General features: G+C 35.4%; 1 protein-coding gene across 1 annotated transcript; it reads right to left on the bottom strand.

Moving 5' to 3' along the window:
• Positions 1–47,946: 47,946 nt before the first annotated feature.
• Positions 47,947–111,479, bottom strand: LOC138348798 (uncharacterized). The gene is made up of 17 exons (XM_069298378.1): positions 111,349–111,479; positions 83,807–83,876; positions 83,194–83,269; positions 82,447–83,079; positions 82,083–82,360; positions 81,674–82,034; positions 80,989–81,185; positions 80,523–80,793; positions 80,321–80,391; positions 79,868–79,984; positions 79,579–79,714; positions 78,900–79,152; positions 78,551–78,845; positions 76,290–76,359; positions 52,539–52,662; positions 49,009–49,134; positions 47,947–48,085 (listed from the first exon to the last, which is right to left on the bottom strand). Exons 1-17 carry the CDS (start codon positions 111,477–111,479, stop codon positions 47,947–47,949), a joined length of 3,348 nt encoding a protein of 1,115 aa, XP_069154479.1.
• Positions 111,480–144,179: the final 32,700 nt, after the last annotated feature.

Below are 144,179 nucleotides of genomic sequence, written 5' to 3'. Positions count from 1 at the left end.
GAAACCATCTCTATACCTATTGAGGCTTTGTAGTTATCCACTTATGGACACCTTCGTTCTGCCTATTGGGGCATTGTTGTTATCCATCTCGTGAAGACTATGGTGAACAATCCTCCCCACATTGGGAAGAGGCACCCCTCATTTATATTCACTCAGTGCTAAACTAAGTTCCCTTTATTAAAAGACTTTATTAAGTTAATATATAAAACATAGGCTTTAGAAGATTCATCCTTATATACTTGGCTAATAAGTTATAGATGAAATGTCTTTTCATCAACCTATACCATGTGAGAAAACCTTTCACATTAAAATAGCATATTCAAGCACCTACCTAGTTTATGGTACACTTGGAAACACCTTTCAAGGCTCCTCCATTCACTAGATTATCATTCATGTATGTGTGAACATACACGTGAGCAAACCTTTCACATAAACACTCTTAGACCACACATGTTGATTCATTCATGCATAGGAGTAAAAATGTAACTATATGAGTTGTCACGACCTGCAAGCACCTCCTAAAAATAAGGGAAAACACTTGGTCATGATAGGGAGAACTTGACCCTTTGGGGTCTCATACAAGCCTCTTAACTATCGCTCATTGAAAAATACATGAAAAGTACTGCGGAATTAAAATTTTTCTCGACATTTAACTATGAAAAGGAATCTTTTATAAATAATAAAAAAGTCCATCTCACAAGCCATCTTAAAGACACAACATAAAAATCATAGGGACATGACCCTTTACATTTGAAAGAAATACATAGCAAGAACTTATGCAAGACTAAAAGAATTAAGAACTATGCCCTCGAATATATGAGGATATACATTATATTGAGAGAAACTTTCCCATGCTTGGCCTTATAAACTTCAACCATTCTTCAAACCAATACTTATAAAGTATAAAAAACTATGGTTTTAGTACAAATAATGTACTACGTATGGAATATGAAAAAACATGAAAAATGGACATTTTAGCAAAAACACATTTTCATGCCAATTAAGTAAAAAAATCATGAATATAGAAGTAAAACAACCTAAGAATAATCATTTAACACTTAGAGAAGAATTTCCATAACTTTTACCACAAAGGACTAACATAAAATATGTTTTTCAAAATTACAGTGAACTCTTTTTAACATTTACAGTGAACTATCCCCATTTCAAAATAATGAACATCCAAGGACAAGCAAAGAGGAAGTGAGCTGATTTCCATTTAAATTTCTCTAAGTATGTTTATCCTAATACAAATCAAGGTAAGACATGAAGGAAATGCACATACACCTTTTTTAATACACACCAAAGTTATACTCAAGACTAACCCATTTAGGCTTACTCACCTTGAGAGAACAAGCACTCAATCAATGGCAAGACATTAGAACAACACTCAACCAATGCACCAAGACTTCCTTTTAGGAATGGCTACTTATTGCAATGAGTAGATGACATCCCATTCCACCACCTACCCTAAGTAATACGCTCTTTTACAAGGATTAGAACTAATACTCCCCTTTCAGAATGTCTACTGAGGGAAATGGATAGATAGTGTCTCATACCACAACATAGTTCATTCAATTCATATATGGCTCACTAAAACTCCCCTTTCGTATGCGTACCTAGTGCCATGGATAAATAGCATCTCATTCCACTACCTACCCTAAGTAGAACACTCTTTTAGAAGACTTATCAATTTCATTACTTTTGTAGAAGTTAGCTAAACCTACGTAGACAATCAGAGTTAAACATGGAATCCCGATACTTCCCATATCGTAGAAGGGTCCCTTCAGTTGTCTAATGTGAACATTTACTTTTAGCTTTTACATGACTTTCTCAATAGCTACACCTATGGGGACATCGAAGGATATGGAGCTTGATTCTATGTAACTGACTCCCTACTCATAAAAAGTAGTCATCTCAAGAGGTACATTGGAAAATAATATCTCAACTTACAAAGTGTAACCACCACTTCGCCATATCCTCTCGGTGCTAGGAATAAATCCCCACGGATTCTCAACATTAATTACTTAAGGTTAAGGATAACTTTTGGTCATTACATCTCAACTCACGAAGGGTATTCATCCTCCAACTTAAATCACAAATCTCTTGGGAATAGTCATGTTGTTACTAAACACTTATTCTCAACTCAGAAATAGTATGCTCCCAAATATTCCCCTTTTGACTTAACTCAACTTCATTAATTCATTAATGTTTAAGTGTGTGTATATATGAATACACCTTGCACCTTAGTATATTTTAGTTTTCATTTCATTATATCTATGATTTGATTTTCTTTTAATCACATCACGCACTTTTACATGCTTCACATAATCCTATAAGTCATTCAGACATAATCCTTAGCATACTCGTCATAACAAGCTTCATGAAAACACATTAACAAGAATAACTTCATTTCCATCTTTATTCACATAATATTCCTTCATGGCCTCATTCTCGACACACAAGTAACTACACATTAATATAATTCAAGTAAACACTTCTACAAAGAAAGTGGACCATACCACTCAAGAGCATTTCATAATTAAAACTAAACATAACCAACTTACCCTTTAATCCAATCTTCCGTAACCTATAAAATTTTGATAAAAAAACTCATCATAAATTATTCTTTAGGGTAATTTCTAAACAATAACATTTACCCAAAGAAATCAAAGCTCAAAGGCTAAAAATGATGCTCATTTAATCCATTCCATAAGCCAAAATTTGATAAAAAGCATTAACATAATTTCATTGAAGATTTAGTATTAAAATCACCAACTAACATTAGAAACATCATATTTGAATCATTATAAATGTTTTCATGTAAGACCTATATTTACAATTGAAGATAGAAGAAACTAGGGTAGAAAAACCCTTTCTTAAATCTATTAGAAAGGGCTCCTTGAATGGAAGATAGTCCAAAAATGACTACCATACCTTAAGTAGATGTAAACCTACTAATTTTGATGAATAAAAATGTCAAAACGAGTCCTCCTAGTCGTCCTTGAGTTTTATCTCCAATGTGGACTTTGAGAAAGTCTTTTAAGAGAGAGAGGTTTTCGGTATTAGGAAATAGAGACTAAAATTATGTCTAAGGGTTTAAAATACTTTAATATACCTAAAATACCCTAAAAATATCACTCAAGGTTCACAAAAGACTTGGGGTGAATTTATCAAACACCCGAAGTCAATACAGGAAATTGATAGCTTTTGGGGCAGTCTCATAGACTGATCGAACCAACGGACCGTTTGTCCATAAATGACTGTTGGTGGGAGTTTCGTTCTTTGGGACTTATCCTCATTTGGGGCCTGTCTAGACTACCTTGAAGGTACAAACAAAGGGAAAGTCGATGGGACGTTTGTTGGGCCACAAGCCAGTCGTTTGCCCTCATTGGTGGACACTGCCAATGTATGATTCGAGTTTACGCCCTTGACGTAGTCGATGTCGTCGTCCTCCTTGACGACTAAGACTAGACTATTTGTTTACATCATCATATTTATAAGTTTAAGTTAGCGGAAAATTAGGCACTTTTATTACTTTTTTTGGAGGTTTGCATTGACCTCTACCTACAAAAAATATATATATCGAGTATGCATAGAACCTACGTATAGGAATAGTACATATCCTTCTAATATTATTTCACACACACACACACACACACACACACACACATATATATATATGTATGTATAAGTAAGATAAAACATATTCTTAAGGATTTTCTCATCTCATACAATCTAAAGATCATAGAAATTTGGGTATAGCCCTACTTCATTCTAAAGAAGCCACATATAGGCTTATGTAAATCTTACTTAAATGAAAGTGGAAAGAACAGAAGAGTGTTGGAAAAATAAAGCAACTTCAAAAGCAAGATATTGGCATCGCCCTTGAAAAGTAAGGACATACCCACTTGGATGTTAGAGAATATCGAAGTCTTTTTCAAGTCATCTCGAATGAGCTTTGAACGAACGGAACCTAAAATGTTGGGATAAAAAGAAGAAATGGGGTTAGTATGCTGTTTGTACTAAGTATGAGATCACATGTACATAAACTCAAAATATGCTAAAAAAGAAGATTTAGTTAAACCATGCTATTTTTCCCTTAAAAATTCGTATGCATAATCAAGTACGTCATACCAAGTAAAAACACATGATTACTAATTTAAACAAGTAATACGCATATCATCATACTTGAAGCCATAATCTAGTACAACCCTATCATCAAGGAATTACATCATATGCATGAATTAGAAGGGCAGTACCTCCCAACAAGATTGATCCATTTGGATCTTTGTCCATGATGGTATTTTTATTGATTTTGACGATTGGATCTCTCTACAAATGGAAAAGGGGTGCTTCGGATCGGGAGTAACCACTAGTGATAGGGCAAAAATAGGGGGGAAGCCGGTTACTTCTGGATCAGGAATAATAAATAAAATGGAAACAAGATAAAATCATATATCAAAACGACTTGTGGCATCACCGAAAGTATCGAAACCACATTCGTAGGCCGACAATTTTTCTGGATAGGTCAAACTATTGGAAGAAAATAGAAAAGGATTGCCCGAGAAGAGCGGTTTGGGTGCACCCAAACTGCTCTTCAACCACTTGCGGCAGAATTTCCAAATCTATTTAGTATGGAGATGTTGGCACAAGAAGGCGAACTCTCATTATATATCAATCTTTTGCTCTGGCTGCTATTGACTTGACTACATTGTCTCACTGAGAAGTGTTTTCTCATGGAGGGGTACATTTCATTATAATAAAGCAAGACTATTACCCATGAACCCCTATCAAGTCAACAATAGCAATCACCAAGATAAGCCCCATAACCTTACTCAATCAAGTAACCCAATAAGAATCATGACTAACACCCCAATTCATATAAAATGGAATTTTAGATATACCATTCATCTTACTTTAACAATGTAAACCAACACGTACTAATAAGTGAACTAGTCAACATATAGTATTAATAATGCGCAAGTGCTTCATATCCATATCATAAATCATCATAAACATAAACATACATAAGAACATCCTCCTTATACTCCCCAGATGGATAATTAGTGCAATGCTTCGGTAGAGTCCCATACCCCTACCTAGAGCAAGCTAAACCTCATAGGTTCTCCTAGATAGAGTTCAATCCTTTAATTCATTTTACGGTTTAGGAACATCTTACTTTAAACGACATAGACTACATGAGCTAGTGTGGAATCCGGTGTCATAAAACCCAACACTGAAGGAAGGCAGACTTGCAAAGGTAGTACAAAACCATAACATACAACAACTACCTTGATCCACTAGCTAGTATTAATATGGGGGCAACATAGTTCAAGATCTAGGATATATACTTGGGACCCTATTTATTCTCCATTCAATGAAGTCTCCAATATCAAGAGTACTTTAGTGCTCCTACCTTCCCTATGTGGGAATGGACACTCCTTAATTTAGTTCAGTCAGTGTTAAACTAGAATTTTTGAAATGACTTTAACTATTTAATTATAAATCATAGCTTAGTTTAGGTCATAGGGTCTACCCTTTGTATAACCAGTATCATCAATAAATCAATAATAAGTGTATGAGTATAATTCCTTTCATTGCAATTCATATAAGTTGGGTTAGCACATTAGCATTTCATATCATAATACTGCACTTTAATAGTCATCACCGTCCTTATAATACATACACATAAATCAAACTCACAACATAGTCAAGACATTTCATTCAACATCATACCATCCTATAAATCTTAACTCAAGACTTACTAAAATATCACATCATAACTCAACATATATTAATCACAATTGAAGGTAAAGATAGAGATGATAAGACTTACCAAGGCTCCTTCGTAGTTTATCATTTAGGCCTTACCATAAACCCTTAATTCAATACAATTTATATGTATGACATCATAATTCAAAAATCAAAATGATAACAAGACTAGAAGAGTCACTACACCATAATTTAATACTTAATCAAAGCTTATAACGAGATACTTAGGTCAATTCTCATAACCTAGATCACTTCTCATCAACTAGTATGAAAGGGTAAAAATCATCATATTTTGCTCATGGTTAGTCTAAAAATATTTTCCAATAGTTATGTAACAAATAATCAAGTCAATTGAATCAATCACCACCCAATTCACATCAAGATTAAACCTAGGGTAAAGGGTTAAGGATTATGTTCTTACATTTAGACCAAACCATAACAAATTATTAAAATCAAGTTAACATACATGTTAATCTATTCATAATAACTTAAAGAAATCATAAATTACTAAGTTCATAAAACAAAGATCTTAGTTGAATGAAACCCGCTTGAAAACCCAACTTTTAGAAATACTTTTAATGAGTCCTTTGAGGAAAGAAGTCTCAAAGGGGAATAGATCACATACCTCCACATTTTATAAAGGTTGAATGGTGAATAAGTCCTTTAAAAGCCCCAAAAACCTCCCCCTAGCTTGTCTTCAGTGATGCCTTCAAAATAGAGAGAGAAAGAAGAGAAAAGGAAGTGTGTTCATTTTCTTAGGTGCGTTTACACTAGTGAGGGTTGGGGGTCTTTATATTGGGGCTTAATTAGCTTAGTTAGATTCAGTTAACCCCTAATTAATCATCTAACCATCTAAATAATTAAATGTAAATAACTTAAAATGTGCAAGAAATTTGACCCTCACAAACGAGACGCCAATCGACGGTCCGTCTGTGCATCGATGGTCACTGTGCCCTTTTCTGCTGCACATCTGTATTTCTTATCAGAGACTAAGCAATTGGTGTTCTTAAAAAAATGTCTAAGTGTTGGTTGACATTTGGCAATGACACCCTATCGATGCACACACAGATCATGGACTGTTTCTTGTGGTTATACACTTCCTAGGCAGTGTTGACACACAAATGCAATGGTCCTCCTCAAGGGCACCTTGATGGTCCTTAGGGATTCTTACCAGTCCATTTATACCACGAATCATATTAAACACATTTTATACACCCTTTCACCTAATTCATGAATTTCCAACTTCTAAAATCTACTCAAATAGGCTAAGGCATGCTAGTACCCCTTAGAACTAGTTTTCAAACGTCATGGACATTCTTTTACATTTTACCTCCTAAACCTCCTAAATAATACATTTTCATTAAAGTAAGTTGCTAAACAATGTTTATACCATACGGAACCAATGTTACGCTTTAAGGCTCATTTTGCATTTTTGAAATGTTACATTATCCCCCCCCCCCTTAGGAACATTCGTCCACGGATGACATTTAAGTTCTTTTGAAAGAACGAATAGACTCAAGACTGGCAGCCCAACCGATCAACAATAACAAAACAACATAAGTCATATGATTTCAACAAGAAAATTTAAAAACATCAATTACCACAGATAACGCTCAAATACTTCATTATGAGGCATTTCCTTCTCTAAAAAAACATGAGCTCAACGTGCATTACATTACTCATTGCAATGTGATTTAAAATGCACATTTTTGCAAGAATTCACCAAAAATCATGAAACTTCAATTTGTAGTCATACTTGTATTATTAAAAAGAATGTCTAACCTTAATTATCAAAAATATGAGGGTAATGGGACTTCATGTCGGCCTCAGCCTCCCATGTTGCACCCTGAAGTAGGTGATTTTTCCATAACACTTTTAGGGAAACCACCTCCTTATTACTTAACTTCTTGACTTGTCTAATAAGAATTTGAACCCGAATATCCTCATATGAGAGGTCGACCTTGACAGCAAGACCCTTAGTATGAAGAATAAACTCGGGATCACCAATAAATTTTTTAAGCATGGAAACATGGAAAACCAGATGAACCAAAGCCAATTCACTAAGATGTTTCAATTTATAGGCAACCTTACCAACCTTACGCAAGATTTCATAGGGACCCACATAACGAGGACTCAACTTCACTTTCTTGCAAAAATCTAACCACTCCTTTCATTGGTGAAATTTTTAAATAAACCTTATCACCTTCTTCAAACTCCAAATCCCTTTTCCTGTAATCAGCATAAGACTTTTGCCGACTCTAGGCCATTTTTTTCAACCCGTTCCTTATGATATGAACTCTTTCCAAAGTTTTATAAACAGAATCGACTAATAAGCAAAGTCTATCCCACTTCAAACAACCTTATAGGAGACCTACACCTCCTATCATACAAGCCTCACAGAGAGCTATGGAAATGGATGAATGAAAATTATTATTATAAGAAAACTCCACCAAAGGCAAGTTCTTAACCCAATTTCCTTTGAAATCGCTGATACAAGCCCTAATCATATCTTCAAGGGTTTGAATAGTGTGATCTTCTTGACCATTTATTTGGGGATGAAAAGCAGTACTCAACTTCACCTTAGTACCCAATCCTTTTTTGAAAGACATCCAAAACCTAGATTTCAATTCTGCACCCCGATCCTATTTGATGGATAATATATTTCGATAGCAATACATAATCTCATGTATGGAGATCCTAGCATAATCTTTCGCCGAATAAGTAGACTTGACGGGAATGAACCGAGAGGACTTAATTAACCTATATACAACCACCCACATAGAATCATATGACTTTTGAGTCTGACGTAAACCTACTACAAAGTTTGTATTTATGTCTTCCCACTTCCAAGTAGGAACATGGTTTTATTGTAGTAAGCCACCTGAATTTTGATGTACGACTTTTACTTGTTAGTAGTTTGGACACCTAGCAACAAACTCCCTATGTCCTTCTTCAAATCTTGCCACCAATATATCACCCTTTGGTCATGGTACATTTTTTGTCAAACCCCGGTAAATGGAGTAGCGGAACCCATGTTCTTCCTCAAGGATCCGGTTCCTTAAACCATCTACATCAGGACCATATAATCTTCTTTGGCACCTTAATATAACATTGCCCCCTAAGGAGAATGTCTCGTTAAGCTTGCCAAGGACTTATTCCTTGAACTCCGTCAATCATTTGTGAATGTGTTGTTTGGATTTCGCCTCAACTGCTAATGATGACTCCTCTTTGTTACTAACTATGAAACAACCATCCAAAGAATCTTCCAACCTCACCCCCAACCAATACAACCTATGTAGATCCTTTACTAGGTCTTTCTTGGCTTCATCAATGTGGGATACACTACCATAGGCATTCTACTTAAGGCATACACAACCACATATGACTTGCCGGGGTGATAAAGAATAATCATGGCATAATCATTCGACAATTCTAACCACCTTTTTTTTCGTAGATTCAACTCTTTTTTGGTAAACACATATTCAAAATTCTTATAGTCGGTAAAGACATCAACATGAACACCATACAAGAATGCCTCCATATTTTAAAGGCAAAAACCACGGCCGCTAACTCAAGTTCATGAGTTGAATAGTTTCTGTCATGTACCATAAGTTGCCTAGAAGCATAGGCTATCATCTTCCCATGATGCATAAGAACACACCACAAACACACTCGGGAGGTGTCACAATACAAAACAAAACCCATTCTACCCTCCGATAAAGTCTACACCCATAGTGGAAGTGAGCTTATCTTTTAACATTTGAAAACTTCTTCTCGCATGCCTCCGACCACTCAAATTTCATACCCTTTTGGGTCAATGTAGTCAAAGGAGATGCAATGGACAAAAAACCATCAAAAAACCTCTGATAATAACCCGCTAAACCTAAGAAACTCCTAATATTTATTGGAGTCAAAGGTGTAGGCCAATTTCACTGCCTCAGGTTTCCTTAGGTAAACCTCAACTCCATCACTACAGATGATATGACAAAGAATTGACACCAACCTCAACCAAAACTTGCATTTTCTATACTTGGCAAACAATTGATGTTTTTTATGTACTTGCAACACTACCCTCAAATGGTTCATGTGATCACTCACATTTTTAAAAATATACAAAGAATTCATCAATGAAGACAATGAAAAATGAACCTATGTAGTTTCGAAACACTCTATTCATTGGGTCCACAAATGCCACCGGAGCATTAGTTAGACCAAAAGAAAAAAGTAAGAACTCGTAATGACCATATCTAGTCCTGAATGTTTTCTGTGTTACATCATCACCTCTCACCCTAAGTTGGTGATACCCTGATCTCAAGTTAATCTTAGAAAAATAACTTGCCCTTGGAGTTGATAAAAAAAGTCATTAGTCTGAAGTAGAGGATACTTGTTCTCTATTATGACCAGCTTCAGTTGGCGTTAATCAATACATACTCTTAAAGACCCATCCTTTTTAATCATAAACAAAACTAGAGGACCCCATGGATAAATACTAGGTCTATGAAGCGTTTGTATCGTAAATCCTTGAGTTGTTCCTTCAACTCTTTAAATTCGTCCAGATCCATCCGATAAGGAGAAATTGGAATAGGTTTTGTATCTGGTAGCAATTCAATACAAAAATCAATTTACTATTTCGAAGGAATACAAGAAAGGTCAATATGAAAAACCTTCAGAAATTTACTCACCACGGGGACTGACTCAATGGGAAAAATTTCACACTCTAGATCTTGGACTATTACAATATGGTATAGACAACCTTGAGAGATCATTTTGCATGCTTTTAGACAAGAAATGATACAACCTCTAGTAATAGAATTCCCCCTTCCACTCTACAATAGGTTCATTCGGAAAGTTAAACTTCACCATCCTTGTCCTATAATCAATATAAGCAAAGAAAGCACAAAACCATTCCATACCCAAAAATATTGTTCATCCCCTTTAGTAAATCGCCATAGTGCTTCTTTCCACACTTTTGACAAGTTGTCTTCTCGTTTGGTGAATTCGTACCTTTTTCCTTCTTGAATTCGGGTCAGACACACTATCACAAATAGCCACTTGGAAACATAGACGGAACATGACATGAAACTCTCTTATTAAACCTAGCTTGTCTTGTATCTCAAGCCTATTCTTTAAATAACCTCGCTAAAAAAATCTTACCCTCTTAGCATCTCTATGCTTCCTGCTAGCCCTTGCCTCTTCCACATGCTTGGCATGAACCACCAGACGAGAAATGTTCATGTTGTCGTGTAGAATATCCGAATGACACACTTGTAAATCATTTAACACCCTTGCCAAACAACCGCTTATTTAATCTCTAGGATTGGAAACCAAAGAAGATTATATTCTGACAATTTAGTGAGTTTCAAAGAGTAGTCAGGAATACTTATATCTCCTTTGCGAAGGTTGATGAACTACATAACCTTAGATTTCCACATCTCCCTAGGAAAAACCGATTATGAAAAGACTCCTTGAATATTTCCTAGGTCAAAGGACCACCTCCTCAAAGTCCTTTTATCTCTCCATTGCACAAACCATGTTTGAGCCACGTCTTTGAGTTGATAAGTGGAAAACTTATCCTTTTCAGTTTTGGACAACCCCATAGAAAAAAGTATCTTATCGACTTTATCAATGAATTCTTGGGAGTCTTCCTCAACCTTAGACCCATAGAAGGTAGGAGGGTTCATTCAAGTGAAGTCCCTTAAACGGGAAGGCATAGTTGTGACTTGTTGATGAGGATCAGGTACAAGCTCCTTATTATCTTGGGTCGTCATATCATGGGCTTGAATAGTAGAGGCTTGATCCAATTTGATGAGGGAAGACCATATGTCACCATCCATCAAAGGTGGAGGATTAAACGGAGCTTGGTAAACATTAGTATCTTCTTCAAGTGGAGGAACTATCTCACCATGGCAAGGAGCTCCCGCATATGAAAATTTCCTGTTCAAGTCTTCGTGCCGCATTCCTTCGAGTGTTCATTCTTCACATAATAACAAAAATAGGATTAGATGCAAAAGAACACCATAAATATAGTCTGGTGGCACGATATAAGATTTCCAAGAAAGGAATTGTTTCCTAGGCATCATGTAGGTTCCCGTCCATAAGCCTCGCGCATTTCACAATTATGAACACAAACATACATAGACATGGTAGAGAGAAAAATTGACTCAAAGATAATTCAACCTCATTCTTTGATATAATGTTTTTCACATCCGGGTTTACCCCCTAGACGTAATTGGCGTTGTTGTTCTCTATGAGAACTAAGACTAGTCTCTTAGTTTACTACTTTGAGGTTTACATAGACCTGTACATACTTAGAGGTTTACATAGACCTGTACATACACATAATATATGTATATCAACTCTGTGTAAAACCTTCGTATAGAAAGGTTACATAGCCTTCTACTTTTATCGCACTTATATACATACATATATATATATATATATATATAAGATAGAACCTAGTCGTAAATATTTTCTCATCTCACACTATTTAAACATAATAGAAATTTCGGCATAGCCGTACATCAATTAAAAAAGTAACATATAGGATTATACAAATCATACTCAAATGAATGTGGAATGAGCATGAGAATCTTAGAAAAACAAAGCAAATTCTTGATCAAGATTTTGGCATTGCCCTCGGAAAGGTTGGACCTACCCACTTTGATGATAGAAAATATCTAATTCTTCTTCAAGTCATCTCGAATGATCCTTCAACAATAAGAACCTAAAATGTTGGGGGAAAGAAATGGGGTTAGTACGCCACTTGTTCTATGTATCATCCCACATGTATATATAAGCTCAAAATATGCTAAAAAGGAACATTTAATTAAACCATGCTAGTTTGCCCTTTAAAAGTCTTATGCATAATCAAGTTAGTCATACAAAGTAACAAAACATTCTTACTAACCTAAACAAGTAATTTTCATTTCATCATACTTGAACTCGTAACTACTACAACCCTATAATCAAGGAATGACATCACATGCATAAATAAGATTACATTTCATTACAACAAAGCAAGACAATTAACCATGAATCCCTAACAAGTCAACAATAGCAATGACCAAGCAAAGCCCCATAACCTTACTCAATCTAGTAACCAAACAAGAATCATGACTAACACCCTACTTCATACAACATGGCATTTTGGATATACATTTCATCTTACTTTAACAACTTAAACCAACACGTACTCATAATGAACTAGTCAACAAATAGTATTAATAAAGTTCAAGTCTTTCATATACATATCATAAATCATCATAAAAATAAACATACATAAGAACAAACTCCTAAGACATCCCTCAAGGCTAACTAGTGCAATGCTTAGGAAGAGTCCCATACCCCTGCCTAGACCATGATAGACCTCTAAGGTTCTCCTAGTTAGAGTTGAATCCTTTAATTCATTTTACCTTTTGGAAACACATTGCTTTGATCGACATAGACTACAAGTGTAAGTGTGGAATCTAGTGTCCTAAAACCGTACACCGAAGTAAGGCAGACGACTTGCCAAGGTAGTACAAAAACATTAAATATAGCAACTATGACGATCCACTAGCTAGTATTCCTAAAGTGGAAACATACTTGGTGATCTAAAATATGTAGTTGGGAACCTCTTTATGCTCCTTGCATTGTAGTCTCCAATATCAAGAGTACTTTAGTGCTCCTACCTTCCCTATGTGTGAAGGGACACTCCTCAATCTAGTTCACTCGGTGCTAACCTAGAGGCCCTTTCTGAAATGTCTTTAAGCCTTTAATAATCAAACATAGCTTAGTTTAGGTCATAGTGTCTAACCCTTGTATAATCATTATCATTAATAGCTCAATAAGAATTGTATTAGTTTAAGTCCTTTCATTACAATTAATATAGGTGAGGTTACCATATTAGCATTTCAAATCATAATAATGCACGTTGATAGTCATCATCATCCTTATAAGACATATATCATAATCAACCTCACAACATATCAAAGACATTTCAATTGAATATAATACCATCTTATAAATTCTAATACAAGGCTTACTCCAATATAACAACATAACTTAACCATAATTAATCACAATTGGAAGTAAAGATAAAGATAATAAAACTTACCACGTCTCCTTCATAGTTCATCGTTTAGGACTTACCATAAACCCTCAATTCAATCCAAATTAGATTTACCACATAATAATTGAATAATCAACATGATAACAAGATTAGAGGAGTCACTACACCATAATTCAATACTAAATCAAAGCTTATAACAAGATACTTAGGTCAATTCTCATAACTTTTATAACTTCTCAAGAACTAGTATGAAAGAATAATCGTCCTAATTTTCTCATGATTGGTTAATAACATCGTCTAATAATAATTTAATCAATAATCAAGTCAATTGAATCAATCACAACCCAATTCATATCAAGATCAATCGTAGGATCAAGGGTTAAAGATCATGCTCTTCAATTTAATCCAAAACATCACAAATTATCAAAATCAAGTTAATATACATGTTAATATATTTATTATATACTAAATAAAAAAAATAAAAAAACGCATTTAATAACATCAAATTCGTAATTGAATAAAACCCACTTGAAAAACCAACTTTTAGAAATACTTTGAAGGAACCCTTTGAGGAAATAAGTCTCAAAGGTGAATTAGATCCCATATCTCAACGTTTGATGAAGATTGAATGGTGAATTCATCCCTTTTCATCCCCCAAAACCTCCCCATATCTTATCTTCAATGGTGTCTTCCAAATAGAGAGAGAAAGAAGAGAGAAGGAAGAGAGTTTATTTTGTGAGGTGTATTTAGACTATTTAGGGTTGGGGGTCTTTATATTGGGTCTTAATTAACTAAATAGATTCCCTTAAAAACCTAGTTATTCACCTTTACCCCTACATAATTAAATGAAAAAAGGCATAAAATGTGCAAGAAATTCGACTATCACAAACGATACCCTGATCGATGGTCCGTCTATGAGTCGGCGGTCACTATGCCCTTCGTGCTGCACATTTGTCGTTCTTGTAAGGGACTATGAAATTGAAGTTCTTAAAAAAAATTCTAAGTTTTGGTTAACGTTTGGAAACGACGCTCTATCGATCCACAAACGGATCGATGTGTCTGTCTCCTATTTACACACTGCCTAGGCAGTGTTGACACCAACGTGTAAGGGTCATTCTCAAGGGCCCTTGGTTGGTCATTGGGGAGTCGTACCCAGAATATTCAACCACGAATAATATTAAAAACATGTTATACACCCTTCCACCTACTTTCATGAATTTCTTACTTCTAAAAGCTAGTCAAATAGGCTAAGGCCCTCTAGTACCCCTCAGAACTAGTTTCCGAACGTCATGGACGTTCTTGGAAATTTTGGATCTTAAATTTCTTAAATGACCTATATTCATTTAAATAATACTTAAAACTGTGTTTAGACCCCATGGAACCTATGTTAGGATTAAAGACTCATTTTGGATTTTCTAAATATTACAGCCAAGGCAGTCTTGAGTCCTCTCTATGGACACTTGTGGGTCCTTGGTTGTTTCTTACCTGAACGTTTAACCCCTAAACGTAGTTTTCTAGGTATTAGGAACATCCCACAAAAACTTCAAACAATACGAACATGTAAAACTCACTGTAAAAGCTCAATACATATGAACTCTTTCTAAGACAAACCATGGAAAAATCTTGGACGTTTGAACTCCAAACATAACAAAACTTCACACACTGCCTAAGGAGAATTATATAACTCATTTTATAACAAAACTAACTCAATAAAAATCACGAATCTCTAGTTCACCTTAGTTCATTTGAAGGTGTTACATGAGCCATCGTTTTTAGTGTCACAACCGGGGAGCACCCCCTAGATGTAGCTAGCGTTGTCGTCCTCTTTGAGATTAGGAAAATCCTCTTAGCTTACATCATTATATTCATATGTTAAAATGCAGAAAAATTTAAACACTTTTCTATATCTACTTTTAGGTTTACATAGACCTCTCGCATACAAATAATATATTCATATCGGGTATACATAGAACCTTTCTATATGAAGATTAATTAGGATTCTACTTTTATTGAACATATATATATAACATATAACATATTCTTAAAGTCGGATGTCTCATCTCATAACAATCTAAAACAATAGTATATCAATTGGGCAATATCACATAAATCAATGTAGCAAAGACACATATAGGCTACACAGTCTTCAGTACACAAATAAAAATGAAAAAAGTAGAAGTATTATAACAAGAACAACATCAAAAGCTTGATGGTGGTATTGCCCTCCAAATGCGAGGTACTCAACTTGGGTGAATGAGAATTTAAAGTCTTCCTTTATGTTCTGCATCACACACTTCTAAATATATATATTTTTTTGTGTGTGACTTATAAAAATTGAACAAAATATGAAATAATACACGTGCAAACCACGTGCTTAAGAAATAGTAAGTTCAATAAACAAGAACTGCTGTAAAATAGGAAAAGAGAGAGTGTCAATGTTGTTACTTCTCCATCTACAAATATTATAGCTCGGAAAGTTTCTTCATTCCTTGAATTCTTGTCAGGTATTATTGGACACCTTCGAATAACTAAGACCAACATAACCCAATCAACAGAGATTTTTGATATATTGTTTATCAATGCACTATGTTTTGCTAGTTTTATTTTAGTCACCATTTGGGTTGTATCTGGATGAATGCAGGTACCAGATGAAATAAGTGCAACATTGTTAACATTGAGCGTAAACGTGTATGGGCATGATTAATAAGGGAAACGTCTCCTAATCGTATGCAACTTTAGGCATAAATTTAATGCCATTAAGACTTTAATAGTAAGATGTATTATGCAAGAAAAATAAGGTTATCACTAACGTATGTATGAACATATGTTAACAGTAATAAGATGTAAGGACACCACTCCTATGGTTTGGAGTATGACAATATGAGGAAATTATAGTTGCAATGCGCAGGGAATTATATATGAGCAGGCAAGGAAGTCGTATTGTTGCAACAAGTGGAGGAACCATGCGAATGAATGAATTGTTCTTGTAGACATTATTCATTGTTAAATGTTTTTTATATTGCGTTCTTGCAGAGTGTCGTGAACAATTATATGGTGCTAACTAAACCTATTCCTGTGAGTTTAAAGTATTAACGGGATAGAATAAAAAGGGATTCACTTATAACCTATCTAAATGTAGAGCATTGAGCTACATGATGCGGTTGCAAGTTATTTGCGTGCCGAAAAATGAAATTAAAGGGTGAAGGAAACTGATAGATTCATCAAGGAAATATTGACAAGGAGAGGGTGTGTCGGCGCAACCCTATGCGTTAATCGTAATATATGTTCTATGGGAAGAAGAATTTGACTTCACGAGATTTATATTTTTGGAAGTGATGGGTTGAGTCTTTTATGGAATTCATGGAGGGCGTTTTTATTCAATGTAAAGGGTTTTTAAGTTGTGGCATTCTGTAATGGTTGTGTATAAGGTACGAAGGGCCATGTTAAAATCTCAATAGGGGGAAGTGGCTGTAACATTTCGAAAAATCATGTGTCTAATGAAAAGCCCAGTATGCCATTATGATAGCCTATTAGGGGTACATACACAACGGAATGTCCAATATTGAGAAATATTGAGCATAGTATAGAAAAATTGGCTACGGGATATTACCCAATTTTCGATATAAGATTCATTTACCAAGAAGTGTACCTACAATGAAAACTCTAAGCTAAAATAAAAGTTGATGTTTTATGCATAATGTATGAGGCATCCAAGTGTAAAGCCTAGTACCGTAGAACATTGCACATGATTATTTAGAATGATCATGTATATTAATCAATGCCCAAGGACATGGTGAGGGTCCTTGGGACAATAATTTAACATTACAAAATGAACCAAAAATAATAGTTACTTAGGAAAGTGCAACAAAACCATGTGGAAGCACATGTGCAAGACATGTGAAGAAGCTGCAAAAGGAGGGGACCACCCAAACAGAATTCGGTTAGGGTAGTTAGGGGGGGAAACTTTCACAAGGAACCACTACATGTTGGGCCTAACCTACCTACAAATTCTAGAATCTAAACTATTTTACAAAATACCTAAATAACCTAGGACTAACAGAATTGGACCTATTAGTGCACACGACAACCTAGGACCATACCCAGGTTTACACTCACCTAGTACTAGTTAAACAGACAATCTAGTACCTAACCTAGGATATACCAAAAGGTTAGTTATGGTCCTAAAAACATAGGGGTACTTTAGTAATTTCCCTATGTTACCTAATTAAATAATTTAACATGTTAATTAATTAATTTAATGGGGCAAAACAAAAATCACAAAGCAATATAAAGATTTCGGTAAAAAAAAGAAAAAGACAACCTAGTACCTAACCTAAAATGGTTCAAAGGATTAGATATGATTATAACGTCTTTAGGGTAATTTAGTAATTACCCTAGGTCACTTAATTAATTAAATTAAAAATTTAAAAAATTAAATTGATAGGGTAAAACCAAAATCCTTACACTAACCTAGTACAAATCAAGAAACATCCTAGTACTTAACCTAGGATGGTCCAAAACTGTTAATTTTTGTTACAATGATTTAGGGGAACTTTAATAAGCCTAGGTAATTAATCAACGTATCCATTTAATTAATTAATTTAAAGGGGGAAAACGAAATTCTAAAAAAATATTTCAGATTTCACCAAGTATTGTGTTTTCCAAGTTCTAGTCAATCTAGGAGAGGCTTTTTAGTAATTTGTTAATTAATTTATTTAATTAACTTATTAAACCCTAATTTGAATGAGTCAAGATAAGTTATTTAACCTAAAAATGACTTTCAAACTCATAGACAAAACGGACGCAAAGCAGTAATCAACGAGCCCAAGAAAAAGGCAGAAAATTTATCGATTTCTCTAGGGCTATTACAAGGTTTCTTCAAGGTTTTGTTCAAGGTGGTATTCGTAGGTTATGTTCTACATAAGGTATGGGTTTCTCTCCTGGACTTCTGTCTCCAAGAGAAATTTCTTTCGAATGATTCAAAGATATTCAAAACTACGGTTGTTTCTTGTCGTTCATGTGAAACATTTTTCCCTAGTATCCTTATTACAATTTCAATGTTGAATAGGTTAGAGATCATGTTGTTTGTATGTGGTTCTAGCAGATATTAATGTGTATGGTTTTTGATTAAATAATGATTGAATGAACCTATTGATTGGACTGGTTTGATACTAAGTGTTATTATGTGAATTAAAAGAATGATACTATGTTAAACATTTGTCTGAAGATGTTATATATGATGATGTTATTGTCTGTTGTGCGTAATTTATGTTTATATGATGTTATAAATATGATATATTCATCAAATGCTAATATGATTCTGCCCAAGATATTTAAAAGCGTTATGTCTAATGTTATGTTATAAGGTTTGCTAAATAGATATCCATGAATTCATAAGTTGAATGAATGTTTGAGTTATGCCTGTAAAATGGTTAACAATGTCTTGTGCAAAAGTTTATTGAATCGTCTTAAATTATTTATTTTAAATAATGATGGAAAAATAGCCTAATGAGAATCTCATCAAAATATATTTGAATGAATGTTTGGCTTGTGCCAATAAATTGGCTATGAAGTAATTTCCAAATTTCTAGGCCAATACTAAATTTACACCAATCATATGTGCACAATATAATGCAATTTCAAATTAAGCAATACCAACAGAACAAAATGTATCCATACTAAAGGTATGTCAATAAACGGGACAAGTCCCAACATATCCTATACTATCTTATATGACTAAAATGTTGGAATAACAAATGAATAAGCACATCTAAAGTAATTCAATGAATCCATAACTATGGGCATACCATTTATTGGGACACCTCCCTACATACTCTTAAAGAATGACATATGAACTCATGAAACTCATTCAATGAATTGATCATCGTCCATACACAATGATATGAATCTACTATACTAAATAATGTAAGTAACGTGAGTTATAAAATAATTCAAGGGGTCTAAAGTAAGTAACATACCTGAATGGGGTGTTAAGGAAGTGACAAAAGTCTCACTTACACCTAAGCTAATATGTTAAAAGAATAGTCACGTACGAAGGTGTTACAATGTGTGAGAAAGTCTCATTAAAACGAGATGCTGATATGTAAGGAAAATTGACATTTCACCAATCTAAATTTAGGATGACCAATTATCAATAGATTAAGTAAATCTGAATGTAGAAGCAAACCTCCATATTGCTTGGTTGAACACTAACAGATAAAGAAAAAATGAACATTCACGTAATGAGGTGAGTAATTATGTTAATCTATGATAATAATGAAAATGGTAAAAACATGATAAGAGGATAAGATGAATGGTGAGACAAGTCTCAAAAAAGCCTAAGTAAAGGTCACTAAAAGTACACACCTAAGAGAGTGTTGAATATGAAGAGACATGTCTCAATCATAGTCTATATCTAATTGTAAGGAAAATTCACACTTAATACTAATGATAAGATGAGAAATCATCTAACAAGTAAGAATGACCTCATGCTAGATTTCAACTTCCATGATGTATGAGGTGAATGTAACGAAACATTATCTTAAGCACCGATACGCTAGCTATGAGCGGTGATGCCTTCCTTCAGGAAGGGCAGAGTTTCACATAACTCTCATGAGTGAGACTATCCGTCATGAAGGGAATGGTTCTCCTTATATATCCTAGTCTTTGAAACTATACTTCTAATATAGGGATCTATAAGGGTTCGACCCCTATATACGCTAGAATGTTCTGGTCACTTTGGCCGGTGATTCTACTTCTTTTCAGTGTGGGGCAGACACTGAATTTCATGATGCTCACATGATCAATGTCTGCTAAGGTTAAAGTTCCCAAAGAAATAATGAGTCTACCTCAATGTATGAATGATAATGAAATTAACGATACAGAAGGTGTTTGTGCAAGACAATCAGGAAGTGAAATAAGATTCAAGTAATGACATTAGTTTATTCTTGGTCATTTCACTTCATGATCCTGTTGAGAGTCTTAAACTTCATCCTAGGTATAGATGGTATTCAAATCAGTCTATGAATGAATGAAATGAATAATGTGAAGTACGATTGAACGAATGAAGCAGAGTCTGTGTTTGCTAAAGAAGGCCCTCGGATTGAGGTCACATATTTTTGTCCCTCACTTGAGATGTCTTAAAGCTACATCAACAATTCCAAAGTGTCGTTTATATGAAATGTATAATATATAAAGCATAAAAGTAATGAAATCAATGGCATGATCATTAGATAATTTCTTATGAAAGGTAATAAATATATATTGTAAAGAATTACTCACTATAAGAAAGGAAATCATTCCTTAGTCTTTGGATTACTTACATCGATTCATTGTGGGTATGGGACTACAATGAATCATTGCATTTTAAAGTAAAACATAGGACAAAAAGAATTATTGAACTTCACAACATCAAGAAGAAAAGATTGAAAAATAATCTAAGTGTACAAAGTGGAGATCTCGGCCTATGAGGATCAAAAATCTCAAATCTTCGCCCAAGTTGTTCTAAAATTCTGTTGATGATACTAATTTCTTGTAATCATATAGAAAATTAGAAGTGTGCTGTGAATGTATTGACATACATCATATTCATATCACAATTCACAACTAACGATTTAGGAAAGACTAGTGACTAGGCTTTCTAGAAATACCATGTTGTATTGGAAGAGCTTTCTTATGTGTATGAGTCCATACACCCATACTTAATACAAGTGGTGTAATAACCCCTACTATTTACTATTTTATAGTTGCAGGTTAAGGGACAGAATGATGACTCTTGCAACGGTTTGGACATCATTGTTTTTCTTGACCATTTGGTAAGTCCTCTTGATTTCTAGGATGCTACAGTTTTAGTAGCCTATGTTTTAGATCAAGATAGTGGATGTTGTCCCTAGTGTTTCTTTCGCACTTTAATTTTGAAGCTTTTGTAATAAGGTCGTGTTTGGTAAACATATGTATGATAATATTCTTATTCTGTTTCAAAATGATTCTTTTGATAAATGGTTGTTACATTTATGTTGAGATTAGTATATGATGAATTGATGAAATAACTATATGAAGTCTAAGTATACTTCATACGTTTAAAAGTTAAAAACGTTCCGCTAAAATTAACTATATAAGTGTGTTGAATGCAAGATGAGTTTTCTCTGCGACCTAAGAGAGGTGAACAACGCCGGTTGCGATTAGGTTTCCAGAATCCGGGTCTAATGTGGAGGTGTGTATGTAGTGCGTGTGGTGTACGATGATATAGGTTTTGTTTAGTAATTTACCATTAAAATTAGGAGTTGGTGCTTTTAAAGTAATATAGATGTTAAAAATATATAGGCTTACTTTCTTTTTGGTCTAGCTTTAAAATAGATATTTCGAAAGAGGAATCTGAAGCCTTTAAACTAGTTTCAAATTTATATGAGTGTTTAAATGATGGGTTTCCTATTCCTTAAGATAAACTTTCAAACACCAAAAAAGGGGTAAAAATTCTAGCAAAACTTATAACATCCATTTCCGGCTTTTATAATGATGTTCTTCTACCTCTTAAAAGTGGTGTTTTTTAAAACCTTTTTTAGACAAAAACTATTGCGCTTTTAAACTCTCTAAGTACAGTGGTTACTTCAAAAAAAATATATTTTTAGGTCCCACAATATGTTGTTTGAAAAGTACGGAAAAGACTGCATGTTTTACACTATAAAAAGATTCTTTGTAGAGAATGTTAAAACTGCCTTTTTTACACACCCAAAAACTGCAATTTTTAAATAAAAATGAGTTTTTAAACCTCAAAATCTCCATCCTATAACTCTCATAACAATGCATTTTTTGTTCCAATAAATACACATTTTTTGCACCTTAAAATCAGCACCTTCAGGCCCTGAAAGAAATAGGTTTTAAACTAAAGAAATCTCCACATTTTATACTTAAAAAATCTTTCGGACAAAGTTTTTAAAATACAGATTTAATTCCTTAGTAAAATTACAATTTTAAAGCTAAAAATTATACTTAACAGCCTGCAAGAAGGTTGTGTTTTGGGCCTCAAAAACCAGCACTTTTACACTCAATTCATGCACATTTTGAACTCAAATTACGCACCCTTTTGAGCTCAATATGCTACACTTTTTGAACTCAAAATGCTGCACTTTTTTGACCTCAAAATGCTGCATCTTGGTGACTCGAGTTACCACTTTTGAGCTCTCAGGTAATTGATATCTTTGACCTTAAAATGTGCAGTTCTTTGAAGTTTAAAATCTGAAGTTTGAACCACAAAATCTGCAGTTTAGGCTACAAAATGTTACACTTCCAACACTTGTTTAAAAGAGAAAAATCTGAAAATACATTCATGACAGTTGAAAACATTATTTCAAAGTTAAACTTCTTTTTTTTTTTAAAAAAAAAAGCGTGATTTCATAACGAAAAAGAGTTTTGAGTAACTAACAAACTGAATTAGAAATCAATAATTTGAGCCAAGTGATTATACTAAACTCAATATCTAAAAAAAGGATGGAGGGTTAATGACTACGTCTTACTACCATTCTTGGATAGTTTACAAAGTTCAACACAAATAAATCAAATATAAATATAAGAGTGAAACACCATGTACAACATTAGTCAATTGTAATTGTATGCATAGATAAAAGAAATATGAAGCTTTGAAATATGGAGGAAAAATTGGACATTATTGACGCGAAAATAGTCCGCTAGACACAAGTAGATAATGTAGTAGGCTGTTTCTCACTTCCCTGAATTGGACAGAGATGGAGTAATATCACAAACTCCAAACACGCTTTCTTGAAGCATCTAACTAGAACTTTGACGTCAAAAGATTCCAGCCTCAAATAAAACTCGAAGCCAAAGGAGAAGTAGAGAGGTAAAAGAAACTAAAAAGAGCTTTTTTTGTGATTCTCAAATCGCTTATTAGATTATTTAATTTGTTCATAGACCTTATTGTTGGTGAAATTTTCAGTCGATTCTTTTATTTTTGTTGGATTTTTGAATTATTTTTATGAGTACCAAAGTAATCCTTCAAGAATTCGAATTTTGAATTCTTGACGAATCTTAGAGGCAGTAGGATTGAAAGGATGAAGGGTATGATAAAATCTATAAGGAATCGACATTTTCATGTCATTTTAAAAGGATTTGTTATTGATGAGGTATTTATCTTGCGGCCCTGACAGAGATGATGGACGAGAACGTGGGTTGTCCATGTACTGTGATAGGAAAGGAGCATGGGGAATAAAATTCTCTGTCTTCCCAGGTTGAGGCGTCTAGGGAAAAAGTGGAGGCAGGTAGCGTAGGGGTCAGAGCAAGGAGTTTGGTCAGTCTTTGGAGGCTATCGAGAAGATTTTCTAGGGAAGGATAAAGGTTGTAGGCGTACTTTCTCTATAAAGATAAAGAGAACATTGGGGAAGATGAAACTAATCTGGAAAAGTAATGTTTTGGGAAGGAGAATGATTTAAGGAGCTGGAGTCTTTTATGCTTTAGGAATATCTTTGGTTTTATCTCTGTCGTCCTATCATTTGATTAAACGGTTAATAAAATCAAAGGGGTTAAAAATCGTGTGTGTGTATATATATATATGTGTGTGTGTGTGTGTGTTTATATATATATATATATATATATATATATATATATATATAGTAATTCTCAAGATTTTGTTAGATTATTACATGTTCGGAAGTTCATCGAGCTTTCCATTTTGTTGACTATATCCAACATTGTCTTCTTGTAGCTTTTACCCTCATGATGAAGCTTCCCTATATCTTTTGCAGGTAGAGCAACAACGAGAATCTTCACATTCTTAGGTTACACTAACTATGAGGATGTGTTTCCTTAGGGTAACAAACAAAAAAATAAAAATGTTGTAGTGCATAGGTCGAGCTTGACTCAGGCTACCTATGTATCACCAAAGTAGGAATCAAATCATTACATAGTTCTAATACAAGTCGGATATATAGAAGTATGCAATAACTGATCTTGACTCAAGATCCCTACGTATCCAAAGTGGAATAAGGTCGTAACATAGTTTTGAGATAAATAGGAAAGTGTAAAATATGTAATAGAATGACCGGGCCTGATTCAGGCTACCTACGTATCCAAGTAGAATTAAGTCAACATGTAGTTCTGATACAAAATGAAAGTGAAAATATGCAAAGGAATGATTGGGCCCGACTAATGCTGCCTATGTATCAAAGCAAGATTAGGTCATGAAGTAGTTCAAATTAAATAGAAAGTGAAAAATAAGAAATGCAAGGGACGAAATCCGACAAGGATTGCATACGTGTCTAATCGAGTTATTGCAGGTCTAGCCTAGTTTTAATTACAGGAAATGATGATTCTGCATTTTCTGAGAAAAATTGCATACGGATGTAGGCTGCCTACATACCCCGCCATGGGAATTCTTGTCTAAACGTAGTTCTGTTACATTAAAACTGCAATAAGTACTAGAAATAAGCACTAACCTTGATGTCTTATGATGTACTATTTCTTGATTGTCTCTGAATTGATTGGATTTGTGCTAATTGTTTTATCCATTTCTCCTAAGATTAGCGCTCCTCCAGAGAGTCCTCCGTGAACCATATATGATCATTGCCGATTTGGTGCAAATTTCCCTTTGCCTTGTTCATGGTGAGGAATGATCTTCTTCAGTTAATACTATTTGCCCCGATGTGAAATGTCAAGGATTTACTTTAATGTTTAATGTTTTGGTCATTTTATACTAATAGAGTTTTCCATGACAAACCAGCTCCATCCTCTTTTCATCAATAAGCATCACGTGTTCATATCTACTATATATCTATTCTACACCCTCTAGACCAACCTCTTTGATAATCCTTAAATATAGTATCTCAAATTTGGCAGGTATAACTGCCTCCGAACCAACAAAAAATATTAGAATTTTCCCCAAGTGATGTTCTTATTGTTGTACGATAACTTAAAAAATCATATGGTAGCTTCTACTGCTATTGGATGTTACACTTCACAATTCCATAGGATCTTCTTGAAATTCTTATTTGCAACCTCAACTGCTCCATTCATTTATTGTTGGCAAGCCGTGGAATTTCAATGAGCAATCTTAGACCATTGACAATTCCCCTCATAAGATCATTTTTGAGGCTTGCTGCATTATATGTTATGATTTATTGTGGAATTCAAAACCGACAAACTATGGTGTTGTGAACAAAGTCTACCACTACCTTCTTAGTCACTACCCAGTATGTTGAAGCTTCGACCCATTTTTTAAAATAATTGATAGACACTAGGAAGAAACAGCTTACATTTGATGCGGTAGGGGGGGCTCTACGGGTTTAGGAACATCAATGCCCGCAGTGGTAAATGGTCAAGGGGAACCCATCACATTGATATCATTCGTTGTAACGTAGATAAAATCTCCATATTCTTGAAACTGATGACACTTTTACACATATCAGATGCTATCTCTCTCCATGGCAATCGAAAAATATACAGCACTCCAAATTTTACTTGCCAAAGTACACCCATTCATGTGGGATCAATATGTTCCTGCATGTATTTCTTCAAAAAGCCTTGTCGCCTCTGTGGCGTCAACACAAAAGTTCCAAATGTGAAGTTTTCCTATATAAGATTTCTCTATTATGAAATAAATGATTGTACATCCTCCTCAATGTCCGTTTCTATTTGCTTATTGTATTTTCAAGATATTCTTTTTGCTTGTATCAATCTTCTAATGTCATAGTACTATTTTTCTTAATCAAGTGCCCCATCTACATGAAAATTGTATGCATGTTGATCATGTATTTCTATATCGATGTGGTCAATGTAATTCTTGTCAAGGTGTTAAATCATCGAGCACAATGTTGACAAAGAATCAACAAACTCATTTTTATCTAGAGGTACATGCTTGAACTCAATTCTTGTGAATCTCCTACTTAACTCTTTTATGCAATGTAAATAATGCAGGATCTTGAAATTCATAGTGTTCCATTCTCCTTGGAACTAGTGAACCAATAAGTTGTAATATCATATCACCAAGACTTTCTCGATGTTTATGCCGATGTCCATCTTGAGGCGAAGAGTACAAGCCTCATATTCTACAATATTATTAGTGCAATATAACCCAATTTTTTTTAAGATTGAGTAATACGGACATGTTTCAAAAATTAGGACTACTCCTATTCGAACCCAATAGAGTTTGATGCTCAATCTAGGTCCTCCATCCATCATATGACTCTGATATAGATTCTCCTACAAACAAAACCTCTTCATTAGAGAAGTATGCTGAGAGAATCTTTTAACCCTTGTCCTTCGAGTTTTCTTCGAGGTGATCAACTAAGGCTTGTCCTTTGATTGCCTTTTGTGTCACGTACAAAATATCAGCTTTTACATCTTGCCAATAGGCATATGATTTTGAAAGATATAGTTTAGTTGATCTATTCATGAGATCATGTTCGTAGAGTATGCAGACAGGTAATGTCTAAATTCATGTGTGATCCATGTCAAATTGCAACATATTCGTTCCAACAAGGTATATCTTGCCTCATATGGTTGTGTACTTCTTGCTCAAATAGTAAATGGCTTGTTCTCTTCTGCCCATCTCGTTTTGCTGCCTCAATAAACATCATAATTCCCTCCCATGAATGATAGATAGAATAATAAAAGTTTTCCCAACTATGGTGGGACAATTACTGGTGGATTGGACAAGTGTTCTTTGATTTTATCAAAAGCCCGTTGCCATTCCTCTGTCCATTTCGTGGCAAAAGCCTTCTATACTAATTTGAACATGGTTTAAAAGATAATTCTAAATTCATCTATGAACCAACTGATGCAATTCAATCTTCCCAAGAAAATCATCATGTCCTTTCTAGTCTTGTGTGGAGGTAGCTCTTGTATTACCTTATCTTTGATGGATCCAATTTTATGTCTTTCCTTCAAATGATGAATTCCGATAGTTTTGCCATGGGTAATCCAAATGCACACATTCCAAGATTCAACTTTAGATTACTACAGTACTTTCGCAGGTAATCCAAGTGGCCTAAACTTCCTTTGGACATGATAATGACTTCATCCACGAACAATTTAATTTACTTGTGGAACATGTCCTAGGAAAGGGTAGTCATGACCCTCATTTAGGTTGCATCCACATTTTTTAACACCAAACACATTACCATATATAAATACAATCCCCATACAGAGCTAAATATTATCTTCACTACATCATCTTCATCCACTGGGATTCTGTAATATCATGAAGAGAAATCGGCAAATTAATTACATTTCATATTTTGCACGATTATCGATAAGTATATGAATATTTTGAAGAGGAAAATCATCCGTAGGACTGGCCCAATTGAGAACTCGGTAGTGGACATATATATTCTGATCTTATAGTTATTTTTTATACACGACCAATATTGCCTAACCACGTGAGGTAACTATTTTTACCCTCACAACGTTCGCCACAATGGATTAGTTACTTCCTCCTTGATCCTTAAATAGAAATGTGGCTTGAATTTTCTTGTCTTTTGCTTAACATGTATTAAACTGAGTTCAGTCGATAACTGTAACGACCCGTTTAGTCGTTTTGAGCAACAGACTTCAATTCTGGAAAAACTGGCAGAAGCGACGGACCCCACGACGAACCGTCAAGGGCACGACGGACCGTCGCAGGGTCTCGTTTCAAAACACTTAGAAAATCTGAAATTGGGTACTAAAAATCGACTCTCTGAACTTTGTGACGGAATGGCAGGACGGACCGTCACAGGTGTGACGGACCGTCACAGACCCTTGGTGGAAATTTGGGTCTCTGAACTCTGCGACGACCTGCAGGACGGACCGTCGCAGGCACGACGGCCCGTCACAGGTTGCGCAAATCCCAGGCAGAGTCGGATATCTGGTTAAGTTTCAAGGGACGTTTTTGACTATCCTTGCCTTAATTATAAAGTTCGTGGGTTTATATTAATAACTCAAATTCTTGAGGGGTTAAAAGAGGTAACCCTAAGTTAATTAGTGGGGTATTATTGCCATCTTTTATCCTTAATTATATACTAATTAGGGTAAAAGAAAGAGTGTTTGAATAAAGAAAATAGAAAGAACAAGAGAGAGAGAGAGAATCGAACGAGAAGGGAGAAACAAAGCTTTGGGAAAATTCTTGCTTGATTCAACTCTTCGGTGGAGGTAGGTTATGGTTTTCATGCTTTCATAGTAAACTCTTAATAGAGAATGATATGTATTGGTAGTATTGTAAACCCTACTATAAGCTTAATTGTATGTTTGCGTGAATATGATTATGTGATTGTGATAAGATAAGCATGATGAAAATATTGAATCCCAAATCTTGAAAGGAAACTTTAATATACATTATTAATGATGATGCCTTGGTATAGAAGAAGGCTTGATGAATTAAAGTAATGGGATTGATGATACCTTGGTATAGAGAAGGCCTGATGATTTACAGAATGATGTAGGGGATCGGGTGTCACGAACCGACACGTAGAATTAGGGGATCGGGTGTCACGAACCGACACGTAGAATTAGGGGATCGGGTGTCACGAACCGACACGTAGAATTAGGGGATCGGGTGTCACGAACCGACACGTAGAATTAGGGGATCGGGTGTCATGAACCGACACGTAGAATTAGGGGATCGGGTGTCACGAACCGACACGTAGATATAGGGGATCAGAGTGTCACGTACCGACACAAGAGGAATAATGAATATGAGGGATCGGAGTGTCACGTACCGACACAAGAGAATTAAAGATAATGAATCTTGAAAGATGTTAATATACTCAATCTAACGAACATAATTCCCAAATGAGTATGGTGTTGAGGCTTGAGCCCTCATGGATGAACTTGATGGTACTTATTGATGATTATAATATTTATTGTGGCTACATGTTGAGTTTTATAGTTGATTTACGATAATATTGATATATATTGTTCCCTATTTTGAGTTGGCCGATGATATCTACTCAGTACCCGTGTTTTGTACTGACCCCTACTTTTATGTTTTCTTCTTGTTTATTTGTGGAGTGCAGCAAACGTGCCATCGTCTTCAACTCAACAGTAATTCAAGCCAGTCTTACTACATCGGAAATTCAGGGTGAGCTAATGCTTCTAGCTTGGACTGGATCTTCTTCTTCAAGTCTTGATGCCTTGAACTTCCGGCATGGACTAGCTTCTTATGTATTTTTAGCTTTTAGAATACTCTTAGTTTAGTCATTTGTTCGTAGATGTTCTTGTGATGATGACTTCCAGGTTTTGGGAATAATAGATGTTGAATATTGATAGTTATTGAATTGATTTTATTAATGAGTTAAGTCTTCTGCATTATTTTCTGCTGTTATTACATTGAAATGTTAAGGTTTAGATTGGTTGGTTCGCTCACATAGGAGGGTAAGTGTGGGTGCCAGTCGCAACCCGGTTTGGGTCGTGACAAACTTGGTATCAGAGCATTAGGTTCGTTGGTCTCATCACACAAGAACAGGTCTAGTAGAGTCTTAAGGAACGGTAGGGGGACGCCTTTACTTTTCCTTGAGAGGCTATTAGACTTTAGGAAAAATTTCACTCTTTCATTCTTTCTTTCGTGCTACTACTTGAGTCCAATTGGTATCTAGGCGATACGAATTGGTATCTAACCATCTTCACTCCCTTTCGCAGATGGTTAGAACTAGAGCAACGACTACGCCAACACCAACACCAGCACCGGCGGGACAGGGTGCGTCTGAGCCAGCCACTGGGGCTGTAGCTCGAGGAAGAGCAGCGGCAAGAGGCCGTGGTAGAGGTCGTGGGAGGACGTCCTCTAGGGGAAGAGGACGAGCACCTAGCCCATCTGATACTAGGGCGGTGACTCCTCCACCGACTGAGGAAGTGATAAGAGAGGGGGAGGATGGGGTGAATGAACAAGTGCAAAATGAGGAAATGCCACCCCAACCTACCCCAGAGATGATCAATCAGGTTCTGGCTTATCTTAGCGGGTTATCTGATCAAGGTCAGGCACCTCCAGTGTTTTCTGCGCCAACACCTCCGGTTTCAGAAGTACAACATGCGGCTACTATGGCTCCCCGCATGGATGTTCCATTGGAAATAGGCACGTTTCCACGTCTGACTACTGGGCCTATAATGACAAATGATCAGCATGAACTTTTCAGTAAGTTCTTGAAATTGAAACCTCCAGTCTTCAAGGGTGTGGAATCTGAGGATGCTTATGATTTTCTGGTTGACTGTCACGAGCTACTGCACAAGATGGGTATAGTAGAACGGTTTGGTGTGGAGTTTGTGACTTATCAGTTTCAAGGGAACGCCAAAATGTGGTGGCGGTCACATATCGAGTGTCAACCAATAGAGGCACCACCTATGACTTGGGCCTCATTCTCTAGTTTTTTTATGGAGAAGTATATCCCCCGAACTTTGAGGGATAGGAAAAGGGATGAGTTCTTGAGCCTAGAGCAAGGTAGGATGTCGGTTAATGCTTATGAGGCTAAGTTTCGTGCACTATCCAGATATGCCACTCAACTCTGTTTCAGTCCTCAAGAGCGGATTCGCCGGTTTGTGAAGGGGTTGAGGTCAGAATTGCGGATTTCGGCCTTACAGATAGCGGCAACGGCAAAATCCTTCCAAGAGGTGGTAGACTTTGTGATAGAAGTGGAAGGAGTGAAGCCAGACGACTTCACCACAACATCCACATCAAAAAGGCTTCGAAAGGGAGGTGAGTTTAATGGTTCTTACACTAGAGGACAGGGTTCGGGAAGTTACTCAGTCCGACCAATTCAGTCTTCACTACAAACTGTAGTTGGGGGACCACCTCAGACCGGTCAACACTTCTCCGAGGGGCATATGATCGACTCCAAAGAATGTTATGGATGTGGGGAGATTGGACATATTAGGAGAAATTGTCCCAGACCAAGTTACAGACCCCCAATAGCTAGAGATAGAGGTGGTCATGGTAGAGGCCGTTTTTCTAGAGGGCGTGGTGGTCGAGGTAATAGTGGTCACCAAAACGGCAGAGGTAATGGGCAAACTGGGGCCACTACATCACAACATGGTAGGGGCAACGGACAGACAAACGATAGGGCCCATTGTTACGCTTTCCCTGGGCGGTCTGAAGCGGAGGCATCTGATGCTGTCATCACAGGTAATCTTCTGGTTTGTGATTGCATGGCTTCTGTATTGTTTGATCCTGGATCCACATTTACTTATGTATCTTCCTCATTTTCTAATGGTCTAAATTTACATTGTGAATTACTTGATATGCCTATTCGTGTTTCTACTCCGGTGGGTGAGTCTGTGGTAGTTGAAAAGGTATATAGGTCTTGTTTGGTGAACTTTGTGGGGAGCAACACTTATGTAGATTTGGTTATCTTAGAAATGGATGATTTTGATGTAATTCTGGGTATGACTTGGCTTTCTCCGCAATTTGCGATCTTGGATTGTAATGCTAAAACGGTGACGTTAGCCAAGCCTGGGACAGATCCGTTAGTGTGGGAGGGTGACTACACTTCCAATCCGGTCCGCATCGTCTCCTTTCTTCGTGCTAAGAAAATGATTAGTAAAGGGTGTTTAGATTTCTTGGCACATCTCAAGGATGACACTACCCAAGTACCTTCGATTGAGTCGGTTTCAGTAGTTCGTGAGTTTCTGGATGTGTTCCCTGCAGATCTTCCTGGTATGCCACCGGATAGGGATATTGACTTCTGTATTGATCTTGAACCCGGTACTCGCCCCATTTCTATACCCCCTTATAGAATGGCTCCCGCGGGGTTAAGAGAGTTAAAAGCACAACTTCAAGAGTTATTGAACAAAGGCTTCATTAGACCAAGTGCATCTCCTTGGGGTGCTCCGGTTTTGTTTGTAAAGAAGAAGGATGGGAGTTTTCGAATGTGTATAGACTACAGACAACTAACAAGGTAACCATAAAGAACAAGTATCCTCTTCCCCGCATTGATGACTTGTTCGATCAGTTACAAGGTGCTTGTGTCTTTTCTAAGATTGACTTGAGATCCGGTTATCATCAATTGAAAATACGGGCAACGGATGTGACAAAGACTGCTTTTCGAACGAGGTATGGGCATTACGAATTTGTAGTGATGTCCTTTGGTCTTACGAATGCCCCTGCTGCGTTCATGAGCTTGATGAACGGGATTTTTAAGCCATATTTGGACCTCTTCGTGATCGTATTTATTGACGATATATTGGTATACTCAAAGAGCAAGAAGGAACATGAAGAGCATTTGAGAATGGTATTGGAAATGTTGAGGGAGAAGAAGCTTTATGCCAAGTTCTCTAAGTGTGAGTTTTGGCTAGATGCAGTGTCCTTCTTGGGACACGTGGTTTCTAAGGATGGAGTGATGGTGGATCCTTCTAAGATTGAGACAGTGAAGAATTGGGTAAGACCCACTAACGTGTCAGAAATAAGGAGCTTTGTTGGGTTAGCTAGCTACTACCGTCGATTTGTCAAGGGATTCTCTTCTATTGCTTCCCAATTGACGAACTTAACTAAGCAGAATGTTCCATTTGTATGGTCGGACGAATGTGAGGAAAGCTTTCAGAAGCTCAAGACCTTGTTGACTACCGCACCTATCCTTACCTTGCCAATAGAGGGTAAGAACTTCATTGTTTATTGTGATGCATCCTATTCTGGTTTGGGTGCAGTACTAATGCAAGAGAAGAGTGTGATTGCTTATGCTTCAAGACAATTAAAAGTGCATGAACGTAACTATCCCACTCATGATTTGGAATTGGCCGCGGTAGTGTTTGCATTAAAACAATGGAGACACTATTTATATGGGGTTAAGTGTGAGATCTATACGGATCATCGTAGCCTTCAGTATGTCTTTACTCAGAAAGATTTGAACTTAAGACAGAGGAGATGGATGGAGTTACTAAAGGACTACGATATCACTATCTTGTATCATCCAGGGAAGGCGAATGTTGTAGCGGATGCTTTAAGTAGGAAAGCGGGAAGCATGGGAAGTCTAGCTAACTTGCAAGCTTCTAGACGCCCATTGGCTAGAGAGGTTCAGACTCTAGCTAATGACTTGATGAGATTAGAAGTAAATGAGAGGGGAGGATTGTTGGCTTCTGTGGAGGCAAGATCTTCCTTTCTTGACAAGATTAAGGGAAGACAGTCTGATGATGAGAAACTGCGCAGAATTCAAGATAAAGTATTGCGAGGAGAGGCTAAGGAAGCACAAATCGATGAGAAAGGTGTTTTGAGAATCAAGGGAAGGGTATGTGTACCCCACGTCGATGATTTGATCAATACTATTCTGATAAAGGCTCATAGTTGAAGGTATTCTATACATCCGGGCGCAACCAAGATGTATCGTGACCTAAAGCAACACTTTTGGTGGAGTAGAATGAAGCGTGACATTGTGGATTTTATTGCCAAATGTCCAAACCGTCAACAAATAAAGTATGAACACCAAAGGCCCGGAGGAACACTTCAGAGAATGCCCATTCGGGAATGGAAGTGGGAAAGAATTGCAATGGATTTTGTGGTTGGTCTTCCGAAGACAATGGGTAAGTATGACTCCATTTGGGTGATTGTTGATAGGTTAATTAAATCTGCTCATTTCATTCCGGTCAAGGTGACTTACAATGCAGAAAAGTTAGCCAAACTTTACATCTCGGAAGTGGTGCGATTGCATGGGGTTCCACTATCCATCATATCAGATAGAGGTACGCAGTTTACTTCTAAGTTTTGGAAAACATTGCATGCAGAATTGGGTACTAGGTTGGACCTTAGTACTGCGTTCCATCCCCAGACCGATGGTCAGTCTGAGCGAACGATTCAAGTGTTGGAGGATATGCTTCGTGCGTGTGTGATAGAGTTTGGTGGTCATTGGGATAGCTTCTTACCCTTAGCGGAGTTTTCATACAATAATAGCTATCACTCAAGCATTGATATGGCCCCATTTGAAGCATTGTATGGTAGGAGATGTAGGTCTCCTATTGGTTGGTTTGATGCGTTCGAGGTCAGACCTTGGGGTACTGATCTCTTGAGGGATTCGAGGGAAAAAGTGAGGTCTATTCAAGAAAAGCTTCTAGCGGCGCAAAGTAGACAAAAAGAATATGCAGATCGAAAGGTTAGAGACTTAGAGTTCATGGAAGGTGAACAAGTCTTGTTGAAAGTTTCACCAATGAAAGGGGTGATGCGGTTTGGAAAAAGGGGTAAACTAAGTCCAAGATACATTGGACCATTTGAAGTACTTAAGCGAGTAGGAGAGGTGGCTTATGAGTTAGCCTTGCCTCCAGGGCTGTCCGGAGTGCATCCGGTATTCCATGTGTCTATGTTGAAAAGATACCATGGGAATGGAAACTACATTATCCGTTGGGATTCAGTTTTGCTTGATGAGAACTTGTCTTATGAAGAGGAGCCTGTTGCTATTTTAGATAGAGAAGTTCGCAAGTTGAGGTCAAGAGAGATTGCATCCATCAAGGTGCAATGGAAGAATCGACCGGTTGAAGAAGCCACTTGGGAGAAGGAGGCGGATATGCGAGAAAAATACCCACATCTGTTTACAGATTCAGGTACTCCTTTTCGCCCTTGTTTTCCTTCTTTTGATCGTTCGGGGACGAACGAGGGGTAAATTGGTATCTAATGTAACGACCCGTTTAGTCGTTTTGAGCAACAGACTTCAATTCTGGAAAAACTGGCAGAAGCGATGGACCCCACGACGGACCGTCAAGGGCACGACGGACCGTCGCAGGGTCTCGTTTCAAAACACTTAGAAAATCTGAAATTGGGTACTAAAAATCGACTCTCTGAACTTTGTGACGGAATGGAAGGACGGACCGTCACAGATGTGACGGACCGTCACAGACCCTTGGTGGAAATTTGGGTCTCTGAACTCTGCGACGACCTGCAGGACGGACCGTCGCAGGCACGACGGCCCGTCACAGGTTGCGCAAATCCCAGCCAGAGTCGGATTTCTGGTTAAGTTTTAAGGGACGTTTTTGACTATTCTTGCCTTAATTATAAAGTTCGTGGGTTTATATTAGTAACTCAAATTCTTGAGGGGTTAAAAGAGGTAACCCTAAGTTAATTAGTGGGGTATTATTGCCATCTTTTATTCTTAAGATTAGAGTAAAAGAAAGAGGGTTTGAATAAAGAAAATAGAAAGAACAAGAGAGAGAGAGAGAATCGAACGAGAAGGGAGAAACAAAGCTTTGGGAAAATTCTTGCTTGATTCAACTCTTCGGTGGAGGTAGGTTATGGTTTTCATGCTTTCATAGTAAACTCTTAATAGAGAATGATATGTATTGGTAGTATTGTAAACCCTACTATAAGCTTAATTGTATGTTTGCGTGAATATGATTATGTGATTGTGATAAGATAAGCATGATGAAAATATTGAATCCCAAATCTTGAAAGGAAACTTTAATATACATTATTAATGATGATGCATTGGTATAGAAGAAGGCTTGATGAATTAAAGTAATGGGATTGATGATACCTTGGTATAGAGAAGGCCTGATGATTTACAGAATGATGTAGGGGATCGGGTGACACGAACCGACACGTAGAATTAGGGGATCGGGTGTCACGAACCGACACGTAGAATTAGGGGATCGGGTGTCACGAACCGACACGTAGAATTAGGGGATCGGGTGTCACGAACCAACACGTAGAATTAGGGGATCGGGTGTCACGAACCGACACGTAGAATTAGGGGATCGGGTGTCACGAACCGACACGTAGATATAGGGGATCAGAGTGTCACGTACCGACACAAGAGGAATAATGAATATGAGGGATCGGAGTGTCACGTACCGACACAAGAGAATTAAAGATAATGAATCTTGAAAGATGTTAATATACTCAATCTAACGAACATAATTCCCAAATGAGTATGGTGTTGAGGCTTGAGCCCTCATGGATGAACTTGATGGTACTTATTGATGATTATAATACTTATTGTGGATACATGTTGAGTTTTGTAATTGATTTACGATAATATTGATATATACTGTTCCCTATTTTGAGTTGGCCGATGATATCTACTCAGTACCCGTGTTTTGTACTGACCCCTACTTTTATGTTTTCTTCTTGTTTATTTGTGGAGTGCAGCAAACGTGCCATCGTCTTCAACTCAACAGTAATTCAAGCCAGTCTTACTACATCGGAAATTCAGGGTGAGCTGATGCTTCTAGCTTGGACTGGATCTTCTTCTTCAAGTCTTGATGCCTTGAACTTCCGGCATGGACTAGCTTCTTATGTATTTTTAGCTTTTAGAATACTCTTAGTTTAATCATTTGATCGTAGATGTTCTTGTGATGATGACTTCCAGGTTTTGGGAATAATAGATGTTGAATATTGATAGTTATTGAATTGATTTTATTAATGAGTTAAGTCTTCCGCATTATTTTCTGCTGTTATTATATTGAAATGTTAAGGTTTAGATTTGTTGGTTCACTCACATAGGAGGGTAAGTGTGGGTGCCAGTCGCAACCCGGTTTGGGTCGTGACAATAACTTGTGCGAGATAATATTAATGCTAAATCCTTGTATATACATCATAATACTAAGAAAACATGTAAACATAAGGCTTAAGCAACTCTATGAACTCTTGTTTTCTTTCATCAACCAAATGTATGTTTACTCGTGTTTTGTTAATGATTTCCCTATTTCCTTAGTTTACCACCTTAGTTTCATCAATTGGTTTTCTTATTACTTTTAAATTGCTCAATCTCATCTAGCACAAATTTTCAGGCATCATTATCTCATCATACTCTTCGTTATCTTTTTCTTCACTTTAAACTTGTTTAGTAGTTTTGGTAAATTTCATAAGCATTAGACAAGGATTTTTATTAATATAAGTGCTGAAATGTTCAAAAGGTAAGTAAATATTAATAGATTTTTAATATAATGAGAAATATTTTGAAGAAAAATAAAGACTTTTTATTTCAAAGCATTCAAGCTATTAGAAGAGGCAAGCAATAAAAGATTATACATGAGTCAATCCTCAATTTGATTGTGTGTATTTTAGAGAGGAAACTTCTTTTCTGCACTTCCACGACTCTATTCAAAATAGGGACGGGTTGATGGTCGAGTTCCACAAAATTTCTCTCGGTTTGACATCACGATGGTCAATTTGCTGAGACTTATTCCTCCCTCTTCTAGATCCATGTCCATGAATAGATTGCCTATTCCTTCTACACTTTCATCATCACCACCTTAATTTGGAATCAAAGATTTCTTTTGTATGAAGATTTTAGTGCTTTGTCTTTGGCGGAATACTCTCAAGGCTGATTTATATCTGAGTCCGTTGGTTCCTCTCTAATGCTTTAGCTGGATTAACTCAACTATGTAAATGGACAAAGGCCCAAGATAACTCTTTGGTTGATACCGAAACTTCAATGTCTATGTCACAACCATTATTTCTGCACTTCTCAATTTTGTATTATCTGAATCTGCTTCCTCATTGAACCTTACAACTTATATTATTTACAAAGTGAGAACAAGGGATAAGTCTAACTCGTTGGCGACTATATAAAATTAACAAAATGAATGGGGTAACTGAGTTCCACGTGGATGGTAAATTATATGCAACCCCACTCAAGCTCTATACATTGGTAAAGAGTGGAAGGAGCAACTTTTATAATACGAACCCATTATCTTTCGAGCACAAGGTTGTAGTTAAGTGATAGATTCATCACTTGAAATAGTATGGGGAATTCATCTGGACCCACTTACATTGGGAGATAGATCTATCCAATGACACTTCTTCTCACTCCATGATAACCTTTAGTTTTAACATGACCTTCCCTATTCTCTCCCATATTAAGACCTAAATCCCTCAAAGTGGTGATAAAACATATGTTGCACCCTGAACCACCGTCAAATAGAACTCGAGTAATAATCTTATCACAACATTTGACTGTGATGGGAACCGTTTTTTTATTCCCACCTCTTGTATAGGCAACTCATCATCATGGCAAGAAATATCTTTAGCTCCCACTAAGCTTCCAATTATTAAATCTATGGTTTAACTTGTTGTCTCTTTTGGAATGTTCACATCGTATAATACTTCCATCATAGAATTTCCACGAGCTTCACAACAATTACAAAGAGACCGAATGAATATGTGGGTTGTCATATTTTTAAGTTGCTCTTCGGTTGAATAGTCTTAATGTTGTATCTTCTTCTATTTATTCGGTTTTACCATTGGTAACATTTTGTTTTGGATTCTATGGTTTTCTAAGAACCTTTACTTTTTTAGAGCGTATCGCTATTTTGAAATAAAGAAAAGGTTTATGGATGAAGTAATCGGAATGAAAAGTGGTTATGGTTGCGAAAAGCGAAGAAAGTCAGAACTTTTTTTTTGATCCATTATGGCATAACACTTCCCCGACCTAGTCATCCCTTGATCCATGGCAGTGTGAAACATCTTGCCCTTAGGGACTACTCTGTAGTCTTAAGGCACTACTTTAGTCTCATACATAGGAATCCTAAAACATAGAGTGTTCACTATAACTCTCGGTAGATATGTTTGGACAGTCTGAGGTTCCCATAGATGAAAAGTGATAACATGTTGCACCGAAGATGTCATGGCATCTACGTCATCTATGTGTTGACAATCATGACCCTGTATTTTTTATCTATAGAAATGATGTTCGCTTCCCAGTTATCATGGTTTGTCAAGGGTTTGTTGTAAACATTGGGGGACTCTGGAGCACATTTGATTACTCCTCTTATGATCAAATACTCATTTAGGTTCTTTCAACCATAACAATCTCATGTGTCTTGTCCTTGGACTCTCTAGTGCTATGCACATTGCTTGTTTGCATCAAAATTATAAGGCATTAGATCAGGAAGTTTTACTTCAAGTGCTTGCAACACTCCCATTGTCTTCAACCTCTCAAACAATAGGTTAAGGTAATTGGAAATTGGAGTGTAAGCGTGATGATTCCTAGCTTTGAGATTTGGATGTGGTCTTGGTGCATACGGTGGTCTACTAAAGTGGATTGGTTCTTGGATAAGGAGAAATGTTCTTGGTTTATTATGGTGTGGTTTTGTATTACATACTAGCTATGGGACGTAAGAAGTATGTGAAACAATTCGGGGTTGTTATTTTATGGATAGGATGGTCCTCTATGTTGGTAACTGACAGCAGAAATATCATCCTAATTCTTCTTGATTCCTCTAATGACAGCTGATTGTAAAACCCTACTTGTAGCTTGCAATGCGGCCATAGACTGAATTTTCCTATATTTCACACATTCTTCTATGAAGTCTCCATGTTTAACTTTTTTTGTGATATTATGTCCTATCCTTGACATCATCTTGTCAATGTAGATGCCTTTTGATCTTGAATAAATATTTTCGAGAGCTCATTGTCATATAGTGGTGTTTGCACTCTTCCGGCTTAAGTTGTCAAACCTGGTGCATACTCCTAGGAACTATCCTATAGATTCTCTTTTATGTTTGAAAATAAGGATATATCAATTGTATTTTAGTATTGAATATGAAACGATTCATGAAATCTTCACCCATTTCCTGCCAGTCACACCATTTGCGAGGGACATGGTGGGTATGATAGGTTAACTCTTCTCCAAATAACCGTCGGATGAATAACTTCATCATTAACTTCCAATATCTCCCTACACAAACTAATTTTTCACAGTACACTCTTAAATGTGCGTGAGGATCACCTATTCCATTAAACTTGTCAATTTTCAATTATTTGTACTCTACCGATGTCAATGTCTAGATTGATGCACAAGTCATGATAATTCTGCATCTCTACTCCTCTAGTGACTTGTATTATTATGAACGACTTTAGTAAACAATGACTTTTGGCATTGATCGATGCATCCACTTTCAACCGAGCATGTTTTTCCATTTCTGCATACAGATCAACCTCGTAAAAAATATTAACCACAAATGGCATTGTGAATGTAAGATCTCCAACGACATATACAGGTGAATATATTAATCATACGTACTAGTGACATGCTTCCAAAGTATCTATTGCATGGTAGGTATAGTACCATCGCAACTATAGAAGTAATGAATGGTCGGGATGCGGTTGGAAAGGATGGTTAAACTCGATCGTCTGCAGGATCATATTAATTTTGTTCTTGCTCATTTGGCAAGTCGACAAAAGGCAAGTCAGCCATTCTGAAGTTGATAGGAGTCTTGAAAGTAGGGAAAGTAGTAGCCTACAATTTCGCCATGGCTTCAACCTTGTGTAATTCATCCCTCAGGATCTCGAGTTCTTGCTCCATGTGAGCCATTTTCTCTTCATTTTTATGTATGTCACATTTTGAAAAACTTCAGGGTTCTCAGTACGTATCGTTATGGTTGTAGTAGCATTTGAACTAGTCTTTATCATTCATCAATCGTTTGATTCGAAGGTTGAATCATTAGTCGACCAATTTGCATGTTTACACCAAATCAACGTACTTTTGGGGATGAATGATGAAAAAAAATTAAACAAAGACAAAAAGGAAACGATGTTAGTTTTGTAAATATGGAAGGATGTAACAAATATGTAAGTGCATCACATATATAGGCCAATTATATTTGCAACATTCTAAACGTGTGACAATATTAAAAATCTTTTTGCCTGAGGTAGGCCTACGTTGCAATTAGTTTGATTATAAAAAAAATCCATTCAAACATATTTAAGATTCAGAGAAAACACATCACATCATTAATTAAGGTAGTCATTGATGTTACATTGAACTAGGCAATCAAAAAAATAATAAAGGAAAGTACACGGGTGGCCATGAGGCATACAAGAGGGATAGGTCATATGAAACATAAATGAGACAGTTTGAAAAATAAAGACGATCTACGACCAGGTTGGGGATCGTCGATCTCATCGTATCCATCAAAATTTATCTTACTCTAGGGATTCGTTGATCTTTCATTCCAAATTTCATAAATCTTTCCTTTCATCAAGACCTATGGAACCACAATACAAGTGAACATCTTCTATTGTTTGAAACAGATTTATTCTCCATCTGCATCACTCCTCCATCTCTAGGGTAATAGATGTTTGGCTCATGCGCTAAATATTATTCTATTCCTCTTCAATCTCCTCACTTGGCTCTCTAGGATCCTATTCCGGGTCTTCCTCCGTACCATCATTTGATTCATCGTGAATTGCCTGAAAAAGATGGTCTACAGATTGTGGGGTCACCTGATGATACATGGTTGTAGTGATGAGCATTAGGTTCAATAGCTTCGTGCCAATTTGATTTGATCTTTGACCGTCTGTGAATCTCAATATCCCACCGCAGGTTGGCCTTACATGAACTCCTCCCATCATGAACAAAGAATATTATTCAGGAGTGCACCACGAATCAAGAGACATGCATATGTCAAGAATGTCATACCATCCTTGTAGCAAAGTAGAGATTCTTTAGAGAGAAATTCTTCCTTCCCAATGTACCTCTACTAATGCATTTTTTTATCATAGAGGAACGCCTTGGGTAATTCCTAATTGTTGGAGAACACTTAGAGGTGCGTAAGGATAGAAGCCTTCCAGCCCAATCAACTCAACAAAATAGGCATTGATAGTTCTCAATAGAGCTCAGTCGTGGACCAATATTAGTCGCCATTGAATATGTTTCCCTGTGTGGTGGTTCATGAAAAAATGCCAACCATCTTCATTATTTAGGGCATCCCACATTCTCAATCTTATCACATGGCTTCTTGTTTTGTTGTGTATGCCTGCTTCAGCATCATTTTCTGCTTGTCTTTGATAGAAGTGGGCCACAACCAAAATCTGTATCAACAGTTTATTTCACTTAAAGTTATCATATCCAGTAGAGTAGAGGGATAATGATTGAGTTTGGATTTTATTTGTGACCTTTCAATAAAAGCATTATATCAAATAATAGACTAAAAATAAACAGTTCAAACCTAAGTAAATATCCTATAGATTCTCCAAGTTATCATACCCCTTTTTCAAAGTAGACGAAACACTTCACAATATACATGGCTGACATTCTTATTTTTTTTAAAAAAATGTTTTCTTTTAGAGTCACCACCTAAATTTTAAATCTAATATTTGGAAACCATGTTAAGAATATGTGAATTTAAACTGTGTTTTAATTTTTGAAACCACTGAGACTCCGAGTAAGGGTTTTGGTTTCTCGAGGGGAAGGTATTAAGCTCCCTCACATGTGGGCTATCCAAAGATAGCCCCTTAAACTAAATTTAGGAATATATTATCAGGAAAACTGGTTTATTTATTTTCCTCAGAATAATTGTTCAGTTTATTAGTTTAGGAAAAATATGAAAATACAAGGTACATGTAATGACTCAGACCATTATGATTGTCACCCTCACTAACCCTCATGTGGGAAAACCATTACTACAACACAAGTAAAAATTTAAATCAACAAAATTATGTTTAAATAACTAAATATTAAAGTTCCTATAAATTTCAAATAGAAGTCAAATAAACAACTAAATAATGAGGAAGAAATAACTTAAACTAAAGGTCAAAACATCTAGTAATGAACCAAAAGACTAAACAAGAAGGGTAACACCCCAACTAATGCACTAATAAATAACTAGAAAGTCTATGTTTGAAATATGGATATAGAAAGAAAGAGAACTCAAGGCATCCCGGAAGAATTGACTCTCCTTTGAATTAGAAATGATCATTGATATTTTAAGCAAAGTATGTCAAGAGCTTCACGAAGATGACCTTTACTAAACAAAAATAAGAGTAAGTTTAGCGTCACAGCCCGAAGCCACACCGTAGAAGATCTGGTCAATCTCGAATTATAACTAGCGTATTTGACCTCTCGGAGGTATTGTACAAGCCCTTACATATAATTCATCGCATATACATAATGAAAAGTAGTGCGGAATAAAAACTTCTCACAAATTATATTATAGTCTTTAAAAACTCTTTCATATAAAGTCCTAGGAAATTCTAATTCTCAATTTCATAAAACTTCAGGTACGAGAATACTTGGGACATGCCCCATACACAATAGTAAAATGAAATATTTAGTCTATTACAATACTTTCATAAGAAACATAAAAGACATCTATGCCCTTGAATCAAATGGAGACATACTTCAACTTTTCTGCTATGGTCAAATTCTTCCTTCCCAAATGCTCATCACGTACAATCAACTATAGAGATAGATAAAAGCATGAATTAGTACAACTACATGTACTAAGTATGGCATAATGCATGAAAAATCATGAAAATGGATATTTTTTTAGGAACATGCATCTTATAATTTAAAAATCATATTATAACCATAAGAATAACATTTAAAACTTAAAAACACATAAGATAACATTTAAGAATTAATTACATTTTTGAGCAAACATTACAGTATGCTCAACTCGCTTTACAGTGAAGGAATTCACTGTTAAAGTGATGATGTCTACTTATTCCTTATAAACTTTATATCATGTAATCATTCCACTAAAATCTATCTTAAGACTTATTTAAGAAACACAAAGATAGACTTCCAATACAACCTCCCTAAGCATACCTAAATGATCCTCAAGAATACTTTTAATAAGACACAGATACTTTACAAGACATCAATCACATCAACATATCGATACTATGACATTCTCTTATCAAAGGCTATCAAAAGACTAAATAAATCAAGAAGATAACGTCCATGATTGACCTCTTCAAGTCTACCTGAATAATCCTTAAGACTTCTTAAGTTGAGATCAGGTCCACACAATCAACATCTTCCCTAATTACAGTCATTTTAAAGACTTATCTAGGTAAAATATGAAGTGACCATTCCTATGGCCCATTCACACCTTAACTAGATAACCCTTAACCACTCTAGATAAGTACTTATTCAATTAACATTCTTTCTTAACTTAAGTCATTACATTCATTAGTTCATTTAGAAGACATTCAATACATAAAGGATATTCAAGTAATGGTCTTGGACAAGACCTAGGAACTTCAACTAACATCTTCGAAGCCTATTGTGCAATTTCTAAATAGCGTCCCATACAACTACCTAAACTTCATAGGACTTATTTAATGATAATAGGTATTCCATATGATGAGAATAGGAAATAACGGACATAGATAATGATATCAAGGCCTGGAATCCGATGTTCTATCCTACTCTGATGAGGGTATTCTTTTTGCAAATGGTGGAACTTTGTCACATCCCATGTAGGCACATGGTTAAGGAATATCAAAGGCATGATATGTAATGTAGTATCATTCTTTAACTAGAACTAGTTCTCTTACCATACTCACTCAATGCTAGCCTCCTTTCTCATATAGTAATTTAAACCTAAGGTTCATATAAAGGGGTTATGAGGTTCCTAACCCAATCCCATTTACCCACCTCAGAAAGTCCATTAAGGCTACCTCCTAATAGCGAAATGGATCTCATGATGACTTTCCTAAGGATTAAAATAATGTCGTTCCAGCCAATTAAACTTAAGTCTATCATTACTTTACTTTGAAGGATACCATTACGACTTCTGATTTCAACATTCATAACCTTACCACTAGGTTTAAGGTTTCACATAAAAGATCCTCTTATCTTCATTGAAGATAACATATCATTCATATATTCAAGAGTAAGCAGCTTTAGCATCGTACGTCAAGCAATCACATATTCACATTCATACATACATAAAGAAAAAGACACAACTCAACCAAACGAAGACACCACATACTTCACTTTAACTCATAATATATGTCATTCTAGAAGCACATAGAATTAAGTCTTACCATATTTAAGTCATCCTATTTACTATCATTCAAACATAAATATGATCATCATAGACTCACATATGCAAGTAGGAATAACATACATCAACCCTAAGTCTATACAGACAAAGCCATAGTCATAGTCTAACATGATTTCCTAAATAACATCAATAGAAGAATATATATTCTTTCACCTTACTTATCATATGGCTATATGGTATCATAATACACATAATAAATTACACAAACAGACACATTATTTCAAGTAGTTTGCCGACAAGGCCATGATCATCATATTTCTTAAAATAACGCCGACAAGGTAACATCAATTGCAAGTAAAGAACATTACACCACAAACATAAGTGTACCATACAAATAAAAACATAATGGAAGTATAATAATCATAAATTTAAAGTAAATAGGGCAGCTAACCACCACATCATCCTCAACAAATCAAACCAATGACAAATCACGAAATTCGATATCACAAGGCCCTTACCCGTGGTCATAACAAACAATTCAATGTAATTATAAAAATATTCATGAAAATATGTAAAATTAATACATATTAATCAATATAATTCAACCTATATATCAATTTACTACAATTATTACATCAATCAATAGCCTACATAAAACTATAGTAGAATTCATCAACATTAGATCAATATCTAGTAAACCATTACTTAGTCAAAAACTAGGGTTCATCAAATTCATGGGTTCATAAATTATTTTAGTTTGAATTATCGATACAATAAAAATTAAATAATTATTTAATATATATAAACCATTAATGCAAGAACCCATATAATAGATAATAAAATTGGACAATTCAACTTGAAAACATTAGAAAACATCTTTGAAAGTTGGGATCCTTGATGAAGAGTGTTCCAAGGATCAAAAACCATACCTTGATGAAGATAATTTTATGTATTATATCCACCAAGTTCTTCAATCTAAGACCTTCCTTGAGTTTTGACTCCAATGGAGTTCTAAGGACTTTCTAAGGGATTCGGGGTTTTGATTTGGAAGAATGAAATCTTTTAAGTGTTAAAGACTTATATACATGTTTAAAATACCCAAAATCTCCCTTAGGATCCTCCAAACCTATTATTTGAAAGTTGGGTGAAATTATATGTTCACCCCTCACATGGCAGTGAACCTGTGTAGGAAGTAGACCCCATCGACGGTTGGTAGTTGATGGACCGTTTGTCCACAAACGGACTGTCCTGTCCTTCAGTTGTTGGGTTGAGAGACTCAACATGGTTCTGTTCTCTCCCAATACTAAGTATACACTAATGGAACCCATCAAAGGGGCATCGAATGACCTTTCATCCGTCGATTGCCTTAGTCATTAGGGGCTGCCTTGGACAGTCTTGGCACCAACTATTTGGTTCTTCCTCAAGGACCCTTGGATGGTCCTTGGGGATGTATGCACGGACATTCTGACCCAAACATGTTTTTATTCGATTATAGAACTACTCACATCAATTTCATCAAAAATGAACACGTAGAACTCGACGAAACATTCATAGAGACACAAGGTCGTTTGAAGGCAACACTTTTGAAAGTCATGGACGTTCTTTGACGTTTGACCTCAAACTTCATGATACATTACACACTGCCTATATATGCTATAATAACTCATATAACGATACAATAACCTCATAAATAACATATAATCACATAAAAGAACATATGAGGCACACAGGTGACTTAGTCGTCGAACGTCTTAGTCGTCCCTTGACGTTTAACTTTCAATGCAGCTAAAATCTTAGAAACGGCCTCAATACCATTTATTTGTCCACTTTAGGACGTTATATCACCATGAAAAACATGATATTCTCTAGTTCACCTAAGTCATTTTTTAAGTCTTACATTTTCCCCCATTTGGACAGTATTCGTCTTCAAATGACACTAGTCACTCTCCGAACACTTCCAAGAATAAAGATATAAATAGAAGCTCATGAACATAAAATATAACATGTAATAAAAAAGAAAACATTGATGTCAAATATTCAAGTGGTTCACCACAGAACAAGAAAGTAGAAAACAATTCTATAACTCATCATCCTAGAAAATTCACATGCTTCATTCTAATTAAATAAAACTTATTTTATATTCAATATAATACTCATATACATAATTTATAACAACATTAGACAAATTTTAGACCAAAGAATGAATTAGTCAAATTTCAAAAAAATTTACAGTTAGCAGTTTCAATGCTAATGTGATTTTGAGCAAATTTTTCAAAAATGCATTTTTTTGGTAATTCATGATAGAAACATACCAATATACAAAGTAAAATCATATAAAACATATTAGAACATAATCATAAGTTCATTAAATGCATAATGAAAAAATCTAAAGAACTTCAATTTCAACAGAACTCCTAAACATCATGGAGATGCCACATACTTCTATGACTTTCTATCCCATCTACTAACTATACTCCCCAGCTTAGAAGGAACTTATATCACTAAAAATAGAAAATGAAGGACTTAATCTCATCATCATCATCATCATTCTCATTCGGCTTTAATCCTTTTGCCCGAAGTGCATAGAAACGATCCTTTGCCTTTGGAATATTAGCAGCAACTTGCTTACCCTTTTTTTCTCTAAAAGCAATATTAGGACAGTCTCTCACTCTATTTCCTTTCTTTCCACAACAATAGCAACATCCTGTACCGCTTAGGCACTCACCATAATGCCTCTTTCCGCAAGTGACAAATGTAGGTTTGACATTTTGAGAACCACCTCCTTTCTCCAATTTTACCTTAGCACTCCTATGTTATTCTTGAGTTTGAGCCCTCTTTTTGAACCTAGTTTGATCTTGGTCACTATAACAACTCCTTTATAAGTTTCTAGACATCCTTTTAAGTTGAGTTTTAGATTGATTAGGTATACACCATGAGTCTAGCTATGGTCATATCATAATGTAGTATCTCTATACGTCATTCCTCCCTCACTAGATCGGCCACACCCATCATAAAACAACTCATTTCATCCCTTGGATTAGACACAATAGATGGTTAATATCTAAATAACATTGATAACTTCAAAGAGTATCCCTCAGCACTCATATTGCCGTGCTTGAGATTGATAAAATCCTCTACCATAACTTCTCTCCTCTCATGGGGAAGCTACTTACTAAGAAAAGCTCCTTTAAATTCCTCCCACTCAATAGAACCCGACTCCTCCGGCCTATTGCCCTTCCATTGAGTGTACCATATTTTAGAAATATCCCTCAATTGGTATTAAGGCAACTCTGCCTTTCCCTAGATGTTACCCCCATAGAACTCAAGACCTTGTAAACTCCATCTAGGAACAGTTGGGCATCCTCTATAACCTTAGATTAAAGAAATATAGAATGATTTATCCTCACAGAGTCTCTTAACCTAGATGTCATAGTTCTCTCCACAACATTCACCATAGGCACCATACTTGAATTCACTTGAGTAGTCACGGCTAAGGCTAAAACAAGAAAATCCTCTCTAATATCCCTATAACTCAACTCCGGGACATGGTAACCTCAACCTACAATAGGGACTTATCACCTTGAGCACCTTGAGGAACTTGTTGAACTTCATTAACTTGAGGAGAAATCTCCTCTTTCACCTCATTCTCCTCAACTTTACGAGTTGGTGCCCTCCTCGTATTAATCTTCCTAGAAACACAAGGAAAACCATAAGAAAATAGTACTCATAACTTTTACACTACGGCACGACATAGGAGTAAAAATAAGGGAAATTTTATTCTATCTATTGCCTCTCGCTCATAGATAAGTCGCTACTCACATTGATGGTCAAGAATCTATTAGATTTGACTTGATCAGACTTTTCAATGTCTAATACTACTTTAACAACCTATGCTCTTATACCAAGCTTTTCAAAGCCCGAAACCACACCGTAGAAGATTAGGTCAATCTCGAATTGTAACTGGCATACTTGACCTCCCTGAGGTATTGTACAAGCCCTTACATATAATTCATCGCATATACATAATGAGAAGTAGTGCAGAATTAAAACTACTTACATATCATATAATAGTCTTTAAAAAATCTTTCATATAATGTCCTAGGAAATTCTAATTCTCAATTTCATAAAACTTCAGGCACGAGAATACGTGGGATATGCCACTTACACAATACTACTATGAAATACTTAGTATATTACAATACTTCCATAATAACATAAAAGATATCTATTCCCTCAAGTCAAATGCGTACATACTTCGACTTCTTATGAAGGATGCTACGATCAAATTCTTCCTTCCCAAATGCTCCTCACCCACAAACAACTATAGAGATAGATAAAAACATGAATTAGAACAACTACATGTACTAAGTATAGCATAATCCATAAAAAACATGAAAATGGATATTTATTTATAAACATGCATCTTTTAATTTAAATATCATATTATAATCATAAGAATAAAATTTAACAACTACGAAACACATAAGATAATATTTAAATAATTAGTTACATTTTTGAGCCAACATTAGAGTAATCTCAACTCACTCTAGAGTGAAGCAATTCAGTGTCACAGTGAAGTTTTCTACTTATTCCATATACACTTCATATCATGTAATCATCCCACTAAAAACTATCCTAAGACTAACTTAAGAAACACAAAGAGAGACAGCCCATAAAACATCCCTATGTATACCAAAACAATCTTGAAAAATACCTATAATAAAACACATACCTACCTTACAACACATCGATCACATCAACATATATATACTATGACATTATCTTACCACAGGCTATCAAAAGATTTACTTAAGTAAATCAAGAAGATAACGTCCATGATTGACCTCTTTAAGACAACCTAAATCCTTATGACTTTCTAAGTTTAGATTATTTCACCATAATCAATATTTTAACTAACTAGAATCATTCTTAAGACTTATCTAGGTAAAATACGAAGAGACCATTCCTATGCTCCCTTCGCACCATAACTAGACAACCCTAAACGACTCTAGATAAGCACTTATTCAATTAACATACTTTCTTAACTTAACTCATTACATTCATTAGATTATTTACAATACATTAAACACATAAAGGACATTCAAGTAATGGTCTTGGACAAGACCTAGGAACTCCAATTAACACATTCTAAACCTGTTGTTGCATGTCTAGATAGCATCCCTTACCACCACCAAAACTTCATAGAGCTTCTCTAATGCTTATAGGTATTCCATATGATGAGAATAGGCAATAACCGACATAGACCACGATAGCAAGAAATGGATTGCAAAGTTTTAACCTACTCCAATGAGGGTGTTCTACTTGCCAATGGTAGAACTTAGACACATTCCATGTAAGCACTTGGTTAAGGAGTATGAAGTTAATGCTTTGTAATCTAATCTTATTCTTTAACGAGAACTACTTCTCTTACCATACTCACTCGATGCTAGCCTTCTTTCTCATAGAGTAATTGAAACTTATGTTTCATATAAAGGGGTTCCATATCAAGTTCATAACCCAATCACACTTACCCTACCAAATGAAGGTCCACTAGGGCTACCTCGCAATGGCGACAAGGAGCTCATGATGACTTTACTATGGATTAACATGATGTCTTTCCAGCAAATTATCATTAATTTTATCATTCCTTTACATAGAAGGATACCATTATGGCTTACAACTTCAACGTTCACAACCTTACCATATTCATACATGCATTAATCAAGGGACATAAGTGAACCATGACAAGACACCACATAGTTCACTTTAAATCATAATACATGTTATTCTAGAAGCATATATAAATAACTCTTATCATTGATAAGTTATCCTATATACTATCATACAAAAATAAATATGATTATCACAGAATGATATAGTCAAGTAGAAATAACATACATCAACCCTTTTTTCTATACACACAAAGTCATAGTCATAGTGTACGATGATTTCCTAAATAACACCAATAGAAAAACAGATATACTTTACCTTACTTATCATATAGCTAGATGGTATAATATTTCAGATTATCAATTACACAAATATTAAAATTACTTAAGGTAGTTTGTTAACAATGCCATGATAATCATATTACTTTTAATAACATCAACAAGGCTACATCAATTGCAAGTAAAGCACATAATACTGCCACCATAAATGGACCATACCAATCACAAAATAATTGAAGTCTAATAATCATAAAAACAAAGGAAATTGGGTACATTAACACCACATCATCCTTAAAACCTCAATCCAATGCCAAATTACATAATTCGATATCACAAGGCCCTTACTTATGTCCATAACCAACAATTCAACATAATTATAACAATATTCATGAAACCAGTTCTAGTTACTACATATTCATTAATATAATGCAACATAGATATAAATTTACTACAATTATTACATCAATCAAAAGATAACATATATAAGTAGAATTCATAAACATTAGATCAATATCAAGTAACCCATAACTTTGTCAAAAACTAGGGTTCATAAAAATCATGAGTTCATAGGCTATTTTAGTTTGAAATAATCAATAAAATAACATTTCAATCATTATTTAATGTTTATAAACGATTAATGAAAGAACCCATGGAATAGATCATAAAATCAAACAATTCAACTAGAAAACTTTATAAAACATCATTGAGTATTAGGATTCCTGATAAGGTGAGTTTCAAGGATAAAAACCCATACCTTGATGAAGATAATTCTTTAAATATGATTAATAATATCCACTAAGTTCATCAATCCAAGCCCTTCCTTGAGTTTTGACTCCAATGGAGTTCTATGGAATTTCTATGTTATTCGGGGTTTTGTTTTGGAAGAATTAAATCTTCTAAGTGTTAAAGACTTATATAAATGTTTAAAATACCAAAAATACCCCTTAGGAACCACCCACACTCTTATTTTGAAGTGGGGTAAAATTACAAGTTCACCACTCAACTAGTAGTGAACTTGCGCCACAAACAGACCCCGTTGACGGTTAGCAGTCGACGGACCATTTGTCCACAAATGGACTGTATTGTTCTTCCCTCGTTGAATACATATTCTCAACATGATTCCATTCTCTCCCAATAATAAGTACCTTCCAACGGCAACCAAACGAGCTGGCGATTGGCTTAGTCGTTTGGGTCTGCTTTGGACAGTCTTGGCACCAAATTTTTGGTCTTTTCTCAAAGAACCCTTGGATGGTCCTTGCGGATGTTTGCCTGAATGTTTCCAAGAAAAAAATGTTCATATATGTGTTTATAACCTCTCACATGAATTTCCTCAAAAATGACCATGTAAAACTCGATGAATGAGTCCTAGACACAAAAGGTAATTTAAAGGCAACACCTTCGAACGACATGGACATTTTACCTCCAAATTTCACGAAACATGACACACTGACTATATATGATATAGTAACTCATTTTAAGACATTATAACCTGATTATTCACACATAAACACATAAAACCACATATGAGGCACATAAGTTATTTAGTCGTCAAACGTATTAGTCGTCCCTTGACGTTTGATGTCCAATGCACCCAAAATCTTATAAGTTCCTTAATACCATATATTATACCATATTTGAATCTTATACCACCATTACCAACATTTTAGAACCTAGTTCACCTAATTTATTTTCGAGATCTTACATATAGTATTAGAACACAACCACATCATACTAGTAACATCATAGGAGTATCCCACTAAGTGCAACATACATATACCGATACAACAATATAATCCAATTCATATATCAATCATACACAATATTATAAACATTTATGAATAACGAACAACTTCACATTTCTCAAATATCACCCTTATGTCACATCATTGGTCCTCTCACAGTACCTAATCCCAAATTATTAACAAAAGAGAACATGGTACCTAATCCCAAATTATTAATACACAAGAACATGGTACCTAGTCCCATATTTATTCCTGAACATGTCAACTGATCATAATTAGTTTGAAAAAATGTGGCAAAAGATCAATTCAACACCCCACCATTAAAACATAACTATATTGTCATAATCATACAATCTAGTCATAATTCAATGACCTTCAAAAATCATATATCATAATTGAAAACAAGTCTGATCAATAATGCAACGAATAGATATATATATATGTACAATAATGAAGAAAGACAAATATACATCACACAATCATAGAATCACAATCATCACCCACCTTAAAACAAGCTTCAAACCTTGAGAAACTTGAACCTTCCTTTTCTGAATTCGTTATGCTTTTTCAAGGTCTACAACAATAATAATAACACAAAATAAATACAAAATCACTATTTACCCTAAGAACTAACAATTCTATGAACCTTAGGTCAAACCTATAATGCCAGTTCTCCCAATAAGATTGTTTCCATCATACATGCTAAATCAAAAACCTTTCTCATCGATAATTACCCTTTACATGATGATTTATATATAAAAAAATCGATTCGAGGAGTTTAAATGCTACCTTTAGACTTAAAATGGTGGAAAATTCAAGAATTACCTAGCGTTCGTCTTCGTATGCTCAAAGATAAAAAGTTCAGAATAAAAACATTTTGGGGATTATTTAATACTTAAGTCATGTTTGTACCACCACAACGGCTCGCACCGCTACAACAGCCCCACTACAGAGACCAAAATAATGTCCAAACTATCTTCCATGAAATTATAACTACCCTAAAAATGAACTAGGATTAAATAGAGCTTCACTTGTGTTTTAAGGACTATTAACTCGTTAATTTAATGTGTAAATGAGTATATAGGTCATTTAGGTTGAGTTTGATGTCAAACATCAAGGAAAGATAAAAATGTTTCGAGACTAGTTGTCTATGTGATTATGTGTGCCTATATGTTTTGATGGAAGTTAATTGTGTTCTTTCAGGTATAAATTAGTGGAAATTAACCTAAAACCTAGATGATCATGTTTTGGGGTTTAAAGTACAGGTACGACACCCCCAAAAATCCATGAGGGGCCTTTGATGAAGACCCCACCTTAAATACAACAAGTTACTAGGTATCCTGATTAACGACACAAGTTGACGGCTCGTCAATAGTGCGCATCGACCAGGAGTTCAAGGACAGCAGGTGCTGAGCCTCAGTCAAAACGACTGACCCCATTGATGAAGCGTTGATTAATCGACGTTGACTTGTTTTTGCTGTCGTTTTAGCCTACAATTCTGTAGCTTTTCTCGGCCAACTTGGGGGTGAAACTGTTTTTCACCTAAAGCATTTTTAAGTGCATGGATGGTTGTTTTAGGTGTCTTTAATTATTTTTAATGTATTAAAGTGATAAACACATGTTTTAGGCCCTAACACTTAAATGGAAACTCTTACCTCTCAAGATGGAGCTAGGATTTTGGATTTTAATGTATTTGTTCTTCAATTCTATTGGAATTTTTTCTAATAAAGTATCGGAGTTCATTATCTAAGGTTAGTTATCACTTAGAGCCAATTTATAGAAAAGCCAAATTTTCACTTTAACTCAAGGGTTCTTCAGTGAAGTTATATCAGATAAGTATGTATGATATAATTGAATTTAAATTGAAGTGTTCTAATTAAAATATCCATGAACCCTTGATATTCTAAAAACCCTAAATTTTTTAATGATGTGGTTTTATTGCTTATGATCAAATGCTGATAGAATTAAGTTTAGTTTATGAAGCATTTTTTATTTTTTGGTTACCTATGCTATTATATTGAGAATTGTTGGAGATGTTAAAAATTGGTGATCTTGGATTTTTAAAGAAGGTACGTTGACCTAATTCCATTACTAATGTAGAATAGATATAGACTAGGTATTTTGTGGTATGGTCCACTTATGGTGGCAATGTTTACTACTTGTTCTTATTGTGAACACGGTCTTGTAAGAATTATTATGTGAATTGTAGTAGTATCATGTTAGAGTATATATGAATTTATAGTGAATGAATGAATATTCCTCTAAATGTTTGTATGTGAGAATGGTAGACTATGAAGAGTCTCTATATGTTGATATGGTGTCTTCTTAGGTAAACCTAGTTGTCACTAGTTGATGTATGAAAGTAATTGTGGATGTGATATCTTAACTTTTTAAGCATACATTCTTGAGAATGAGTCGATGAATGAATGAATGAATGCATGAATGAAAGTCTAGGATCAGTACACCTAAGTTGGTGCATCCTTGAATGATGAATGAGGTATTCTAAAGCATGTATTGAACCGATTGACCTAGATTTGGGCTCTTTCTTCATGAATCTAGAACCCTAAGTAAACCTTAAACCTTGATTATGAAGAGAAAGTTATGGATGTGAAACCTTGAATATTAAAAAAAAGGTTTATAATGAAGTGAATCAGTTAGACCTATCATAGTACATGCTTCGTAAATGATCTATCCTAATGAACCTCGATAGGTATCCCTTGTGGACCTTTCTTGGAAGTGGTATTATGAGTTGGTAAGACTAAGAGATCGTACCTTCTCAATTACTACCATGTCAATGAACTTACTCTATGAGAAAAAAGGCAAAGCACCGAGTGGATATGCTTGTGGTATTAGCTCTACTTGAAGTATGAGACTAGTGTACACAACAATCCTTGATATCCCCTAAACCATGTGCCTACATGGATTTTTTCATAGTTATACCTTTGGCAAGTAGAACACCTTCCACTGTGTGGGGTCTTGTGACACCTAATTCCATACCTAGATAGTGTGGTCTATGTTGGTAATGCTTATTCTCATCATTTGGAATGTGCACCCTAGTATTGGATAGGTTTTACAAAGTGTAGATAGTGGAATTAGACTCTATCTACACATGGCATAAGTAGGCTTTAGAGAGACTAAAGTGAGTTTCCTAGGTTTTCCAAGACCATTTTGTGAAGTCCCGAATTCAACTTGTTGTCTCATATTGGGTTTAAATGAATGTTTTTCACTTAGGGAAAGTATGTTGAATAGAAATGTTCCTCTCTAGGGTATCTTTGAGGATCACTTCGATGTGCTCGAAAAGGTTGTATGGGCAGCCCTTTTATGTCTTACTTAGGTGGTTCTAGAGTGTCCTTTGGCAGAGAGCCTGAATAAATGAAAAATCATACATTATTAATATGGAATGAAGTGTTGTATGTTGATGTTATCTTATTTTGCCTTATATGTGATTGTTTACTTGTATTATGTTTCTTATACTCTTATGATGAAGATTCTTGTCAAAATATTATGAAATAATGTTTTTATACTAAATATCCTTTTTTGAATGGTTTTTGCATGACTTCAAGACTTGGTGGTTAAATATGCTAACCCATTTTGTTTCTTTTTTGACTAATGTTTAGGGATTGGAGGTCATGGTATGCCATGGATTATGGATATGTTTCTAAGGGTATAAGATGTCTTTTTGGTGAAGTCCTCATTGATTCAAAGATAACATGCACACATTTTTAGGGGCTTTTAGTATTTATTTTAAGTCTTTTGCGATCTTAGTCTCAAATGTTGTACTCTAAAGTTATTAGATGGTTAATGATAAATGTTGTAAAGATATATATGTTAAAGTCTTCTTATAGCTATTTAATGAAAGTATTCTTCGTGTGCGATGAATGTTTTAAATTCTTACCTATTTTGATTATCGTATTCCATGAATGACCCATGAAGCTTGAATGAGACCTCTAAGAGGTCAATTAGGTTGTGTGGCGACTTAGGGGTAATCTTGGGTCGTGACAAACTTGGTATCAGAGTATAAAGTTATAGTATGATATTAGATTGCCTCAAAACACATCTAGTAGAGTCATGTTTAGAATATGAAGCGCGGCAAATTATGAATATGAGGTTGTTGTCTCCTAAGAAAATTTCATTTGTTCATTCTTCTAATTGTGACTAAGAGTTTTGTTCTATGATGTCTTTCCCTTCTTCCTTATGTGATGGTCTTTTGAGTGAGATTTTCTGTTGTAAGGGTTGTATTTTAAGGTTGAGAGAGAGTAAAAGAATATGTATGACATTATACATGAGGTACGTAAGGTTGTGATGATGACCTTAGGTTGGATGAGTTACCTTATGATGGTAAGTATTGGTCGTAAAACCCAACTTTGATAGGTTGTGCTTTTGAGGTAGGCTGCAAGAGATTATAATATGTGGCGCTAGAAATGTATTGATGTGATGAGTAAGGAGGCCTGATGATGTCTTTACCCGACCTTTGAAAAGGAGGAGGTGATGTTTGAAAGAGTTTGTTGAGTTTCTTCTTGTAAGGGATTTTTTTTGTTGATGAATTGGTTTTTTAAGAGTCATTGGTATAGATGAGATAGGATTGAATGATGTTTTTATTTCAAGAGGTTTAGTGGATTGAAGAGGTGGGTGATAATTGGGTTGGTAAGGTTCAAAGTTTCTTGATTTAGATTATTTTAGTATGTTCAAGTTGACCTTAGATGTGTTCTCACAAGTGGGGGAGTATGGTGAGTAGTAAGGGTGTCACGAGTGAGATATCCTTGTCTTTCCCTAATGTGCCTATTCAAGCCAGAACTAAGAATTCCTATTAGCTTTGTTCATGTCGTGGAGTCTTTTGTGAAAAAATGAATTTCCAAACATTCTCCATAAGATTAGTTAGTTTTTGTTACATTCTCAATAGGTAAGAAAATGAGTTCTCATGCATTATATTCCCTCGTGTTCATGTGCATTTAATATAGAGTATCAATTTGCTTCATGAGGTAAAATTGTGAACATGCCTAGATAGTACATGAGTTGACTTATTGATCATGCCTAAATGTGTTATTGAGAAGTTGTACGTTCAACCTTTACAGGGAGAATTCCTCAAAATGTGCCTTATTGAAATGTCGCATGATTAATCTTTGATGAGAAAATGCATGATGTGCTATGATATGTTTAAATGGGCATCTTGTAACTTGGAGAAGGAAGTTGCTCCAATATCATGAGAAATGGTAAAGAATGATGCATATGGAGTTTGTAGATGTAGTTCTACTTGCTTTAATTGCATGATGTTGTTTGAGCCTTTTGTTGAAGAGTGATATTGCTCCTAACTATGTGTTTATTTATGACAGTTCATGCATGAATGTGGGCTGTTTGAGATCCCTTTAAGTGATTAAGTGTCATTCGAGGACGAATGTTCCCAAGTGGGAGATACTCTAAAAACAATAAAAATGAACTAGGATGAGCTATAGCATTACTTGTGTTTCAAGGGCTATTGAATTATTAATTTAATGTGTAACTGAGTTTATAGGTCATTTCGGTTGAGTTTGATGACAAACGTCAAGGAACAACCAAGACGTTTGAAGAATAGTCCTCTATGTGTTTGTGTGCGCCAATGTGTTTTGATGGAAGTTCAGTGTGTTGTTTGAGGTCTAAATTGGTGGTGATGACCCTAGAATCTATATTAGCATGTTTACGGTTAAACGTCCGGGTACAACTCCCCCAAGGACCGACAAGGGGCCCTTTAGGAGGACAACACCTCAAAGCTAAGAAGCTGACAGGAAACCTTATTATGAAAGTAATTGATGGCCAGTAATTTTGAGCCTCGACCAGGACTTCAAGGCCTGAAAATTTTGAGCCTCAGTCGCAAATGATGGGCCCCATTGATGTGGCATTAATCAATCAATGTTCAGTCGTTTGTGGACGTCGTTTCGGCCTACAATTTTGCACCTTGTCTCGCCCAACTTGGGGGTGAAATGGTAAATTCACCCCAAATCTTTTTAAGTTCATGGACGTTTTTTTAGGTGTATTTAGGTAATTTAATAGTATTAAATTGATGAAAACCTCTTTTGGACACTAACACCTAAATGAAAACCCTTCCTTCCCAAAGTTCTCTCCAAAACCCCCCATGGAAACATGAAGTCAAGATGGAGCTATGTTGTGGATTCTAACGTCTTTCTTCCTAAATTCTTTTGGGATTTCTTAAAATAAGATATGAAGTTATTTATCTAATCTAATATATCACCTTAGAATAAAATTCAAAGTGATTTAAATGATTTCAAAGTTTATGGAAAAGTCCAATTTTCCCTCAAACTCAAGAGTTGTTGCGTGAAACGATTTTAAATCATTAGATATGATAGTATTGATGTTAAATTGATGTTTTCAAATGAAAATATCCGTGAACTCATGATGTTCTCAAAACCCTAAATTTGCCTTATGATGTGGCTTTATTGCTTATGATCTAATGTTGATATAATTGAGTGTAGTTTATGTTCCATTGTTGATTTCCATGGTTAACTATGCTATTATATTGTGAATTATTGGAGATTTTAAGAAATAATGATCTTGTCTTTTGGAAGTAGGTAAGTTGACCTAATTCTATTAATAATGTAGAATTGATATAGAATTGTTATTGAGTGGTATGGTCCATTAATGATAGCGGTGTTTATCTCTTGTTCTTATTGTGATCATGGCCTTGACGAAATTATTATGTGAATTGTAGTAGTATCATGTTAGGGTATATATGAAGGTATAATGTGAAGTAATGTGACTATGTATAAGGTGTTATGGCATATATGACTGTATAAAGTGAAGTAGTTATGTTATAGATGTGTTATATTTTGTAGTGTTCATGATGGAAGGTGTTCATGTGATATTCAGGTTATCTTGTAAAATGTAATGTGATATTGTGAATGAAAGATTGTTCTTCTAAATGTTTGTATGTGATTACGATATACAATGAAGAGTCTCTACACATTTATATGGTGTCTTCATAGGTAGACTTAGTTGTCCCTACTTGATGCATGAAAGTTTTTTTTATTGTGATCGCTTGACTTGATAAGCATCCTTTCGTGAAAATTAATGAATGAAAGTGTAGGATAGGTAGACCTACGTTGGTACCCTTCCTTGAATAATGAATGAGGTATTCTAGAGCATACCTTGAACTGGTAGACCTAAGAATGGTGCCCCTTATTGATGAGTCTAGAAGACTAAGTGATTGTGAAACCTCGAATATGAAAATAAGGTTTATAATGAAGTGAATCTGGTAGACCTTGCATGGTACCCATTTCATCAATGATCTATCCTAGGGAATTTTTATCTGCAACCCTTGTAGACCTCTTCTTGGAAGTGGTATTATGTGTTGGTACAACTAGGAGATGGTAAATTCTTAAATACAACCATGCGAATGAATTTACTCTATGAGGAACAAGGCATAGCACCAAGTGGATATGCTTGTTGTAGTAGCTATACTTGAAGTATGAGACTAGAGTATAAAGAAGCCCTTGATATCCCCTAAACCATGTCCCTACATGGGATGTGTCCTAGTTCAACCTTTGACAAGTACAACACCTTCAAATATGTAAGGTCTTATGACACCGGATTCAATACCTAGCTAGTGTGGTCTATGTCGGTTAATGCGTATTCTCATCATGTGTGATGTGCACTCTAGTATTGCATAGGTTATACAATCTGTAAGTAGTAGAATGGGACGTTATCTACACATGGAATTAGTAGTATTTGGAGAAACTAAAGTGAATTTCCTAGGTTTTCCAATACCATTATGTGAAGTTATCTTTTTGACTAGTTATATGTTAAATGGCTTTTAATGAATGCTGTTCACTTAGTGAAAGTATGTTGAATAGGAAGGTTCTTATCTAGGGTAACTTCGAGGATTACTTTGGTGTGCTTGAAAAGGTTTTATGGGTGGTCCTTTCACGTCTTACTTAGGCGGGTCTTAGAGTAACCTTAGGTAGAGAGTCTAATTGAATGAAAAGTCTTACATGATAACTATGGAATTAGTTCTATACGTTGATCTTAGCTTGATATTCGTTATATGTTATTGTTGACTTGTATTATGTCTCTTAAACTCTTATGATGATGCTTTTTATCAAAACATGAAAAGAACGTTTTTATAATAAATGTTTCTATTTGAATGGTTTTTGCAGACTTGCATACTTTGTATTTATATCTAGTAACCCCTTCTTTTTAATTTTTGTCTAAAGTGTAGGGATTGGAGTCAAGGTATGCCATAAATGATAGATATGTTTCTAAGGGTTGAACATGAAGTTATAGTGAAGTCCTCATCTATTCGAGACAAGACTCCCATGTTCTTTTTTGGTCTTTAGATCTTTTTTTTAAGTCTTGTATGGGCTTCGTTCCAAATCTTTTACTCTAAGGTTATTAGATGGTTTAATGAGACATGTTGTAAATATTCATGTTTTAATGTCTTCCGCTTTCTATTTAATAAAACCATTTTTTGTATGTGAAAAATGTTTTAAATTCTTACCTATTTTGAGTATCCTATGCAATGAATGATCAATGAGTCTTGTACAGGACCTCCGAGAGGTCGATTACACAGTGTGGTAACATGGGGGGTGCTCTTTGGTCGTTAAAAAATAGTGATATATTTTAATAATTACAAGACCCCCATTACACAACACACCTTTTACAACCGACGCTTAAAACTATTGTTGACGCTAAAATCGATTTTGGGGGTTCTACCCACCCGAGTGTGATTCCATAAAGTTCTATGGATTCCTTTACTACATATCTAACTACTCATGTAATAAAAACAACAAAAAAATCATTCAATTGTTACCATATTTGCCCACACCTTAGCGACTCTATTTTTGTTTAAGTCTGTACTAAGTTCGAAAATTTCAAGTTACTACGAAGAAGTTTCTCGATCAGTACAAAAGGTACCAATTTACCCATCACTCGCTCGAGTGACAACTCAGGAAAATAGGCAATGAAAGGAATGGAGTAGTACTTGGATCAACAACTAATTTGGAATACTTCTCTCCCATGTCCTGCTAGATCTCCCACGTAGCTTCCTCAATTGGACGATGGTTCCCTTGAACTTTCATCGACTTTATCTCCTTTTTCCTTAACCTATGCACATCATGATCAAGAATTGCAGTCGGTTCCTTCTCATATTCGAGGTCCCGATCTAACATAATTGAGTGCGACTTATGAATGTAAGCCGATAACCACGATATCTCTTCAACATGTATACATTAAATATCGTATGGACTCCGTTGGTTGGGAGGTAAATCCAATCTATAAACCATGGGCCCGACACATTCAAAAATCTCAAAGTGACTAATATATCATAGACTTTGCTAATATTTCTTGACGAATCTCATCACCCAAGTTATGGGGTGATACCTAAGAGGAACATTCTCATCAGTTCAAAATTCCATGTCTCTTACCTTATGATTTTCATTCTTTTTTGTGTACTCTGGGACACTAGAAGCTTAGCTTGAATACTCATAACCTTATCTTTAAAATCATTCACTATATCTACCCACAATGGATCTCCAGCCTTGAACCATCATATGGGTGATCTACATCCCCTATCATATAATATCTCAAATGGTGCCATATCAATGTTTGAGTGGTAACTATTATAATAAGAGAACTACATAAGGATAAGAACATATCCCAATGCCCACGAAAATCGAGTAGACATGCCCTCAACATGTCTTCTAATACTTGAATAGTCCACTCTTACTGTACGTCTGTCTGTGAATAAAAGAATGTACTATAAGTGAGTTTTGTGCCCAAATCATCATATAATTTCCTCCAAAACATTGAGATAATTTTAGTACCACGATTTGAGATGATAGAAAAGGGCACACCTAGCAACCTCACCTTCTCTATAACATAAAGTTTGGCAAATTAATTTCAGCATTATAATAAACTCCTACCGAAATAAAATGGATGACTTAGTCAATGTATGAATCACTAACCATATAGAATAAAACATCCCCAAAGTCTTGTTAACACCAAACACAAAATTCATGGCGATTCTTCGCCACATCTATTCTAGAATTTGCATTCTTTGAAGCAAGGGCAAGAGTTCTACGTTCATACTTCACTTGTTGGCAATTTTGGACATATCCACAAACTCCCCTGTATCCTTCATCATGCCCAACCACCAATAAATTTGCTTCATGTCTCGTTACATCTTCGTCATACCCGGATTAATACAATATCATGAACCATGAGATTCTACCAACAATTTCTTAATTGTCATCTAGTCTAGTTAAACAGATTCTTCCTTTAAAATTGAGAACACCCTCCACATCAACAGTGGTTTGTTTTGCCTGACCAATTAACTTTTTATTCTTAAATTTATTTAGATTATCATCTGCAAATTGTGTGACCTTGATTTCTTTAATAAAAATGGACCTTACTTCAATGATAGCTAACACCACACCTTTCTCTTAGATTCTAAATTGTATGAATTAGCTTCCAATGTCTGAATGTATTTAGCTAAAGGTCATCTATTTATACTTAAGTAAGTTAAACTATCCATACTCACCCTTTTTCAAGTCATAGTGTCTGCTACTACATTACAAATTACCCAGATTGTATTAAATGGTCACATAATAATCATTGAGTAACTCCATCCACCTTAACTATCTTAGATACATATTCTTTTGAGTGAACACATGCTTCAAATTACATGATCAATAAACACCTCAAACTTAACACCATAGAGGTAATGCACCAGATCTTAAGACCAAACACCACCGCTACCAACTCCAAAATATGTCTTGGATAATTCCTTTCATGCACCTTTAATTGATGTGAGGCATAAGTGATAACATTCATTTCCTGCATCAATACAACACTGAAATCAAAATGTGAACCATCACAATAAAGAATAGAATCCTTACCTTCAACCGATAAAGCTAGAATACGTGTAGTGGTCAAGAAAGTCTTGATATTTTGAAAGATCTCCTAACATTTTTCAGTCAATTCAACTTGTATCTCCTTTTAGGTAAAATTAGTCAAGTGAGTGTCCATAGAATAAACTTTCTTCAAAAATTGACTATAGTAGCTAGCAAACCGAACAAAAACTATTATCTTCCATCATAGAGCTATGTCAAACTCAGTTCTTAACCTCCTCAATCTCTTGTAAATCTATCATTACCCCTTCTTTTGAAACTACATGCCCCAAATTTGCAACAAAAGTCAATCAAAAACACTCAGAAAAATTAGGACACAACCTTTGTTTTCCAAGAACTCCCAGAATAATAATAAGATGGTCGACATGCTCTTCCTAGATTTTTTTCAAATAGATCAAAATATCATCACTAAATAAAATAAAAAAAGAATCAATAAATGTCTTGAACACCCCATTCATTAAACTGATAATTATATGCACATTAGTCAAGCCAAGGAAAATGAAAAAATCATAGTGCCCATTGCGAGTTATAAAAGTCATCTAGGGTACATCCTTAGGCTTGATTTTATACCGATGGTAGCCAGACTAAGATCAATCTTAGATAAGACTGATTTATAGTGCAATTGGTAAAAAATATCATATATTATGGGCAAAGGATACTTGATCCGTATGGTGATCCTATTGAATTGTTGCTAGTATATATATATCCTCATACTCCCATACTTAATCTGAAGAAAAAAAATTGGAGGAAACCATTAGGTATCGCTAGGAAAAAAAATCATGAATCGAGAAGCTCTTTGATTTGAGCCTTGAACTCTCTCAAGTTTGTTGGTTCATGCGATATGGAAGATGGTAATGGGATTAGTACTAGGTTCCAAATGAATGCAAAAATATATATGTCTATCCAAGGGCATAGCAGGAAAATTAGTAAGAAATCTTCTTTAAAGTCTGAGACAATAGGAATAGACTCACCACATGATGAATAGACCTCAACATTCTTAGTATGTGCCAAATAATCCCTCCTAGTTTCTAGCACGAATGGAGGATATAATCTTAGCTTGCTTAGGCTTGTACACCCTTTCACACTCTAACATTTCCCTTCTCGGAATTTCTAGAGTTACATACTTAGTATTACAATTTAACACAACATAATAGGCAGACAACTAAGTCATGCCTTAGATAATATTAAAGTCATTCATATCCAAAATCACCAAACCACCTCAAATATGAAATAACATAAACAAAATAGAAAATCATGATAAACATGAATTGCTATGAGTGACTCTCCAATTGGGGTAAAAGAATGCGTAGGGGAATAAAGTATATCACAAATTATATCAAACCCTAAGTGAAGAGGCACGGATACATAGAATAAGTAGAACCCAGATAAAAATAACATATTAGTCATCGGATCACAAACAAGAATAGTAAATGTATGTCTCATTCTTGCATAAGAAGGAATTACAGTGAGTTCTATCAATATGTAAAGCGATTTATCCACCTTGTTGCATGTTACCTTTGAATTAATTACGATTTTTTGTATTCCCATGGCCTCAGTAATTATGTTTTTATCCACCTTATGGACGCCCTTCACCATTATTACCATTCCTAGAGAGTACCACTTCTACTGTATATTGCTGTGAGGAGTCCAACACATGTTGGCGTGGACAATGTCTTTTCATATGCAAGGTTCTCCACAGTTTTAACAAGTACGATCAAGAGATTGTGTACCAACTATCACGACAAGGGTCTAGACCCTAGTAAAATTGGTGTCGTTAACCTCTAAGAGGTCACAGACAAGCCTACATACATCATCATTACATTGTATAGGTTAATTTTAGCGGACAATTTAAAACTATTGTTTGATTTGAGGTATACATAGACTTTTACAACATCATTTCACCACAAACATCTAATAATGAGATATTGAAATGAACGAAATAGTTCATAACTGCATAAATATAAAGTTACCAAAATGGCACCAATACAATGTCTTAGATAAATAATAAAGAAATGCTAGTGAAACACACTCCACTAGCTCATACCTACATCTAAGCTAGAATATAAAAGATAAGTATCTTTGAAATCATGACGTCATACAAAGTATGGATAAATTCTCCATGTCGAGAAATCTCTAACGTAATCTCGTAAGCTCTAGCGTCCACCTGGACCTGCACCTAAAAGTAGAGTATGCTATGGGATTAGTACACACTTGCACTAAGTATAGGTGTATGCAAAAACACATAAAGGACATTCATGATTAAGAACAACTTTCTCCTAACGGCATGAGTTATGTAAAGTGAAGACAGTAGAACTGCCAAATCGGGTTAGGAAAGTCATTCTATGAGAATAACATGCATCACCATTTTTTTCGTATTGCAAATATCACATAACTTATTTTATATAGCAACTACATATGCCACATATCATTCGTTCATATATCATGAATCATTGGAATCATGGATTTATCATTTGCAATTCTCAAAATGAAGGCTCAACATATGAAATGTCAACTAGGGAGCCTTCTTTAGCAAACACAGAATTTGCTTCATTCGTTCATGCATGTTTCACTTTAATTCATTTAATTCATTCATAGACTGGTGCAATACCATATATACCTAGGATTTAGTTTAAGACTCTCATCGGGTTCACTGTGTAATGACCAAGAATAAGGTTGTGTCATTACTTGAGTCTAGTTCACCTCTTGATTATTCTAACCAAACACCTTTGGTATCATTCATTTCATATGGTACATTACAAAGGTTTGCCTCATTTTTCTTTTGGGAACTTTAACTTTAACCTACATTGATCATGTCAGTTCCATAAAATCTTGTGTCTACCCTACAGCAAAAAGAGGTGGAGTCACCGACCAACGTGAAACCAAAACATGCTAGCGTATACAGGGAAATAAACCCTACAAGATCTTTATATTGGCTTCTTAGGTTTGAAGACTAGGAGTTGTAAGGAGACCCATACCTGTCTGGAGGGACAGTCTACGCTCATGAGAATTACACGAACTTCTACCTTCTCGAAAGAAGGATTGACAACTTATAACAAACCTATCGGTGCTCAGTGTAAAGTTCCATTACATTCATCTCACACATCATAGAAGTTGGCTTCTAGAATGAGGGAATCATATCTCATTTGATAATTTATCGTCTCATCAATAGTATTGAGTATGCATTAACTTTAATACTTTCATTAGAGTTTTCATAGAGACTGGTCCCTTAATTAACTCTACACTCTCATAGATGAATACGTTTTGATAACATTTACTTAAGATCATTTGAGGTAGCTCTCATCTTTAACATTATCCCCTTATCATGTTGTCACAACATTCATTAGCTTTAACACAATTTCTTTTCATAATTACTCGCCCCTTTACGTGAATAATCATTTCATAATATGCTAATGCACTTGGCCTTTTTAGTATGTTTTACACTCTTACTTAACCCTTATAAGGTCACATTATTCATCACATAACATCGTAGTATCACTTACTTATAAACGTATGCTGAACATATGATTCCATACACACAAGCCATGGTTCTTCATTCATAGTTCATTTTCTAGTACAAGACTTATGGATCTTGTAAGTATGGCAAGATCTCGATTTCAATCCTTATAGGAATTATTCATTAAAATATTTATTAGCGTACGACTTATGTGTCAATACGGAAATTGGCAAGGGAACCGGATTTCAAATACCTTGGACAACACTTAACTTCCACTTAATTTTTAAATTAAGATTTAATCTTCGAACCCGATTTCCAATCCCCACTCTTACGTTTCTTTTTCTATTTTTTTTCTTTACTTAATTTCAAACGTCTATGCTTGGGATCCGAGATTGAACCCCCACACATACATTTCATATAATTTCTTTATTTCCTTAATTCTTCTCCGTTGAACCGAGAGGATGTGGGATTGATCCCCCACATCCTCACCCGATTTTTATTTATATTTTCTCCTTACATACCTCATTTTATTTTCTTTTAATTGTTTCTTTTTGTTCTCTTGTTTGATCTAGAGGTTGTGGGTTCGAACCTCACACGCCTAATTTTATTTATGTCTTATTTTCAGTCAAGGCACACGGGTTCAAATCCTATATACCTCATTTCTTTTATTTACCTTTTTTTTAAGCTTTCATGTAGGGAGGTCTCACATTCAATCCCTAATCACCTCACATATTTTATTTTCTTTTTAAATTTTTAGAATCTCCAAAATTTGGCTGAAACTAAATTTACAGAAAGCTAGAAATTTGATCACCTTTTTGCAGACCATTTTCTCAACCTTTAAATGTTAGATTTAGGACAATTTTTCTGTAGCATCTAGTGCATCTTTAGTTCCGTTTTCATGGTTACTCTTGATCAAGATTTTTCACTCAATTAAGAAACATTACACTCATATGAACATTACAGTTTTAACATATTAATACACGTAAAAATACAACAATTTAACATGTCAATTTATGGATTCAAACCGAGACCAAAGTCACGGGACACACATGCACCCAAAAGATAACATATTTCACATTTTCGGAAACATTTTTTCATTTCTCACATAATTTTTGAATGCACGTAAAAACACGTAATCAAAGTCATCCCTAAAATCATCTACCAGAAGTCATACCAATGCATGCATCGATTATTTCACAGGATCTAATGACACGGGTATGCAACGGGGACAACCTTAGTTTTTCGATTGAGATTAAACTGAACCTTAGGGTCTCTTGGAAAAGGGACAAAGAGAGAAGAAAACACATACCTTAATGACGTTAAGCACTTGTTTAAATGCTGTTAATTCTAACAAAACCAAGCCTCACCACTGAAACCTAAGCACAATTCTGTCAAGAAACCCCTTTTTGTTTTACGTTTTCCGATTGTCTTTTCTTTTGAGTTTTAGCATTCAAGTTCTTGATGAACTTTTTATTCTTCATCTTGTTCTTTTTCTTTACAGAAGGATCATCATGCCAATGAGGTGGGGGTAGAGAGAGGTTTGAGAATGAGTGGTAGCTTAGGATTAGGAGATTTAGGAGGAGACATAGTCAACCTAGGACTTCTCCTTAACTTATTAAAAATATAATTTTTCAAAGGGTAATTGAATTGACCACAATACCCCCACAAAATCTTATATAATCATCAATTTAATCCATCCAAACGTTTCTCCCGTTATGGATCGAACCAGGGTAAAGCCTCCATCGTGAAACGGGTAATTTCGGGTTGTCCTGACACAAACTGTTCCTCTAATTAAATAAATAAATTAATTCCTTAGGTTAAATAAAATATTACCCTTGGCCTTGAAAATACCATTTTACCTCTAGACCCTCCAAACCTACATTACCCCTTTTAAGTCCCATAAAAACACATATAAGTGAATTTCTTCAATTCGGGTGCCCAAATTTGTTGGTTCCAACCCTGCGTAGCTCAACTAACTCACCAAGTAGGTTTGCTTGTCTTGTGCATAGGTCTTGAGTTCTGGTTCCACGCGCAACAGGTAGTATGAACATTGTCTAATCGAGTCATTCTAGGTACGTTTTAGCATTACTTAGCATAGTAATTTTAACGTTGTTACACGAACAATAGATGGCACAACTCCCTGGCTATCCTGAATCAAACTATATTAGATCGAGTTCCCGAGTAATTACATGTAAAGGTGGGCATGGCGTACTAAATTGACCTAGGAACAAGTGATGGACTCCCTAATCCTCTAGAGTAAGAATCTTGAATGTTACCTGAGTTCTATGCCATTTTGTCGATGACTTAGCCTGATCGTTTCGCCTCACTGCGTCCATATTCTTAACAAAGTAAGAAACCTCGTTAAAGCTTATCCTTTCATAGGTCATGTTAATTGATAATACTTGCAAACCAACATTTCGTCATTTCATAAATAAACGAACCCTCTCTTCCTCTGTAGTCACCAACTATGTAGCATTTCTATACAATGCATGGAGATTTTCCACATAATTATCTACAAACATACCACGTTATTCCATAGACATAAACTCATATTTCTTATGATCCCTCAATGTCCTAATGTAACTCACTTCTTTCAATGAGTTACATATGTTCATAGTTCATTCTTTTATAGCATGTTTGGAGTACTCCTAATGGATGACATGCCCTTAGTTATGGATTAATTGAGTTACTTTAGAAGTTTTTATAATATATTTGATACTCTTACTACAAAAGATTGGCATATTATTTGTATTGACATAAACAGTTGGGTATAGATTACATAACCATCTATGTTGGCATATGCCAATTTTACATTCTTTAATGATTAGTTGGATATGTATATTATATATTAGGAAATATTTTAATTTATTAACATAATATTATAGAAATTTGCATGCATCCCTTTTGGACAATGTATTGTTAGCCATTTTATTTCCATAAGCCAAACAATCACTCAAATTATGATTTCATGGAGATCTTTTTATCCAACCTTATAAAATAAATTTAGGCATAACATTTTTAAACATCTTGAACAACATAATATGATAATTTAACAAACACAACATCATCAAGAAGTCACATTAATAGTTGGTATGAAAAACCAATCGTATTCATCTTCATACATAAAAGTTTCGGACAAATCTTAACATAGTATCATTCTCTTAACCAATCTTGGTTCATGACTTTAGGGTAAAATTTTAAAGATATATTGGAAAGAATCATATTAATATTTGATGAATTTAACACTTTCATAACATCCCAATTACAGTTATGCAACATTTGGACAAACACATCAGTACTTAAAACAAATACGGGTGTAACTAACACATCCTCGATTCATTATTCCCATTTTAAGAACTTAACTTTATACGTTCACAACTTCATATATTAATAAACATTCATAATTCAAGAACATTACACATAAGATCAGACAATACCACATACCATGAACATGATCTCTAACTTTTTCAACAGGGAATCAAAAAGGATACTAGGGACAAAGGAGTTCGATGATAAAAACTTTAGTTTTCAAGATCTTTAAATCGTTGGAAAAAAGTTCTCTTTGATAAAGAAGTCCAGGAGATAAACTCATACCTTATGTAAAATAAAATCTACGAACATGACCTTGAACGAAACCTTGAAGAAAACGTTGAATTCTCCTAAGAACTCTTTAGTGTTATACGTTTTCTTGCGGTTTATTGCTTACTTCCTTAGCATGGTGAGTCTCAATGTTTTGATCGTGATTTTAAGGTTTTCATAATTTAATTTAATAAACTAATAAAACAATTACAAAAATGGCCTTCCTAAGTAGACTAAACATAGGAGAACATAATACTTGGTCAAATCTAAATTTTTTCTTAAGAATTTCGTTTTTATCCTTTAAATTAATTAATTAAATGGATAATTTAATTAATTAAGGTACCTAGGATAATTAATAAAGTTACCCTAAATTACTGGAAACAAAATAAACCCTTTCGGACCATCCTAGGTTAAGTACTAGGATGTCTCTTGAGTTGTACTAGGTTAATGCAAGAATTTCGGTTTGACCCATTTAATTTAATTAATTAAATAGATAATATAATTAGTTAAGTTATCTAGGGTAATTATTAAATTACAATTAAGTCTTTATAACCATAACTAATCCTTCTGACCATGCTAGGTTATGTACTAGGTTGTCTTTTTCTTGTCTTAATTGAAATCTGAAAATTGCATTCCGATTTCGACTTTGTACTTTTAAATTAATTAATTAAGCTGAGAAAATAATTAATTAAGTAGTATAGGTTAATTATCAAAGTATACCTAAGTTTTTAGGAGCATAACCAACCTTTTGGACCATCCTAGGTTTGGTACTAGGTGGTCTCTTTAACTAGTTTCTAAGTTAGTGCCACCCGATTATGTTTTAGCTTGTCGAGTGCACAAATTAGGTTATTTAATTTTGTCCTAGATTATTTAGATATTTAGGGCAGTAGGTTATATTCTATAATTAGTTAGATAGCTAGGACTGACATGAGGGGACCCGTCTGCACATGCTGCCCCTTAACTAACCTAACCGAATTCGGTTAGGGTGGGCACTTCCTATGTCCGATTCTCACATGATTTTCTTATGTGCTTGCTCATGTATTTTTTGTACTTTCCTAACTAACTATTATTGATGTCCTATTCGTAATATTTCTTTATTGTCCCAAGGATCCTAATCTGTGAGTTGAGGAATTAAATATTAATTTATCTTAGGGTCTTCATTTCATGTACATTTCTTTAACATGATTAATAATACATAGAAAAATTGGCTAACACTCTTTAAGCCAATATTTTCTAAGTGCCCAATATATTTCTTATTTGGGTATTTTATAGAAATTGGATAATACCCCTTACCAAATTTTCTATACTATGCCCATTATTTCTCGATATTGGGAGTCGAAATGTCTATATAACCCCGTTACGAATTCTTACAGACTTACTGGGCACTTCATTAGACATGTAGTTTTTCCGAAATGATACATTGTCCCCTCTTTAGGAACATTAGTCCCTGAATGACACTACACATCATTTAAAATAAAGATGGTGGTTTTTAATTCTTAATTTAACATGCTTAAACATTCCTCTTTTGTGAATATTTGATTCCCACTAAGTTGGATGATGCATAACTCAAGCTTACCTAAAGCTTCATATTTGAGATCGAGTAACATCGTTCTCAATCACACTTAACTTGATGCACATCACAACTCATGCAACACATAAAATTGCATCAATCTATACAAAAACAACAAAATGATGCACGCATAAATTTATTTTAACTCATTTAATGCAAGTAAAAAACACACGATTATAGACTTATAATACAAAATCGACTGAGGCACTCAAATCTCAGAGTTCCTTGAAAAAACAGATCTAGGAAGAGTACATCTAACCTCAAGAACTAAACAAGTTAGGGTAACGGGATCTCATGTTATCCTTGGCCTCCCATCTTGCCCACTCAACAAGGGTGTTCCTACATAACAACTTCATAGTGAGAGACTCCCTATTCTTCAGTCTCTTCACTTGATGATCTAAAATTGCACCGGGAAACTCTTCATAAAAAAATATTACCATAGCCTCCTAACCCCTCGTCGGGTAGGATGGACGCTGGATTGCCTAGACACCTCTCGAGCATCAAAACGTGAAACATTGGATGAACAGAAGCCAAGTAGTTTTGTAATTTTACCTACTTGATGTAATATCTCATAATGACGTGCATACCTCGGACTCAAATTCCCTTTCCTACCAAACATCTTCTTTACTTCAGTCATAGAGGCTACAGAAGGGAGTTCTTCTTCTAAGTCATTGACTCTAACTAAGTGGATTAAGTATCTGTTTTATAACATCTTATTTGCTTTAATATTTGAAATTATTTTCCTGTAGGATATGAACCACGCTCTTCCCATTTTAATCAAACTTATGTGGAAATTAATGCCTTACTACCCTATTTCGACAGTCTATTGTAGCATGGCATTTATTAAGCCAATCCATAACTGAGCCATATCCTTGAGCTTATATGTAGAAAACTCGAAACCCCTCCTCTTTATGAACACCTGTGGCATGCTTTTAGAATCTACCATGTACTCACACACTTACTACACGTATTTCGGTCACACTGGGCATTTCCATCATTGACCCTTCTTTGAAAGTCTAGATCTTGAGTCTGGCGCCTTAGACAAATTTTCATAGCTCTAGATAGCACCATAAAGACTAGAACAAGGGAATATTTTCTATCATCACGTAGTCTCTAAGTCTTGATTGTGGCGCGCTTCAAAACCATATGTTAGAAATTACGTAACATTGTTAAGTTGAACATTAAATCCTAGATTATTTGACCTCATGCTCTTATACCAAGATTGAAATGACCAAGATTTTGCAATCCGGAACGCCAATGGAGTCGTTGACCACTCAAAGGTTGTAGACAAGCCTCTTCTTGCATTCATCACATTCATATAAGTAAATTTGTGGAAAATTTAAAAAAATTTAAACGTATGAAGTATACATTGAATTCATATAGTTATTTTATGAATTCATCATATACTAAGGTCAACATAAAAAAAATCTTACGATTGCGAAATCAATTCAAAGAAAAGAGTAACATATCATAGTAGTTTGCCAAAACGGCCTTATAACAATGCTTCAAATAAATGTATGAAAGAAACACTAGGGACAACATCCACCAGCTATGCCTAAATGCTAATTCTAGACAAAATCCGTAGCATCTTTGAAATTAAGAGGACCTACAAAATGGTCCGGAGAACGTTGAGTCCAAACCGCTGCAAAGATTCTTCAATTTGTCCTCTTACCTGCACCTATAAAAATAGTAAATTTTATAAGTTTAATACACCACCTGTACTATGTATAGGTATATGCACACATACACATAAGGCTACGCATTATGAGGGAAAGCTCTTCCTAAAGAACATGCAACTTCTGGAAAGTCTAGTGACTAGACTTTCCTAATTTTTTAGTCGTGAATTATCGTATGAATATGATTTATTTTAATGCATTCAAAGAACACAATTAATTTTCCATATTATTACAATATATTGGTATCATTAGCATAATTTAAAACAACTTGGACGAAGATTTGAAAAATTGACCTTTCTAACTCGAGAACTCACCTCTTTATCCTTACTTTTATTTTCGATCTTTTTATTCATGTTGTTGCTTAGTTCAATAATTCTTTTAGTCTATGTTTTACTCACAGAGCAATAATTCATTCTAGTCCCATACCCACAATAAATCGATGTAAGTAATCGAAGGACAAAGGATTGATTTCCCTACCTTATAATAAGTCATTCTTTACACTATGTATTCATTAACATTTCATAAGCCATTCTCTATTGTATATGCTATCTATTTCATTACTTTCATCTTAGGGAAGTTATGAGGTATTTAGTCAAGATTATGTTTCTACTTTCCTTTTTTGGCATCATATAAGAAGTCATTATAGGCCAATCTTATTTGGCTTTGCCCGTTGTTAACCGAAACTTCATGAGTGTGATATTGGATATTGACATTATTAAGATCTTCTTCATTGCTCACTTTGAACATACGTTCCATAATCATCATTCGTTCTCACTTTCATAGTGACATCATTGGGAATAAGATCATGTAAGCTTAACATGTAATCAAGTTTCTTTCCCACACTGAAAATGGGTGACTAACCGGTAAAATTGAATTTAGATCATGTGGGATGCTCATAAAATCTAGTGTCTGCACCACACTGAAAAGGGGTGATTCCCCGGCTAAGGCGAGTCCATCTCAAGTGTTCACTCCACACCAAAAGGAGTGGCTGACGACTATATTTAACCAAGAACATGTTGTGAGCATTAACCGACATAGATCATGTGAGCTAAACATGAAATCCAGTCTCTTTCCCGCTCAAAAAAAATTGGTGGAATCACTAGTAAAAGTGATACCGAACATACCTAGTCCGCTAGGTGGAAACCACTTGCCAGTTCCTATGTTGCCTAGACATAGTTCGAAGACTAGGAACTTAATGATACTACTTATCCACCTCACTGGTAGCCTCGTCTCATAAGACATACAGGTGAAAGCACATGATCATAACTAGTCTATCAGTGTTGTACTCACTTTTATTATCTTCTTTATCTTTTAAAGTATGGAATCTTACTTCTAGATTGATATTTACTTACTTTTTTGATGACTTGTCATCCTTACTTACATTGATGAAATGTGAATTGTTCTTACATAACATCCTTACTTTACATTGATGAAATATAAATTGTCCTCACATATCATCCTTACTTTACGTTGATGAAATGGGAATTGTCCTTTCATATCATTCTTAGGTGTTAATGAGACTAGTCTCACAGATTCTAACATCTTCACTCGTGAGTATTCTTTTAACATAGTAGCTTAGGTGTAAGTAAGACTAGTATAACTTTCTTTACCACCCCACTCTGGTCACTTACTTAATTTATACCTGTCACGACCCAAAATCCCGAATCGTGATGGCACCTATATTCCCGACCAATAGGTAAGCCAACCAACATATTTTAACAAACTTAACTAACAAATAAGTGAAAAGACAACAAATTTCCAAATATCCAACACTGAGTTCTTATAAGTACGAATGCGGAAAACTGAAAAAATATACTACCCAAGAAATGGTGTCATGAGTACAAGAGCTTCTAAAATACGATGCAAGTCTGAAACTAAAAGGACAAATCTAACATAAGGGATATCCTGTCTGAATACTGAATAACAGAATAAGTAAAAGATAGAGGGAGGTGTGGGCCACGGAACAGCCAAGCAGCTCACCACAACTCCAAGACACTCCAAACTCGGACTCAAACTGCTCCTCGGGATGTGCTCCTACTTGGAATCCAATCTGCACCACAAAGAGTGCAACAAGTGTAGTATGAGTACGAAACCACGTGTACTCAGTATGTCATATTGACCGACCACGAAGAAGTAGTGACGGGAGTTTATATAAGAAAATAAATTCTTAAATTATACAAGTATATATATATATAATACACTCACTATTTAATTTTCTTCAATAAAGGTAATCAAACATCAAGTATTTTCCAAACACCAAACAAAATATATAATCATCAAAAAAAATGATGTGATGAAATGCAATCCAATATAACACCATGTAATGAATTATCTCAGAATACCCAGTACACACTCAACCGTATATACATGATACTCCACGGAAATACATCGAGAGTTCATGACCCATGGTGGACTCGCGAGGTCCATATACCGACATGGACGATCTCCATGTGTCTGTGCGGTCGATCTCAACGCACTATCATAATATCAAACAATTTTCGCACGGACGGTCTCCACGTGCCCAAATTACAATCTTAACATCTCACCATCCCCAGTACGGACAATCTCCACGTGCCCAACTTATACTCAGTCTCATCTCTATGCATGTGCACAATATTGTTTCAATAGAGGGGATGATGATGCATCTCAATCAATCAATATGAATATAATACATAACCACCTCAATTATCTCAATTATACAGGTGAAATAAATAAAACACAATCACACAAGGAATTCAAGTCTATAATATATCAGCTAATGCCGATATGCCTTGGCATTCTCAAATTTCAACCCACATTCTATAATACAAATTTTCCGTTTTATAACACCGGTACTCGTACCAATGCCCATCACACCATTGATACGAGACCACCATATTTTCCCCTTACCCCTTTGTCTATTTTTTTTTTTTAATCTTTAATTAGGAAAACGTCCTTCAACAAGTCTAACAGTCTTAACATACCTCAAGTGCCAAATTCGTGTCACGAATCTTCAAGATAGTTCCTTCCCTTTTTGCAAAGTTTCGTAATGTTCACGATCTACCAATGATGCAATATTCATAAATAAGCGAGTTTGTAGACATTCATATTATTATATGTATATCATAGACCCTAAACTCATTCATATCTCTAATAAAGCGTCAAATCTTGGTATAATTTATATGCCAATTCGTCAAATTTCAAGCCAAGAACTTAACCTTAACCTCTCCAAATACCCTAGATTCAATGCTAAATCATATAATATACACCTAATAATTAATTACCTATCTCAATATATCAAGAACTAGTATCATAAATTGATAAAATAAATACAAATAAGAATTAATAAAGAAAATCAAGGAATACGATAATGCAGACCACGTTATTTTTTTCGTTATCTTCAAATGGTACTGTCAAATGTCTAACTTGTAAAGGAATATGCATATAATTGCATGAGAAACCAATTGTATCCAATGATTAAGCAATCATTGGCCGCCATTATCAAATAAATCATATGCCACATTATTGTTTTTAAAAAAACATTACAGTGACTATACACTACAATATAATCCTCTCAAAATCTTATTTTATTATATTAATGCAAGTGTACCATACAATTACACATAAATCTTTACAAATTTTGATTGATTTACCTGGAAATTAATGTTCTCCGCAGCCGTCGGTCCCTCTCGTCTCCAGGTAGTTTCTAACCTTTATATTTTTTTTCTTCTTCTAAAATAACCTAACTGATTTGTTTTAATTATGTAGTTAAATGGTAAGGGTTATTAAAAAAAAGAATTTGACCCAATTATTATTCAAGTATATTAATTATAATATAGATATATGTATCAACTAAGTACTCCTAGTTATCAAATAGTTTAAAATACCTCTTAAATTTTCAAAAGGAGTCGAACTAGTCCTAGTTCTCAAAACGACCTAGCGGGTCATTACATCACCTCCCACTTAAAAAAACGTTCGTCCTCGAACGGAAAAGAAAAGAGCTAACCTGAATGCTAAAAAAGAGGAGGATATTTACTCCTCATGTCTGACTCTGTTTCCCATGTAGCCTCCTCCACTGGATGATGCTTCCACTGAACCTTTACTGAAGCAATCTTCTTGGACCTTAGCTTCCGAATTTGCCTATCCAAAATGGTGATCGACTCTTCCTCAAAAGTCAAATTCTGATCAAGTAACACTAAATCCCATTGAATCACATGATCACCACCCTGATGATACTTCATAAGCATTGAAATATGAAATACAGGATGGACACCTGACAACCCAGGTGGCAAAGCCAACTGATACGCCACCTTACCAATACGCTCAACAATCTCGAAAGGACCAATATACCTTGGGCTCAACTTACCCTTCTTTCCAAACCTCATCACACCCTTCATAGGTGAAACCTTCATTAAAACCCTCTCTCCGACCATAAACTCTAAATCACGAATCTTTCGATCTGCATAACTCTTTTGCCTACTCTGATCCAGGAGAAGTCTATCTTGGATCAACTTGACCTTGTCCAAGGACTCCCTCAACAAATCTATACCCCATGGTCTAACCTCAAATGCATCAAACCAGCCAATTGGAGATCGACATCTCCTACCATACAGAGCCTCAAATGGTGCCATCTCAATGCTCGAATGATAACTATTATTGTAAGCAAATTCCGCTAATGGCAAGAACTGATCCCAGTGACCACCAAAGTCAATCACACATGCCCGCAACATGTCCTCAAGAACCTGAATAGTCCGCTCAGACTGACCATCAGTCTGAGGGTGAAAGGCTGTACTAAAATCCAACTGAGTGCCCAAATCTTTCTGCATAGACCGCCAGAAATGAGATGTAAATTGGGTTCCACGATCTGAAATAATAGATATAGGAACCCCATGCAAACGAACTATCTCTTGAATATAGATCTTGGCTAACTTCTCTGAGTTATAGGTAGTCTGAACTAGTACAAAGTGTGCAGACTTAGTCAGTCGATCCACGATGACCCATATAGCATATAACTTACCCAAGGTACGTGGCAACCCTACCACAAAGTCCATAACAATGCGCTCCCACATCCACTCAGGTATGGGTATCCTCTGAGTTATACCTCTAGGCTTTTGGTGTTCATACTTCACTTGCTGACAATTCAAACATCGAGATACAAAATCTACTATGTCCCTCTTCATACGACACCACCAATAGTGTTGCTTCAAGTCACGATACATCTTAGTAGCCCCTAGATGAATAGAGTACCTAGAACTATGGGCCTCTTCCATGATTAATCTAGTCAAATCACCTGTACGAGGAACACAGATACGATCTTTAATCCTCAAAAATCCTTCACTATCAAGAATTACGGCCTTGGCTTCTCCTTTTAACACCTTGTCCCTAATCTTACATAAATCACCATCATCAAACTGTTGAGCCTGAATCTGCTCCAACAAGGATGACCTAGCCTCCATATAAGCCAACACCTTACCAGATTTTGAAATATCAAGTCTCACAAAGCTATTGTCCAAGGATTGGACATCCCTAGCTAAATGACGCTCGTCGACCTGTAACATGGCTAGACTACCTATACTTACCACCTTTCGACTCAAGGCATCTGCTATAATATTTGCCTTGTCTTGATGATAAAGAATAGTCATGTCGTAGTCCTTGAGCAACTCCAACCATCTCCGCTGCCTCAAATTCAGATCTCTCTGATTGAATATATATTGGAGACTACGATGATCCGTGAACACCTCACAATGCACACCATAAAGATAATGCCTCCAAATCTTTAATTCAAACACCACAGCCGCCAATTCTAAATCATGAATAGGGTAGTTCTTCTCATAAACCTTTAACTGCCTCGAAGCATAAGCTATCACCCTTCCCTTCTGCATCAACACACAACCAAGACCAACCCGAGAAGCATCACAATATACGACAAAACCCTCTCCCTCCACGGGTAGGGTCAAAATCGGAGCAGTAGTCAATAAAGTCTTAAGAGTTTGGAAACTAATCTCACATTCGTCAGACCACTGAAAAGTCACCTCCTTCTGTGTCAATCTAGTTAATGGAGATGCAATGGATGAGAAACCCTCAACAAACCGTCGATAATAACCTGCAAGGCCCAAGAAACTAAAGTAGGTCTGAATCAATCTCTAACCGCCTCAATCTTCTTAGGATCCACCATGATACCCTCCTTGGACACTACATGTCCCAAGAATGCTACCGAACTAAGCCAAAACTCACACTTTGAAAACTTTGCATAAAGCTTCTTCTCCTTTAGAATACCAAGAAGAATCCTCAAATGATGCTCATGTTCCTCCTTAGTGCGTGAGTATATCAATATATCTATGAAGACAATAACAAAGGAATCTAAATACGGTCTGAACACTCCACTCATCAAATCATTAAAAGCTGCTGGGGAATTAGTCAGTCCGAAAGACATAACCAAAAACTCGTAATGACCATAACGTGTTCGAAAAGCTGTCTTAGGGATATCCTCCGCCCTAACCTTCAGCTGATGATAGCCAGATCTCAAGTCAATTTTGGAAAAAACTGAAGCACCCTGTAACTGATCAAATAAATCATCAATACGAGGTATCGGATACTTATTTCTGATGGTTACCTTGTTCAACTGCCGATAGTCAATACACATACGCATAGATCCATATTTTTTCTTCACAAATAACACTGGAGCACCTCAAGGAGATACACTCGGTCTAATAAAACCTTTGCTCAACAAATCCTGCAACTGTTCCTTCAACTTTTTGAATTCAGCCGGTGCCATACGATAAGGAGGAATGGAAATAGGCCGAGTGCCTGGCTCCACATCAATACAAAAATCAATATCACGATCTAGTGGAAGACCTGGCAAATCGGTCAGGAATACCTCTGAAAATTCACTCACCACTGGAATAGACTCAACCATAGGAGTCTCAATACTAGTATCTCGAATGTGGGCCAAGTAAGCCAAACATCCTCTCTGTACCAACTGACGAGCATTAGGAATGATATCACACCCTTAGAAAGGTGACTAAGTGAACCTCTCCATTCTACTATAGGAATTCCAGGCATAGCTAAAGTAATGGTCTTGGCATGACAATTTAAAATTGCGTGGTAAGAAGATAATCAATCCATACCGAGAATCACATCAAAATCTATCATATCTAAGACCTTTAAATCTGCATGAGTGTCATACCCCATCAATGTAACGGTACATAATCGATACACCCGATCTACAACCACAGAATCCCCGACAGGAGTAGAGACACGTATCAGCAAATCAAGAGACTCACATAATATATCTAGACTAGGAGAAAAATATATGGACACATAAGAATAAGTAGAGCCTGGATCGAATAATACAATAGCTGATCGATGACAAATCGGAATAATACCTGTGATAACAGCATCTGAAGCCTCAGCCTCTGGCCTACCTGGAAAAGCATAGCAGTGAGAACGAACTCCATCAGATTGTGAACCTCCACGACCACCACCTCGACCAGAAGGAGAGACACCTCTACCTGAATGATAACCACCTCTATCATTCGGTGCACCACCCCTAGCTGGAGGTTGTGCAGCCCTGGAAGTCGAAGCCTGAGAACTGTGATGTAAGCCACCACGTCTGGTCCTAGGATAGTCTCTCACAAAGTGTCCCATATCACCACACTTAAAGCAGCCACTACGAGATGCAGGCTGATGAGAGGAACCTGAATGACCAGAATGCCCTCCACGAACTACAGGTCTAGAAGATGAACCCTGCGAAGTATGCACTTAGCTCGAAGAGTTATGCCCAGCGTAACCAGCCTCAGACGCTGGTTTAGTAGCATGAATGGGTCTTCTGGACTGAGGGTAATAACCTATGCCCAAGTAACCCCGACTCCTAGGCGGAGCACAACCATAATCACCTGAATAACGAGTCCTGTTGCCCTCTCGCTGCTCAAATTCCTCACGCCGAATCATCTCCAACTCCTTAGCAGCATCTACCACTTTCTGGAATGGAACACCAGAAGCAGCAACCTGACAAACTCCTAGACGAATTGGAATAATCAGCCCCTTAACAAACCTCCTCACTCTCTCAGCCTCTGTGGGAAGTATCATCGAAGCATGCCTAGCCAAGGCATGAATTTACCCTCATACTCCGCAACTGACATACCATTTTGCTGCAAACCCTCAAACTCGGCCCTTTTGCGCTCCCTCTCACTGCTTGGAACAAATTTGGATAGAAATACATGAGTAAACTGAGTCCAGGATAGTGGATGAGATCCAACTGGCCTACTACTAATATAATCCCTCCACCCCTGCTTAGCAGAGCCAGTCATCTGAAATGCTGTGTAATCAACTCCATGAGACTCCACTAATCCAAGATTATGCAACCTCTCATGACAACTAACTATAAATTCATATGCATCCTCAGCTAAGTCACCAGTATAAGTAGGAGGATTCATTAGTCTGAACCTCCCAAACATCTTTTGCTCATCAATAATCATAGAAGGTCTATTCACCAAATGTGATGTCATATCTGGGAACTCCATACTATCCAAACGAGGAGCTACAACGGCAGCTGGCTGAGCTCTGGGAGTCTGAGAATCTGGAGCAACTATCGGGTCTGAAGTTTGACCTCCAACACGGGTCTGTGAGCCATCAGAAGTGACAGGCAAAGCTCCTGCCTGGGCCATCCCCTCTAAGATTCCTAACATACGAGCCAAGGTATCTTGAAGCACCGGGGGGATAATAGTACTGGGTGGATCCTGAGCTGGCCCATCCCCCTTGACACGATCTTGTACATCCCCATGAATAACCTCTGCATCAGGAGGTACGATCCTATCACGACCCTGGGTAGATATTAGTACTTGACCATCCACAGGTGCTGCAATACGACCCCTACCCCGACCTCGAGCTCATCCCCTACCTCTACCTCGGATAGTGTTCCCAGAAGCAGACGCAGGAACAGGATCCTGACCACCACTTGCCGATGTACGATTCCTCACCATCTGAGAGAGAATGAGATATCAAGATTAGAATTTCTACAAGGTCAAGTGTGCACGATAATGAATAAAAGAACAGAATATTACCTAAATATCATATAGCCTCTCGAAGATAGGTATGGACGTCTTCATACCGATCCGCAAGACTCTACTAGACATTGCTCTTGTACTCTTGAGACCGATGAACCTAGAGCTCTGATACCAAATTTGTCACGACCCAAAATCCCGAATCGTGATGGCACCTATATTCCAAACCAATAGGTAAGCCAGCCAACATATTTTAACAAACTTAACTAACAAATAAGTGAAAAGACAACAATTTTCCAAATCTCCAACACTGAGTTCTTATAAGTACGAATGCGGAAAACTGTAAAAAAATACTACCCAAGAAATGGTGTCATGAGTACAAGAGCTTCTAAAATACGATGCAAGTCTGAAACTAAAAGGACAAATCTAACATAAGATATCCTGTCTGAATACTGAATTACAGAATAAGTAAATGATAGAGGGAGGTGTGGGCCACAGAACAGCCAAGCAGCTCACCACAACTCCAAGACAGTCCAAACTCAGACTCAAACTACTCCTCGAGATGTGCTCCAACTTGGAATCGAATCTGCACCACAAAGAGTGCAACAAGTGTAGTATGAGTACGAAACCACGTGTACTCAGTATGTCTCATTGACCGACCACGAAGAAGTAGTGACGGGAGTTTATATAAGAAAATAAATACTTAAATTATACAAGTATATATATATATATTACACTCACTATTTAAGTTTCGTCAATAAAGGTAATCAAACATCAAGTATTTTCCAAACACCAAACAAAACATATAATCATCAAAATAAATGATGTGATGAAATGCAATGCAATATAACACCATGTAATGAATTGTCTCAGAATACCCAGTACACACTCAACCGTATATACATGATACTCCACAGAAATACATCGAGAGTTGATGACCCAGGGGGGACTCGCGAGGTACATATACTGACACGGACGATCTCCACGTGTCTGTGCGGACGATCTCAACGCACTATCATAATATCAAACAATTTTCGCACGGACGGTCTCCACGTGCCCAAATTACAATCTTAACATCTCACCATCCCCAGTACGGACAATCTCCACGTGCCCAACTTATAATCAGTCTCATCTCTATGCATGTGCACAATGTTGTTTCAATAGAGGGGATGATGATGCATCTCAATCAATCAATATGAATATAATACATAACCACCTCAATTATCTCAACTATACGGGTGAAATAAATAAAACAAAATCACACAAGGAATTCAAGTCAATAATATATCAGCTAATGCCCATATGCCTTGACATTCTCAAATTTCAACCCACATTCTATAATAGAAATTTTCCATTTTATAACACCGGTACTCGTACCAATGCCCGTCACACCATTGATACGAGACCACCATATTTTCCCCTTACCCCTTTGTCTATTTTTATTTTTAATCTTTAATTAGGAAAACGTCCTTCAACAAGTCTAACAGTCTTAACATACCTCAAGTGCCAAATTCGTGTCACGAATCTTCAAGATAGTTCCTTCCCTTTTTGCAATGTTTTGTAATGTTCACGATCTACCAATGATTCAATATTCATAAATAAGCGAATTTGTAGACATTCATAGTATTATATCTATATCATAGACCCTAAACTCATTCATATCTCTAATCAAGCGTCAAATCTTGGTATAATTTATATGCCAATTCGTCAAATTTCAAGCCAAGAAATTAACCTTAACCTCTCCAAATACCCTAGATTCAATGCTAAATCATATAATATACACCTAATAATTAATTACCTACCTTAATATATCAAGAACTAGTATCATAATTTGATAAAATAAATACAAATAAGAATTAATAAGGAAAATCAAGGAATACGATAATGCAGACCACGTTCTTTTTTCTGTTTTCTTCAAATGGTATTGTCAAATGTCTAAATTGTAAAGGAATATGCATATAATTGCATGATAAACCAATTGTATCCAACGATTAAGCAATCATTGGCCGCCATTATCAAATAAATCATATGCCACATTATAGTTTTTAAAAAAACATTACAGTGACTGTACATTACAATTTAATCCTCTCAAAATCTTATTTTATTATATTAATGCAAGTGTACCATACAATTACACATAAACCTTTACAAATTTGGATTGATTTACCTGGAAATTAATGTTCTCCGCAGCCGTCGGTCCCTCTCGTCTCTAGGTAGTTTCTAAACTTTATATTTTTTTTACTTCTTCTAAAATAACCTAACTGATTTGTTTTAATTATATAGTCAAATGGTAAGGGTTATTAAAAAAAGAATTTGACCCAATTATTATTCAAGTATATTAATTATAATATAGATATATGTATCAACTAAGTACTCCTAGTTATCAAATAGTTTAAAATACCTCTTAAATTTTCAAAAGGAGTCGAACTAGTCCTAGTTCTCAAAATGACCTATTTATAACTCACGTTACTTCTTTATTTTAGTTTAGTTGCTTCATTTCATCGTTAATGGAGGATAAACACTTCTTTCAATGAGTTACATATGTTCATAGTTCATTCTTTTAGAGAATGCTGGGAGTTGTCCCAATGGATTGTATGCCCTTGGTTATGGATTCATTGAATTACTTTGGAAGTTCTTATAATATATTTGATACGCTTACTAGACAAGATTGACAGATGATAACTATTGGCATAAATATTTGGATATAGATTACATAACCATCTTTTATGGAATAAGACAATTTTACATTCTTTCATGCATGGTTGGATATTTATATTATTCATTAGACAATCTTTTAATCATTTAACATAATGCTGTATCAATTTGGATGCATCCCTTTTGGACAATGTATTTTTAGCCATTTTATTGGTATAAGCCAATCAATCACTCAAATTATGATTTCATGGAGATCTTTTTAGACAACCTTATAACATAACTTTAGGCATAACGTTTTTAAACATCTTGAACCACATAATATGATTATTTAAAGAACACAACATCATCAACAAGTCACATTTACAATAGGCACGCACAAAAAACCTTAATCATCTTCATACATAACAGTTTCGGACACAACTTAACATAGTATTATTCTCTTAACTTGTCTTGTTACATGACATTAGGGTAAAAATTTGAACACATATTAGATAGAATAATCTTAATATTTGATGAATTTAACACCTTCATAACGTATTAATTACAACAATGAAACATTTGGACAAACACAACAATACTTAAAACAATTACGGGTGTATGTAACACATTGTCAATTCATGATTCACGTTTAGGTGAATCGAAATTCATAGGTGAATCGACATTCACAATTAAAAAACACTACACGTAAAATCTGCTGGCTCCACATACCAACAACGTGATCTTTAACCTCTTCAATATGAAATCGAAAAGGATACTACGGTCAAATAAGTTCGACGAGAAAACCAGAAAAACCCTAGTTTTCAGCGTCGTGAGTCTCAAATTTTTGATCGTGATTTTTAGGTTTAGGAAATGTTCTTGAATTATAAAGCTTAGGTTTCATAATTTAATTCAACGGACTAATTAACTAAACATAGGAGAACATAATACTTGGTAAAATCTGATTTTATTCCTAAAAATTTAATTTTCCCCCTTTAAACTAATTAAATAAATGGCTAATTTAATTAATTAAGGGACCTAGGGTGATTACTAAAGAGCCCCTAAATCATTGGTACCAAAATTAACCCTTTTGGTCCATCTTAGGTTAAGTACTAGGATGTTTCTTGAGTTGTACTAGGTTAGTGTAAGAATTTCAGTTACTGTGAGAGTAAAACATGAATGTTGTTGATATGTTGTGAATGGATTTATAATTTACACATGAAGGCATGACTGAGAATGGTTTTCTCACATAAATGATTCTTAGAGTTGAAAGGTTTTTTAAAATAAACTTTTGATATAGATTATGGAGCTATTAAATTGAAACCTCGATTCTATTGGTTGCTTAATTCTACATTTCCATTGTAACATTATCTTGGACTGTGTATTTTATGTGCCTTTCCATTGAGAATACGAAAATTTAAGAAAAAAAATTATTATGTGGCACTTACTATTAACACCAACAAGATATTGTGATTGAAGCTCTCGTATAGCTTGAGGTAAAGTTTCAGAAGCGGTCTTCTGATCCATACCTAAGTTCTCCCATAGGATTATTGTCTTTGATAGACATTAGCTAGTGAATGAACTTAGGAATGTAGTTCATGATCTCACCTTAAAAAAGTAGGACACCCCTTTTCGGTGTGGCGTGGACACAAAAATGTATGTTAATAGCTCGCATGGTCTTAAAATTTTGTTAAAAGTAAATCTCACACACGAATAAGCTAAATTTATATCTAGAATCATCTCATGAATATTCTAATGTTGTTTGCTTTCATTAACGATAATTTATGATATATTTTTCTTAACCTTTTATCTAATGATTTATCTTGGTTATTGCATGTCATGAAAAAGGTCCCACAGTTACATAATTTTAAACATGTCTATCATACTTGGTACATTTTTGTACTAAATCATAATCTTGCCTACATTATTATAAAAATATAACCCTTAAACATTATCTTTATAGATTTAAGACAAGAAACAAACGAACTCATAGGCATAGAGTTCCCCCTTTCCACTCTAGTATGGTTTCATTTCGAAACCAAAACTTGACTACACTATTTCAATAATCAATAAAAGCGTAATATGAATGCACTCAATCCATACAAGGGATAAAATAAAAATATAGCATATCAAGGTCTAGAAGATCATCATAAGTGATAATATGGGTCAGGGAACGAGAAACTTTCTATAGACCCTCATAGCTACAGTAGAATCACCAACTGGAGTAGAGACAGAGAACATATCTAACAACATATCCATAGGAACAACAAACATCATACACAAATATGGAGTCAAAAAGACAAGGTAGCAATGGTGTTAAGTAAATCATAAAAATTAAGTTTAAAGACTTCCAACATACTAGTAACCATGTCTAGAGAATCCTATTTCTTATGGGGAGTTTTGAGTACATAGAATCAGGTTTGCTCTTGAGCACTTAAACCCAAACCACTAGGTTGATCTTGCTTATCTTATATCCCCTGAAACAAATTCATTTGAAAATGATGAAAACTCATACAAAAACCAAAGAAACCGTTCACGTCTACTAAGAGCTTAACCTCATTCTTCTTTCCACCCCTAGTATAAGTAGACAAAGAGGAAAAACCACTATTCCTCCCTTAGGATTCGAGTTAGGAACAATATCTTTGTTTATATTAGCATAAGAATTGGAATAACCTTGAAAGGAAAACCTTTGTCCAAACTAGCACGACCATGTCTTTAAGACATTCAATGTGAAAAGTCACCACCACCGTTCTTGGCTTTATTTACCTCCCTAGACCTTTTCTTTTGTTTCTCCGCTTCTATTGGTTGTGAATTAATTATGAGATGAGAAATTCCCATATATTTGATAATCATGAAGGTATGAAATTCCTTCACCAACATTTCTTACACACCCAAAAAAAACATACTCATTTTTTCCTTTAAATTGCAACAATTGTAAGATCATATCGAGATAATTGTGTAACTTCAAAGCATATTGTTTCACTCTCATACTTCATTGATAATTGTTGATGAATTCAAGAATATTTTCCACCTTAAATTCAAATGGAAAGATCCTATTAGGGAGAGCAACTTTGGACTTTTCCCAATCTAGAGAATCTGAATCTTCAATATCACCTCTTTCCATTAGTTGAACATATTTGAGAAACACCTTTGAGTTTATAAGAATCATGTTCCGCATTTTACACTTCACTAATCAAATTTGTAGTTTCTTCCTAAACCTTCGAACCATGGAAGTCTAGAGGATTCATTTTAGTTAAGTCTTTCACTCTACCTGCCACCATACAAACATTTGGGTTCATTGAGACCACAACCTCACAATTTGTTTGTGACTTGAAAAGTAACCATAAACTTTGGATTAGTCACTTCTTCGACCAAAGGGTTTACCAAAACTAGAATAGCTTGAGGAGTAGCTTTTCGTTCCATATTCTCCTGTACATTTCTTTGTAGAATATGCCTTTTAAGTGTCCATGCACTATAGAGCATCGAATAAGAATTAGAAAAGATATATTATGGAGTTAAGCACTATTGAATGACATAAGAGTATTGAAACAAATAGTGTTTCCTAACCATCGTATAGCATCCTATATTTAAATGAGGCTTCAAGCTCATGAACAAGACTGTGTTCGATCTACCTTATGGGACTTCCTAGTACATTTTTAAACTTTTTTATCTAATAGACAAGTGTGTCAAGATCCGATGTATACACTACACGTGACATAGAGTATAAGACCCAAAGAGGCCCCACACAAGCCACTTGGTATACATTACAAGATAATAGAAAATTAAGAGATTTTAAAAGCCAAATTTGAAACATAAAAGTTATAAGAAGTAGTAGAAGTCTAATGTACTTTCAAAGCCATATAGTACAAGATGAGTAATCGGGACGTAACCCATTCATGATATATAATATTGTAAAGAAGTAAAATTAATAAAAATAAATCTCGGTCCTCGAACCATGAGGCTCACCAATCTTCAACTCTAGTATAGTTAAATTTACACAAGGGGATGCAAAATCGGAACGTCAGACACTACATTTCTTAAAGAATGTAGGTCAAATTATGAGTTATTAAAAATAAATAAATTATTATATCAACGAATAAAATTATAAAATCATGTTAATAAAGATCTTGTCATGTCATACAATGACAAAGCTAAATAAGAAGTTAAAGGTTGAGAAAATATAAATCATAAAACATGGTCAATGCAAGCTAACATGTTTTAAACATTTGTAATATACTTCTAGAAGTAGACTTAATTCATTCTTATGGGATATTATCCTTTAACCTATATGTAATACAACGTGAGTTATTAACATAGAACTCGGTGTTTTCCCACAACAAAAATAAATATCCTACTTATGAGAATGCACTAGATAATATGTTACTAGAAGACCATGGACATCTATCTTATTTGAATCCTCTAGATAATGTCTATCAACAATCATCATATGGGGGAACAAATGTATAGGATAAGGATATTGATACTAGAAGCTCGACCTAAAGCTATAGGAAATAATCATCTCAATATTCTCTTAGTGCTAAGAGTAAGTTCCACGAGATAGTCTTTAATCTTGACTTGTCTTATTATACATCTGAATGTCCAGCAAATAGCCAAGGAATGATAATTTTATATTATTATCCATAGAAAGGTAAAATTTACCAAGTAATCCAAGTTAGGTTTTCTTAGAATAGCTTTTTAACCTTAATTCAAAGTTAGTTAAGAAAACCTTCCAATTCTAATAGTTCCTGATATGAGAAACCTTTCACAATAATTCCTCCATCTATATATGAAAACTCCTTTCACAACACAACAAGAACATGGATTATTTACTCTGAAAGAAACTTCAATTGTTTTACCTAAATTTCATAAGAACATGCATATCTTCATAATTTCATATTTAGTAATTCAAAAGCTTAATTATATGATAAATTATGGAAAACATGGATTTCACATGGGTTAATGGTGATTCAACATAGAAACATGCAATTTCATCAATTTGTGTCTGAAAGGACATAAATCAATCAATTAAATCATCATTGAAAAGAACCCATGAGATTAAGCAAATACCCTAGGTTGCATTGGAGATCCTATATAGTGAAAATAAGAGAATTTAAATGCCATATGGAGGAAAGAACTAAATATGTACTATCACATGTTGATGCCAAAAACATGAAATTAGAGTATAATGGAATCTTTACTTGAAACCCTAACTTTTTCTTCAAACATTAGAGAGAGAAATATTTGAGAGGATGACTTGATCTTTATTTGGGAATTTGAGGGGAATTGGGTGGCTTTGGGGTAAAAGTATTTATATATGGCCTAGGATAGAAGGTAAAACGACATAGTATTGGGTTTGAGTAGTTAAGAAATGACCATAAAGCCCTTCTTAAGAATAACTTCCGACCTCACAAACGGCTACACCTGCAGTCTGTTTGTCAAACCCCATATCGTTCTGGGTGGGCAACAGGTGAGCATAGACCTTTATTTTTGGACTCCATATGAACGATCCATATACGGTCCGTGGGTCCACCTACGAGTCATACATCTCTACCATGATTCTAAATGTTTGACTACAATATTATTTTGTCTTAGACTCAAATACGAGACCTACCTACTACTCAACCGCATGTCAGTCCACATCTCATTTGTGGCTATGTTGGAAATGTCATCAGATCTTGAAAAAAGTTGTAATTACATATCATTTCAATGTGGGTTTTATAGAAACGCCTTCGAATACTGTCACACTATTAAATTATCAATCACAAAATAATCATGGTAATTTAGACCCCAACTTCATAATAATTGGAAACAACCCCAAAATTTACTAAAAATAAGAAAGTGGGACCGATTTTGGGAATATCAAAATTGACTCCTTCAAAAGGCTCAAAATAGTGCCCCAAACTTGTATTATAAGATGGATCACAATTTGGGCCCAAGGACAACAAGAAATAGACTTATTCAATAACTATACCAAAATAATACAAAGAAGATCACAAGACCTTTAGTAAAATATGGCTTTTAGCTTAACCAGAGGTCTACCAATGACATCCGACTAGTAACCCATGTAACCTCAAGCTATAAAGAACTTTTTGACTTTGACTCTCTTTAATCAGAGCTAAAATGAGGGAGACATGTATTTGGGAAGATTGTGGAATGGGGTTGATTGCATCACTAGTCTTAACTTAAAGACTAATGAAATTTCATCATTAACGTGAACCTGAATGCATCTAGGAAAGCCTTAGGTCTCTGTGATGCCACGCCCCCTCGCAAACACAACTACTTTCCACACGTCCTTGGGCTCAACAAATAACCAACACCCCATGAACGCGACCTAGTCGTGGGAACATGAAAATCTCACAGGGATGCACCAGCGACTAGCATACTAATATATATTTTAAGACATCAATTATCTAACAGGGTCCTCAAGACACATTTAAAACCTCGTGCGTGCCAAATAAATATGCTAGCCCGTGATATTTTTTCATTCGTGGCTCAATATATCATCAAAAATTTTGTACAAGGTCATCTACTTTATAAGTGAGTCCAACATTCAAGGTCAACTCTAAGCTAAAATTAATGATATGGCTTAAAAAAACTACAAGCCTTGGAACTACAAGAAAGGTTGTTGTAAAGAAAACCTGACATTTTATAGCTAATCGCGTTGACAAAATTCTCACTTGAGCGTTTTTATTAATAATTTTGATGAATGTCAAGCCTTGCCTTAAGATTCCAGTTCAAAACGCTTAATGGGAGTAACTCAGGAAGGATGTCTTGAGGCCTTAACCCAAGGTGCATCTAAACAAAAATGATGATTTTAGAGCTAAAAATATTGTAACACCTTAAAATTTACTAAGATGAAATAGGGATTCCTTAATGTTTCTTGCATTTATTTTGTGTTAAAATGTGTTAAAATTGTGTTCTTATGCAGTGTGTGAAGCTTGGAGGTGAAACGTCCGAGAACTTCCATGACGTTCACAAGGTGTGCCTTAGTTTGTGCTTGAGTGTATTCATGTGTTTTGTTAAGATTTACGTGTTCCTTTTAATCAAAAATGATTTGGGATGATGCTAAGCCCTAGACGACTATATTCAGGGTTAAACATTCAGTTACAACCTCACCTATGACCCATGAAGGGCCATAAGAGTGGATCCCATCCCTTTGGCTTGAAGCAGCAAAGTAGTGACCAACGATGACTATAAGGGATTGTTCGTTAGTCAACAAACGACCCGTCAACCTTTGGGGTCGATTGGATTTGCAAGGCAAGAAAGCCTTATTAGGATAGAGGCTAAGTCCCAACAGACAGACCCCCACAACGGGGTGTCAGTTGGGAAACGGTCCGTTTGTGGGATCCGTTGATGCTGCCTGCAAAAGCTGCTAAAAAGACTTCTTGGCTTTAGGTGTTTGGTATATTCACCCCAAGTATTTTAGGAACCTTAGATTATATTTTTAGAGTCTTTAAGGTATATTAAGTTGTTTCAAACCCTAAAACCTAATATTTTAGACTTCATTTCCTGAAACCCAAAACCCTCTCTCTTGAAAGACTCTCTAAAACTCCATAGAAGTAAGACTCAAGAAGAAACTAAAAGGGATGTTGATGGATGTTTCTTCATCAGTAATTAGTGGGGTTTCTTCTACTCGAGGTATGGTAGTCATCCTTGAAATCTCTTCCATTCAAGGAGTCCTTTCTAATATATTTTTAAAAAGGGTTTCTAACCCTAACTTTTTCGATCCGTTACTCTAAACAGGGGTCTTGCATGAAAATATTTTAAATGATTCAAATACGATATTTGTAATGTTAGTTACTTATTCTAATGCTAAAACTTCTATGAGAACATGTTAAATCTATTTATCAAATTATGTCTTAAGGAATGGGTTAAATAAGCATGATTTTGTAGTCTTTGAGATTTTATTTCTTTGGGTTGATGTTGTTTTTTAGATACTGTCCTAACGGCTATAATATGAAGAATTGTTGAAGAAATTATTATAAATTATGGAAGCTAGGATTTAGGGCAAGTTAGTTATGTTATTCAGCTTTATTTATAAAATACTCTTGAGTGGTATGGTAAACCTTCTTGTTGGCGGTCATTACTTGATGAATTTAGATATTTTTTGTGTATGTATTGTATGTGTGGCTTTAAAGGACTAATGTGGTAAATAAAGTTATAATAAGATGGTTCTTGTAACGTGTGTCATGAAGCTTGGGTTATATGAATTTAAAGTTACTTGTGTATTGTGAAAGAGGCCATGAAGGCATATTATGTGAAATAAGATTATTATGATGTTATTATTGTTAATGTGACTTATGAAGCTTATTATGAGAAGTATGCTAGAGATTATGTGTAGATGAATTATATTACTAGGTGAAGCATTTTAAAGTGTGTAATGTGATGAATGTGGTCTACGCATGTATAGAATTGAATGTACATGAAATGATGATATGTGTAATGTGTGTTCACATATATACACAAATAGACACACTTTGAATGATTAATGAATGAAGTTGAAGAATGTAAATGAAAAGGGGAGTTTTGGGGTGAACACTCTTCGTGAGTTGAGATGAAGTGTTTAGTATTACCTCGTTATCTTACTAAAGCTTTCTAAGATAGGTAGGAGGATGGATACCCTTTTTGAGTTGAGATGTGGTGTCCACTAGTTATCCTTAACCCATAGTTTATAATGTTTGGAATCCACGGGAGTTATGCCTTGCACCGAGAGGATATGAAGAAGAGTAGGCTACACTTCGTGAGTTGAGATGTTGTTTTCCAATGTATCTCCCAAGATTAGTACTCCTCATTACTAGAAAATGAGTTACTTAGTAGAAATATACTTATCCCTTAACTGTATGCCCACACAGGTGTAGCTATTTGAAAACCAATGTAAAAGCTAAGAGATTGATCCAACCTAGGCAAGTGGGGATCCCTCATCCGATAAGGATAGTATAGGAATTACATGTCTAGCTCTCCTTGTCTATGTAAGTTAATCTAAATTTATCAAAAGAATGAATGAACTGTCTCCAAAAAGAATGTACTACTTAGTGTAGGTGGTGAAATGGTTCGCCATCTATCCATTGCACTAAGTAAACATTCCGAAAAGGAAGTGTTGGTGTTTTATATGACGTATTTGAACTAAGTTTTCTAAAAGAACATACTATATAGGACAGGTGGTGGTATGGGACTCTAGCTATCCATTACACTAAGTAGACAATTCAAAATAGGAGTCTTGGTGTGTCTTATATGAATTGAAAGAGCTAAGTCTTCTAAAAGAGTGTACTACTTAGAATAGGTGGTGTAATGGGATTCCATCTACTCATTGCACTAAGTAGGCATTCTAAAAGGGAAGTCTTGTTGTGCCGTTTGAGTGTTCTTATAATGTCTTTTCATTGAGTGGGGACTTGTTCTCCCGCGCGAGTAAGCCTTGAAAGGGTAGTCTTTGGGATCACCTAGATGTGTATTGAAGAAGGTGTATGGGTGTTTCCTTCATGTCTTACCTTGGTGAGTCTTAGGATCACCTTATCTAGGTAAACTCTTATAGAAATATGTTCACTTTCTCTTAGCTTGACTTTTGGAGTTCACAGTTTTTGGTTAAATAGAATTAACTATAATGCTAAGGAGTTCATCGTAATATTTGGGTACTTTATTGTAAAATTGTTCTTTTTGCTAAAATTATGGAAACAATTCTCTAAGTGTTAAATGATGATTCTTATATTGTTTTACTTCTATATTCATGTAAGTTTTACTTAATTGGGAAGTAGTTTAGGGTCTAAAATTCTCATAAGCCACGTCTAGTAAAGTGTTGGTCATTGGTGTGACTCATGATACATCCATGGACAAGAGACTATAGGATGATAGAATTTCACTTTCGTCATTGCTCTTGTATCTTTCCATAGAACTTAACTCCATAATATCTCTCTCTTCTTCTCCTTTGTCCGGTGGTTTTCTAGGTGTGATTGCTTTGAAAGGGAGATGTATCTATGTTGAGGGAGAGAAAGGTGAGTTTTGATGCTATGATGTTTTGAGGCTCGAAGAGTAGATGTAAAGGTTAGTTGTGAGGATTGTGATGTGATGCATTAATTACTATGTGTGACTTATAAGGTTGGAAGTATTATGATGTGTATTTTTATTGTGATGTAGTTTTAAGCATGGTAAGAGTTAAAATGGTTGAGTGAATTCCTTTTTGGGGAACATGAGTTATCTTATGAATGTGTACAATGATAATAGAAGAATTAAGGTTTAAATTATGAGAGTGTTGAAAGAATGTGGTAATGTTGTGAGTAAGATGGGATTTTATTCCATGAGTTAAGATAAGTGATGTTTAAGAGTTGAATGAGGTTATGTTTAAAAAGAGTATATCTAATATTGAATCCTAAGAGGAAAGTGTTATTCTTGACTTGGAAGGTTGATTTTTAGTCTTGATGCGCATGAGTTGAGGGTAGTCTGAGTTCCTACCATTTGAGAAGTATAGTGGTACTTTGAAGTATGAGATCTTAAAGATGGATTTAGCCTATGTGGGGGATATTGAGTTGAGTAAAAAGGTAGTTGATATCCTTATCTTTTCTTCTATCCTTCATCAAACTTTGAGACAAAAATCCTTCATAGTTTTGTATTGGTTAAGAGTCTTGCGTATTCGTAAGAGTTACATATCTTTTTATGTTATGAGTGCCATTGATGATATATGTTTTGTATGATCTTGATGATATTATGGTCACATTGGTAGAAATGGTAGTCAACCTATTTTTCTCTTGTTAAAGTGTATCTAATGATAGTTTTTAATTACTTCAAAGTTGTATTATCATGTCATAATGAGAGTTAGTATGATGATATCTGTCATGTTGACATGCCTTCATGTTAGAATTATTTGAAAAAGGAATTAATGGGTTTTTAGCATGTTTCACTGTTAAGAGGTTCAAAAATTTGAGAAACTATATTTTCATAAGCAATGGTTTTAATGTGTTTAGATATGATGTTATGAGCATGCTTAATGTTTGAGAATGTGGTTCCTCCATGAATGAATAATGAGAATGTGTTTTCAAGTGTGGAAATTATCTTCCAAAAGATGTGTGTGTTGCTTAGTGAAGTGCTTATAATTGTGTAATTGTGTTCCTTGTAAGTTGGCTCATTGATTATGAATGTTTGAGACTTCATTTGTTGTGTAAAGTTCTGCTAGTAAGTCCTTGATATTCATCAAAGAGTATAGTGTCATTTAAGTAAGAATATTGTTCTAAGTGATGTAGAGTGTAACAACCTAGAATGAACTAAGGTGAACTAGAGCTTCATCAAAATTTCTTGAATTAATTTTGTTTTAAATGATTTATAATGGTGTTGTTAGGCAGTGTGTGATGTCTGGAGATTAAACTTTTTAGAACGTCAATGTCTTTCTGAAGGTGTGCCTTAGATTGTCCTTGAGTGTCTTCATTTGTTTTGGTGAGATTTACATGTTTGTTTTAATATAAATTCATATGGGATGTTGCTAAGAACTAGAAGACTATCTTTAGGGGTTTAACATCCTGGTACGACCCAACCTAGGACCCACGAGGTGCCCTAGAAGTGGACCCCATCCCTTTGGCTAAAAGCTGCCAAGTAGTGACCAAGGATAGTCACAAGAGACGGTCCATTTGTCAACAAACGGTCCGTCAACCTTGGACGTAGACTGGACCTGCATGGTAGGGAGGCCTTCTCATGAAAGAGGCTATGTCCCAATCGACAGAAACCCCACCAACGAGGCCTCGGTTGGGAAACGGTCCGTTTGTAGGATCCATTGGTGCTTCCTGCAAATGCTGCTAAAGAAACTTCCTTTTCTTTAGGTGTTTGGTAAATTCACCCCAATTATTTTAGGAACCTTGGAAGATATTTTTAGTGTCTTTAAGGTATATTAAGGTGTTTCAAACCCTAACACATAATTGTAGACTTCATTTCCTAAAACCAAAATCTCTTGAAAGACACTCTCAAACTCCATAGAAACGAAGACAGAAGAATGAGCTAGGAGGGCTGTTGGTGGACGTTTCTTCATCAATAATCAGTGGGGTTTCTCCTATTTGTGGTATGGTAGTCATCTTTGAACTCTCTTCCATTCAAGAAGTACTTTCTAATAGATTTTCAAAAAGGGGTTTTAATCCTGACTTCTTCTATCTACTGCTAAAACATCAATGTAAACATGTTAATGATTTCTATCAAATTTTTTGCTTAAGGAATGGGTTAAAAGTGCATGATGTTGTAGCCTTTTCGCTTTGGTTTCTTTGGGTTGATTTGTCGTTTAGATACTTCCCTAAGGGCTATATTATGATCAATTTTTGAAGAAATTATTATAGGTGATCGAAGATTGGATAAAGGGTAAGTTGGTTATGATATTAAGCTCTATTTATGAAACGCTCTTGAGTTTTACGGTCCACCTTCATGATGACGGTTTTTACTTGATGTATTTGGATATACTTGGTTTGAATTGTAAGTGTTGCTTTTAAAGCCTAATATGTGGAATTAATAGATAATGAAGATGGTTTTTCAAATATGTATCATGGAGCTTGAGTTTTATGAATGTAAAGTCACTTATGTATTGTTAAAAAGGCCATGAAGGCATTTTATGTGGAGTAAGATTATTATGATGTTGTAGTTCTTATTGTGACTTATGGAGCTTATTATGAGAAGTATGCAATAGATTTTGTCTAGATGAATTATATGACTAAGTAAAACATGTTAAAGTGTGTAATCTGTTAAATGAAGGGGTAAGCATGCATGTAATTGAATTCCCTAAGATATTATGTCTTGTCTTTAAGTTGGCTTGTTACGATAAAATTTTCTTAGTATTTATTAAAGAATTCCTTTTTATATTAAATGTCTTTGAAAAATATAATTCTGCACTACTTTTCATGTCCTATGTAATGAACGGTAGTTAAAGGGCTTGTAACAGACCCCAAAGGGTCAAATACGCATCGTGACGATCCTAGGGTTTTCCCTAACTTCTAGGGTGTACTTGCGGGTCGTTATAGAAACTGTGAGAACTTCATTGTGGGGATCTATTTCAAAAAAATTTATTGATATCAACAATTCAAGTTTGTAAGGATCCAAAATATTGAAACTTGCAAAAAAAATATAACCAAAAAACTAACTCATTGACCGAATTGTCAGTCTCAACACATCAATGACTTACGGTCACTACAGAAAATATCTTAACAATAAAAAGACTGATAAACGAACAAAATGACCTGAATGTTCATTAAGTAACACTTGATGCGTCCACTACAAACTCCATTCATATAAGATCATATCCTAATCATGTAGACAATGAAACTTTATTGATAAATGCATGGGATTAATCCTTAAGCTCATGAAATATTAACCAAGTCAAATTATTGGTTACTAAAATTTGATTAAGATATAACTAATGTTTATATGACATAACTAAAGTCAAAATAATATTTGGGTCAATGCATTAAGTTTAAAAGACAAGCCTAACTCATGCTTTTGAAGCCCAAGGTCCTCTAAAATTACTTGAGGACAAAAACACCCCCAAAAAACCTAGTCCACAACTATATAAACGGGTTCTCATAAGACCAAACAGAAGAAGAAAAAAAGGTGAGAAATACATACAAATTCAGTGGTGATATGTAAAACTTCTGCATATAAAGGATTCTTCATCTCCAAGTTATAAGCCACAATATCTCACATCTCTTAGATTGTTATAAAGCTTGACAGTACATCCATAGTGATGTTTTAAAAATATTTCATCGATTTAAGAACATTATGAAGATCTCTAGTTGACTATCATGAAAAAGAATAATCAAAAGATTACATCTTTTTTTCTTAGATTTAATGATGATTGTAATATGGAGAAACCATCCAAGTATGTATATTATAGTTTATAGCTATTTTCCTTTTTTGATTGTTATATTTCAAAAATGAAACTTTGTTTCGCAGAAACCCCTATGTTACACAATAATTTCCTTAACACCACCTTACGCCTTTCCATAATACGACATATGAACTGGTACCCCCAACTTAGAAAGCAGATACAACCAATTTCTAGTCATTATTGTTAAATAGCTCGAACTTCTAAAGTTCCACATCATCGACTATATTATATAAAATGTTTTGGTAGCCTACTGAAAATCCTCACATCAATTAAAAGTACCAATACAGTCCCTCAATGATTAATACACTACAAGACATGGATCGATGTGGTACTTAATCCAACTATATAGTAGTATATATATATTTATATATGTACCGACACGACACTTGTCAAATAAATATATATATATATATATATATATATATATATATATATATATATATATATTTAAACACATATTGTCATGCCCCGACCCTACACCATGGGCATGGCGGACACTCTAGAACCATTTTTGCTCCAAGCGAACCTTTTTCTAGGGTTAACTCTTACCGGTAGAGTTACTCAACATTAAAAGAACTAAGAAGATAAAGTCATGTAATAAACTCAGAATGTTGTCAAAGAATATTCAACAAACTAAAGAGGTAAGTCAAGGTCTTTACACATATATAACTTTAAATGGAAAAGACACATAAGCTATTGTCTATCAATATATAAATCCTCTACTAATAGAGATAGACATCGTGAAAGGACTCACGACTTCCAAATAACAAAAGGAATTAACTAAAAGTTAATAAGGGATCCTACGGAATTAAGGAGGCTAACAAAACAACTCTGAAACACAACTGCATCAATGAAGCGCTAGTTGTTGATCCTGGTTACCTTTATTTTTATCATAAAATGATGCAGACCAACTGGCTTCTGTTTATTTAATGTACGATCACGTGAGGGAATATCAAAAATATTACATAAGTACGAATAGAACTTAAATAAAATACAACCAAATTTCAATGTATTTTAAAATAAAATAGAACTCAGTTTTTATGCAAAAATTCATAGTAAGCTGTGTTTTGGAGATTCTGTCACCGAAAACCATGACTATGAGATATGTGATGATACACCATACAGTCACACTACCAGAAAAGCAATATAGGAATAATTTATATACTTTGGCAGCATATAGAACTCATTAACTAAGTGGATCTACTAGTTTATGCTAAAAAGCAATAAAGGAACCATCTAAGAAAATGTTCCTTTTTTACCCACATTGGCTACATGATATATGGGGGTTGTGAGTTGTTAGAACTCTTCGTCATATTGTTGCTCAATGATAACCCTAAAATATAACTTAGATCATTATGTTTTAAAGAAAACATTTCTTCTTTCTCATATTTGATAATATTACTCAAAATGTTTCTATAATACTCAAAACAGCTCATGAAATCTTTCGAAAACGGTGTTTGTTATCTTCTTAAATTTATAAAAAACTGTTTTTAGGAATAGTCAGTTCACATATATTATTTTAAATAAAGTGAACTCGTCTCTACTCTTTCTCAATTTAGTGCTCAAATGATATAAAATATGATTAAAAATAATTTGTAAAATACTTCTTAAAATGACTCAAAGAACTCTTAAGAATTGACTCTTAGCTCGACCTTGAATTTGAATTATGTATTCAACATTATGGTTCATGTTATTAATAATTTTAAGATGTTTAGAAGTAGCCTAGAATAGTTAAAATACAAGAGGAGTAGGTAAACTTTTAAAGAACTCAGGCGGGCTAAACGAAGAAGGGGTGGGGCACGCGACTTTGGGGCACTGAATAGCGGGGGATGACAGCCCCTAAGCTACACAACAACATTCTTGTTGCATTGCTGGAGTGGTGCGCCAACCACCTATTCACACCTTATTTTAGCCTAACCTTTTAAAATTTGTAACTTTAACGTCCCATTTATTCAATAGTTCACAATACATTTTAATAATCTTAAATTAGTTCATCAATATTTATCATTACTTTTCAAAAATTCAAAATTTTATATTTGTTTATTATATTAACATTATTTTTTGACAAAGCTGGTTTAACATGTTCAACTGTTTATTAGTTTTATTAAGGCATTATTTCTGTTAAATTTCTTTTTATACAGGTGATTAGTTAAGTCCATTACATTTTTAGTATGAATTTTACTCATTACTTTTGGTAATATTAATTTTGATGCTATTAGGATAGTCTAAAAATAGTGAAAAATACATATAAAAATTCTATACACATATGTTATATTTAATGTAACGACCTGTTTAGTCGTTTTGAGCAGCAGATTTTATTCTGGAAAAACAGGCTGAGGCGACGGACCCCACGATGGACCGTTACGGGCACGACGGACCGTCGCAGGGTCTCGTTTCAAAACACTTAGAAAATCTGAAATTGGGTACTAAAAATCGACTCTCTGAACTTTGTGACGGAATGGCAGGACGGACCGTCACAGACCCTTGGTGGAAATTTGGGTCTCTGAACTCTGCGACGACCTGCAGGACGGACCGTCGCAGGCACGACGGCCCGTCACAGGTTGCGCAAATCCCAGGCAGAATCGGATTTCCTTACACGTTATAAGGGACGTTTTTTGACTATTCCTTCCTTAATTATAGATTTTGTGGGTTTATATTAATAACTCAAATTCTTGGGGGTTAAAGGAGGTAACCCTAAGTTAATTCGTGGGGTATTATTGCCATCTTTTATTCTTAATTATATACTAATTAGGGTAAAAGAAAGAGGGTTTGAATAAGAAAATAGAAAGAACAACAAGGGAGAGAGAGAAACGATCGAGAAGAAGAGGAAAACACCAAGCTTTGAGGATTAACTTGCTTGATTTCAATTCTTCGGTGGAGGTAGGTTATGGTTTTCATGCTTTCATAAGTAAACTCTTAATAGTGAATGATATGTGTTGGTAGTATTGTAAACCCTACTATATGATTAATGGTATGTTTGCATGAATATGATTATGTGATTGTGATAAGATAAGCATGATGAAAATATTGAATCCCAAATCTTGAAAAGAAACTTTAATATACATTATTAATGATGATGCCTTGGTATAGAAGAAGGCTTGATGAATTAAAATAATGGGATTGATGATGCCTTGGTATAGAGAAGGCTTGATGATTTACAGAATGATATTAGTGGATCAGAGTGTCACGTTCCGACACATAGTATTAGTGGATCGGAGTGTCACGTTCCGACACATAGTATTAGTGGATCGGAGTGTCACGTACCGACACATAGTATTAGTGGATCGGAGTGTCACGTTCCGACACATAGAATTAGGGGATCGGAGTGTCACGTACCGACACATGTAGGGGATCGGAGTGTCACGTTCCGACACATGTAGGGGATTGGAGTGTCACGTACCGACACATGTAGGGGATCGGAGTGTCACGTTCCGACACATAGAATTAGGGGATCGGAGTGTCACGTACCGACACATAGTAGTAGGGGATCGGAGTGTCACGTACCGACACAAGAGGAAGAAAGATAATGAATCTTGGAAGATGATAATATACTCAATTTAATAAAACTTAATTCCCAAATGAGTATGGTGTTGAGGCTTGAGCCCTCATGGATGAACTTGATGGTACTTACTGATGATTATAGTACTTGTTGTTGCCACATGTTGAGTTTTATAGTTGATTTATGATATTACTTGATATATACTGTTCTCTATTTTGAGTTGACCGATGATATCTACTCAGTACCCGTGGGTTGTACTGACCCCTACTTTTATGTTTTTCTTCTTGTAAATTGTGGAGTGCAGCAAACGTGCCGTCATCTTCGACTCAACAGTAACTCAAGCCAGTCTTCGTCACACCGGATCGTCAGGGTGAGCTAACGCTTCTAGCTTGGACTGGATCTTCTCCTTCATGTCTTGATGCCTTGAACTTCCGACATGGACTAGCTTCCTATGTATTTTTAGCTTCTTAGAAACTCTTAGAATTAGTAGTTTAAAGTAGATGTTCTTGTGATGATGACTTCCAGTTTCTGGGGATAATGATAAGTTTTTGAGTTATAGAAGTTGATTATTTATTTTTACTTATGAGTTTAAGTCTTCCGCATTACTTTCTGTTATATTATATTGAAATATTAAGGTTTAGATTGGTTGGTTCGCTCACATAGGAGGGTAAGTGTGGGTGCCAGTCGCAACCCGGTTTGGGTCGTGACAAAACTTGGTATCAGAGCACTAGGTTCGTTGGTCTCATCACACAAGAACAGGTCTAGTAGAGTCTTAAGGAACGGTAGGGGGACGCCTTTACTTTTCCTTGAGAGGCTATAAGACTTTAGGAAAAATTTCACTCTTTCATTCTTTCTTTCGTGCTACTACTTGAGTCCAATTGGTATCTAGGCGATACGAATTGGTATCTGACCATCTTCACTCTCTTTCGCATATGGTTAGAACTAGAGCAACGACTACGTCAACACCAACACCGGCCAGACAAGAAACAACTAAGCCAGCCACTGGGGCTGTGGCTCGAGGAAGAACAGCGGCAAGGGGCCGTGGTAGAGGTCGTGGGAGGACGTCCTCTAGGGGAAGAGGACGAGCACCTAGCCCATCTGATACTAGGGTAGTGACTCCTCCACCGACTGAGGAAGTAATAAGAGAAGGGGAGGATGGGGAAACTGAACAAGTGCAGAATGAGGGATTGCCACCCCAACCTACCCCAGAGATGATCAATCAGGTTCTGCTTATCTTATCGGGTTATCTGATCAGGGCCAGACACCCCCAGTGTTTTCTGCACCAGCACCTCAGGCTCCGGAGGTACAACATGCGGCTACTATGGCTCCCCGCATGGATGTTCCATTGGAAATAGACACATTTCCTTGTCTGATTACAGAGCCTGTAATGACAAGTGATCAGCATGAACTTTTCAGTAAGTTCTTGAAATTGAAACCTCCGGTCTTCAAGGGTGCTGAATCGGAGGATGCTTATGATTTTCTGGTTGACTGTCACGAGCTACTACACAAGATGGGTATAGTAGAACGGTTTGGTGTGGAGTTTGTGACTTATCAGTTTCAAGGGAACGCCAAAATGTGGTGGCGGTCACATATTGAGTGTCAACCAATAGAGGCACCACCTATGACTTGGGCCTCGTTCTCTAGCTTGTTTATGGAGAAGTATATCCCTCGGACTTTGAGGGATAGGAAAAGGGATGAGTTCCTAATCCTAGAGCAAGGTAGGATGTCGGTTAATGCTTATGAGGCTAAGTTACGTTCACTATCCAGATATGCCACTCAACTCTGTTTCAGTCCTCAAGAGCGGATTCGCCGATTTGTGAAGGGGTTGAGGTCAGAATTGCGGATTTCGGCCTTACAGGTAGCGGCAACGGCAAAATCCTTCCAAGAAGTGGTAGACTTTGTGATAGAAGTGGAAGGAGTGAAGCCAGACGACTTCACCACAACATCGACATCAAAAAGGCTTCGAAAGGGAGGTGAGTTTAATGGTTCTTACACTAGAGGACAGGGTTCGGGAAGTTACTCAGTCCGACCAATTCAGTCTTCACTATAGACTGTAGTTGGGGGACCACCTCAGACCGGTCAACACTTCTCCGAGGGGCCTATGATTGACTCCAGAGAATGTTATGGATGTGGGGAGATTGGACATATTAGGAAAAATTGTCCCAGACAAAGTTATAGACCCCCAATAGCTAGAGGTAGAGGTGGTCATGGTAGAGGCCGTTATTCTGGAGGACGTGGTGGTCGAGGTAATGGTGGTCACCAAAACGGCAGAGGTAATGGGCAAACTGGGGCCACTACATCACAACATGGTAGGGGCAATGGACAGACGAACGATAGGGCCCATTGTTACGCTTTCCCTGGGCGGTCTGAAGCGGAGGCATCTGATGCTGTCATCACAGGTAATCTTCTTGTTTGTAATTGCATGGCTTCTGTATTGTTTGATCCTGGATCCACGTTTTCTTATGTATCTTCCTCATTTGCTAATGGTCTAAATTTACATTGTGAATTTCTTGATATGCCTATTCGTGTTTCTACTCCGGTGGGTGAGTCTGTGGTAGTTGAAAAGGTATATAGGTCTTGTGTTGTAAACTTTGTGGGGAGCAACACTTATGTAGATTTGGTTATCTTGGCAATGGATGATTTTGATGTGATTCTGGGTATGACTTGGCTTTCTCCGCAATTTGCAATCTTGGATTGTAATGCTAAAACGGTGACGTTAGCCAAGCCTGGGATAGACCCGTTAGTGTGGGAGGGTGACTACACTTCCAATCCGGTCCGCGTCGTCTCCTTTCTTCGTGCTAAGAAAATGATTAGTAAAGGGTGTAGCTTTCTTGGCACATCTCAAGGATGACACTACCCAAGTACCTTCGATTGAGTCGGTTTCAGTAGTTCGTGAGTTTCTGGATGTGTTCCCTGCAGATCTTCCTGGTATGCCACCGGATAGGGATATTGACTTCTGTATTGATCCTGAACCCGGTACTCGCCCCATTTCTATACCCCCTTATAGAATGGCTCCCGCGGAGTTAAGAGAGTTAAAGGCACAACTTCAAGAGTTATTGAACAAAGGCTTCATTAGACCAAGTGCATCCCCTTGGGGTGCTCCGGTTTTGTTTGTAAAGAAGAAGGATGGGAGTTTTCGAATGTGTATAGACTACAGACAACTAAACAAGGTAACCATAAAGAACAAGTATCCTCTTCCCCGCATTGATGACTTGTTCGATCAGTTACAAGGTGCTTGTGTCTTCTCTAAGATTGACTTGAGATTCGGTTATCATCAATTGAAAATACGGGCAACGGATGTGCCATAGACTGCTTTTCGAACGAGGTATGGGCATTACGAATTTGTAGTGATGTCCTTTGGTCTTACGAATGCCCCTGCTGCGTTCATGAGCTTGATGAACGGGATTTTTAAGCCATATTTGGACCTCTTCGTGGTCGTATTTATTGATGATATATTGGTATACTCAAAGAGCAAGAAGGAACATGAAGAGCATTTGAGAATGGTATTGGAAATGTTGAGGGAGAAAAAGCTTTATGCCAAGTTCTCTAAGTGTGAGTTTTGGCTAGATGCAGTGTCCTTCTTGGGGCACGTGGTTTCTAAGGATGGAGTGATGGTGGATCCTTCTAAGATTGAGACAGTGAAGAATTGGGTAAGACCTACTAATGTGTCAGAAATAAGGAGCTTTGTTGGGTTAGCTAGCTACTACCGTCGATTTGTCAAGGGATTCTCTTCTATTGCTTCCCAATTGACGAACTTGACTAAGCAGAATGTTCCATTTGTATGGTCGGACGAATGTGAGGAAAGCTTTCAGAAGCTCAAGACTTTGTTGACTACCGCACCTATCCTTTCCTTGCCAGTAGAGGGTAAGAACTTCATTGTTTATTGTGATGCATCCTATTCTAGGTTGGGTGCAGTACTAATGCAAGAGAAGAGTGTGATTGCTTATGCTTCAAGACAATTAAAAGTGCATGAACGTAACTATCCAACTCATGATTTGGAATTGGCTGTGGTAGTGTTTGCATTAAAGCAATGGAGACACTATTTATATGGGGTTAAGTGTGAGGTCTACACGGATCATCGTAGCCTTCAGTATGTCTTTACTCAGAAAGATTTGAACTTAAGACAGAGGAGATAGATGGAACTACTGAAGGACTACGACATCACTATTTTGTATCATCCGGGGAAGGGGAATGTTGTAGCGGATGATTTAAGTAGAAAGGCGGGAAGCATGGGAAGCCTAGCTCACTTGCAAGCTTCTAGACGCCCACTGGCTAGAGAGGTTCAAACTCTAGCTAATGACTTGATGAGATTAGAAGTAAATGAGAGGGGAGGATTGTTGGCTTCTGTGGAGGCAAGATCTTCCTTTCTTGACAAGATTAAGGGAAGACAGTCTGATGATGAGAAACTGCGCAGAATTCAAGATAAAGTATTGCGAGGAGAGGCTAAGGAAGCACAAATCGATGAGGAAGGTTTTTTGAGAATCAAGGGAAGGGTATGTGTACCCCGCGTCGATAATTTGATCAACACTATTCTGACAGAGGCTCATAGTTCAAGGTATTCTATACATCCGGGTGCAACCAAGATGTATCGTGACCTAAAGCAACACTTTTGGTGGAGTAGAATGAAGCGTGATATTGTTGACTTTATTGCCAAGTGTCCAAACTGTCAACAAGTAAAGTGTGAACACCAAAGGCCCGGAGGAACACTTCAGAGAATGCCCATTCCGGAATGGAAGTGGGAAAGAATTGCAATGGATTTTGTGGTTGGTCTTCCGAAGACAATGGGTAAGTATGACTCCATTTGGGTGATTGTTGATAGGTTAACTAAATCTGCTCATTTCATTCCGGTCAAGGTGACTTACAATGCAGAAAAGTTAGTCAAACTTTACATCTCGGAAGTGGTGCGATTGCATGGGGTTCCACTATCCATCATATCAGATAAAGGTACGCAGTTTACTTCTAAGTTTTGGAAAACATTGCATGCAGAATTGGGTACTAGGTTGGACCTTAGTACTGCGTTCCATCCCCAGACCGATGGTCAGTCTGAGCGAACGATTCAAGTGTTGGAGGATATGTTTCGTGCGTGTGTGATAGAATTTGGTGGCCATTGGGATAGCTTCTTACCCTTAGCGGAGTTTTCATACAATAATAGCTATCACTCAAGCATTGATATGGCTCCATTTGAAGCATTGTATGGTAGGAGATGTAGGTCTCCCATTGGTTGGTTTGATGCATTTGAGGTTAGGCCTTGGGGTACTGGCCTTTTGAGGGATTCGATAGAGAAAGTGAAGTCTATTCAAGAAAAGCTTCTAGCGGCGCAAAGTAGATAAAAAGAATATGCAGATCGAAAGGTTAGAGACTTAGAGTTCATGGAGGGTGAACAAGTCTTGTTGAAAGTTTCACCAATGAAAGGGGTGATGCGGTTTGGTAAAAGGGGTAAACTAAGTCCAAGGTACATTGGACCATTTGAAGTACTTAAGCGAGTAGGAGAGGTGGCTTATGAGTTAGCCTTGCCTCCAGGGCTGTCCGGAGTACATCCGGTATTCCATGTGCCGATGTTGAAAAGATACCATGGGGATGGAAACTACATTATCCGTTGGGATTCAGTTTTGCTTGATGAGAACTTGTCTTATGAGGAGGAGCCTGTTGCTATTTTAGATAGAGAAGTTCGCAAGTTGAGGTCAAGAGAGATTGCATCCATCAAGGTGCAATGGAAGAATCGACCAGTTGAAGAAGCCACTTGGTAGAAGGAGGCAGATATGCAAGAAAGATACCCACATCTGTTTAAAGATTTAGGTGCTCCTTCTCGCCCCTGTTTTTCTTCTTGTGATCGTTCGGGGACGAACGATGGGTAAATTGGTATCTATTGTAACGACCTGTTTAGTCGTTTTGAGCAGCAGATTTTATTCTGGAAAAACAGGCTGAGGCGACGGACCCCACGACGGACCGTCGCAGGGTCTCGTTTCAAAACACTTAGAAAATCTTAAATTGGGTACTAAAAATCGACTCTCTGAACTTTGTGACGGAATGGCAGGACGGACCGTCACAGGTGTGACGGACCGTCACAGACCCTTGGTGGAAATTTGGGTCTCTGAACTCTGCGACGACCTGCAGGACGGACCGACGCAGGCACGACGGCCCGTCACAGGTTGCGCAAATCCCAGGCAGAATCGGATTTCCTTACACGTTTTAAGGGACAATTTTTGACTATTCCTTCCTTAATTATAGATTTTGTGGGTTTATATTAATAACTCAAATTCTTGGGGGTTAAAGGAGGTAACCCTAAGTTAATTAGTGGGGTATTATTGCCATCTTTTATTCTTAATTATATACTAATTAGGGTAAAAGAAAGAGGGTTTGAATAAGAAAATAGAAAGAACAAGAAGGGAGAGAGAGAAACGATCGAGAAGAAGAGGAAAACACCAAGCTTTGAGGATTAACTTGCTTGATTTCAATTCTTCGGTGGAGGTAGGTTACGGTTTTCATGCTTTCATAAGTAAACTCTTAATAGTGAATGATATGTGTTGGTAGTATTGTAAACCCTACTATATGCTTAATGGTATGTTTGCATGAATATGATTATGTGATTGTGATAAGATAAGCATGATGAAAATATTGAATCCCAAATCTTGAAAAGAAACTTTAATATACATTATTAATGATGATGCCTTGGTATAGAAGAAGGCTTGATGAATTAAAATAATGGGATTGATGATGCCTTGGTATAGAGAAGGCTTGATGATTTACAGAATGATATTAGTGGATCGGAGTGTCACGTTCCGACACATAGTATTAGTGGATCGGAGTGTCACGTTCCGACACATAGTATTAGTGGATCGGAGTGTCACGTACCGACACATAGTATTAGTGGATCGGAGTGTCACGTTCCGACACATAGAATGAGGGGATCGGAGTGTCACGTACCGACACATGTAGGGGATCGGAGTGTCACGTTCCAACACATGTAGGGGATCGGAGTGTCACGTACCGACACATGTAGGGGATCGGAGTGTCACGTTCCGACACATAGAATTAGGGGATCGGAGTGTCACGTACCGACACATAGTAGTAGGGGATCAGAGTGTCACGTACCGACACAAGAGGAAGAAAGATAATGAATCTTGGAAGATGATAATATACTCAATTTAATAAAACTTAATTCCCAAATGAGTATGGTGTTGAGGCTTGAGCCCTCATGGATGAACTTGATGGTACTTACTGATGATTATAGTACTTGTTGTTGCCACATGTTGAGGTTTATAGTTGATTTATGATATTACTTGATATATACTGTTCTCTATTTTGAGTTGACCGATGATATCTACTCAGTACCCGTGGGTTGTACTGACCCCTACTTTTATGTTTTTCTTCTTGTTATTTGTGGAGTGCAGCAAACGTGCCGTCATCTTCGACTCAATAGTAACTCAAGCCAGTCTTCGTCACACCGGATCGTCAGGGTGAGCTAACGCTTCTAGCTTGGACTGGATCTTCTCCTTCATGTCTTGATGCCTTGAACTTCCGACATGGACTAGCTTCCTATGTATTTTTAGCTTCTTAGAAACTCTTAGAATTAGTAGTTTAAAGTAGATGTTCTTGTGATGATGACTTCAGTTTCTGGGGATAATGATAAGTTTTTGAGTTATAGAAGTTGATTATTTATTTTTACTTATGAGTTTAAGTCTTCCGCATTACTTTCTGTTATATTATATTGAAATGTTAAGGTTTAGATTGGTTGGTTCGCTCACATAGGAGGGTAAGTGTGGGTGTCAGTCGCAACCCGGTTTGGGTCGTGACATTTAACCAACAATTTTAGGTCATAATCTCAAACCCACAATTTCAGCCCATTGTATAATTTTTTTCTATTTATGTTTTGATTAGGTACTAAAGGTGGTGGTGGATAAAACGTAGGGGTTTTATAGTTTTTAGGTTTGAAGAAATTCAAAACTGTTCAAAATTTACCAATGAATAGTTTACTGTAGCTCTTCGGAAATCCGGCCCGTTCATTTTATCATTTTTCCGATGGTCACAAGAACAAACTCTTCACCTGTTCATTGCTCCTAGCAGCTCTCTCAAAACACTCAAAACAACCGCACAAAAACCATTCCTCTTTCTCCAAGTCCACGGGGAAAACCATACAAAAAGGCCTTGTAGAAGTGAGCTCCGAGCTTTGCCACTTCAACATAAAAAGCTCCACCAAAAGACCCATTCCCCTTCACCATATTCTCCACTTTTTACCAGCAAAATCTTGCCGGAATAATACCGAGAATGACCTCCATCTGTTTCCTCTTATGTTTCTTCAACTACAGAGACTCAACAACTTCCAATACCACTAGAAATGGACCAAAACGAATGCAGCCTCCACCGCCTCAAACCCCAAAAGTCAAACCAGCACAGATCCACCATTGGTCATTCCTCCATAGCAACCCGTTAACTCTCTTTAGAACACCACTATAAAAAAAAACAAAAAAAACAGCTTTAATTTCTCCCATTTTTTCTGGTAGTAGATCATATAAATTGGAGCTAAACAGAAAAACCAGAGCCCTTCCCTTTTCTGCTTTTTTTTTTTAATTTTCATTTGTTAAGCATCGATTCTGGCAACAACAACGTCATCATCGGTAAAAATCTTCTCAAATCAGCCTCCAGCAAGCTCGAAAAATCCAAACAAACAATGTGGAAAACAAGTAAGATCCAACACCCTCTCTAAACAACAGAGAACAAACCATGATTTACTGAGCTCAAAGCTGTGATAAAAAACGAGCCCACCTCCCGACAACAAAAGTAGTCTTTCTCTTTTCCCTTTTTAATTTAGTTACTTACTTAATTATTTTAGATTTGTATCGTTACTTTATGTGTTATTTTTTATTACATTCTTGTTCTTTTGTGTTGAGCAATTTGTGATTGTTAGTATTATTTCTGGATTTGATTGAGAATGTTGAAGGTTTTTAGTTTTAGAGTCAAACTATAAAAATGTTGACTAACATTTTAAGATGTTTTTTCGATAGATTGATATGCAAAAAATTGCAACTTATAGTAATTTTCATATAGTTTTCGATCTAATTCTTTTTGTTTATAGTATCGAATTAATGTTATATAATTTAACTTTAAAAATTAGTCAAATTGTTTTTCGAAAATCGTAACATAACAATCTAATATGGACGAAGGGAGAATTATTAATTTCTTTGGAAGTATCAATTATTGGTTCATTAGTTTCACTGTTGTTTAAAGATGTGTTATAGTAATTGTATCGACACTTTACGATAAATGACATCTTCGTGTATTTTGTATGACATTGTTTAAAATTTAGTATAATATATTATTGACACAGTTTCTCTAGTTTTTGTTGGCTGAAATGCTTTTTGGGTTAGGTCAGGTTATCTTATTTTTTTTTAATCAATATTTACATTTTAGGTAATTTTCATTAATCTTATATGTGTTGTTTTGATTATATTTACATTAAGTTGTTAATTGAAACTTTATTAAAGCATTAAATTTACTTGATCCTTTAATTTTTCCATTATAGAATGTGAGTTCTATGGCATATTAGTAATGACCAATGAGAAAGTATCTCCATGAGTTTTCGAATCCTCCCCATTGTGAAAAAATGAAAATTTTCTTTAATTTAATATTACTGTATGATAAAATTTGCCGATCAACAAATTATTATTAATTTCCAAGGTCTCCTATGTTAATAAAATCACTTATTTTTTATTTTTTTAAGTTGTTACTTAATTAATCGTTGGAGCTATTTAAATGAAGTACCAATTATATTCGTTATTGATTATTTTGTATATATCGATGTTAGAAAAACCTTATGCTGTTTTTAATATTATTGTTTTACTTTTTTACTTTTGTAAATAACATGTTTATTATTTTTGTATATTTGTTTTTATTTCTTCCTCAATTTGAATAAATAAACTAAGTTGGGACCCACAATTGTTGATTTCAAAGGATGTCTACCACCTTCCATTTGAAATAACTTTAATCCCTTACTAAAAATTTATCGGTTTCGTAGACATTATTTTAGTAAGTTAATTAATTAGTTCCATAGTTTTTCATAAAATGAGGTAGCAACACCTTTAAAAAAAATTTATTATAAAAATTCTTTCAAAACTAAATTAATTAATTAATTTTTGAGTCATCACGATGTTTTCCTTTTTTAAAGTAAATTAGCGATTTAAAGACCATTACTAATACATAGGTGGTTCGTCGTCCTAAAACCCCAAAAAAAAATTTCTCTCGATTCTAACCATAATTCACCTGAATCGGACGGTTTCTTTCTCAATCACTTAGAATTGACTACTCCACAAAAGTACACAAGATTCTGCTAAACTACACCTCTTAAAATTAATATGATTATCTCAAGTACTCATCAAACGCATAATAATTCAAGAACGAACACAATACTTCAAGAACATTAACTAAAAACTTAATACCTTCCATTTTGTGAATTAACTAATTTAAAAACACGATTGGAAAAGTTGATGAAAGAAATCAACACTTTAAAAACTCACATACCTCATACAAGTTAAATTCTTGGCGAAATCCGCAACAAAACTCATGAATCTTGACGAACACCTTGAACTTTTCTTCTTTTCTCTTCTTTTTAAACTTCTCTCAAAATCCTTAATGTAAATGGATTTGGGTATATTTAATAAAACTAGTTTAGACCCCTAATTATTTACTAAAAACTCTTAAATTTGAAAGGGTAAGCAAATAACAAAAATACCCCTCATATTTTTAGGTAACTTTCCTAAAACAGAAAACATGACTTCATTGGGCATATATCCTTCGTATGAGCTCAAAACAAAATCCATGTCGATGGAAAGAGAATTCCAAGACCGTTTGTTTAATATCTTACAGGTCTTTCACTCATCACGTACTGAAAGTTATGATCATTTTAAATTGATCAATAACTCACAATTTAAGCATAATTTGCAAAATTTTAGATTTTGCTATTTCTAAATTAGTTATTTCTTGTCTTAGCTCTTTCAAATGATAAGGTGTTACAATATCTACTCCTTGAGAAAACTTTTCTTTGAATGAGATTGCTCTAAGTAGAGTACCAGTTGTAACATCTACCATCCACTTCAAACACTCGAAACACAAAGTAATACAACAATTAAATTAAAAATAATAACCAATAAAAGGACTTGTACCTTAACTTCAAATTTGTTTAAACTCAAAGTGATGTGGGTATCTGTTAATCTTATATTTCTCGGCCTCTGAAGTAGCTTTCTCAACAAATCAAATCCTCCATAAGAACTTGACTTATGATACCTCATTTGTTCCCAACTTGTGAACCTTATGAAGTAGAATTTGAATGAGAATCTCTTATCGTTAATATCAATGTTTTTCGGTCGATATATTAAGTGAAGGATTGCCCATGGACTTCTTTAACACTGAAATTTTGAATACAAGATGGATTACTTCTAATTGTTATGGTAGCTCCAACGCATAGGTTGCATTTTTAATTCTCTTTGATACCCTTTATGGTTTCGTTTCCTAATACTCATAGGACCCTTCATGTGTGACACCTTCAAGTTAACCCAATTATCTTCCTCAAACTCTAAGTCTCATATCTTTACATTGGTGTATTATTTATGCTGACTCTGCACTATTTTTAACCTTTCGTAAATAGTCTTCACTTTCTTTATAGCTTGATCAACCAAGTCATGTCCTATTAACATAGCCTCAAAAAAATTAAATCATCCAATAGAGGATCTGCATCTCCTCCCTTAAAGAGTCTCCTAAGGAGACATATAGATAGTAGAGTGGTAATCGTTGCAAGCAAACTCAATCATAGGTAAATAATCATCAAAATTTCCCTTGAAATCGATCACATACAACCTTAAAATATCCTCTGAAGTCTGAATTTCACACTTTGCTTGGTCATCTGTACGAGGATGAAAAGTATTTCTCATATTTACATTAGAACCCAAACCTTTTTGGAAAGACTCTAAAAATTGTGTGGTGATTTGCACAACCCTATCAAAAGAGTGGAGACTGAAACTACATTAACTCTGACAATCTCTTTAGTATATAACATAGAATAATCCGGTGCTAAAATAATTGTACTAACTATCAAGAAATGGGCTGACTTGGTCATAAAATATAAAATAGTATAAATTAATGCATAATGTATGTGGTGATACTTATAAACCTATAATGAAATCGATATTTATCATTTTCCACTTCCATTCCAGAAGATGTATATTCTGAGCCATACCGTTGGGACTGTAGTAATCTACATTGACTCGTAACCAATTCATATAGTTAACAATAAACTCTCAATGTAAATTTTTATTCTACTCATTTAATATACATCTCTCAAGTTAGGATACATCTTCGCTGAACCCGAATGGTTAGAGTATCTGAATCTATGAGCTTTCTCCATGTTCCTCACTTGAAGTTCATTAACATTGTGTACACACAATATACCTAGATTGCTTATGAATATTTTCCTTCAATTCAAGCAAAATATGATTATAATATTGATTTTCTTTCACTTAAAAAACTAGTGATGATTTAGCCCCATCCAAAACCACCATCCCCTTTAATAAAATTTGTCTACGTACTCCTAACTGTGAAAGTTTGTGCACATCTTCTACTAATACTTTCTTGTCTTCCTTAACATGGGAAGTACTACGCAGAGAAAACCCAATGAAGGCATAAGAAACAACATTAGCTTTACTTGGGTGATAGGGAATATTCATATCATAATTCTTGAGTAATTCCAACTTCCTTCAATATAAGAGATTATGCTCTTACTAAATGAACACATACTCAAGACTCTTGTGATAGATGAACACATCTACATGAACACCATAAAGAGAGTGCCAATTGACTTGATGTATGAAGACAATTCATACAATACTATACGTTAATGGTCATTAGTCATTAATATAACCCAACAAAGAGTTGGGCTCAAGTACGAAGTAAGTGGTTTTCGAACTTAATTTGCAAGTAAAATTTAGCTCGTTTATGTCATACCTAAACGACATTAATGAATTAAGGCATGTAAAATTGAAGGGGTTAAACAAGTGTAAAATATCGAAGGTGATTTATAGTTCATCGACAATTAAAACAAAGAAAATAAAGATAAGAATAAGGAGACGGTATTTTTACTATATTATAGGAATATAGGCTCAAATGAGAAGCTGGGAAAATTCTAATTATAGTAAATCATGTATATTTGTAACAAAGCTAGACATTAGTTGTTGTAAATTCTGTGTTGAATAATTTACCCCAAATCAAATAAGATTCTCAAAAACAACGCTGACCCTCAATTATTCCCAAACACCGCCTTAGACAATTCGCTCACTCGAGATGAATCCATGACGACCCAATCACCACTGGATATCGATTAAGTAATTTTTGTCTTTAGGCCACTTTCTTGAGAAAACCAAAGACACAAAGATGAATCATTGTTGCAACTATAATACCATTAAGTACTTACTACTACTTAACCAATTCACATTTAAGCGGCAAATTATCTATTCATAAGAAATACCCAATAGTTAATTCAACCCATATTCACATAATCACACCCCAAAAGTGGGAGGTTTAGACAGACATGCTAAACAAATACATATCCATACCAATATGTTTTTCCATCAATTAGGTACAATAGAAAATATTTTTGAACAAGTCTACAGTGATGATTCTTGAATACCCATTTCAAATTTCATGGAGTTAGAAACCTTTAAGTATTCAAAGCACATGAACAATGTCTCCCAGAACACTAGAAACTAAAATTAGAATAATCTATCCGAACACACAGTCTGAATAATAAAAATTTGATGCTAAGCTAAAGATCTCAATAGGTATTTATATTTTTGAAAATTTATTATACGAAGGATCACTTGACGCAGTTAGAAGGGATTGCTAGTAAAATAAAAAATTCACACTTTGATATATTCCATTCTCATTATTCTTTGGCGTTCAACATCTTTGCATTATAGATCATTGGTTTATATAGTATCTCTTTGAGGTATCGCTCAGCGAAACGCTGACTGGTTAGTTTAACCTCCTAATTAATTCTATCCATTACAACACACTTCAATGGAACATTTGAAAGAATAAGGACATTTGGCGACTCACCTAATAGATTAAGCAATCCTCAGGTCGTGTTTTATTTATTCTTTCAACTGCCTTGTTCCTTTTTAATCTATTGTGTCACGAATGGGGATCACCCTTTAGACGTAACATGCGTCGAGGTTTTCGGAGCAGACTTAGACAATCACTTAGCATTTGTCATTACATATCATAGGTCAAAATATTGGAATATTTAAAACTTTACATATACATTGTGAAGTGTACTTCGACTTCTTGCATACTTTATATAGGGAGTTTACATAGACTCCTCGCATGGGATGCTTACTTAGGCTCCTCTTTTAGACAACATAATCAACACATGAAAGATAGTCTACTAAAATCATCTCACATAAAACAATCTAAACGATTTCAAATGTTGTACATAGTCAATATAAAGTCAATATGTCATTATAGGCTTACATCAATGTTTCAAATTATGTAGGAATGATCCATGTATTTATAATAAACTTCAAAGCTATAACGTTGCACAGGTAACATCACCAAACATGAGGACCTACCAACACTTGGAGAAAGGAGTCCAAGTCTTCTTCAGTAGGCCTCCTAGAAACCTAATGACTGGAACCTACATATTTGTAGAAAACATAGAAATATGGGTTAGTTCAACCATTTGTACTAAGTCTGGAAATATGCACATAAAACATTTGAAGACATGCATTAAAGGGACAATTTTGTTTTAGAAAACATGCTAATTCTTTTGGAAAGCCTTTAATGAACATACAAGAGAACATATACAGGATAAGGACCACAATAACATAAAACATGTTCATAAAATGACAACATCAACATAAATCCATATCAACATTTCCCATTTAGTAGTTCATATCAACATAGTATACAACACCCTCACCAACAATCTCATCCCAAGCCTACAAGTGCAATTCTCATGTGAAACCCCAAAACCCCACCTAATCAAGTAAACAAGATAGGAGATCATAACTAATGATTAGATTTCCCCAACTTATGCTCATAGGAAGTCATCACAACTGATAGAAATTTAGAACAATATAATATTCAAACATTTCCAACATCATATAAAAGTGTAATCATATAAATCCAACATTTAATAATACATGATATCATAATAATTAAGAACGTCTCCTATGAATCATTTTGGGGTTAACTTGTACTATGTATAGGTAGAGTCCCATACCATACCTATACTAATTAGACTCCTTAAGTTATCATAGTCAATGTCCGTCTTCATTTAGTCATTCACATTACTTTCAGGAAAAATTGTCTTAACCGACATAGACAATATGAGCTTAATGTGGAATTCGGTGTCATGAAACCCTACACCAAAAGAAGATGGTCTAGTTGCCATCATATAGCCAAAACATGAATATTTCATTCTAGGTTAATCCACTAGCGAGTATTCCAATGGGGGCTACATAGTTCAAGAACTAGCAGACAAGCTTCAGAACCACTTTATGCACATTTGCATTATAATCTCTATATCATCAGGACCATTGTGAACGTACCTTCTCACATAGGGAAGGGACACCTCTCATATCTTTTTCACTCGGTGATAAGATAAAGTCCCTTTTTAAGTGTCTTAAGTAATATTAATGATAATAAATTAATATAGGCCATAGGAGACTAACCCTTGTATATCATAACATTAGCTCATTTGGTATTGTAGGAGAATGTCCATTCATTACAACCCTTCAATTTTTGAGATTGACACACCATCACATCATATCATAGTAAGACACATAAGTGATTTACAATATACCTTATATCATCATAACTTAATCATAATCTTACTATTCATATAGTAGAGATATTTCAATTAAATTCATCATACAATCACCTACTTAATATAATCACATGTAATACTTCAGTTAAACATCATCATCAACTATAAGTCATAACAATTGAAGTAAGGCTTCCAGATCACAAGGTCATACCAACTCAACTTCGTAATACTTGTTCGATGGTATTACTATCAAAGAACCATATTCACCCTTCAATATTCTTAATAACATCATACAAGAGTAATATATACAACAACTAATTCAATTATATCATTACTATCCAAATGAACTTCAATTAATAACCTAAGCTTAGGGGAAAATGGGGTTTATCATGAATTCATCATTAAATATATCCAATACAATTAATATATTACCCTAGGCAGTCCATTAATAAACTAGAATAGTTAGACAAGATTAACAATCAATACATTCATCAATTTCCATCAATTAATAAGCAAGATCAAAGATTTGAGAAAAGTAGGGAAAATAAATGATATAAACGAAATAACCATTAATAAAATCAATTAATCAACAATATACACATAATTATTCATGACTAATAAAAATTAGTCATAATTAATCATACAATTCATGTTTAGAAGGAAACCCATTTTAAGAGTAAAACCCTTGAAATTCGGTGATTTAGAAATAAACTTTGAAAGGACATCTTGGGGAAAGAAATCCTAAGATTGAAGAACCCATACCTTTATCAAGATTTAACCACAAAATTTGATTAAGAACCTTGTAGACTTTGTACATTTCTTCAAGCTTCCTTGTTCTTCTAATGGAGGATTAATAGAGATAGAAATCCGAGAAATGTAAGAGCTTTTTTGGGTGTTGATTGGAGGATTTGATTTGAGTGAGTGAATGTGATGCAAAACTAATTTAAAATCAATGAATATCCCTCCCATTAAATTCCCAAAATACCCCTCACTTATGTTGAACTTTTATTGAAGTCAATCTTGAATTTTAAATTTATAATTTTCATTGCGAAACAAGTCCGCATCGCAGAATTGTTCCCGTAAGATTATCTCAATTAGTTTTAGAACCAGAATAGTCTGCTACATGTACAAGACAAAGACCAAGACTTTTGGTCTTTTGGGGACAATGGCCGCGACGAAGAGAGAACTCACCATAGTGCAATCGACTCGTGCCTTTTGGCCGCTTGTCGGCTAAAGTTGGGTCCCTTCAAGGACCCATAGGGCAGTCCTCGAGGGTTCGGACCATAAAGTTTTCAACCTATATTAATATTTTACTTATTTAAATTTTTTTTACAAATTTTAGACTTCATACAACATTTCCAAACCTTAACGAAACCTAAGGGCGTTTTTCTAGTTCAAGTGCACTAGCTTCTAGACATCATGACGTTTTGACTCTGACACTTCTTCACTAGTTTCAATTCATTAAATATGGATTAGAAAAATTGATTTAAGGTATGGTTCATCATGTGAGGTTCTATACTAAGTCATGGACTTTCGAAGTGTTACATTATCCCCCATTAGGAATATTAGTCCCCGAATGACACTAAGATCATTTGCAAGAGAGGATAGATTCATTACTTGCAGCCCAACCAACAACATGCATTTAATGAGTCACAAATTATAGGAGTACTTAATAACTCAATTCAACACATATCAACAACCTTACACATAACAACTCAAGTCACAACACAAAAGAGCTCGACATTTCATAGTACATTATGAGGAACTATCTTCCTCAAAATAAATATGTTCTCAAAGTGAAAATTAAGAGTAACCATGCTATTCTTCTCAATAGAATATACAGTCTAAAAAATCTCAAGAAGGAAAAAAAATATCTTTCACATAAATGCAAGTTAACACAAAAAGTGTCTTCCATGAAAACTCATTTTGACACCAACTATACAAAAATATGCACATACTTAGAAACAATCCAAATTCATGTTATTCACTATTTTATTTTAAGAGGAACTACTAACATCAATTAGTAAAAATATGACGATACTAGGATTTAACGTCGGTCTCGTCCTCACATTTTTCTCCCTTAACTAGGTGGTTTATCCGTAGAAATTTTATGGAGTCCACCTATTTGTTCCTCAACTTCTTAACTTGGCGATCTAGAATTTGAACCGGAACCTCTTCATAGGAATGACTCTTATCCACAGCTAACCCCTCAATAGGGAGAATGGACATGGTATCATTAATACACTTCATTAACATGGGGACATGGAATACTTGATGAACCGAAGCTAGATCACTAGGTAATCTCAACTCCAATGCAATTTTTCCGACCTGTTGCATGACCTCAGAGGGACCCACATACCGAGGACTTCAATTTCCCTTTTTTCCAAATCTCATCACACCTTTCATAGGTGAAATCTTCAAATACGACATATCACCTACTTCGAAGTCAATATCTCTTATTCTATTGTCGACAAAAGACTTTTGCAAACTATAACTATTTTCAACCTTTCTCTTATCCCCCAAAACTTCTCTAGGAAATCAAAGATTATCTCAAAACTAAGTAGTGAAGACTCACCAACCTTAAATAACCCAATAGAATACCTACATCTCTTACCATAGTGCCTCAAATGGAGCCATGGAAATACTCGAATGTTAGGTATTAATATAGGAGAACTCGATCAACGACAATTGATTGTCCGAATTCCCTTTGAAGTCTATCGCATATGCTCTAGGGTTTGAATAGTAGCCTCTAGTTGAACATTCATTTTGGGATGAAAAGCGGTGATAAGCTTTACTTGTGTACCCAACCCTTTTTGAAAGAACCTCCAAAAATGAGAAGTGAATTCCTCACCTCAATCAAATATGTTTGACAAAGAAATCCCATGAATAAGCACAATCTAATCAATGTAGGTTCTTGCATAATCCTATGTAGAATGAGTAGATTTAACGGGAATAAAGTGATCAGACTTCATCAACCTATCCACAATAACTCAAATTGAGTCATTTTGACTCCGGGGTTCAAGGCAACTCAACAACATAGTCCATATTAATTTCTTCCCACTTCCAAGTAGGAACACCCATTTCTTGGATTAAACCAGTAGGTTTTAGATGCTCGTCTATAACTTGTTGACAATTTGGACATTTTGATACAAACTCTGCTATGTCCATTTTCAAGACGTCCCACCAATAAACTTATCTAAGGTCATGATACATTTTTGTGGAACTCGGATGAATAGAATATCATGAACCATGAATTTCCTCCAAAATCTTTCCCCTTAAATCATCAACAAACAATACAAAAAATCTACCTTGGTACCCTAGAAAACCATCCCATATTTGGGAGAATGAGTCATTTAACTTGCTCAGTACTGATTTCCTCAACTCATTCAACATTGGGTAAAAATGTTGCTTAGACTTTATCTCAACCACTAATAATGGCTCGGAGTTATTATGAACCGTAAAACCACCATTTGGGTAATCTTCCAACCGAACACCCAATCTTACAAACCTATGAACACCTTTCACTAGGTATTTCTTCAGTTCTTCTACATGAGACACACTACCCATGGTCATACAACTCAAAACATCCAAAACCACATTGGCCTTGGAGGGGTGGTAGAGAACACTCATGTCATAATATTTAAATAATTCCAACCATTTATTTTGTCAGAGATTCAACACCTTTTGAGTAAGCACGTATTGAAGACTCATATGGTCGGTATACATATCCACGTGTACAACATACAATTAATGCCTCCATATTTTCAAGGTAAATACTACAACCGCTAATTCAAGATCGTGATTTTGATAAGTCTTCTCATGCACCTTGAGTTGTCTAGGGGCATAGTATAATACCTTCACATGTTGCATAAGGAAACAACCCAAAACCACTCGGGATGCATAAAAATATACCACAAACTCTTTGGTACCCTTCAGTAAAGTCAATATAAGAGTAGAGGTAAGCCTATCTTTCAAAATTTTGAAGCTTATTTCACATGCATTCGACCACTAAAATTTAACAATATTTTGGGTCAAGATTGTCAAAGGAGAACCAATGGATGCAAACCCGTCAAAAAACCTCCTATAGTACCTGACTATACCCAAGAAACTTCTAATATCAGTTGGAATCAATATTGTAGGCCAATTCTTAACCTCCTCATTTTTCTTTGGATAAAGGTCTATAACCTCACTCGTGATAATATGACCAAGAAACGCCACCGATGTCAACCAAAACTCACACTTTTTATACGTGGCAAATAGTTTGTGTTCCTTAAGGACTTACAATACCACTCTCAAGTGGTCCATATGCTCACTCTAATTTTTTTAATATACCAAGATGTCGTCAATGAAAATAATCACAAAGAAATTAATGATTAGGTCTATAACGGCTTTTGGGGCTTTCGTGAGAATAAAAGATATTACTAGGAACTCATAATGACCATATATAGTTTGAAAAGCCATTTTTGGTACATCCTCACCTCTCTCCCTCTGTTGGTGATACCGAAACTAGAGGTTAATCTTAGAAAAGTATCTTGACACTTCAAGTTTAACAAATAAGTCATCAATCTGAGAGAGAGGATACTTGTTCTTAATTGTGACCTTATTGTGATTACGTTAATAAATGCAAATCCTAAGGGATCCATCCTTCTTCATGACAAAGAACAGAGCTCCCCATGTAGAAATACTAGGTTTAATGAAACCTTTGTCTAATAAGTCTTTGAGTTGAAGCTTTAGATCTTTTAACTCCACTTGAGCCATCCGATAAAGAAGGAATGAAATGGGATTCGTATATGGTAATAAGTCAATACAAATGTATATTTCTTGCGTGGGAGGAATTCCGGGCAAGTCAGTAGGAAAGACTTCTGGAAAGTCCTTTTACTACATGGATTAATTTTATAGGAGAAATGTCGGACCCAAGATCATTCATCTTAACATTATTGTAAAGACTCCCTTTAGAGATCATTTTACAACATTGAAATGATACGACCTCTAGGAATTGAGCTACCCTCCTTCCACTCTTAGATGGGTTCATTAGCAAAATTGAAGTTCATCACCCTTGTTCTTCATTGAGTGGAAGCAAAAAGAGAATGCAACCAATCCATTACCGAAATGAAATCAAAATGAACTATCTCAAGTTCTAACAAAATCCACCCACATAAATCTATTTGGAAAACCTACAAGAAAACTCCTATTAACTCTTCTAGCCACACAAGAGTTACCCTCCAGGGTTGTAACCAAAAATTGTTTAATCAAAGCATCGGGTAGAACATCAAACTTTCTATCTACAAGAGGAGTTACAAATGATAAAGTAGCACTAGGCCATATAATTAATAAATATCAATAGATAAAAAATTGTAAAATGTTGGAGACCACATCGCGAGACTCATCTTTTTTTATCCTAAGAGCAGAGAGAATAAAAGTTGTTCATCTTTGGATCTTCAAAACTAGTACTATAGCTTGAGCTTTAATACTTCCCATCTATTGACTTGTTATTTTTGGGAAATCCCTAACCTTGTTGACGCTCGTTCCACACCCAAAGCAATTCTTCCTCCCAACTAGACGCTCACCCAAATTTTTCTTACCATACTTTGAAGAAGTTGGTTTTTTGCGAGCTGAATTTCTGCTTCTTTCCATTTGGGACATAGGGTTACACACCCTATCCTTGTTAGCCTTAGTAATATTGGAATGAACATGGATGGTAACCTATTTTTTGAATCTAGGAAAATCTTGAATCTCAAGCCTACCTTGGAAGTACCTCTTTAAAAAAACATGGCCCTTTTAAACTCCCTATTCTTCATATTGAGTCAAGTCTTTTCAAATTGTTGTGCATGAACCATTAAATGATAGACATCCATATTGTCATAGAGTATTGACAAACGACACTCGTCACTAAGTCATTTCATACTCCCATTACAAAGTTTCTCATCTCATCCTTAAAATTAGATATAGAGGAAGGAGTTTTTTTGAATTTAGTGAGGGATTTGAGGTAGACCCAAGGAAAATAGAAGAGGTGAAAAACTTTCCTAGACATTGACTTCGACTGACATTAGGAGTTTCTTGGGTTTAGTGGGTTACTATCGGAGGTTTGTGGATGGTTTCGCATACATTGCGTCTCTTTTGACTACTTTGACCCAAAAGAGTAGAAAGTTAGAGTGGTCGGAGGCATGTGTGAAGAGATTCCAATTGTTGAAAGATAGGCGCACTGTTGCTCCGGTGTTGAAATTATCGGAGGTTACAAAGGGTTTTGTAGTGTATTGTGACGCATCCCGTGTGGGTTTGGGGTGTGTGATGCTGCAACACAGGAAGGTGATGCCTTTGGAAACTAAAGGTACATGAGAAACTACCCCACTCGTGACCTTGAAATAGCGGCCGTGGTGTTTTCTTTTAAATTTTGGAGGCGTTACTTGTATGGGGTTCAACGATGTTTTTACTGATCATAAGAATCTCGAATATGTGTTTACCCAAAAGCAGTTGAATCTCTGACAAACAAGGTGGCTAGAGTTGTTGAGAGACTATGATATGAGTGTCTTTAATCACCCAAGAAAGGATAATGTAGTTGCGGATGCCCTAAGTCGGATTATTATGGGTACAGTTTCACATCTTGATGAAGTCGAGAAGGACCTAACAAGGGAAGTACAGAGGTTGTCTAGGTTAGGGGTGATTCCATATGGGTTGTTGTGGATCTATTGACTAAGTTCGCTCGCTTTATTCCTATAATGTCTTCATATTTTAAAAAGGATTATGCAAGAATCTTTCTAGATGAGATTGTGTGCGGGCATGGCATCCCATTATCCATCATATGTTATCGGGGCTCATAATTGACATCTAGATTTAGAGGTCGTTCAAAAAAAGGTTAGGTACTACAGTGAAGTTGAGCATCTCTTTTCATCCCCAAACTGGTGGTCAAGTTGAACATACGATACAAACCCTTGAAAAAATACTTAGGGAGTGCATTATTGATTGTAAAGGGAGTTGGGATTGACGTTTACCTTTGGTGAAACTTGCCTACAACAATAGTTTTCATTCATCCATTTCCATGGCTCCCTATGAAGCCTTTTATGGAAGGAGGTGTAGGTCTCCTACTGGATAGTTTGAAGTGGGTGAGACAGAATTTCGTTGTCTTGAGTTGATTAATAAGGCTTTCGAAAAGGATCATATCATAAGTAATCGGTTGCAAATGATCTATAGTCGGCAAAAGTCTTATGCCAATCATAGGAGAAGGGATTTAGAGTTTGAAGAAGTTGAAAAGGTGTATTTGAAGATCTCATTAATGAAAGGGGTGTTTAGATTTGGAAAGAAGTGGAAATTGAGTCCTCGTTATGTGGGTCCCTATGCAATCTTGCAAAGGGTTGGTAAGGTGGCCTATGTATTGATGCTTTCTAGTGAATTGTCTTAGGTTCATCCGATTTTCCATGTTTCTATGTTTAAAAAGTGTATCTGTGATCCAGAATCCATTCTTCCTAATGAGGATCTTGGTGTCAAGGATAACCTCTCTAACGAGGAAGTTTCGGTTAAAATTCTTGATAGGGAAGTCAAGACGTTGAGGAAAAAAGACGTGGTTTTAGTAAAGGATTTATGGAAAAATCATCTATATGAGGGTGCAACGTGGGAGATCGAGGCCGACATGAAGTCCCATTACCCTAAACTTTTTTCGAATTAAGATTAGTCATTCTTCTTAATAATATAAATATAACTAGAAATTGAAGTTTCTTGATTTTTGGGGAAGTTTTGCACATTATCCATTTTTAGAAAACATACAGTGAAGTTACTATAGTTGTTTTCTTAAAAACATGAAATTTTGCTTTTTGCTTGTTTTGAGATATTTTGTGCATTTAGATATGGTGAGTCTTTATAAAATGATAAGTAGCACGTTGTTAAGTTGAACCTTGTTCTAATTGACGCATGTAATGTATGTTGAGCTCGTAAGTGTTATGAGAAGCAAATGCCTCATGATGAAGTGGTTTGAGCCTTATGTATGGTAATATGAGTTATCATATTTGACTTGTTGAAATGACATAATATATGTTGATTTGATTTTATTTATTGGTTGGGATAATAGTCTTGAGTCTATTCCTTCCTTGAAAAGAATTTTAGTGTTATTCGGGGTCGAATGTTCCTAAGGGGGGGATAATGTAACACCTTGAAAATGCAAGACGCATTGTAAATATTAAAATAGGTGTCATTAGGTCTAAGTACTGTTTCTAAGTCCAATGTTAATGAGTATGTGTCATTTAGGATATTTAAGAATAGAAACGTCCATGACGTCCGAGAAATTGGTTCAAAGGGATGTTAGTATGCCTTAGCTTATTTCACTAAATTTTAGTAGTTGAAATGTACAAAAATTGGTGGAAAGTTATCTAATAGGTGTTTCATTTTTTTCATGGTTTAAACGTCCGAGTACGACTCCTCAAGGACCTACACAGGGTCTTTTAGGAGGACACCTGTAGTTTGATGCAACAATGCCTGACAGTTTGCATCAACGAAACAGAAGACGGTCCATGTGCGGATCAACGGTGAGTCAATGAAACCGTCGTCCAACACTTTGGTTGGTGAAGAAGACCCCTTCACCCGCAAAACCTCTGAACTCATCGACAGAGTGCAGAGGTGCAGTCTATGGTCCGTGTATGGATCGATGGGGCGTCAATGTCAACATCGTCCCACACTTAGAATATTTTGGAGGAAGCCCTCGCTTGCACTGTCTTTGACCAAAATGATGGAGTGCAGAACGGGGGGGGGGGGGGGGGGGGTTCCGTTGACTCACAAACGGCCCGTCTATTGAGGTCTCGTCTTTGAGGGTCGAGTTTCACTGCAAAATTTTAAATGATTTCATTTAAATATTTTGAATGTTACGCGGTTTAATTAGGGTAAAGTGAGTTAATTAAGTTGATTAAGACCCTTTATAAATACTCCCAATCCTCATTAATCTAAACACAATTCTCAAATAAACTCTCTTCTTTCTCTCTTCTTTCTCTCTTTAATGAGAAGACTCAATACAAGCTTACCTTCGGAGGTTAATCGGGGGCTGAAAAAGGAGGATTCATCTTCAATTATCACAAACATTAAGGTATGGGATCTATTCACCTTTGAGACTCTTTCCTCAAAGAGTTCCTTCAAACTAGATTTCAAAAAGTTGAGTTTTCTTATGGGTTTCATTCAATTACAAAATTGAAGTTATGGATTGAGTTGTTAATAGGTTCATAGGGTTATATTGATTAGATTTACATGTAATTAAACTTTTTTATGGTAATTGGTTATGGTTTTGTCTAAGTTGACGAGTATAATCCTCTATCCCTAACCCTAGGTAGTGATCTTGACCTATATTTTATTGTGATCATCCAATTGAGTTTGTTGTTGATTTGATTACTATCCTATGGTGCTATTATTATTAAATTAAAATGAATAGAGGCCTTTCATGCTAGTTCTGGAGATGTTATTTAGGTTATGAATTATATTATGAAATTAGCCTATATATCTTTTCCTAAGTTGTGATCTAAAGATGAAATACGTTATAGAGATGAAATTGGCCTTGTTATTCTATTGGTTATTATTGTGTGATGATGTTACTCCGCAAGTTGGATTTAGTTATGGGTTGATGAAATACCGTGATGATAGATTATGAGGAAGACTTGGTAACTCTTAGAATCTCTATCTTTACTTCCAATTGTGATTAATTGTTGTTAAGTAATGATATTACATTGGATAATGCCTTTTACGAGGATTATAGGGTTGTATGATGTTAAATTGAAATGTCTTCACTATGTTGTGAGGTTGATTAAGGTGTATGTCATATAAGGATGGTGAAAACCATCAATGTGCCTTAATATACTATGAAATGCTAATGTGTTAACCTTATTTATATGAATTATGATGAAAGGTCTTATACTCATAAAATTCTTATTGAGATATTGATGGTGATGATTATACAATGGGTAGACCCTATGGCCGAAATTCATCTATGATTGATAATTAAAGGCTTAAAGACATTTAAAGAAGCGATTCTAGCCTACACCGTGTGAACTAAGCAGTAGAGTGTCCCTTCCCGCATAGGGAAGGTATGAACACTACATTACTCTTTAGATTGGAGACTATAATGCATGACGCGTAAAGAGGGTCCCAACTAAATCTCCTAGTTTTTGAACTATGTTTCCCCCATAGGAATACTAGCTAGTGGATCCACATAGTTATTATGATTCATGTTTAGGTACTACCTTGGCAAGCAGTCCGCCTTCTTTCGCTATATGGTCTTATAACACAGGATTCCATACTAGATCATGTGGTCTATGTCGGTTAGTGAAAGATGTTCCCAAAAGGTTAATGGAATAAGAGTGCTTGAACTCTAACTTCGATATCCTAAGGGGTCTATCATAGTCAAGGTAGGGGTATGGGACACTACCTAAACATTGCACTAGTTAGACTTGAGGGGTGTTAGGAAGAGGTTCTTATATATGTTTATGTTATGATAATATATGATATATATATAATGACCATGACACATTGTTTATACTATATGTTGATTAGTTTGTTTATGAATATGCCTTCGGTTATAATGTTAATGTATAATGAGATGTAAACCTAAATTCCATGATATGTAAAAATTTGACATTGATCATGTTTTATTGTTGAGGATAATTGATTGAGTTAGATTATGGGGCTTTGGTTGGTCATTGCACTTGTTAACTTAATAAGGACTTGTGAGTAGTTGTCTTGTTTATTATGATATGTTTAACTCTTATGCATTCATGTGATATTATTCCTTAATGTTAGGGTTGTAGTAAATAATGTTTTCAATTTTGTTTGGATAAGTATTACTTTTTGAGATAGTAAGCATGTTTGTTATATTGATATGACTTGCATGACTTTGCATTATATCTCTACCGAGGTAAAATGTCATGTTTTAATAAAAAGTCCCTTTTAGCATGTTTTGCTTTTTTATGTAAATAAGATCCCATACATTGTACATGTCGCGTACTAACCCCATTTTCATCCCTTTTCCCAAACATTTTAGGTTCTGGTTTTTACAGAGTTTTGAAAACGACATTGTTGGTGGCTTGGACTCTTCCTTTAATCCAAGTAGGGTAGGTCCTCAATTTTTGAGGGCAATGCCATCATCTAGCATATTTTGTTATGAGCTTATTTACTCTATCATACCTTTCCTTTTTAATTGAATATTGTACTTTCGTATGACCTATAAATGATTTTGTTTAATTGATGTAAGGGATATGTCCATATTGTGATATTCGTTTAGATGGTATGAGATGAGACAATCGTTGAGTTTAATTTTATATTTTTACATATGTATGTGCAATAAAAGTAGAAGTCTATGTAACCTTCCTATAAAAAGGGTCTATGCATACTCGATATGAATATATATTATGTGTATGTAGAGGTCTATGTAAACCTCCAAGTAGTGATAATTAAAGTTTTAAATTTTCCGCATTTTTCAACCTATGAATGTTATGACATGATACTAAGAGGCTAGTCTTAGTCCTTAAAAAGGTCGCCGACACCGGTTACATCCAAGGGGGAAACCCGGATGTGACAATATCAGTTGTCAATACTACTCCCAAACAAAACTTAGCTCATTCTTTTATAAAGAAACTATATCCTCTTCCTTAAATCATAAATTATTAAGCAGAAGATTTCTTCAGAAAGTTATAATACTTAAAAAAATTTAGGAACTCTTTTGAAATCAGTGTTTCTTCTTCTCTTGAATGTTAAAAAAAATTTCAAAAGAATTTGTCAAAGACCTCTCAAAATGACTCAAAAAACTCTGAAGACTTTAATCGTAGCTCTACCTTAAATTTTGTTATAAATTCATTGTTATGAATGTTTTTTGGAAGTTTATAAGTAGTTTAGAGTAGTGAGAATCAACGGGGAGTAGAGTCACCCTTTCGAATAACCTATATGGGTAAATTGTGGTGATTGGGTGGGGCCGGGCAACCCTGAAGCACTAGGTGGTGTGGGGTGACAACCCCTAATATTAAAAGCACTATTCATGGTGCATTTCTGGAGCGGTGCGCTATTCACCTATTGCACACAACCCTAAGTACTGCCCACAATACCAGACATTTTTTTCCTCTTCGATTTCTAACCCTAATTCTCTTAGAATAGAATGGTTTCTTCGCCAATAACTTGGAGTCAAGCACTCCATAAATTTACACAAGAATATAGTCAAAAAAATTTGTTAAACTCCATACGATTATCTCAAGTACTCATCAAATCCATCGTTATTCATGAATAAACAGAAATCTTTACGATCACCAATCAAGAAATAAATTCCTTAAATTTTTAGAATGAAATTGCTTAAAAACATTATTGGATAATGTGTGAACGAACGCAATACTATGAGAAGTCAATACCTCTTATCGATCAAAACCTTGAAAAAATCCGTGACAAAACAAAAAAATCTTAACAGACGCCTTGAAATTTCTCCCTTCTCCACTTCCTCAACTCCTCTCAAAATCCTAAGAGAAAATATATTTTGGAAAAATAAGTTGTATCAGTGTAGGCGCCTTGTTATTTACTTAAAGCACTTAAATATGAATGGATAAGGAAAAGACCAAAAAACCTCAAATATTTCCGAGTAACCTTGCTTAAATGGACCTGACTTCAAATGGGCGTAACTCATTTGTACGAGCTCAAAAAATTAGAAAACATGGGGGCGTTGCAAAAAGGATTGAATTATATATATATATATATATGTGTGTGTGTGTGTGTGTGTGTGTGTGTGTGTGTGTATATATATCATTTGATATTTTTTGTGTCACAGAACTCATTATGTACTAAAAGTTATGATTATTTGAAGTAGACCAAAAACTTATAAGTTAAACATAACTTGCAATATCTCAGATTTTGTTGTTTCCAAATAAGTACATTTTAATTTTGGGTCTTTGAAATACCGAGGTGTTACACCCATCATACATGAAACAATAAAATCACAAAGAATCACATACACTAACACCATGAGATGACAAATGAATTACATGGGATACCTATTGTAATGTTACAAGCACACCCCATCCAATTTTAGGTGTTTAATAATTGTATATCAATGTAAAACCCAACCAAATGAGTTAGGGTCGAATCCAACAGGCAGTGGTACATGTTTTAGATTCAATTAGGAAGAATGAATGTCGTTTGATCATCCATAGGAATAAAGTTATCAATTAAAGAGTTAATCAAGTAAAAGAGGTGACATGAATGTTAAATGATGGGTTTTAGTTTTGATTATCAGCTAAAACAATCACAAACACTAATAATTAACAATTAGGAGATTAGTTTTTTTTGGATGTGATTGATTATAGGAAAATATATACATCTGGGTAATTGCAACTATTAGTAACTAGCAAGACTATTATGAGTAGGCTATGGGAGGTAATCTTCTCTCTAACAATTATCTCGAATAAGGTGATTTTTCTCGAACATCAACAAGAATGCAAATTAAAAGCAATCCACACCATATTCCATTTACTCTCTCAAGCTAAATGTGTGAGATTGGGTTTAGTATACACTGTCTCAAGCTAAACCTTGATCAACCCAATACAAACAACTAATGAACGAATAACCATAATTTGTAAACATTTGTCTCAAGCAAGCAAACAAAATGTACATAGAACTATATTTGCAACTAAAATTCATAAATTAAACAAAAATTAATGATTAAACTAAATTTATAAGCAATAACTAAACAAAAAAATTAGAATAACCCATAAGCTTAATTACTCTAAAATCACATGATCACACCCTAAGAAATGACGTTTTAGATAAACATTATGAATCGGTTAAAACAGTTACCAAACTGATTATACATCATCAAGGTTAAATTGATTTCATTGTTAAATTTGCTCAATTTGATGAATCTCAAAGACCCATTTCCAATTTCTCTATAGTTTAACTTCTTCAGTACTTCAAAGATAAGGTAAGATCTATAGAAAGTTGTTTTCAAATGATAAAAGATGGACAAAGATTGTTGAAAGATAATATATTAGCCTAATCTAAATGTTCAAAAATGTATTTATAGTCACAAAAAACAAAGATACAAAAGCCCATTTGGCGAAGTAAATTGGTCATGCCGAACAACTAGTTGAATCGCCCTTTGCTCTCATCCATCACCATTAAACCTTGCATTCAACATCCTTAGTTTATGTAAGATTAAGTGATATATCAATGCATCATGGAACTACTCGGGGATACATTGGCTTCTCCTTCTTGTCAATGATTTGGTTTCTCCCTCATGGCTGGAACACCAGTACATTAGGCAGTGGAATTTGTCCTTTCAGTCATACACCAAACTCTCTTTTAAATCACGAAACTTGCTTTATTTCATTTTTATGTTTGTTTTTTTCCTTTTTTATGTTTTCATCCTTGCTTTGTTCCGCAATCCATGTTCCTGAAAAAATAGTAATTTTGTATGTTTATGGCACAAATAAAACATTTGAACACAAAATAAATATCTACAAACAAAGCACCAAATGTTTCAAACTATATTTTGTCAAAATAATATGCTGAGAATGACCGTTCGGCGCAGTAAATTTGAGTCGTTGATAATCTCAGTGATTCGCCCTTTGGTGGTTATCGTCGCCCTTCTGCTTTTCTTCATCTTCCTCATGTTCTGTAACTCTCGGGGATCAAAAACTACATCACGAAACTACTCCCCAACTGCACGTTTCTCTCGCACATTTGGTTTTCTCTTTCAAGTCTAACAACACTAGATCATTAGGCGAGATAATGTTTATTCGGCAATCGCCAAAGTGACATGGTAATCATAAGGCTTTCATTTTTTCTTTCTTTCAGCTCGCTTTGTACCTTTTTGCTAATTAATGTCCTATTTTTCATAAATTTAATACCTAAAAATAAAGGGTTTTACATTAATTTATTATACAAAATGAGCATTTCGGGACACCAATCTATTGTGAATAATCCCTTAATGAGACCAAATCACGGGCTCATCAACACCACCAACATAAACTTTTTCTTATACTTTCATAACACTTATATTCATTAGTACAAAAAGTATGTCTCAAACATTGCTACAAAGACTCAACATTAATTCACAAAACCAAAAATTCAATTGCTCATGCATTGAAAATAGAGGAGAAAAGTCTAGAACGCCTATCCATAGGACCGTGGTGCACCGCGACTCCCATAGCCCCTTAAATAACTCTCTTTTTGTAGGTCCCTAGGAGTTGTGCCAGCAAGAGCACCTAAACTTGTCCTAGTAGTTTGGGGCGTTCCACTACATGCCTCTCAGAGCTCCCAGGACGCTAGTTCACCCCATTCATTCCCTAATCTTTTGTACTAGCTCCTAAGTTAAGTACTCATGTTTCTTAGTTTATTCCAACACTCTGAAGTAGATTTAAACACATTAAAATAATCTATAAACATGATATCATGAACCTTAATAAATAATCCAATTCAAGGAAAGTTAAGATTGACAACGAAGATGATAAGTATTAAGTCTAGAAGTTAAGTATTAAGTCAAACCATTGTTTGTTAATTTTTCAAGAGTCTTTAATAAACATTTTTATTTTGTTTTAATAATAATGTTACAAGATAAGTAAAGACTAAAGAGTTGATGTCCTTCCTTCAAAGAAATATAAAGAAACTAAGTATTCCCTATGAGTTTGTTTAAGACTCAAGTTTCAAACTAAGTAAAGAGTAAAGATTTGAGTTAATTTCTCAAAAGTTATAAGGAAACTAACTATTTCTTAAGAGTCAATAAATAATTTCACATTTAGGATAAGACGAAACTAAAAATTCCATAAGAGTTTTTAACATTAATAGGGAACATTGATTCCAAGAGTGCTTTTCTAAAGATAAGAGTTAAACAATTATTTCAACCCAAAGAAGAAAGTTGTTTTTATAATAATGAGCTAAAGAAAAAATTGATTGTAGTATTCAACAGCGATGTTGGCATGAGAGTTCATATTAACTCAATTCTCTATGAAAACTATGTATCCATCATGCGTATTAATGTGTCATAGTTTTTGGATGATCAAGTATGTTCAGATTGTAGATTCACTAAGTTAAGTAGTTCTATGCGACTAAAAAGTATAGGGCAACTTTGGCAGTGGGGCAAGATGTTGTATAACCACATATGCTCATAGTTGTGGTTTTCTATTGGAGAATCTCCTACATAATTTATATTACTTCATATATAAATGAAGTTGAGTTTGTTATTGAATTTTATTTAATGAACTAAGTGTTATGATTGTTTTACTAACTTTTATGTCTTGCATATTTCTTATAGTTTATATAAAGGTAATTTATGCATGAGTTGAACAGATCAAGGTAAGTGATTCCTCTTACTTGTTTTCAAACTTAAGTTATTGTTTGTATTGAAACTCGCATACTCTTACATTCAGTGTACTGATGCTAGTTGGCCTACATCGTATCATGATACAGACGCAGCTAACCAAGATCAACATCATCTAGTGCCTCTATGATCAAGTTGAGCACTCGAAGTCAGTACTGAGCCTCCTTGCATTCTTGAGGACACATTTATTGTGTTTTTTAGTCTTTCCTGTATAGGATGTTGTGGATTCTTTCCCAAACATCCATATTACTATTATAGATCATTCATAGATATTCAAATAGTTAGTATTGACTCTTTTGTCATTGTATTGCAGATATTTTTTCTATTGAACATAAATTCCATTTTTGCCAAGTTATTTTCTTTAAGTTATATTATAAGATTTTTTTGTCTTAATTTGATAAGTCTTCTATGGAGTTAATAATCCAAACCAAGGTTCCGCTCAATGCCAATTATGTTCCTTGTGTTCTGACCACCTATAGGATGTAGGACTAATGAGTGATAAACTGGGGATAAGATCCAAAAGTTCAATAGTCCTATGGAGTCTATGAAGTCATGTCTATAGAGTCCTAGTTATCGGTGTAAATCCCTACACATCGATAAATAAGAGGCTGGAACATTTAGCAATTTGTCAGTTCTTTCATATTTCTTTTTATGCGTTTGAGTTAATATCTCAAATTTTCTCTCTAATCAGTGCTTGCTAGTGTTTCAAAAAACCACGCCTCCACAAAGAGAAGAAAGAGATAGTCCAACTAGGAGGAATGTAGAAGAACAAGAGTTTTCCAATGCACCTAAAGTACATTCTCAATGGGAAAGTTTCTAATGTGGAGTTCCATGAGGATATCAGGATGCTAAGCAAGGTTTTAAAAAATCAAGTTGGACTTCAAGGGGATCTTACAAAGAACAAACCGACACTTTGAGGATTCGTGAATTCATTACGAAGAATTCTCTCAATTTCATCGGCTCTACCACTACTGAGGATATGGAGAATTTAGTTGAGAAACTAACGAAGGTTTTTGATGTGATGTATTTCATTTACGCTAAAAAAGTTGACCTACATGCGTACAAATTTTATAATATTGCTAGGTCTTGGTTCAATTAGTGGAAGGAAGGGGATTATTTCCTCGAGAATTGAAAGAGGCTATTGTACGAGAATCCTTACAATGAAAGAGGAACCATTGAATATGCAAGAGTATGGGTTGTTGTTCACTCAGTTGTCCCTCTATGATTCTGAAATGGTAAAGCACATGAGGAATAGAATGAGCTTTTTTGTCGCTAATGTGCGTCGTGCATGCATATCATAGGGCAAAGTTGCAATGATGATAGGCGACATGGACATATCCTGGTTGATTATTCATGTGCATTAGAAAAAATTGGAAAAGCTGAGGGACAGAGAAGAGTATAAAATCATGAAACCTCAGACTAGGAGTGAGTCTGCACAGTAGAAAACTTTTTGGAATCGACCAAAATTAAACAAAAAAAGTGTCATGCACCATCATATTCTAGTGCTTATATAACCATAAACAAATGTTAGCATCATGGAAAGAATTCGCATAACTGAAAAGCTAGATTGGTGTAGTCTCAAGGGAATGTGGCACAGGAGGTACTTGAGATCCTCCTTGTGATAGTGTTGTAGCTACAACCCCGTTAAATGTTGTGATTTCTAGACCCGTTCTTTTAAATGTTTTCAAGAGGGTTACTTCATGAGGGATTTCCTTTAGAATAGGCAGGGTAGTGGAAATATGGAGAACAAGCGCCCAATATTCTTTAGTTTCTCCACCAGAAAGGGCTGCACCTAGAAGAGCCACTTCTGGTACTTGGGGGGGGATGCCTCTATCTAATGAATACCTTCCAAGACAAAGAGAACTATCTAGATTTTTTCAATGTTATGATCAAAGTTTTTAAATTTGATATTTAGGCTTTGCTAGACCCGGTAGAAAGTTTTTCTTTTGCAACTCCTTATGCTTCTAGTAAGTTTAAAATTCTTCTTGAGCAACTTTTTTAAACCTTATGTGTTTCTGCAGCTATTGGGGAGTCTATTCTACCAGGAAAAGTCTATCGTTACTGTCTTGTGTCCATAAATCACAAGAACACTAAAGATGACCTAGTGCAGTTACACATGGAAGATTTTGATGTTATTCTAGGTAAGGGTTAATTTCATTCCTGTTATGCATCAATTGATTGTAAAACTTGATTTGTCAAGTTTAGATTCCTAATGATGAATTTATAAAGTGGAGTAATTGTTCAGCAATGCATAAGGGTCGTTTCATTTAGTAGCTTAAGGAAAAAAATTTAGTTTCGAAGGGATGTGTCTATCTCTTATTTCGAGTAAACAACTCAAATGCTGAGGTACTTTCCCTTCAGTCAATTTCCATAGTAAAGGAGTTTGCAGAAGTCAATCCTGATTGTCTACCCAGAGTCCGTCATGGTACAGAAATACATTTGACATAAAAATCATTCTATATACTCATCCTAACTCTATTCTACCATACAGAATTCCACCATCATTGTAAAAAGACTTGAAATAATAGTTGAAAGATCTATTAGATAAGGGTTTCATTTGACCGATTGTCTTACCATGGGGTTCTCCAGTCTTGTCAGTAAGAAATAAAGAGTGTTCCCTTAGGATGTGTATAGACTACCGTCAATTATATAAGATTACCATCAAGAATAAGTATCCTCTTCCAAGGATAGATGATTTTTTCGATCATTTTTAGGGTTCCAACTGGTTATTGATAATATGCCTCAGATCTGGTTTCCATCAATTGAAAGTTAGGCAATGTGATATTCCTAAGGCAAATTTTTGAACAAGATATGGGAAATATGAGTTTTGGTCATATCATTTGGTTTAATTAATGCATAAGCATTGTTTTAGATATGTTTGTTATCCTCTTCGTTGATGACTACTAACCTAATAAAGGAATGAATTAAATCTTTTTAGTAAACTTAGGTTAGTCCTTCAAACATTAAGAGGTAAAGAGTTATATGCCAAGTTCTCTCAGATGTTAGTTTTTTCTTAAGTCTGTGGCATTCTTGGGCCACATTTTTTCATGATGAGATTATACTAGATACCCAAAATATGGTTTGAGTTTAGAGTTGTCCTAGACCAACATCTTCAACTAATAGTTTGAGATTCATTGGCTTGGCTGGCTACTACAAACAGTTTGTTGAGGGTTTTTTTTAGTATCTCATTTCCTTTGACGAAGTTGACTTAGAATACATTTAAAATTCAATGGTCTAAAGCATGGAAGAAAATCTTTGAGGAATTGAAAAAAAGGTTGACTACTACATTAATTTTGACCTGTGATAGGCTACTCAAGGTTTTGTGGTGTACTATAATGCATCAAGAGTTCTTTGGGTTGTGTTCTAATGCAGAATGGAAAAGTTATAGATTATGCCTTTAGATAGTTGAATGTTCATGAGATGAGTTATCCAAATCATGACTTAGAGTTGGCTGATGTAGTTTTTCTTCGAAAATATGGCATCACTACTTGTATGGTGTTCATGTTGATATATTCATTGATTAGAAAAGCTTAAAATATTTCTTCACCTAGAAAGAGTTAAATCTTACACAAATGAGTTTGTTAGAATTGCTCAAGGATTATGAAAAGAGTATTAACAAACATGCAGGTATGGTTAATGTTGTTTATAATGCCTTAACCACACTGTCTATGGGTAGTACCACCCATCTTGAAGAATAGAAGAAAGAACTATCAAAAGATATGCATAGACTTTCAAGCCAGGGAGTAAAAATGACAGATTCCACAGACGGAGGAGTAGTGGTGACAAACGGGGCTGAATAATTACTAGTGTCAAAGGTTAAAGAAAAACAAGACCATGAGCCCATTTTGCTTTATTTGAAGGCAAATGATTATAAGTAAAGAGTTTTAGCATTTCAATAAGGGGGAGATGGCGTGTTAAAGTAATAGGGTAGGCTGTGTGTGCCAATATGGTAGATGGGATACAAGAGAGGATCATGGAGGAACCACAAAGTTCACGATATTCCATCCATTTGGAGTCAAAAAAGATATACCGCAATTTGGGAGAGGTATATTAGTTAAATGGTAATGAAGAAGAGTATTTTGGGATTAGTTGCAAAGTTTTCAAACTTCCAACAAGTGAAATTGGAACACCAAAGGCTTGGTGAAATTCCAAGGTACTGGCAATGAGGAAGTGAACTAATTTCCGTAGGAGTTTGCCTACCAAGTTTATCATAAGACTCATCAAGGTAAGACATGAAAGAAGTGCGCATATGCCTCCTTCTATACACACCAATGTGATCCTCTAGACTACCCTTCTTTGGCTTACTCACCTTGGGAGAATAAACACCCCACTCAATGTCAATACAATAAAAGAAGACCCAACAACTCACCAACAATTCCCTTTCGAAATACCTACTTAGTGCAATGAGTAGATGGTGTCACATTCAACCACCTACCCTTAGTAGTACACTCTTTTAGAAGACATCACATCAAGAATGTCCTACGTAGTGCAATGGATAGATAGAGTCCCATGCCCCCACCAACCCTAAGTAGAGCGTTCTTTTAGGAGACTTAGTTCATCCATTTAAAATGAGAATCATTAAGTTTGTCGGAGCGAGCTTAACTGAGATAGACCATGATAGCTAGACATGGAATCAAATAATAACCCTTATCAGATGATGGATCCTCACTTGTCTAGATTAAGGTCATTCTCTTAACTTTTACATGTCTTTCCCAATAGCTACACCGGTGCGGGTGAATAGTTAACGGATAAGTAAATTGCTACTGAGTAATTCATTCTCTAAATACAAGGAGTACTCATCTTGAGAGGTACATTGGAATACAACATCTCAACTCAAAAAGTGTAACAACCTCTTCTTTATATCCTCTGGGTGCTAGACATAACCCCCATGGATTCTAAATGTTATATCATATAGGTTAAGGATAACTAGTGAACACGACATCTTAACTCACAAAGGGAATTCCTCCTCCGACCTATCTTAGATATCTCTTAGGATGTAGTGAGGTTGATACTATAAACTTCATCTTAACTCATGTAGAGTGTCTACCTCAAAACTCTTCTCATTGGTCAACATGGCTTCATACATTCATTTGAGTGTGTGTGTGTATACTTGTGAGCACATCCTGCGTAAAAGCATCATCTCATTCACATTAACTTCGACACATGATTTAAACCTACATTCATCAAATCACAAATTTTACATGTTTCACTTAATCATATACTTCATTTAGACATAATCTAGGTCAAACATGTGATTCAAGCTTTATAATACATAACACAAGAACTATCTTCATTATAAAGTCATTTTATATATTAGGCTATAAAATCCACAGTCACAATACATATTAAATAATATCAAGTTCATCAAATAAACACCGCCACCAATAAGGTGGACCATACCACCCAAGAGCAATTTACTATAAAAACCATACAATATAAGCAACTCACCATATAATCAAGCCATCACCACCTATAACAAATTTCTTAATATTTCCTAATAATAAGTCCATTACGGCACTAGCTATATCATAATAGAAATACAAGCAAACCAAAGTTCATACCCTATATAAATATTCTCATTTAATCCATTTCTTAAGCTAAAAGATTGAGATATGCATAAAAATCAAACGACCCCAAGCTACAGGGCCTTGTTTGATTGATTGCCCGTTATGGTTGGCTGTCGCTGTTTTCAAAGACTTATTCATGGTGGACTAGTCTCCCACTAAGTATGTCATTACTCCACTCAAAAGACAGGGTGTCATTGATTCTATTGCCAGCAGACTGCCCTCCGTCGATGAAGCAGTGGTTTTGCAGATAGGAGCTAAGTCTTGGGTCCTCTTGTAGGGACCCTCGTGGGTCCTAGATGATGTCATACAAAGCTGATAAACCACTAAACATATTAGTATAGGTCTTTCAAACATCCCACACAACTTGTGATTAAATCAAACACATAAAACTCAACAAAACACATCAAGACACACAAGCGTTATCAAACGCACACCTTTGAAACGTCATGGACGTTCTACGATATTTGACCTCTAAACTTTACCAAACTTCACACACTGCATAAGAAAATTAATCATAATCAAAACACTCAATATCAAAGCATCAACAATCAAGAATCATCATATCACACTTTCAAACACTTAGCAACGCTCGCAACTCTTGCCAAACTTCATAAATTTCAAAATTTGATTTTATACTTATTTTATGGAGGAACTACCTTCTGCAACATTAAACATACTCATATATATAACTTTTACACATATTGAAACTTCAATTGATAAAAGGTAATTTATTTTTATTATTTGATATATTCATCAAGATGACATTATCATATGAATTATAAAACCATATAAACTCCTTTCATAACATAAAAACAACAATCCTGTTCATAAAGAGTTAAGACTTACCAAGACTATCCACTCCGGATTAGTTATCCTTCCTAGATCCTATCCCATAGGAAGGGTTTTTATTTAAAGAATTAGGACCTAGAAAAGCTTGGTTGACCTCTTTCTCTCTTGCTTTGATGATAGAGCAATAACTCATCTTGTGGCCCATATTACCACATGCAAAACAACCATCCGCTCCGAAAAAACACCTACCCCAATGTTTCTACCCACAAGTAGGTTACCTAGACCTTTCAAAAGTATGGCCACAATATTAGGAATTTTTCAGAGCCTTATCCTTGTTTCCCATGGAAGAATATTGGTAATAGAACCTCTTCTTATATTTTTTGTGACTAGATTCATCCGACCTAGGCCTCTTACCTGCTTGCCTTATCTACCTAGTATTGGACTCCTCAATTTGTTGTGCATAGACCATCATCCTAGAGATATCCATGTCATTTAGAAGTAAAGTTGTATGACACTCTTTCTCCACCAAGCTAGACACTCCTATCACATATGTTTTCATCGTAGCCCTAGGGTTTGATAATATGGTTAGGGCATACTTAGAGAGTTGGGTGAATTTAAGAGAGTACTCGGGCACACTCATTCCTCCTTGACGAAGGTTCATGAATTCAACTATCTTCTTCTCTCTCCATTTTAAAGGAAAAACCCTATCTAGGAAAGCCTCTTGGAATTTCCCCTATCAACCAGCCCCCTCTCTAGGGGTCTCTAACTCCTTCATTGCTCAAACCACACTTGAGCCAAATCCTTCAGTTGGTAAGGGGCTAGCTCCGTTTTCTCCCTAGGGGTCACACCCATAGCATCTACCACATTGAAAACCTGATCTATGAAACCGTGTGGATCTTCATCCACCTTAGTTCCATGGAATGTGGGAGGATTCATCCTCATGAAAACCCAAATTCTATAAGCGAGATTACTAGTATTAGGTTGGGGCCTATCTCCTTGATTAGCTTGGCCAAAAAAGTGATTATTCACGACATTATCTTGAGCCATCATGAGTTTGGTAAATTCATTAAGGCAACCCTCAAAACTTCATTAGATATATCTCCTTCAACAAAAGGACCTTGAGGCATAGAAGGCACATTGGGAACTTGTGGCTCTTGGTGTTCCGGAGGCACTAAGGTTCTTGAAGGGGAACCTCCTCATTCTCTTCCTCTAGGCCAACTATAGGAACTTGGCCATTATAGGGAGGGATTCTCTCATTGGATACACATCCCTCCTCCCTTCTAGCGGTTGATCTTCTCATATTCATGTCCTATAAACACAAAGAGAATAGGTTTAGAAAAGGAACCTTATATAACTCTACTCTAAGGCACGACATTAGAATTGATAACAAAATGAAACTTCTATCATCCTATAGCATCTTGTTCATCAATGTGTTTCGTCTCACCCTAAACTTTTTCTCATAACCTTATTCTCTGATACCAAGTCCATCACAACAAAAAAGTACCCCCTATAAGTTAGGCATAACACTAAGTTTGTTGTATGAAGTACTTGACCTTTTGGGGTCTTATGCAAGCCCTTAAACTATTGTTCATATCATAAGACTTTAAAAGTAGTGCGAAATTAAAATTTGCACGATATTTATTAAAAGATAATCGTTCACAAATATTTAGAGAATCTCATTGTCACAAGAAAAACATAAGACACGACATATTATCTTAGAGACACAACCTTTCATTAAAAGAGAAATACATAATAATTCTTAATATTAAATAAAACTAAGAAAAGAACTATGCCCTTGAATAGATGAGGACATACTTTTGTCTTTAGAGGAACTTTCCAAAGCTTTTGCCTTCTATACATATAGAGTCAGAAAAGTATGGGATTAGTACAAAACAATGTACTAAGTATGAAATATTCCAAAAAATACAAAAAGGGACATTTTAGTAAAAAACATTTTCATGCAATTTAAGTAAACATTAATGAATATAAAATAAAATAAGAATATAAGAAACATCATTTAACACTTAGAGAAGAAATTTCCATGATTTTTGCAAAAGAAAGTATTCTTACAGCAAAGTGACACAATTTATAGTGAACTCCTTCTGACTCCAAAAATAGTGAAATCCAAGGTATTGCCAATGAGAAAGTGAACTCATTTCTGTACGAATTTACCTACAAAGGTTATCCTAATAATCACCAAGTCAAGACATGACGAAAGTGTGAATATGCCTCCTTCAATGCGTACCAAAGTGATCCTCAAGATTACTCACCTCGGGAGAACACCCAACAACACATTCATAATTCCCTTTAGAAATGCATACTTATTGCAATAAGTAGTTGGCATCCCATACCACCACCTAACCTAAGTACTACACTCTATTAGAAGACTTGGCACCAAGACTCCCCTTGCGGAAGGTCTTACCTAGTGCAATGGATA

Source organism: Solanum lycopersicum, chromosome 5 (assembly GCF_036512215.1).
Source record: "Solanum lycopersicum chromosome 5, SLM_r2.1".
In the NCBI taxonomy this organism is placed as follows: Eukaryota; Viridiplantae; Streptophyta; class Magnoliopsida; order Solanales; family Solanaceae; genus Solanum; species Solanum lycopersicum.
Note: the sequence above shows the minus strand (reverse complement) of the source record. Positions and strands in the feature narration are given on the sequence as shown.

Coding starts and splice junctions, on each gene's coding strand:
- LOC138348798 (XM_069298378.1), bottom strand. CDS start 111,479: ATGGTGAAGGGGAATGGGTCTTTTGGTGGAGCTTTTTATGTTGAAGTG. Junction 83,270..83,806: donor TGGACTGTCTTGGAGTTGTG/GTGAGCTGCTTG, acceptor ATTCTCTCTCAG/ATGGTGAGGAATCGTACATC. Junction 79,153..79,578: donor TATCTGTGTTCCTCGTACAG/GTGATTTGACTA, acceptor CTATTATTTCAG/ATCGTGGAACCCAATTTACA.